This window comes from Haemaphysalis longicornis, unplaced genomic scaffold (genome assembly GCF_048455015.1).
Source record: "Haemaphysalis longicornis isolate Haplotype H1 unplaced genomic scaffold, Haemaphysalis longicornis Haplotype H1 scaffold_1, whole genome shotgun sequence".
Taxonomy (NCBI): domain Eukaryota; kingdom Metazoa; phylum Arthropoda; class Arachnida; order Ixodida; family Ixodidae; genus Haemaphysalis; species Haemaphysalis longicornis.
Window position 1 is genome coordinate 263,054,616 of NW_027526203.1, and position 144,179 is coordinate 263,198,794.

At 48.1% G+C, this 144,179-nt stretch overlaps 1 protein-coding gene across 1 annotated transcript; it reads left to right on the forward strand.

The window, feature by feature from the left end:
* Positions 1-7,812: 7,812 nt before the first annotated feature.
* Drgx (Dorsal root ganglia homeobox) lies at positions 7,813-95,525 on the forward strand. Its single transcript, XM_077698738.1, has 8 exons — positions 7,813-8,327; positions 55,496-55,597; positions 75,488-75,579; positions 76,241-76,342; positions 82,750-82,958; positions 86,054-86,533; positions 90,365-90,591; positions 94,155-95,525. Exons 2-8 carry the CDS (start codon positions 55,513-55,515, stop codon positions 94,577-94,579), a joined length of 1,620 nt encoding a protein of 539 aa, XP_077554864.1. The 5' UTR covers positions 7,813-8,327; positions 55,496-55,512; the 3' UTR covers positions 94,580-95,525.
* Positions 95,526-144,179: the final 48,654 nt, after the last annotated feature.

The following is a 144,179-nucleotide window of genomic DNA, read 5'->3' on the forward strand; positions in this document are numbered from 1 at the left end:
CCACGTCAAGATAGACAAAAAAAATGGCTCACACCTTCCATCTAGAACACAGCCTGTGAATACAGTTCCACAAGTTATCCCTTGTCGATACGAATGTCTAACCTTCCAAGAGAACTAAAAAAAAACAAGCACTGACAAAAAAAAACACGAGCCACATAGCTAAATCTCTTTTTCGAATGCCTTCACGGCTCGACTGCGAGCTCCTCGTTTTATCGAATGCAAATTGAGCGCTGCACTACACGCCTCTCGTTAGCGGTTATATTCATACTTACAGGCTGCCCTTCGACCCCCCAAGCCACGTGTTTCGCGCAGGCCCCCACCACGATCTCCGCACGCTTCCTGCTGCGTCGACACAAAGGTTGATCTAATGTATTCCAGCCATCATTTTTTCCCCATCGATGCGGAATAAGGATGCAATCATCTGTGCTACGGTGGCCGTAGGGGTGAACGGAGAGACGGGAAACGCTGGCCCGGGGGGGGGGGGGGGGGGGGGGGGGGGGGGGGAGGGGGGGGGGCTGGAGCGAGCCAAATGATGCGGGATGCTCCAACACGCTCGGACGCCTCGAGTGAACTCGGGTGTGCGTCCGTATGATCGCGAGTAGATCCACTCTCGCCTCGTTAAAAGCTCAACATGGGGTGCGCACGTGACCGCGTGCCTGCTTGCCTATGCTGCGGCCACCTGATGTGTCCGTGTTCACGCATAAGTCGCTGCGTGAAACCGGGTGGAACATGGATATTTTTTTTTCGCAGGATCGGGAATTGGCTCCACCACCGTTGTTTGTGCCTTTGGAGAAGCGCGGAGTGCTCCCGACAACCACGTTTATTGTGTGAATTTACCAGCCTATTACTATACATAAGAAGTATATTCTGGCGAAGGTGGTTAGTAAGGAGACATACAGTAAGAAGGTAGAAAAAGGAATGCTCTCTTAAATTGAAAACCAAATGTTGCTGGTGAGCGTCTTCAAGTTTTCAAGATCTTACCCTATCAGTACATGCCGAATGTTCAGTATATCACCTTGCTGATGTTGTCGTTGGTATTAAGAAGCAAACAGACATCATTCCACTTTCCCCAGAAGGAAAAAAAAACGCGATACACTATAGCCACCATGGAAATATCGGCACTTAGTGTTAGTGTGGCCTTCAAAATCAAAAAAAAAAAAAAAAAACGCGGAAGGAGAATTGCCCACACCCCAGTCCACGCCGTGAATGGCTACCAAGGTATAAATACATAATAATATAACTACAAACGAACAAACGAAAGGCTTTTCAGATTCCGATAGTCGGGCTTAACGCGCCGACGCAACGCAGGCGATGAGGCGCGCCGTAGTGAAGGGCTCCGGAATAATTTTGACCACCTGGGGATCTTTAACGTGCGCCGAAATCTCGTACACACGGGCGTTTTCGCTTGTCGCCTCCATCAGAAAAGAGGGGCCCCGCGGCAGGGAATCAACCCGCGACCTCGTGCTTCGCAGCGAAACGCCTTATCCACTGGGCCACCGCGGCGGGTGGCTTTTCAAAGCTATGATGACACAGTCATGGTGACTATGTTATCCCGCGTAGGGATTTTTTGTTTCAGGAAAGTAGACTCGCAACAGGGCCCTCGTGGTGATTTTCGGTAGGGTTAGAGTAACGGCGCCTCACTGAAGCACTGCGTCTGGCTAAGCTGTCCAAATATGCCGCTAAACATGCTCCTCTTTTTTCGTCGCGTTGCTGCGGGGTCGGAGACATAGACATCTACTTCAGGACACGCCAGACGGGCGAATGCACGTGCCGACGTCGCACCTAACTACCTTATTAGTTACGAACGTGAATTCGAACGTTCCGTTTCAGCACCTTCGGCTGAGATCGATTGATTGATTTGATTGATTGTGGGGTTTAACGCGCCGACGCAACGCAGGCGATGAGGCGCGCCGTAGTGGAGGGCTCCGGATTAATTTTGACCACCTGGGGATCTTTATCGTGCGCCGAAATCTCGTACACACGGGCGTTTTTGCTTTTCGCCTCCATCAGAAAAGCGGCCGCCGCGGCCGGGAACCTTCGGCTGAGATCGGGACGTAAGCTAGCATTATTAAATCATCCACCGAGCACGGAAATCAATAAACGCCGATTTTGTGGAGCGTAAGCAGTACCAGGAACCTACTGATTTCAGTTGCGGTATTGACATTTTAGGTCATATAAATGGTTTACAACAAACACATTGCAAAAACAGGACAATAATAGACAACCTAGTTGCGTTACTAGGGAAGAAGTTTTCGTGCGGTCTGGTTTAACTCTGTCGCTTTACCTGGGGTAGGATAAAGACGCACAAACGTAGGTGTGTCTAACTTCCTTTCTTGAACTGTCTGTGTAATTCCCCTGGAAAAGCGAAGACTCCTAGCGTAAGTCAGCTTGCATCGTTTTGTCTTTTAGGTAAAAAAGTTCTATCAATCTGCATAAAAATTGGGCAAATTAGGTGAGCACGGAATTTTATGGTTTTGACGTACCTACTGTACCGGTGAACGCTCGTAACGAGAAATACGAGAAAAATAGAGCAATGTCTCTGTTAGGGAAGCATAGATTGCAATACCACAAGTGGCAGGGTAAAAAACGCAGGATCCTTTACCACTCATGATTAATATTTATTGGCCTGCAAGGAAGTCTCGGTGCACAAATGAATTTCCACAACATTCTCGGGCAAAATGGGACGTTCTGGGAACACAAATCTCACCTCGGAATGAATACTAGGAAGCACTAACTGTGTCAGACAAGAAATAACGAAAGACCTTAGATTTTTTCTTTTTTTTTTTTAACAAAGCACATGCATACTTGACAAACAGCCTGAATGGGTGCGCGTGCGCTCCTTTTCTTGGAGTGTAGCATGCCATCAACTCTGTACTATCACGTCACCGAAAACGAGCATTGGGACGGCAGCCCACACGCAACATCGCCACAGCGTCGCACCATGGTAATACGTATCACAAGGTAATGACGTTTTTGCGGACTAAATGTGCATACAGTCAGCACCATCCGCTCCTTGAGCGCTCTCCTTCGATAGGGTTTGGGCACGCAAGCGCCGGAGGTATACAAGCCTGCCGTTTATGCGAGCGTAATGCACTCAAAGCAGTTCCGTCACGCAGCGACAAAGGCCGCCGGAAGCACACCGCTCGTTTCCTGTTCCTATCAAACGACTCTCGCTTTCAGCCCCGGAAAACGCTGCAGTGCCCGGAGATCGGGAGTTCGGAGTTCGGCTCGGGGAGTTCGTGCGGACAGCCAGTGTTTGCCCTACGTCACGAGCACCCGGTGACGATCAACCGTGAGCTAATTGCTGGATTTCCCTTCCGGCGCGCGTAGCGTCCAAGAGCAACGCTTGCGGACAAACGCCGCTAATCGACCGCACCTCGTGAGAAGGAAGCTGCTCGGAAGAATTACGGTAAGCACGGTACGACGCATTCACCTCAAAGTGCCGTTAAAACCCGTTTGAGAACTATGATCGCTAGTATTTAAACAAGGGGCGCCGGGAAGTTGTACGCCGGACTCCAAACATTGTCTCCCATGCGGAAGTACAGAGGCCCTGAACGGAAATCTTCCGTCTACTACGTTCATAAATCCTTTTTTCGCCCCACCAAAGGCAGCTCTCCCTTAAGGCAGCCCTCGTTGCATCCTTATGCCAGCCTTAAGAGCTCCGAAAAGAACGTTTGAAATTTGATTTGATTGATTGTAGGGTTTAACGCGCCGACGCAACGCAGGCGATGAGGCGCACCGTAGTGGAGGGCTCCGGATTAATTTTGACCACCTGGGGATCTTTATCGTGCGCCGAAATCTCGCACACACGGGCGTTTTTGCTTTTCGCCTCCATCAGAAAAGCGGCCGCCGCGGAACGCTTGAAATTTACTTTGTCCTTAGAAACGGCGCTGTCTGCCTGCAACACAGAAATCACAGATAAGGATGTTTGTCTGGGGTGTGCGGTGAATGACAAGGAATAGCATAAGGCAATTACACCTCTCTCCTTTCACCCCCCTCACTGCGATCTCCGGTAACTATGACCCATTCAGTTGGCGATCCAGCAAGCGGTTGAAGGAAGAGGGGAGGAGGTCATGTGGGGGGAGGACATCGTATCGGCCTCATTTCGGAAGAGGACGGTCGAATGATTTCTGCTCTTACGACGGCACCTACTGTGTTGTGTCGAAATACTGTACCAGCATAACGTCACCAACAAGCTGTTGATAGGTTACCTTTTCGTGCCGACCGCCGAATCTCCAGGCTTGTTTGCATCTTTCTTGCGGGCCGGATTTGCAAGAAAATTTTATTAGCGTTGCCTAAGGGTTGGCAACGTCCCTCAGCGCATCTGACGTTTTTTTTTTTTTTCTTATACAAACTCCTCCGTCTTCACACCATGACGTAAACCAAGGAACGATAGAATGATCTATAATAACGACGCTTCAAACAATAAGCTCAGTGGCCTCACTTCTAAAGCCAGCAGCGCAAAACAGTTGGATTTCTCAAGGCCAGCCGAGTGCCTTCTCGCCATGAAAAGCGCGGAAAGTCTGCCTGAGAAGTGCCGATTTGAAGTATTCTCTCAGTAATCACAAAGCGTAGTAATTCGATTCTTAGCATATACAGGACCAACTCTCAAAACTGCGCTGATATGAACACCCGGTGTAGATTCAGTTGCATGCTATGCGGACAGCTATGCGGGAAGTAACGTTACCGAGAAAGTAAGTAGTGGCCGTCATAACAGTGGACGTATTTAGGCCGTTTTGCCAGTGAAAGAAGTTATACCGCAGAGTGTGGTATTGTCGTCGAACGGTGGTGTCGTAAGACAGCACCGTTGAAAGACTCTAATCTCAAAGAAATTTTAAGCATTTTCTTGCTGGGTGCGTTGGTTATGGTCTAAAAACAGAATAACGCAAACAAAACGTACACAATGAAGCGAATACAAACGGGTGAAATCGATCTAAAAGTTTATCCTAAATATTTTACGTCGTACAGTAATACCAGGCATTGAAGGACTCTGGTAATACTTAAAATCAAACAAACACGCCCATTCTTTTTTACAGCTGCATTTTTGTACTGTGTAATGTCATAAGTACGAGATAATGTTGTGTGCATTTATCGCCTTTTATCGTTTTTTTATTGCCCTTTAGTATCCTGAGTTTTCAAAACTAGAACAATTTGCTTTGCACACTCGGCTCTGGATAAGTTTAGGCTGCGTGTGTTCAAGCGGTTTTCTTCTGAGTAGTATACCGCCTATCTTGGCTTCATCATATCTGAAATATTCCTATGTGCAACAACAAGATACCTTTTTTGTGCATTTTCTTCTTTCTCTCTGTACTGACATCTATCGTGTTATTTGTTGCTCCATTTTTTTGTTATTCGAAATTTGATGTTTTAATAATTCTGTCGCCACACTTACCCTTTGTAACCCCCCCGTACTCGATGCTCTGCAATGGGGCCTGTAACGTATTTTTAGTAAATAAATAAATAAATAAATCTAGACATGCGATGTGCACGGGTAAAATCCGGACGCGTGTGATGCTGTGTCAGAGCTCATGTTTTATTTAGGTATAACTATAAGTTGCAAAAAAAGTGAATAGACCAACACGTAATTAACACCCATCCGCCCGCCCCTTTCTTATGTATATTTTACTCGGGATTATAGCAACGTTTTTACAACTAAACTTTCTTCGCTTGCTATGGCACTACTCTGTCTAACTTGATTTTTTTTTGTTCATTTGATACAAATCAGCAGCAAGAAGCGAGGATTGGACGGTGAAAAAACGAACTTGTTCCCTTTCTCAGTTTTTTTTTTTTTTGCATACAAATACGTCGGAAATTATTATTTGGAACTAAACTTCAGCAGATGTAATGTCCGTGCTGCATAAATTTTGGCGGTTTTTAATACTCCCGGTCGAACCTTTTTCCTCGGCTGGACCACCAACCGGCAAAGCACCGGCAACTGTGACCAGCATTTCTCGCTTCACGCTCCTGCACGAAATCTTTTGGAGGGCCAAAATCAAAAGTAGCACGCATTACAGGACACACCAAGCGTCATCTTTATACCACACGGCTGGTGGCAATGACTGTTCTCCATCGCGGGCGTTATTACAGAGGTCGCGGTGTATGAAATCACGTTCCGTGCGTGGAAGAATACACCGTTCTCCGGCAACCCGTTGGGTGCGGCACCTCTTCAGTCGCTCTAAGTGCACTGGCCTCGCACAGTTCGTTATCGCGATTGGTCCCAATTGGCCGCCCTTGGCGCCAACCTTCGCGCGCGCACAGGCCGAACACCATCCTCTCCCCTTGCCCCGCGTTCTCTTTTTGACCCTCGGAAGCCCCGAGGCGCTCCGCAATTAATTATTTGCAGTCCGAAGCAAGCGAATTAACGAGATATCGCCGCCGGCGATTCTGATCCGGAAAGGATGCGCCGTGCGCCGCCAAACCAACGCCACTGCTGCTCCCGCGGAGCGCGCGTGACGTTGGCGTGCTCCGGAAGCCGAAAGGCGAGGGAAGGCAGTCGGCGGCATAATAAGGCGCCGGCGACCCGATAATAAGGGAACAGCGCGCTCGCTGTCTCCTCGCGGCGCCGTGCATGCTGCGAGCCGTCCAAACCCGGCCGCGTCTGTCTGTCCACCTCTGGCTCGCTCAATATCTCTTTCCTCCGACCTTTCATTTTGTCTACCAGCCGTTTTAGCTGCCGCAGAAGCTTGTTAGTCGGCTCGAGCGGGCGATCGTATGTCTGCCGCACCCTTGCTCGCTGTTCCAGTCAGAAAACGTATCTCCTTCTTGCTCTGTTTGGATCCACTCCTACCTATTCCTGTATTTTTTTTTGCTATCTTTCCCTCGTCTAAGTACAGTCTTGGGTTGCCTTCTCAAAACCAATGCCTAAAATTATTCGCGATTTTTTTTTTGTAATTATTTCCGTTGAAGGACCGAGCAATACTTCACAAGACAATTAGCCTAGGTGAGAACTTCTAAGGTTTACCGTTAGCCGCATGTTCAGCTGTGGCAAGCTTTTCCTGTTTATACTGGAGACTAGACCCCCGTTGAAACTCCGAGAACGCAACTTGGTGATGCACAGATAACAACGGCTACAAGCATTGCTCGAAACCAGGCAAAGTTATGCAGAGAAATAAAAAATAACGAATATTCATGTGAGCAACATTACAGCTCAAGAAAATTCACCTCATTCTGCGTGGGAGATGCACCCTGTTTCTTTTTTTTTTTTTTTTTTTCGCAAGCCCTGATACGAAGTGCGGCGGCAGGAAAACGCTCGTCGTTGTTTCTTCAGCGAACGCGCGCGGGTCTGCGCCGACTGCGATGGGCCTGCGGCTGCCGCTGCCAACCGTGGCTCGCTGACACGCCTCTCAGCGGTCTCCGATCGATGCGGGGAAGCAACGCCCTCCGGGGCCAAGAATCCACCAATCGGCCGTTCGCAAGAGCGGCAGAGGAGAGGCGGAAGTGACGTCACCCACTTCCCGTTCTTACTCCTGGCACCTTCCTTCATCCTCATCGCGTTCGGTTATCACGCTCTTCCCGAGCAAACGGGTGGCAGCGCCGAACGAAGAGGATGGAGAGGATGCGGGGTGAAGCTGAGGGCGCGCAGGGAAGAGCGGGATCAGAAATCTGGAATCTTAAGTGGCGCGCCGCTGCGAACTGGCGGTGAGGGAGGGAGCCGCCGGCATATGGGCGCACATGAGTGACGACCAGCGAGGGAAGTCCGGGAGCAGAAGGGAGGACCGCCCGGGGGAAGAGGAGAGGAGGGTGCCGTTTTTAGGAAAAGGAGCGCCGGCGGCCAGCAATGGAAGCGACGGGCAGTCGGCCCCACGCGTTCATTCTGGCCGCGCGGCGGCAATGGACGCTGCCGTTTCTTCGGACACCTGCCGTGCTGCGGACTCGAGTTTGACAACAGCGCAAGTCTTCTTCTTAGGAGCACCTCCGATCGAAAGAGGGAGCAGCGCGTAAACTCCACCTCACTCACCTAGAAAGTCGCACGCGTGTGTGTTTAGCGTACAAGCGTGTTTCGGCGAGAACGTCACTAGTATTAACGCGGTGTTGTAAATCCGCGTGCTGAAGCGGCGTCTCTACGAAGAAGTGGTTGGGGTTGCCCGCCAGGCGATGTCACCTTTCTGAGCCTCTGCCCGAGGCGTCCGCATTTGCCGGCTGCTCTCCCAAAGACTTCCCTGACCTTCCACTCCTGCAAGTTTCGGTTGCGCCGCTGTCAACGTACTGTCTCGTGACTCCACGTCCCCCAGCCTCCTGCGAGACGGTCGCCCGCCACGGTGGTCACCCTTACTACAAGCGAACGAGCTTTGACAAGCTCGGAGCGTTCACACCTTTCCCGAAGATTGGTAAGTTTCGTTCCGCCGTTCTCCTCAATTTATTTCCCTGCAGTTGACGTCTGTTTCGCGACATTGGGGTGTTCACTAAACTAAAAAAAGTAGCTTAGTGGACACCTCGGTGAGACAGGCTGACACAGGATTTCAGACTAACATGACCACATCACATCGTAGTGTAACGACATAGTAACATGAAAACAGAAGCCCTTTTGGAATTTCTTTTTCACTAAGCAGTGGTTTGGAAACACCAAAACCTGCACGGTTACATTTGCGCACAGCGTGGAGTTTATTTGGGCTAATCATAAGTCTTCGGGTTTGAAAATTACGGATTCGAAATTATACGAACTTCTGCCTCACGCAATTTTTGCAGGGCAAAGCAGTTAAAGCCAGTCGTACCGCTAGAAGGTAAGCCTCCCAAGGTGCAATTACTGTTAACTTCACTTAAGATTGATCAAAGGTTCTGAGCATAGTTGAAGATCTTACGGCTTACGCTTGAATCGTTCGCTGCAGCAAGTATAAGCATGGCCCCAGCAATGTACGATGAAAATCGGAAGGAAACAAAACCTAACAGGGGGTTAACGTTTGTGCCCAAATGGCGTTCAAACCTGACGATAATGTAAACACAAAGCCGTTATAAGATGTCATGAGCGTAAACTTTCTGTCATAAGGCGTCGTTTAGCCGAATAAAAAATACGGGAAATCAAGCCGATCATAAATACCGATGATAAGTCAGCATTAAGCTGTTTTTTTCTACAAGAGAGTTACATTGCTATGCGCTGGCCTGTGGGGCAACTCTTTTTATCGTGACAACGTGGCCGTATTGGGAACAAGAGTTTTGGCTGGTGTACTGACGGTTCATGTCGGTCACCAGCTCAAGTCCCATTCCCCTTTCGTTACACGTCACGTGGCATTCCCTCGTACGCAATCTGCGCGTATGTGGTGGAGTTACTCAAACGGTGCTGCAAAATGTACAACAGCCAAATTCTTCGATCTTACTTACGCACAGTAATCTAAAAAAATTAGCTGCTTAATACAAACTTGTAGGTTATGCTCAATGTCCCATCGGTTGCATTATATTCACAGATCTGTAACTGAAACGCCGCCTTCATTCAACAACATTCCATCCTCTGGGAGATACAGAGTGGGGAATTTCTCTGCAGAAACATTCTCTGAAAGAGTCATTAATACTGAAAAATAAAGGATCAAGGTGTTGACATGGTCATAATTAGAGCTAACAAGAAACGCAGGTGGCCTTGGGGATGTATTAAAAGTTTTAGACTAATTTGGACGAACGGCCGGCTGTGAATCCTACTGGGCATTTTGTTATGGCGCGGCGTAACGCTCAAGACGAACGAGAGTTCTAGACTATGCTATCATTATTATCAGCGAATACCTGCAGGACGCGGGCTTTACCCGCGTATTGAGTAGTGTCATAGGTGTACACCTTAAGAGAAAGTATTCCAAGACAAGAACTGAAACGATGTAATGCTATTTAAGAATACAGAATAAACTGATAAATAAACTGAAAATAAACTGATGTCAGATTTGCTCATAGTGCAAGAAGATGCGGAAACCTTTTTTTACTCAGGGGTCATCACTCAGCTCTTGGCAATGCAGCTTGAAGGAACCGCAGAGGCAGTTTTCGAAACTTATTTGGGCATTTGCGAAACCATCCGCCCGCAAGGTTTGTTTTTAGTGAAATGTATAATGTATTTCCCGAAAAATTTATAGCCACGCACAGGGGGCCCAGTACGATTGCTTCCTAGCAATCCTAGCGACCAGGGAGATGGTTGCGCTGCAGTTGAAGATCCAGTAAAGTGAGCTAGATGAGAATTTGAGAAGTCCTGGGGGAGGGGGGGGGGGGGGGCGTAGCTTAACTAATGTAGTTTCACGCGCGATTCTGTGCAGACATCTTGCAACGTCAGTTCGTTAAAGAAACCCTGCGACACTTCTTTCAACTTTTTTTTGTAAACTTTTGTAGAATATAGTCAACCAACACATCCGGTACCTAGATTAGGGGGTCGCGAAGTACCTCGGCTAAAAATTACCTCTCTAGGCCCATCAGATAAACTTGCTCAAAAGATTTTTCTCTCTTTCCCCGGTCTTGGCGTTTTTCCACCGCTGGAATGAAGTCATTACAGCGGTGTAGCGGCTCTTGACAGGCTTTCCTTCAAGTGCAGAAATGAACGCATTCGATGGCCACTTTAAAAAGAAAGCCACATAAGCTAAGCAGAAACGGAAGGCGGACCTGATGCGCCGAGCAAATCGCGCAGTGCCGCTCTGTGCTGCCGATAACTGGAGCTTCCGCAGTGCTTCAAGACGCGCAGGAAAGAGCGAGAGCGTTTATCGGAAGTGTTGCAGAGCCCCTTTAAATCGGGGTGTAGGCGGGTTCATAGCACGTGGGCACGTCGAGCAACTTGACCCTCACGGCCGTTACCGACGATGCCAGAGGGACTTGGGAGTCGCTGAAACACAACATTGTGGCTACGTATGCCCACCTGGTTGTAATGGTCTGTGATTTCCACAGTGAGCTGTTTATAAGTGTCTCGGCATAGGCGTACTGAAGGCACTGTAGAGAAGACTTCGGATCTCAAAAGACGGTCCATTTGCGATGCAAGTCTCTGTTTATGTAGTGCAGCAGCGCGTCCCGAAAGGTGGCAAGCTCCCTAGCAGTCAATGTAAGGATGTTTGATATTCGGAACTGATTAGTGGTTGTACCAGCTGGCATGATCACAGCACCTACCCAACTAGAGAACATGTTGGTGTATACATGCAACCAGTCACAGTAAGGCTCTTGAAGTAAGAATAAATTGAACTGCTCAAGAGCTGGTGACAATAAGTAAGATTTATCCTGAATACCCGGAACGGTAAGGGACACAAACTTCCGGACTCAGCAGGCACGAAGCCGTAGATGGTGGAAAGCATCAAGCATGACGGAAGGCATTCACTACTGGCAGCAAACACCTTTAAAAGATGCACGTGGCCTCTCCTCGGGCAGGTGCGCAAGATGATTGGAAAGTAGCCGAGTACGAAGCCTAATGTCGGTCGGTCTCAAGGTGTTGACAGTCACGTGAGCTCAAATGGGATTGTCTCCAGTTCAAGCAAAGGTGGAAGAAGTCGAAGCACACAGCGGTTATCCAAAATAATTCGAAAAGTCTCATCCTGGGTCGATTAAATAAAGCGCCGATTTGTCTCCCGGAAATTAGCAGAGAGGCCAAAAATAGTGCACGGTACAAATTGAGCGTGAAATATACAGATTTCTCCCATATTTTTTCTGCTAGAAACCATAAATGATGTACACTGGCAGGGAGCTTTTTCTTCGGGAGGGAAACACGTTGGGCAGGATAGTTCACAGTCGATGACTACACTGAAGAAGTGGTGCCTTCTCATGTAGGAAATTAATTGACCAAGCCAGGTACCCGAATATTTCCGCAAAATATTCAAACAAATGAAGCGGCTGGCCCAGACGTCCGTGTCATGCGGTATTTTTCTGTAAATTAGTTTACACAAGGCGGTGTTTAGTAGTAGGCCCGAAGAAAGAAACGCTACGTTGCAGAAAGTGCGTTGATCACGTTGCACACCACTTCGAGCATGCGAACTTACTGCGCTTCCCTTGGCCATACAGTTGAGCAATCGAGTTCACTACTGCTATATTTCACTGTTACATGTTCCCTTCGGACCCACCACGGTGGCTCAGTGGCTAAGGCGTTGCGCTGCTGAGCACGAGGTCGCGGGTTCGATTCCCTGCCGCGGCGGCCGCTTTTCTGATGGAGGCGAAAAGCAAAAACGCCCGTGTGTACGAGATTTCGGCGCACGATAAAGATCCCCAGGTGGTCAAAATTAATCCGGAGCCCTCCACTACGGCGCGCCTCATCGCCTGCGTTGCGTCGGCGCGTTAAACCCCACAATCAATCCAGAACCGTCGACTATCTTGTAAGCACAAAAAGGGGCAAGCAGGAGGCTCTTATCAGTGGTGTAAAAGTGGTGCAGCAATACAAAAAAGAAAACACCGGAATTTAGAAATGCGAATTCAGAGTATTTCATCAGACGTGTTATCATATCCATTAATAGTTGTGACTGCCGAGAGGTTTCGTGGAAAGAAAACTAGCTCTGGTGTCCCTCAGAGGTTAACTATATAGAAAGACACATGCAACCTGTCGGAACTTAGCATCTTCTTCTAATATAATGATCACGACTGGAACGAAAATTGTACAGCGCGTCATAAAAGGAAATGGTGCCTTAAAGTACCAGTGCCAGATAAACATTGAATTGTTTTGGTTGTAGATGTGTATATGCAAAGATGACTCCCCCCACAGAAAGAGTGCTTATGCCCCATATCACAATTATTATTGGGTAGTTCTACAAATATGTTTCTTCCTTTTGCTAACTATGCACAATTGTTTTTTGTGGCCCAGCCGTGGGGAACGGTGAAAAAATATAAGTGTATTCACAAACCTAATATAGAGCCTGTTGATCTATAGGCTAAAAGCATAGAATCTGGCCGTCAGAGGGCGGGTGTTTTTAGTACAGTAATTAGTGTACTCTATGGGTGGATATGGCGTAATTGTAGAGCGTTCCATATCTAAATGGCTGAGCAATAAAAAACAGTTGTGCATAATTAACAGAAAGAAGAAATACGTTTGTAGAAACTACCGAGTGGTATTTGTGATACAGTCATCTTTGCACATGCACGTCTATGTATCTTATCCTTGAAGGCCTTAGGCCCTTAGGTTTTGGACCTTTTAATAAATGAAGGACGTTTTAGTACCGCCGTCAGCAAGTGGGCAGCCTTCGCAACGAGGCAAGTTGTGACCCTAAGGTAAAGTGTAACCGTAGGCACCAGGAGCGTCGCCTCGCTTTACAAATGACAATACCCAAGATTTACGATCCCGTGCCGCCCGGACTATATCGGGCGGCCTAAGTTTCCTTTAACCGTGCTCGGTCCAGGTATGAGATAACCGTCGGCGTTGTTGCGCGCTGGCAGCAATGCCGGTATCGCCGTAACACTCCAACGAACACGGGCGCTGGAGCTGACGTTCTCATACTTGACTCCCGAAGGTCGGAGCACGACACTGCACCATGTTCGTCCGCACTATTCCCTGCAATTAGCTGCTCTTCATTTAACTGTATAGTGATACCAGACATTCCTCATCTCGTGTGGTCGTGTCCTGGGCTCAGTCAGCTGCGCCCCCGGCATTGCCTGTCATGTATTCATTCCTACCTGGAATTGATTGGACCAAATTGTCGACATGAAGCGACTTTGAACTCGCTGTGGGCTTTCCTGTCACAGGCTCGAATGCGTAAGCATCGTTAATTTATTTACTCCTTACACCAATGTGGCCATGTTCCATCCTACAAATACCATTCATTTGATGAATTCCGAATACGTATTAACGGCAGTGGGCTGTAATAGCAAGACCAGGTACTACTTCCTTTAACCCGAAGGCTTATGAAGGTTCTCTGCATAGAAACAAAAGCGAATAGGATTGCTTCGCTTTCAATAGAGAAAACTATGACCGCCCGTCTTCTGCCGCGAACCTTCACCGCCCTGCATGGTGTGTTATCTACTTGTAACGAAGCGCTTGTGCCACGCAGTGAAAGCGTAGACCAGGCACGTCAAACTGCACGTCTGATTGATCGGCTGCCTTCCTTATGTATAAGGTGCGGGCAGCTATAAAAAAAGTAAAAAGGGGACAATGGTGATAATCACGATAACCCGCCATGTACAAAAGAGAAAATCAGGAAGAGACAGGCCGTAGTGTTATCCCTGCCCAATGCTACGAGGCATAAGAAGCAGAATTCACAATAAAAATTATGGAGGCTTCACGCGCCGAAACTACACATGGGCTATGAGGCGCACCGTAGTGGAGGGCTGAGGATTAACTCGGAGCACCTGGGGACCTTTAACCTGTGACGAAATCTCGACACACGGGCGTTTTTGTTTTTAGCCTCCATCAGAAATTTGTCTTTAGCCCCACGGCTGCGATGGAACCCACGTCCTTGGGCTGAGCGGCGCAACGCCTTAGCCAAAGACATGTGGGAGAAGAACTGGAAGAAAATTGGCGGGTACATATCGCACAAAAACGCAAACATACTTGGGCGAAAGGAAGGAGCGACACACACCGTTTGTGTGTCGTTCCTTTCTTTCGTCCGGCGTGTCTTTGCGCTGTTGTACGATATGAACTTACACCAACTCGTCCAATTCTCTACTTTTACTTTTGGCGGGCACCACCCACGCGTGGCAATCGACGATAATAGAAGCATTACACTGGTGCTTCTGCACTAAAATCATCACTTGCATGCTTTTACAGGGGACGTATACTCCCTCGTCGTCGAAAACATCGCGCGGAAGAGTCGTAACCGTGTGGTCCCCTTCGGCCATTACGTTTACAATCGTGGTTTTCACAGCGAAGACGCTCCTCCTGGGCATAACACTGTTTAGAGGGCACCACTTCCAAACGCAGGGAATGCCATAGACGCATAACTGGCTCTTCCCCGCCACCAGTCACTTTCTGGCCTCGCGGACTCGATTCGTGGACGCCAGTTATATGGGATGTAACTGCCCCCGCAGCAGCAGCAGCACCAGCAGCAGGAGCACCCCGAAAAACCAGGAGAGGGGCCAAATAAAGCTCCTTTAATACACAGCCCCATCGGGCAGTTATATGGAAGGTATTGGCTCGATAGAATTTCAGTTTGGTAGCAAGATGATAAATTGCCATAAATACAAATACACCAAACATAAATAAGGAGGCCACAATGAAGAATCGCACAAGTCCTGGATAAACAGGCAATTATGAAGCAACACAAAATAGAAAAGTAGGTTGCGTTGATGAGCAAGCTACAAGTTATAGCTTCTACATCAATATTCTATGTTCATGATGTCCCTTGGGTGCGCAGGACTAAAAACAGTTGACGGGATGTTTTTTTTTTTTTTCACTTCGTACGAGATAAATACGCCCTTCAGAATGTTTTTGCATACGGTGTAACTTGTGTTCTAACAGCGTATACATGAAACCAACGCGCGTGGCGGCTGATATTGATATCCACCAGTGCATGCAAACTTTTTGATGGCTATTTTACACGTAAGCTGTTAGTTTCTCGTTGGTCTAAAAATTTCGTGTCGTGAACAAAAAACCCAGGCAGGATCCAGCAGTTCTTGCAAAGACGCCGAGAGCATCCGCCAGGCTAGGCGCAACTCAGCATTTGCCGTAAGAGAATCCCAGCGCAATCTTTCTTTGCAATCAGGCATAGAGCCTAGAGTTCAGTACTCGTTAAAAAAAAACCCAAAACAAGCATCGAAACCGCACCATAGATGATAAGGGGCCTGTGAACAATGTGATCCCCCTACGTGTTCCTGGTAAAGACTAGGTTTACAGCTGCTCGCGAAAAGGGGAGTTGACGCCATCCCAGGGCGAGCGCATGCGTCAGGCTTTGCCGCTAGAGAGGCCGAGCGCAAGTGACAAGCCCGCTGAGACGACGAAGATCATTTCATACCCTCCAGCGTCAGCATGTGTAGCGGTTTACAAAAGCTTCGCTGGACAACCACTTTCGCAGGGCGGAATGGCTGCCATTTTTTTCTAATTTCTTTTTTTTTTTTCATTCACGATCGCGTGCCTGCATAACCGCCTGCTCTTGGGCGGAACGAATTACCCATGGCCTAGCCATAGACCTGAAACGGGAATTCAGGTCATCATTATCATTACCAGAGCTCCTTGAAGTTGGTTTTGCTGTATGGCGTTTAGCATGCACACATATCAGGTTCAGGTGAGTCATTTTAAGTTTCACTTGAAAATGTTTCCTCTGGCCACACCCGCACCACTACGCGATCTCCGCGGTGAAGTTTTCTGGGTGCCCCAAAAGGACGAGCTTAACCGTGGTTACTAGTCCACAAACAAAGCCCTATATGAAAAGAGTGCTTTGAATGAATTGTGCATTTTGTAGTTTACTTCTGCCCACTTTAAATGCAGGCGCTGACGAATAACACTTATCGTTCGCTTCTGTAAAGGGTACTTTGTGTTTACCACGAAAGCGTTAGGTGCAGCCAACCTCCTGACTAACGAGAGCAAGAGTTTTTATTTATTTATTTATTTATTTATTTATTTATTTATTTATTTATTTATTTATTTATTTATTTATTTAAAGATAGTTTAGGCCAGTATTTTGGCCCTGGCAGGAAGGGCAACATAGCATACAGACAATATAATGAAGATTAGTAACAACAATCAAGACGACACAAAGACCATAGCAACGTTCAACCATCAAAATTTACAATGTGGGACTCAAGCTCTTTCATAAAATCAGCGGATTCAAAAACCTCTCGTGGCAAAGAATTCTATTCGACACTGTTCAGGGGGAAAATGTGTACTTGTGTGCGTCAGTTCTGGCGAAAATTAGCGGTAAAGAATATTCATGGTTATGTCTAGTTGTCCGTGAAGTTAAAGGTTTCATGCAATTAAGAAGTATTAATTTAGTTTTCCCTGCAAGACAGTTGGGAAGAAACCCAAGACGGCTAATTTTCCGGCGAGCCTCGAGAGTCGGTACTTTGTACTTCTGAATCAATAAGGATGGAGAATCATGCCTTCTATATCTATAGTGTTCGGGTTTGGGGATTGCTCAGTAGGCATAACGGAAGACGCTGCCATGGTTAAATCACAGTGCATCGCCTTACCATCTGGTCAGCCCTTCGTTACTCCTGAGCTGCCACCACTGCGCCTTACGCACTCACCACATGTCTGCAACGTGAGGGAAGCGGCACAATCCGTCGCGTGAGTACAAATTCGCTGTTTTTACAGCGGTCGCTACTAAATACATCGTTTAAGACAATGTGCAACTCTATTGAACTAAGTCGCGGCCGACGCCAATCTCGCCACGTGTCTGTGACGTCACTATAGGACCTACTTCACAGATTGACGACAGAGAAATGCGGTGGCTCTGGAATCAGTAGCGACTGCAAGTAAAAAAGAAACAGCTGGAAGACTAAACTACAAGGGCCATAACCAATAAAAACATGTGAAAAAACAAAGTTTAAAAATCAACGCAAAGAAAATGGCGTGCTGGTTGCGATAGCAGACTACCGCTTCAACTTGGGCGCCTCCTCAACTGTAGACATTCCAGAGGCGATCCCCTCCATTAGCCCGGTTTGTTTAGGGAAAAAAAAAACATGAATTCGGTGCAAAGAGATATTTTACATCTCAATGTGAAGAGAGGCGGTGGCGCCGGGCTTCGTGGCAGTTGCTGTCGAAGTAGCGGCAGCAGGAAAACTGCAAGCATACCTGCGACGCCGTCGGTAGTAACTGCTGTCGAAATATCAGCGTGTGAAAGACCGTATTTGCCCGCCAGAACGCCTGTAGCCTTGCATGGGCTGCCAGCCCCGTCACACCCTTTCGTCCAAACTGTTTACTAACAGAGTAGATTTGTGCCATCGCTCGTCACGAAGGTATTAAGATTTGCCTCTGGACGGGTGATTTTCTATGGCCTCCAAAGTGACAATCGGGCACATGTGACACAGTGCGAGCAGAATCCCGCGATGGCGCCAGCAGCTTTCGAAACTACTTGGTGAACGTTAATGCGAGCAAATAGAATGCAAATAAATTTCATTTTCTACAAGCCTGTCCATTTTTCTCAAATTCTGTCTGGGTAAATAAATCATGCATTATGCGATGCTGACGACTGCTTTACCTGACTTGCAAATCAACAGCAGCAGGTATGCCCCTCTTGAGAAGCTAAAAATTGTGCATAATTTGTTATATGGTAATATAATCCTCGCGGTAAATGTTCGCAGAAGAAAAAAAATCATTCCTCAATTCACACAAAAAGAACTGATACCATTTATTCCAAGCAAAACCATTAAGTAAACAAGCGATAAAGCCTTCCCCAGTACGATGCTTTTGTGTTTGAAAGAAGTGTGGAGGTAGATCAGATATGTTTTTTTCTGCTTGTTTTATTCAGCTCCCGCTTCCAATTGTCTCTGTAATGCAGTATCTGGAGAAAGAAAATGGTTGAGACAGATATAAATAAACCTTTGTTTTTAATACTACTAGGGGATTTTGATTCAAACGGTTAATCCGAATGACACTAGCAGCTTTTTGCTTGCCTAGTGAATTGCTCCTTAAATGGGAGTCGACTTTTAAATGGGTCCTTTGCCGAAGTAAATTTTATTAAAATCAAAAATAATGAATAACTTTTATTTTTCTGTATACATTTGCGTGTTGTACAAGCACAGGGATGGAAAACGAATACCAAAGACGACCGCCAGATGGTGATGAGACCCGCAGCGACGGCTGTTCTCGCAATGCTATCTGATTACGATGGGGGTCGATATTGTGCACATGGTACATGTAGAGCATACAAGCGAAGAGCAAAAAAGTGGGCCCATGCTCTCAGTACAGATGGTTACCCAGCGAAGCTTTAACGTGCGGCCGGTGTTAAGACGTGTTGCTCCCTATGGTTACCCGCCGCAGTGGCTCAGAGGCTAAGACGTTATGCTGCTGAGCACAAGGACGCAGGTTCACCGCCCGGCCGCGGCAGCCGCTTTTCTGGTTAAGACGAAAAGCGAAGATGTTCGAGATTTCGGCGCACGTTAAAGATAACCAGGTGGTAGAAATTAATCCGGAGCCCTCCACTACGGCGCGCCGCATCGCTTGAGTAGCCTCGGCGAGTTAAACCCCATAATCAATCAATGCTCCTTAGGGCTCACTCAGGTATTTTTCATTATGCGTAGCGTGTTCGTGGTACTTTCTTTCATTGCCGCTCCTGCTCGCGACGTCGCTGATGGTAAGCTGCCAGTTCCTACGAAGCACTTATGTCGTGTGGCTTACCCATTTAGAAGTAACGTGCGAAATGGGTAATATGTTAGGACTACGGAATAATTGTTTATCCCGGGAACGATTTCTCGAGTGCGGGAGTGAGTGAATGGCAGGCTGGTTCGACCCGACCGGACGCAGGAACCTGTGGTGCTACAGATTCATCGTTAGTACCACGCGTGTTTTGCACCGTCGCGAGGCGCTCGACGAGAAAAGAGATCCACGTGCTTGCAGAAGACGCATGCGGGACCCGATTATTCAAAGCTGAGGTACGACTCAGCGTGCAGAAGCCTGAGGGTCGCCAGGAGCGGCGAATCCGCGCGTAACGTTACACGGAGCCCAAACTGCAGCTCAAGCAATCGGACAGCCTGCGGGGCTCTCCGAGTGAGCATCATCCCAAAAGGAACGCGTTAAAGGACTACGCAGGAACGTAATCCAAACGCGGTCCCAGCTGGAGAAGCTGGCGAACAGCCAACTAATTGGGCTTGTGGTTCAGCGCTTGTACTTAAGGAACGTTGCGGGTGCGTGAGGATGTTGAATCTCCCATCGGGTATGCGCCAATCACTTCCATCATCACCGTGTAGATGCCCACGCAATTAAAGCTTTCGCCCCCATTTTGGTCAGCCATGACCCCGGTCTGTCTTGCGTCGTTCTCCTGCGACGCATTTCGCACACGTTTCACACGTTTGGTTGGCCCAATCCAGGACTGGGAAGTGGCGGCAACAATGAAGGAATATGTTAAAATTATCCGCCTGCTAGTAAGTGTGGGTGACGTCGCTTAGCCGATTAACGTCGTTCAAAACCCCCCACGGGTTGAAGAGAGTGGCGCCAAGGACACCTAATTAATGCGCGCCCCCGGCCAAAGAACTCTGCTCCCTCGTCGAGGGGCAAGCGCCTTACCCAGGTTGAAGCCTCTCGGTCGACGCTCCACGGACGGGCCACAAACTGGCCCGCGGGCGAGAAGGGCTTTAGTCCGGGTGGGCGCAGACTCCTGCCACCAAACGGACGGTTCCGCGGCGTGCGGCCACGCCGCCGGGTTGTCATCTGAGAGCGCAGCACATTTTCGCGCGGTAATATGTCGCGAAACGAGTTCTTCCGTTTCATTGAACGGCGTGAGCCGTAAGGCTCCCGTTCCGCCAGCTACGCTATCAGAATTTGGTTTGGCTTAACAACAATATAATTTTGCAGACGAATGTCAAGGATTTTGAGGATGCGTAGTTTTTTAAGAAGAAAAACAAATTTTAGGCTTGAAGTTCCGCGATACTGAAAATTCATAGCCGTAAAACCGGCCACACGGCTAATTCAATATTCATCCGCTTTAAGCGAATTAAAAAACAACAAATAAAGAAAACGTAATATTAAAGTGTTTAATGCTTTTTTTCCCCTCCTGACAGGGGGGAAGAAAAGTGGAAAACAAACAAACTGTGCAAGAAAATGGGTAGGAGCTAGAAACGTGCACTAACCGAAAAAAAAAAAAAGAAGAGAAACAGTAAAAGAGAGGTGCGAGGACCCGTGGCGAGTAGATCACAAATAAATTATTCTGACAGTGACGTCAATAAAGTTGCAGCGCTGAGCCATTCGTGCCGCACGCCACCAACCCCGTCTCAGCTCAGCAGCCCCGGGCGCGGACTGCCAGAAGGCGTCTGGAGCGCGCGTAGGTTCCTGCAATGCTCGCGTCCGCTCCCCGAACGGGACACAACACCTTTCATCTGATTATGACAGCAAATGATGATTTGAGAAGGGCTGTAGGGCAAACGAAAGGTGGATAGGGTTGAAGATGAGGAGGAAAGAGAAAGATTAAGGATGCAATTGGCTGAACCGGTACACGAACAGAAATCAAAGAGAAGAACTATCATCTAAACCGAATTGAGTGCCAATTATTCAATGAAAGAAAGTTGAGATAGCAGGGACGCATAAGACGGAACAAATTAATAAACGCGAAGAATTTCTAAGGGTTCTTCAGCCGGTTTCTTCTTCGTTGGGCTATGTAGCCTGTATCACCGTTTCAGTTCGGGATGCGAGCTCGAACCGAAATAAAGTGCAACGAGACCGTGGTTCCCTGGAAGGATATTGCTCGGATACCGGCACTGGGGATGTCCATGGCTGCGATTGTACAAGATATGAGCCCAGCGTCGCCACCCGAACTTGTACCGAGACTGGTGCGTCCGGTGCAAGCTCTTTTCTTGTTCTTTCTGCTCGGATTATCAGCCCTAAATGTATGAAAGGCGCGGTATTCTTGCACATAGTTCGGATGACTACCTTGTACTTGTGCACGCGTCCTCTGTGGTGGTTCGAAGAAAGCAAAACAATCAAGGCCTTATCAAGTGCAGTTGCAGGGATTGAACGCAAGACTTACGTGGTGCGAAATATGCGCTAAGGACTCTGGAAAAACGCAATGTAATTTAACGCTTTGCTAACAGACATTTTTTGTGAAGCTACCTAAACCTGTCCATACAAGGTTTGAATACAGCTGCAAGGTATTCCAAGAAAAAGGCTGAACGTTAGCGCCAGAAAAAAAAAACGCATTTTTGCCGCAGAATAATATCTAGTAACATTGACCAAAATGCGAGCGAATGGTGAAGATTGGACTGAAGAAAGTCCCTCAATCTTTTTATTCGTATAATCTATTTTCTTTATTTCCGTCTCTTTTCCCCACAGAATTCAGCTCCCTATTTCAATGCTAGCGTGCAAAGTGTATTGGCGTTATCCCTTTCACGGCCATCTTAGTCGCCCCGCTGTCGCCTGCTGGTATGGACTTTCTCCGAACATGCCATGGCTGCCGATTTTGGGAGGTGGTAGTGACGGCCAAGCGCTTCGCCCGATAATAGAAAAAAAAACATCATGGGGCCACTGCTCGACTCATTCCTCAAGCTTGAACTCCAACCACATGATATTTGATAAAAACGTATGCAGCATGTCTAGAGTGCCGTCCTGGGAACTATAAGTATTTCACAAAAGGGCCATGCAGCTGGGTTTTAAGGCGAAAGCTTTTCATGCCCCATGCTGCGAAAAAAGCGCCGTTGTTGTTGTCCGGTAAAAAAAAAAATGGCCGCGGCTGTAAAAATTAAATAAATATTTTGATTACTTTCTACGCTACAAAAACAAAAAAAAAAAAACACATGGGTGGTGCGATTGGATTTGAACCCAGGTCTGCGCAGTAACAGCCCAGTGCTCTATCAACTGTACTATTGCTTACTTTTTTTTCATTATTGCATGGAAAACTAGCCCAAATAGCTTAAAGTCCCTACCTAACTACAACAACGGTACATCCACTAACACATTTTAAAAGTCAGGCAGGCACACACACGCCTCAAGAAGATGCAACCAGTCCGGAGGCAGCGATTGCGCCGCATAGACACTGTACACAAGCGCACATTGTTCGCGAAAAATTGACTTAGTTGCACGAGGTTCCTCGGCATGGCGGTCAATCATGCGACATTTCCATAGGCTAAACAATCCTACCAGCACAAAAAGGTCATATGGCACGGAACAGTTCTTCATCACTGGCAGGAATCGTATACTGTAGGGGGTGATGTCTCTGTCCTTTTTAAAAGTCCGCTGCAGCACATCCCAAAAAAACACAGCATCCCGATATAAAACAAAGCAGTGATCAGTTGTCTCCGGCTGGTTACACAAACGACAGTTAACAGACCAAGGCACATATACACCTTTACTATTGAGCCATGTTTTAACAGGCAACGTTGATGTGCGCAACTTTTGCAGCCGCTTGGATGTACATTTTCTTGACGCGCTTCAACACACTGTCATCTAAAATCATCAGATATGGTTGACGGTAAATGGCCACTGGAAATAAACTTTCAATTAAAATGCCCGTAAATTCTTTCCTGGAGAGACCGTACAAATACTCGAGAGAAAAACGCACAATAAAAAAACTTGAAAGTGTCAGCAGCCTCTTTCAGAAAGCCCCAAAGCGGCTTAGGATTCGCGGGGTGGGTTGGAGCAAATAAAAAGGGCAAATGAGCACTCAATTTATGCTGAATAAAAACCTTTAAAAACGGATGACCAGCCTTTTTGAAAAAGAAGAACCGCGAAACGAGCTGGTGTACAAACAAATGGACCAATCCAACACCACCTGACCTTAACGGGAGGAAGAGGTTATCGCGACGCATGGGTTCCCACTTGGACCGCCATACGAAGGTAGCTCTATAAAATGCTTGAACCTTATTTCGTGCACAACTAAGGACCTGCAGAACATAAATAAAAGTTTGGAAACAAGAAACACATTACACAGTTCTGCACGCGCAAATATAGACGGTTCCCGCCCCATCCATGCCTGCGTTTTACGCATCACTACAGTAAGCGCAGAAGACCAATGAGGTCCACTGTTCCGAATCTGATGTAGAGTAACCCCGAGGTACTGTATTGTTTCAGAGTCCCATGTTATGCCTCCATATTGACGCGGCTGCGTACCCCACCAGCCCTTCCAAAAACCTCTTGATTTTTCAAGGTGCACCTTAGCACCACTCACATCGCAAAACCTTTGCGTCAGCATCATTGCCACCAAAACACTTTTCTTGTCCGTACAAAAAAACGCAAGGTCATCTGCATAGGCTAAAACTTTGACTTCATAGTTTTCCAGTGAGAAACCATGAAGGACACTGCTTTGAAGAATACTAATGCACAGGGGCTCAAGGTACAAACCGAATAAAAGGGTGACAACGGGCAACCTTGCCGTACGGAAGATCTAATGGGAATAGGTCTAGAGAGTTCGCGATTTATAATCAACCTGATCGTATAGCTTTTGTAACAGAGAGATATGCCTTTATACAAGGCTTCCCCAAGCCCAGCTGACTCCAGAACAGCAAAAAGGAAAGGATGGCTAACCCTGTCAAATGCTTTAGCAAGATCAATTCGAAGGAGCGCAACCTGCACAGCACCATCATTTACGCACTCCAGTACTGAACGAGCATAATGGATGTTGGTCTGAATGCTCCGCCCCTGAATACCGCAAGTCTGGTTCGAACCTATCAGACTTGTGATTACAATCTGTAACCTGCGTGCCAGCACCTTCGCGAATATCTTGTAATCCACGTTACACAGAGATATCGGCCTGTAGCCATCCACGCTTTTCAACTTTTCTGGGTTGTCTCTTTTCGGGATTAGTACAGTATAACCTTGGTAAAATGTAGGAGGCAGAACATCAAGTTCATAAGCCTTTGTAAATACCTCATGTAAGGCAGGTGCCAGAACACTCGAGAATTTTTGGCCACCTACTGCGTCCCCACGTTGCCAACGACTAACAAAAGTTATTGCCATTGTTGTTCTTTTGTTAGTGACACATATTGAGGCCAGAAATCGCGAGCATTGCGGGGCAATGTGCATGCCGGCTTCACAAAATTTCCAAAACTATAAATTTCAAACATAAAAATTGTAGAATAGTGAGCGCCACGAGACACCTAAACGTGGTGGGACGTGAGTTGCACAGGCCCACACAAGCCGCGCAGAATCCTGATTCTGGGGAGGTTGTGGTCTGCGCCAGTCTGTTTGATGACGCAATTCAATTCGCGCAGTAAGACGAAGAAATGATAGCGAAAAAACAAAAAAGGACGCATACCGGGTGTAGCAGTGAAGAAGTCGGATTAAGTGATTCGCGCCTAAAGGCGAAGACACGAAAGCGAAGAAAATGATGAAAGTGCGATGTTGCAGCAAAAACATGCCAATAAGTATCGCCAGTCTTTCGCTTTCAAAGCACGTAAGCAGACTTGATTGCCGCGAGGAATTTTCTTCCGTAACGTCACGTCTGGCCCTACTTCGCTGTCCCTAACCTGCCCTAACCTAGCATAAGGAAACCTAACATAACACAACATAATATAACCTAACCTAACATAACATAACCTAACATAACATAACATAACATAACATAACATAACATAACCTAACATAGCATAACATAACCTAACATAACCTAACATAACATAATATAACATAGCATAACATTACATAAGTGACAAATCTGTATTTTTGTGGTAATGCAGGGCGTTACACGGTTCGCCATTTTCGCTATTTTTATTCGTATCTTGAGTGTTTTCTGCGGACGTTTTTTTTTTTTTTTCGTTGAATCGTCGTTTTGGAGGGAGATGTATAAGATGCATATTTGAGATTTTGACAGATCATTTTTGTGAAAATATTTTTTTCTATTTTTCTTATTTTTTGGTTTTACAAAATTCTGTCCGACCAATTATCTCTATTTACGCTATTATAGCGATTAAGGTGTCACTTCCTCCAAACCTGCATTATTCTGGAAATGCGCAGCGTTACACGGTCCTGGCTGTGGGTTACTTGGCAAAGAATGCCACGCCTCAAAATTAAGCACACAAGACACTTCCCAGACATCTTCGCTTGCTTCAGATGCTTTTTCTTGCGGCCTCTTCGATTGCCTTATGCCCCGCCGCCCAACTCTCCGACAAAATGAGATTCCCGCTAGGGAGCAGTAGAGTGAAAGCGCTCTTCACACCAACTCTGTACTTTCGCTTCAATTTCTGCGAAATGTGCCCGTGGACTGACAAAGTTTTGTTCTCCAGAGGTCGTTAACATCCATTGGGTCACCGTGTATGCTTCATGCGCGAAGAACATCGCAAATCTTCGCCTCACGAGCTCTGTAAGTCTCGTACCTGTAGCTCGCTGCCTACTTGGGGCCAAGCTCGACCTGAGAGCCCGCCGATCACCGCTACCACGCCGACGTGCAGGTAAGCCTACCAACAAGATAACGCCCGCCGCCCACAATCTCCCGAAGCTTTGAGCGACAGAAAGCACGGTGGAAGGCTATGATATCGACCCGGCGGAATTGGAACAGCCAGGTTGGCTCACCACCCGGCGCAAAATGCAAAATAAAGCGTCCAGAGTTCTCGTCGCAGTTCGCGACCAAGGCTCACCCGCAATGACAGCCGGGTACCACAGGCAAGTCGGAACGAAGGCGCCGCCAGCAGAAAACAAGTAATCCTCCCATTATTCCGCTGCCAGAGACGGATATTAAGATACCTTTCAGGCATAGAGGTGGACTGGCTCTGATATCGGTACCCGTTGCCACGTTGGCAGACCTCATAATGAAGGTTACCTGCTTAACGCCCAACACACAGACCAATCAGGATACAACCGAAAACGAACTTCATCATCGTCAGTACTAACGATGAAGAACGGGCCACGAGACACACCAGGGCCACTACCCTCGAACTCAACGGGTAGCAGTATCCGGTCGCAGCGCACGTTTCAGCCCCAGAGAACACTGCGCTCGGGGTTATATTCAAGATCCCCAGCACAGACTAGGCTGAGAAAATTTTTCATAGCCTAATGCACTACAACACCGACATGGGGATTCTGGAGGCAAGAAGGCTCAATACCTCGAACATTGTCCACATCCTCTTCGAACGCACGAAGGTGCCGTTCTGGGTTCGGTACCATGCAGCTACGTACCGATGTAAGCCATTCAAACGAAAGACGGTAGCCTGTACAACATGCTGGCGTACTTGCCACCGCCAAGACGTCTGCCCTGAAAGCCAACCACAGCCACGCTGCTCACTGTGTGGACTGACCAATCCTATGGACAACCACCCGTGCGTTCCGAAGTGTATATTGTGTGAAGGAGCCCATCACACGGGCTCCGCGGACTGCCCCCGCCATTTCCAACCACGAAGGCAATCACCCACGTACGCACAAGTGGCCGCCAGCACTCTGCCGTCCACAGTGGACCCCAACAGAGACCACAACAGGTCCCAAAGATCCCTTCCGCAGGACGTTCCACCAAACAAGCCAAGAAGAGCAAGCCCGCCCAGGCATCTCGCTCCCCCAATTGATCAGCAAAGGTGAGCGCCCAACGAGTCCTTCTTGCTGGCTCGCTGCAATCTCCCCTCTCTCCCCCGCCAATTTCAGGAACGGTCCTAAACTAGCTGAGAACAATTCGCAGAGAATTGACTCAGCTCCTCGTGGAGAACGAAAAGCTCGGGGAAGAAAACTAGGCTCTTAAGCGTGCTGCAAAATTGCCAGCCGAGCTGGTCAATTACTGCCCCCCCCCCTCTTCCACTTATCTCTTTCCCGCAATAATCCTCACGTTGCATGTCTCTTAAGGGACGGAGGTGCCCCTTAAGAGACGTGCAACTCAGGCGTCAGAGCCGTCTGGCGAGAGTGTCCCATTCTCTGAAGACAGCCTAGTAACTGACGAGCGAACTTTCCAGCGCGCCGTCGAGGAGCAAAAGGCTGAATATACCCATTTCCATCAAACACTCTTGAATAACAAAGCAGCTATGCAAGCAATGCCTTGAAAGCAGAGATCGTTAAGCTAACGGTTACCTTGGGTGCAATAATGGCCCCTCAGGCAATCTCGTAAACTCTCCCGTACCTCTCTGATGACGCTGAACAAGATCTCTAGCACTCTACAAGTTTGGCAGTAGAATTGCGGGGGGTACAGAAAGAAAAGGGATGCCATTCTGCTTCATGTACAATGCCAATCTAAAATTCCAGGTATCATAGCCATCCAAGAGGCAGGCGCAAAAATCAAATTGCCCGGTTACAAAAGCTTCCAAAGCTCCGATTCAGACCTAACTGCTGTCTTGGTCCAACGTAATCTCAATGCGGATCTTGTGTAGCTAGCGGAAACCGAAATTCCGCACAATTTTATAGAAGTCATGCGCCGCAGCAAAGCGGACTGCAGTATTTTTATCCTGAATGTATATAGCAACCCTCGATCTCAGCATCACAGGTTCGGCTCCCTGCTCTAGGCGACTAAACAGAAAGCACCACGCAATCCTCTCTTAATAGTTGTGGACTTCAACGATCCCCACACATCTTGGGGCTACTCATATACGACCAGAAAGGGAAGGATACTACGGGAGTGCATTCAGAAGTGTCACAATACATGGCAAGAACTTATCGAAGCCCACAAAGCCACGCAACTACGTCGGCTCACCCTCACACCCACTGGCCGGAACCTATTCATCATACTCGGCTACTCTGCTAAAGCATGCCATGATCAAAAAGGAACAAACCCCCCTCCAAATCCGCCAGAATTGGGCATCGCCCCCATACCACGCAATACGCATCCAGAGTACCACACCACCCGCCAACAAGCCAGAGCTCACCATCATTCGACTGCATATGCCCAACAAAACACCCTTCGATACGTGGACGCCACGCCATACAACAACCCCTAAGCTTTTGTTTCCAGCGTCATCAACCACCAGGAACAAGAAATCCGTTACGATTCGCACCACACAACCCACCCCAGCGGGAGAAGTTGCCATCCCCCTCGCTTTAGAAACCACAGACGAGTACATCACGATCCTAACAGATTCACAATCAGCCTGCCGCAAATACCTCACGAGCCGTATCTCTCATCAAGCCCTACAAATTTTACGCCGGAATCCCCATCTGCCCTTTGCACACATCGTATGGACTCCAGGCCACACGGGATGAGAAGGCAACGAAGCGGCTCATGCCGCGGTCCATGAACATGTACTCCGGGCCGTTGCCGACTGCCCTAGTGGCCCCCTACCCTTCGCCCCGCCCCCAACCCCGTCGACTCTTCTCCTCGCATACGCCGATATCCTCACACACTATAAGTTACGACGACGGAAATATCCACCTCCTCACCACACTCTCTCTACGACCGACGCAGTTACAATACGCAAGCTACAGACAAACACCTTTCCCTGCAATACACTCTACCACGCCATGTTCCCTACCCTAAAACCAGCCACATGTAAGTTTTGCCCTAACATGGGAACTCTTTACCACATTACCGTAGAATACTCCAACACCCCTACCCACCACTACTCCCCAACATTATCACACAGGAATGGGTGGAGTGGCGGGCCAGCTCCGACCCCTCTACCCAGCGCATTTTGGTAGAGACTGACTGAGGACGCCTCTCACCGAGCGGGCGCCCTACCATCGTGCTTGCTGTCTAGAATAAAGTTTATCCAATCAATGAACCTCCCTCCTGAATCTGACCCGTAGACGGCCACCGGAATCGGCTCTAGCGTGCAAAGAGACACCCCCTTCCTTCCTCCTCCCCCCCCCACCCCCGACCTCACGCTATCTGCCGGAATCTCACAACTGCAGTGGACATGCACGGGGCATACGCTGGGTAGTGACCACTACATTATCCAGTCTGATATCCTTCCCGTGAAACAATACACGGCTCCGATCAGACACACCCACATCACGAACTGGGACAAATTTCGTAAAATCAGAGATCAGCAAACATCCTAAGACCTCTCGGAGCAGGCGGATTTAGAGAGCTGGACGCAAGAGTTAACTAAGGATGCTAAAGCAGCCAGTAGCAAAATAGATCCCGAAGTATCTTCAGAAAGAGTGGACTCTCGCCTCCAGCATCTATGAATGGCCTACCGAAGCATGCAAAATAGGTGGCGGTGCAACAAACGCAACAGAGTCATCCGCCGAAAGATCACTGAACTGTAAATTACAATACAAAATTACACCAAACAACTGGCCAGAGAGCAATGGCCCCACATCTATGACCAGCTCAAGGGCGCGCTAAGTATGAGAAAAATCTGGACTTTTCTGCGACACCTCTTGAACCCCCAAAATAATAAAACTGATGAGATCAATAGCATCCAAAAACTCGCCCATCAAACCCCTGGCACAACCTACAAACTCATGGATCGCCTTAGCTCAATCTACATCCCAGATGGTGCGCGAGTGGTTCTCCCGGACTACAAGGGAGATGAAAACGAAGCCCTAGATGCGGACATAGAAGCAGAAAGCGATCACCGGTCAAAAAAGCACTGCTCCACTCAGCACCCTCACAGCCATAACCACCTCCCCCTACTGTGGCGGAAGAGGCACCAGTTGCCGTAGCCCTCACACATATGCCACATCCCGCAGTTATGATCACAGATTTGAAAACAGCCGTTCAAAATTTTGCACGGGGACATATCTCACCGACGGCGCTCAAAATTCTCAAGCAAAATCCACAAGAGGGCTTAGTGGAGCTCACATGGACCCCAGTCCACACTGGCATGGACGGGAATGAAACCGCACACGCTATGGCTCGCGAACTCACACACCGAGCAGGCGTGAGTATCGTTCCTCACCACTGGGCGCGCTCTTCCAGAGGCCGACTAATCACATTTAATGACATAACGGAGCACTACCAGCTCTCACGTCGACAATCCCCCCCCCCCCCCCCCCCGTCATCCATCCCTTATGATAAGCCAGGCTCGTATTTGGCGGATCTTGCAAACGGACGCCTTCCCAAGCAGAGCTCGCCTCCATCATATCTATCCAACAGAATTCCCTTCGTCAGCATGACCCCTCTGTGGGGAGCATGCCTCACTAAGTCATTCCATATGGGAGTGCCCCCAAGCCCTCTTCCCTCTACACCAGCAGCAAACAGAGGAGGGAGGAGTTGGGTAGCTCTGACCGGACTACACAAGAAGCCCTGGTTCAAAGAGCCACCGAAGTTGCCACCAGCCATAGGCCGGTGACCACCGCGTTTCTCTGACCACTTGCTGGAACCAAGGTTTCTTTTCTTTCTCTCTCTTTCTCTTATCCGGCAAGAGAACGGACGCCGGCCAGGCTACTTGCCTCACCCGGATAGTTTTGCCCACAGTGCGCTTCTGTCCAAAGGCGTACGCGCCGGCTTGCCGGAGCTGACGTCGCGCTCACAGACATGGCTGAGGAGGCTTCGCCAGTTGTCTGAACCACTAGAAACAGGTGCTTCCGGTTTGAGCCTGCTATGGTTATGGATAATAGCCTAGTCGAATACAGCACCTTGGCTTAGTCGTGACGGAAAAACATGCCCTGCCGCCTAGTTGTGCTGTACCAGCAACGACAACTAACTTGCGGAGATAGCGCAGTGGTTCTAGCATTGGGCAGAATTGTGAAGACCCGTGTTTAGGAACGATGCTGCTATTATTTTGGTACTGCAGCGAACAAAATACAGAAACGCTATTTCTAAACTTCGTTTTTACTTAAAGCGGCGAAAATGTAATTATATTTTCTACTTAAAGACGTTAATGCCCGCTTGTGTAAAATAGAGCTTTCGGAAAATTCCCGCTGAAACGGGGGCGCTGAAAGGTCGAAAAATTTTACGTTACGTTTTCGGGCAATAGCTCGCAAAGATATCTTCCCTCGGAGTGAAATCACGTTACGTGGAGCGTTGCGATTGCACATACTCCCTATTGTCAGCTAGAAGCTAGTTGCCCCGCGCAAAGGCGAGCAGTTAAGAAAAGGCTTCCTGGGTAGACTGCAAATTCCCGAAAAAAAAATCCCGGGCCATCCGCACTAACGTGAAACATGAGGAGTAGCGAAGCATGCAGTGTATAAGTGTATTCAAAGAGTGTAAGTCTCTCTCTTTCCACACGGCGCGCGCTGATTGGGCGCCGGAGAAGCGCCAGTGGGAGGAGCAACCGCGAGCTTGCTTAGGTGGTGGCGACTTCTCTTGCGTTGAACTGAATTCAAGAAATAAATGAGAAATAGACTGGCGCATGCGCAAGCAGCGCGCTCTCCCCCCCGTACGGAGACCGCGATGAAGCGAACGGGCTCACTACGACGCATGCGCGCGCCAGCTGCTGTTGAGAGAGAGGAGGGAAGGAGAGGCGCACCTGCTGCGGACGCGGAACTGTTGACTCCGTCCGACGCAGGAACAGGCGAGGCTAAGAAATGCTCTGCATTTAAAATTTACATAGTGCGTTGTCGGCTTGTCCACGTATCATGGATGCTGCCGTGCGCGTATAAATGATTCTCATTTCGACCAAAATGAACAAAATTATTTCGACCCACGTTTACTTTTTCGTTGTTGTTTTTTTTTTTGTTTTTTTTATGGGGATCAGTATTGCTTTCCCTTCGAGGAACCATTGTGCGCTTACAGCCAGTACAGTGTGCGAATTTGGGAGCTACGGAGTTGTACCAGAAGAAATTATGCGAAAAGGTTCCCAACTTTATGTTTCCATCCTTCCTCAGGCTGCTCAGTTGCCAGTCTGCCTTTTGTGCCGTATTTATTTTTATTCAGCTCTCATCGAACAGTTTCATCACTTTTGTCGCCATAGAGCAAATATTTCCTCGGCAATCCTGTCTCTTGAAGACCCAAGTGACAGGGGTGCAATGCGGAAAGCCTGTCACGAAAAAGAATTACCCTCATATAACTTGGTAACGTTACTCGCGTTGTTGTCGATGCTTCCGATTTCCGTGGTGGAGGGGAGAAAAATGCAGCTCTTGATCAATCAATACCATTGGCACTGGCCTAATAATAAAGTACAATTTGTCGTGAAAATGCAGTCGTGTGGTGCGAAAGCCGCGTGCCTTTGGAGAAAACCCGCCCACGGGCTACACGGCATCACTGCCAACATCTCAGCTCGAAGCCGAATCGTATACAGGCTTCGCAAATATTTGTTTATTCCTGCCTCCCACCCAACCCCTTTCACCAGGTAAGAACATTGCTACGCTTGCATAACAGGTTTCGGCTGTATCAGCCGATACACATTTCTTCGCTAGAACTTAAAAAGGCCAGTCAAAAATAAAGAAACTCGCTCTGTCGGACATTTACAATACCAGATTGCGCGGACCTGCAATAACCCGTTTCACGTAAGAGACTCATGTACAGGCACATGCTCCCGCGTGCACATACACACGGAGCACGGATGCTTTCGCAGCGGGTTCGAGCAAGGGGCTTTGGCCGGGAGAAGAGCGCTTGCGTAACAAGCGCGCACAGCCGAGCCCGCCGGAGAAGCCTCGGCGGCTGTAGGCGCACAGACGCACGCCGAGGCGCATACAACATAATGGGCATAAGCGCGCTACACGGCTAATCTCGTTTGGCAAATTTGCCGCGTCGTTGTCGCGCTGGAGGTCTCCGTGCTGGCGGTGGTTCGGGCGGCTCGGAAGGCGGCCGCCTAACCCAATTACGCCGCTAGAGTCGAGTAATGATCGGCCCGTCGTTTAAAGTTGTTCATTATGCACGTCCCCGGTGGTTTCCTTGGGCGAATATGCCCGCTCGGCTACGCGCTCCCGCCCATGTGACGCGCTGCGGCGGAGGGGGCTCCACTTTGCCGTACGTTGCCTCCCCCCCCCCCTTCCCCCCCCCTCCCCCCCCCCCCTCTTCCAGCGCTTACATTTTGAATCGTCTTTTGCATTTCTTGCCGGCCTCTTCTGCTTCCGGAGCGGCTGCGTCGGGAAGACGCCGCCGAAAAAATTTATCCTCCAAGCTGCTACTCGACGGGAAAATTGAACAAGAATGAAGACCACGCCACCCGGAGGGATGTGTGGTGGCGCCTAAGAGAGTTATTACGAATTCAATGAATCAGCCGTCAGTTAGCGCGGCCGGGAGACATTGTTCGTCTCGCCCTTCCTCGCGATATCTCCCTTGACTGCTGTCTCTTTTAAGACTCATAATGTTCTCACAAGAGGGAATACGAAGGACAGATTGTGTTACTATACACGTATTTCCGGCTAGTCTGCGCGGAATGTTTCTGAAGAGACTTTAGGCGGCCAACACAAATGCTGCTATTGCAGGGGTGCTGCGATCAAGCGACATTTATATGCACGCATATACGCGCGAAAGTAATTCAGCAAAATATACTAGCTAAGCTTTGTGTTATTCCTTCAAGCGGCGAGCTGATAACACGTAATAAAGTTGGGATGATGCTTCATAAAAATCTCAAATCCGTCTTGTGGCTTGATATGCATGACCCACCAAAAGTTTTCCTTTTAACCCAGGGATGCGTCAGCGGCTGGCTTCCACATGGAACGCTAATGCATTTCAGGGCGTTTCCGCGGCTTATACTGGTGCCAGTATATTTGCTGTGTTGCTTTATTGCACCAGCCTGGATTAAAAATTGAGAAAAAGAAACATTAAGAAAGGCTTACGTACACACCTTTTTCTAGAAAGTACACAGCGTTGTTTGGAATTACTAAGGAGTAACAATCCGTGCAACAATATATTGACGTAGCTGGCATGCCTGCCAGCCGATACACTCTATGCCGTTCAGGGGGAACGTATTTTGGCATATTTGAAAGACAAGGCGCATTTTATTTTCTCTAGGTCTATGGCAGCGAGATTGTGTGGGGGCTTCTTGCTTCTATAGTGGTCGCTTGGGCCTCTTGCGGCTCTCGATAATTCGCGTAAGCTGTTATATCGACATTTCGCTGTGTACATTCACATATAAATAACTAGTATTTCCTGATTTTCCCTGGAATCGTTAGGAGGGAAAATGGTTTTGTGGGTGTACGAGAATGAAGACTCTCCGCAAGTTCGCATATTACAATCTCATTAATACCAGTGTTTCATCTAAGCGCCGTGAACAAACCAAGTTGTTTCACGTGGTTCTTATATTTTGTTCAGGCGTACATAGCATAGGCCGATTTGTTTGGCAGCCTATTAAAGTTATAACCAAAATCAATTCTTTCGAGTAGCCCGCATTAAGTGAGAAACAATTGATTGATTGATTGATTGATTGATTGATTGATTGATTGATTGATTGATTGATTGATTGATTGATTGATTGATTGATTGATTGATTGATTGATTGATTGATTGATTGATTGATTGATTGATTGATTGATTGATTGATTGATTGTAGAGTTTAACGCACCGACGCAACGCAGGCGATGAGGCGCGCCGTAGTGGAGGGCTCCGGATTAATTTTGACCACCTGAGGATCTTTAACGTCCGCCGAAATCTCGTACACACGGGCGTTTTTGCTTTTCGCCTCCATCAGAAAAGCGATCGCCGCGGCCGGGAATCGAACCCGCGACCTCGTGCTCAGCAGCGCAACGCCTTAGCCACTAAGCCACCGCGGCGGGTAAGTGAGAAACAAAGCAAATGGAATTCCGTGATTGCTAACTTTGAAAAAAATAACATAAACAGGCGCAGCATAAACAATTGTAAAGTGCGACGAAAAAACAAAATAAATGCGTTAAAGCGAAACTAAAAGAAAAGAAAATTAGCGAACCGAAAATCGTGAAAAGTAGCTGGTGCTGGAGGAGTGCGCGAAATATCTGCGCCGCGGTGTGAGCCTAATGACGGGTAAACTCGTTAAGGAAGCCCACGCCGATACCTGGCGAGAGAGGCGACGCTGGCCGCTCCAGGACGCGGTGCTCTCTGCCTGGCTGGCTCGAGGTTCCGCTGTACGCCCTGAACGCCGCACACGCGGCGGAGCTTTCTCTTGGGACACAGTTTCACGCACTCTTTTCTTCCTTCTCCCGCCGTCACTGTTTCTTTGAAAAGTGAGAGGGTGAGATGAAGGGAGGAAGTACGAGAGGCGGGAGAGAGAGAGAGAGAGAGAGAAAGAAAGCGCGCGCGAGAGCGAAAGAGCAGTATGAGGCGTTCTTGGTCCGTCGTTTCTCGTAATAGAATTAGCGCGCGCCCATGGCACACGGGCTCTGGCCGCTGCTTAAAACGCGACGAAATGATCAGCACCGCACGCTTGATGCCAAAGTGCGAGGCATATTTTCCCTGCAGATAGATGTCTTGGACGCCCGCCTCGTTAAAGTCTCCACGCGCCTAATCTCGCAGCTCTTGCGCGACCTGGGCGCGCACTTTGTGCATAATACGGAAACATGGTGCACGCGCGCACGCTCTGCCAAGTCTGCTCACGGTTTATCGTTCTCGAGTCTCAATTAGACGCACTCCTCTTCCCCGTTCTTGCGGCTCGTTTCTCTACTCTTTTTTTTTACAACGTAGTTGATTTTCTAGATGAAGAGCATTCTGACTTGACAGCTGCGCGGGAGTCGCTTAACCTAATTTTGAACCCTGAAAAAAATTGGGGGTTTTACCCGCCGCAGCTGCACCCGGGCCATGAGGCGCGCCGTAGTTGAGGGCTACTGTTTAATTTCGACGACCTGGGTATCTTTACCGTGCGCCAAAATGTCGACACAGGGGCGTTCTCGTTATCCGCCTGCATGAGGAAAACGGCCGCTGCGGTCGCGCCCGACCAGACCCGCGCCCTTGGGCCCAGCGAAACACCTTAGAAGCTGAGACAACGAAGCTAGTAGTGGTACCCAGCAAAAAGTGTAACTATGCGCGGGAGGGATTTTTGTTTTTTGTGACTGCCACACATGTCTCACCTATGACATGTTTCGCGATTGGTGCACTGTACAATAAAAGGAACGCGGAACTGAAATGATCTGTTTGTCCAACGTGCTTAGAAGCACGTGCGATAGTATGCCTAAGTGTGGTAACTTACTAGCTAGCGTATCAGTGGCGGCGGTTGTTGATGACGACAGTGATAACTCCGTGCGTCAAGACCCAGTTTTAGGCTACTGCTAGAAATCCTGTTTGGGTTGCTGGTGAGTGCATCAAACGAAATCTATTCTCAATACCCCAACTGAAGTCTTGAGAATTGTCTTTTATTTGTCAATGAAGTTCAACAGTTGCACGTCATGCGATGATAACAATAAATAACCAGATTAGTCCTCCTTACAGTGTTCATGTCTGCTGGCTTGCTGCTGGATACTTATTTTACGTATTTCGTCTATTCGCTTCTATATTCTCCGAAGAAAATTCATATCCGCTTGGTATTTGTCCTGAATGCGATATCACATTTCTCACACAGCAAGTGATTATAGTTTTGGGCCACTGTGGCATGGTTATGTTAGATTTTTAAGGCCTTCAAGAGTTGCAAATGCGCGTAACGAAGAACAAGACTATTTTCCGATGCTGTTTAAAAGTTTGGTTCTCTATTTGAAATGAGTCTCCGTGATAGCGCCAGCACCACCAACTTTGTTCTGCCATAAGGCTGGCAAAGAAATATACAGTTCATTTCCCGAAATCATAATAACAGGGCAGAGGAGTGGGTCAGGGCATCGGGTCGCGCCTGACACGGTAAGAGATTGCGATAATTACAATATGGAGGAAGGAAGAAGAGAGGATGAGCACGTGCCGCGTTACCCAATTGGAGGGCACTAAGCGCTCCCTCACCCCCAATAGCCTCGTTCCGCTGTCAACGTAGCGTGCAACAGAACTCGAGTCTTCGTTTAGGCAAGCCTGCGGAGGGGGTGGAATTTGACAGCCTTAAAGACACGGTGACTCGCAACCTTTGTCCGGGAATTTCTCCCACCCTTTTCTTCGTGTTACATGGTGACAATCGGATGTCCCAGACCGGGCAAATGTGTGCGTCTACTTTAATTCTTCCGTGCCTCTGCTCGTCACTCCGCCGCTGCAGGAAGGTTCGTGAGGGTCGGGGAGGCCGAGATTAAAAGTAGGTGAAGGAAAATAAAGTGCAAAAGAACGATCAACACGACTCCCCGACCCTACTAATCCGCCGTATGGCTTTAATCATGTTTACGCGTGCGCGTGGCTGGCTGGCGTGAAGGATTGGGGAGTCCCTTCTCTAATCCGCACGAGACCCGATGTGTCTCCGGTTTCTTGTTCCCTTTCCTTTCTGAAGCAGTCGAATTAGGACTCCTTTCCCCTCCAGCTATCCCTGCATATTGGTGGTGTGAACTTGCATTCGTCTGTAGTCTACCTCATCCATTCACTGGGTTATTTTCCCTTTAGTGAGCACGTATTCGGGCTGTCTTAAAGGCGCTGAAACCTGTATGGGGGCTTCAAAGTACGAAGTTTTCACCACAAAGGAATAACTGAAATAGGACACCAGGTGGCATATTTGGAGCTTAAACGGGCTAAAGCATGTACGCATGACAAACAAAACGCAGAAATAGAAACTCCGGTTTAGTGGGACGGGTTATGGAGGATTTGTGGACTTGATTAAACAACGCTGCCCGAAGGAAAACATAAGGGAAAAGGACGGTGTCAAGAGTCATCAAAACAATCTCTACAAACACAAAGAGGCAAATTACAAGGCAGAATATAAATATACCATGAAGGCAGAGTGGCCTAAACGGGACATAACTTGATCCCCGTGGCGCACCCCGCCAAGTGATGCGCCAAGAGAGCAAATCTGACAAATAAAAAGGAATTATATCTATTTTTATTCCAACTATGGCCATCTCTGTTACATAACGAAATTCAGAACGTCATTGGCTCTGATTGCTAAGATACGTAATTCAAGTTTGTTTGGGTGAAGCAAATATGCGAGGGCTTTAAAGACTGAAAGAATAATTTCAAATTTTTGCAATTCAAATCTCCTCCTTAAATGCAATCTTAACTAGCTGATAAATGTGACGATCTGAGCGGCCTTTTTTTTAAGCGAGTGAAATCACTGCAAGCTGATTTTTTTTTTAATATATGCGCACCGCAATCGAAGAATCTCGCGGACTCGTTTTAACTTCGAATAAACAGTTACCGGGTGAATTCTCCTCCGCTGATGGTCATCAAATGCTAGGCGTATTCGTTATTGCCGCACAGGCATCCACAGATAAGGATGTAAGGATCATCGGACCCTTGCGGGAAATAAATCCTGACAGTGCGAGCGTGCTGCGCATTAACACTAACGTTCGCTTCCCCACAGTAACACCCCTTATGCGGTGGTGCATCCTCTACAGGGAGAACGGGGATGGTTCGGCGCAGGCGGCTGGATAGTCATAGCCAGGCCATAGCCAGGCCAGGCCAGCCATAGCCAGGCAGATACATCGGGTAAAGTTGTCTAAGAACGCTTCGCATTAAAAAGTAACTACTGAAGGGGTCTGTACTACCATATGCCGGCACAGTTGAAGTGGCTACAACGACGTACACAGTGGACCCCGCACGTTGGAGACTGATGATGTGCGTAATCGAATCTCGAGAGCAAAGTAACATCCCGGCCTCGTGCCTTTTCCCCGAAAGCGACACGTGGCTTGGTACGTAACTGTTGCAGGGCGTAAACGCTCAACGGTTTAGTAGCGCACGTGTCGGGGTTAGCCCTTGGGAGGGTTGGAGGGGTGCATGAGTGGGTGCGCCCCTCTTTTCCCCCGCTCAGCGTAGAACGAAACAACACTTATCTCGGGGGAAATGAGACGCGCCCCGAAACACTGGGAATCCGTTGCTTGGTGCTGTCCGTGCTGTGCTTCTGCCTTCCAAACGTCGCGAGCTTGTTTTTACTTCGCTTGTTTGCGCACGCTCCTGCGAGTGACGATGCCTGTCCGTGTACAAGCTGGTGCGCGTATGATTGTGTGCACACGTTTGCTCGACGGGGCTCTGTACATACCAGTTCTGTGCACGTTTATATTTATTTTGTTAAATGCGGTCTGGGCACCATGGAAGAAAATGTTTGATGCGGCTTGCCAGGATGATACGTGCTCGATGTTTTGTTTTGGCACGTGTAAAGATTTAGTCCTTCCTGTAGGATGTGCCGGCGCTTTCTCCCTTTTGAAGTTGACTTGGCTCATTTGTGAACTCCCTCTGCTGAGTAAAAATTGAATAATAGCCTGACAGTATGCCTATACAAGCCAGCCAAATCGCTATGCTACGGCTCACCATGGGTGTAATCGGGTTCCAGTGGTGTGCTTAGTTGTATTTCTTTGCAATTTGTTTCGCATGATACACAGGAAGACAGTATCTAGCAACAGCTAGCATTTGTAACAAAAGCATTCAATTCGTAACAAAGGTAATTGATCATTCATTCTAATTATAGCAAGAATATCCCGAGTGTACACGAGAGTTAAGCTTCTGCTTTGAATTATTTTTGGCGTGGCCTGGGGACTTTTGACTAAGACTGCATACATACCCATCGACATCCTTTGATGCTATATTGGATGGTCTGGGCTCGCCAATATAACAATAAAAGTAAATAAATAAATAAATAAATAAATAAATAAATAAATAAATAAATAAATAAATAAATAAATAAATAAATAAATAAATAAATAAATAAATAAATAAATAAATAAATAAATAAATAAATAAATAAATAAATAAATAAATAAATAAATAAATAAATAAATAAATAAATAAATAAATAAATAAATAAATAAATAAATAAATAAATAAATAAATAAAAATTTAATTCAAATTATTAATTAATGAAGCTGTGAGGGCACCGAAAGATGTTGCAATGGCTTTAAAAATATTTGCTCATAAAATGGTTTGGTCACGAACCATGGCAATTAGCAAAAAAATAAGTGCGGAAACTCACCATGTGAAGTGATTAAACAGCGTTACCAGTCGATCAAGCCACGCTTCTAGCTTTAGGTTTAGACCGCTGGGCATCTACGCGGTGCACCTACGCGGCTTTACTGCGCGCCTCCAAGGCGGTTACAGGGACTAAGTAACATGCACAGAAGTACAAAGCTGAACAAAACGGGCAGTAGAATCCCCATATTTTTAGGTGTACAAAAATATTCACAAAATTTCACACACGCAGCGCCGAAGACGGGATAACACAGAGCAAACAAAAAGAGGCGCCAACTTCAGGTATGAATTTTTAAGCATGTCGATAACTATAGCATTGGGCGAACATGGTCCTGGACGACTAGTATTATTTTCGGTCGCGTTTTTAAATCAAAAAATAAAAACACATGACCAAATGCCACGTATCTATTCCTTACCGCTCCAGTCAGGCCCTCGTAGCAGTTGCTGCGTGGGGTCACGGTGGTCTCACGTACGACGCATGCGCATTGTTTTCTTTGACAGGCGGTCATCTCGGCGTTGCCTACGGCCAAGCAATCCATCACTCGGGGCATCAATCAACAAGTGCGCGCCTCTGACGTCCCCACCGGACGCCGGGCATTCTTAACAAGGCGTCTGTCGAGTGTGGTTCTTCGTGACACGAGGAGCGCTGCCGAAGACTGCGCCCTCCTGCGCAGAATAGAAGGCCGCCCTTATCATCCTGCTATCACAAAGCGATACGAGATAATGCAACGCGAGGAGGCACGAACCTCTGTAGGTTGCGTGTCACTTAACAAGCATCGTGATGGCGTCTGCTAACAGAGTGAGCAGGATGGGCCTAAGTGATACGCGCGCGGGTATAGGCTGCGAAGGCGTGGGCCATCGGTCACAATGTCACAATGGCAGCTGTCAAAGAGCGGCGACCACTCAGCTCTCCGGTGGCGACTGCGCGGACTTCCCTGGCTAAACACTATAGGCTCATTTCCGGCCGTGGCGTGCGGGCGTTAGGGGGGCAGGCGCCGCAGACTGCGGGAATAGTGCGGGCGTTTCCGTTTTTGTTCTGATGTTTGCCTTCTTTTTAACCACCACGTTTGTTTCTACCGCACTTTTCAGCAGCACTTTTACCGGTAGTAAAAGGACCCCGGTTATTTGTTACCTTGACACAGTATGGTTGCTGGTGGTACGGGAAGAGTCTCTATTGTATAAGCCTATTTAATGAGGTCTTGGCACGCAAAACACCTTTGATGGACTGTTTGACTGATCCAAGTGTGAGAACAACCTGCTCTGAAATAACGCGCAGCTCTCTACGAACCGTGCGCCTCATAGCCCGTATGCAACTTCGACTCGTCAGGCTCAAATTCAAAAGAAAAAAAAACACTCTGTAGGTAGTTTTCTGAGAAAAAAAAAAGCGCGAAAGAATTACAATCCAAGTCTTCCAGCAGCAAGGTATATGCTTCGGTAGTGTCCTTGTGCTTCATGAAGAGATAAAGACGAAGTCGAGTAAGAGTTTTACGTTTAGGCGACGTACGTTTTAGGCTGCCTCATTACCCTCTCAGCAAACTTTACTGCGGCTGATTTGGGTGAAGAAAAGGTGAATTTTTCCCGTTTTGGTATGAAGTTCTCACGGACCTCGTTTCTTTCCCCTGAATTTGGGTGGCCATAATTTATCATTGCTCATACTCAGAAAACTCACTTCTTGCATTTAAAATAAATATAAAGATATAGAAAGCAATGTTAAATAGACATGCAAAAAGTGCACCAGCCTAATGGCAATGAAACACTAGAAGATGTGGACCAATGCCACCATCCCGGAGAAGTTGTAAGTGCTAATAGTAACCACGAGGGGAAAAAAAAAGATCCAGCGTAGAACTAATATAAGCTGGAGTGGTCCGCTCCCAAACCCTGGACAAATGACAATGCTTTACTGCGCTACGTACACAAAGTTCTGTCCTTGAGACCGCAGTTTGAGCACCATATATTTTCCCATGTTTAAGTCTCCTGTTATTTTGAAGCGCTTCTAAACCTTGGCATAAAAGTTTAGCCCTGATTTCGCGTAACACCCGGACGCAGGCCAACGAAGAGCACAGCATCTTCCCCACGGTGGACCGGCATTGGCGTAGTCGGCGGCAAAAAACTTCGGGCCACAGTGCGCAACCTCGAAGCCGGGACCCTCGCGTAGTCTCCAGGGATTGTCATGCACCGACTCAAAAATCACAACTATAGAAGGATATCCCCCATGGAACCCTCGAAAGCAACGACCCAATGTTGTAATAGTATAGACAACAGGCCATGTTTTCCGCAGTGGTGTGCGGACGCCCAAGGTGCCGCAGGAAGAGGACTCGAGACAATCTTTCGAGCACCTTCAATACAACGACATCCTCCAACACCACCGACTCAATCGTTCGACATGCCCACCGCCTAGCTGGACTCTCACGCGCGGAAGAAAACTACGGTCACACGCGTACCACCACATCGCATACTGAACTCCATACACGTCATACCCCACACTATGCCTCAAGAAATGCTCTCTAGGCTACCAGTGCTCCTCCATGTATCAAATCGCACCGACTTCAATCAACGTACAATAGGCCCCTAACATCCACAACCCTACACATGAGCAATGGGAGGCCGTGCTGACCAGCTGGTATACGAAGGGCCAACGATAACTGGTATAAAGGGCCCGAAGCATAACAAAGGATTGCTAGACTTGGCGCAACTATCCGAGCAAGCAGAATACATTCGCTAAATTTTAAACTTCATTTCTCTTCCTCCAACCAGATTTGCTAAAACTACTCCCCATGGTATCGCTCTCTCTTCCTTACGATCTCCAGAAAACTCGTTACGAAGTTGTTTACGAAGTTGCTGATACATTTTTTGTTGCGCGCAAATTCATACGATCGGTTCTTTTTTTTTTAAACGAAAATCTTTACAATTAAAGGGCGCGCTCTGTTAAAAGAACTGTTATGGGTTCCTGACCGTCGTCTGAAGAGACGAGGACACTGCCATTCCTAAGCAGTGACTCCGTCTGACCACAGACTACAGCAAAGTTGCGTGTTCACGTTATTCAACGCAGAGAAAACCTCAGGCATGTTTCAGGCAAAACGTAACTGCATAACCGAGTGCACCAGCGTTGTGTTAATTAAGAATACACGTTTTATTGATTTATACAATAACAGATGAGAAACCTACACGCTTTATTTGTTTTCTATCGTATAAACCAATACTTCGCGTATTCTTTATTGAAATAACGCTGGTGTCGAAGAGGGGTGCTATAAAAGCCAGAGCCAAAGATGAACACTTTGGCTCCTGCTGTTCCGAGCAGAACAAAAACAAGACACAAGGAAAAAAGAAACGTGCACTGTCACACACAAACGGCGAGTGAACAGGGATAACAGGGGAAAGTTGAATTGAGTTCAACAGACGTCCATTGCATTCTTCGTGGTAGGGGCCCAGGTGAACAGGGCGTTAGGGTGGGCGGGGAGAGAAAGGAAAGTAGTGACGTGGTAGGGAGAGGGGGTGAGGCGACGATCGTCTTTCGAAGACATTTGCAGCATAAGAAGAACATAAGCGACGGATTTTTTAGTCGCTCATCTCCCATTTCGAAGCCTCTTTTTTTTTTTTTCCGTGCGTACAAGTCGTCGTGCTATGGGCATGGAACGCACACGTGGTGCTTCTGGAGTTCTCATATGTCTTACAGTGCACATAATTAGTAGTACCTCACACAGCACTTTAGCTGTCCGCAGCAAGCGTTCTTTTCTAGTATGCTCTGTTTCAAAGTAAACCCCTCAATGAGTTGCCCCTTACTGCCCTAAGACGTACATCATTATTTTTCAGCCTATATGCAAAATTGTTGCTTTTCATTTATTTATTCATTTATTTTCATCCATTATAGCTGCACTTATTCACAATACATTTTGAAGGAAAGATAGAGGGACTACAAAGGAGGGAAAAATTCTCTACACGTTTTCCATCGCAAGCCGCGGAAGGTTTTTTTCAAATCAAATCAAATCTAATCTAATTAAATCTTTATTTGGACATAATTACATATACCCACGAAGCAAGGCAAAATGAGACCGAGACGTCTCCTGACGGGGCCAATGCCTCGCGTTAACACATACCACAACAGTGTACAGAAATATTGTCAGTCAACACGATACGTTCAACTTTAACAACAGTGGTAAGGGCTACACAGACATATACACAGTGCATGTCTTGATACATGAACGATTTTGGGAATTTGGGCAATAGACAGTCAAAATAAATCCCACCATCCGTAGTAACACTAGCACTTCAGTACGTTGAGTCAACGGTGTTCGGAGTATTATAAATGAATAGTGAAATAATGCACCATTTTGCTTAAGTGGGCTTGTTCGATCACACAGGGATATGTACCAGTAAAGAATATTGTTAGATTTTCTACTGTCTGAATGCCATAGTTTGTTCGGTGTCTCAGTCCCAATTAGGTAATATCCCGCAAATTGTAGGTCGCTTCTCGCCTCAAATATGTTTGAGTAAACAGGGTAAAGTCAGATTTAATTTACGATACATCAAGATTGCCAACGAAAAATTGTAAAGTTACCGAAAAGGTTATACTACATCAAGACATTCGAACATAGAGGCTTTTGTATTGTGTTTGGGGTACAGTACAGTTCTTAAGGCTTTTTTTCTGAAGTGCAAACAGCCGGTCAGCATCCATTTTGTTGCACAAGCCCCAGAAGAAGTGACAATATAGAAGGTGGGAATGCAACAAGTATAATTGTTTCTTTAGATGTGCTGGCAGAAGATGCCTAAGACGATATATGAGGCCTACAAATCGGGACATTTTCATGCGTACAGCATGAATGTGTTGGACTCTGCTTAAATCTGGCCTGAAATGGACACCTAAGAATTTACAAGAGCTTATGGAACTCAGTTCGGTGTCTCTAATATGTAGTGTTACATCAGAGTTTAAAGGCCTTTTTTAGGACGGAATATTATATATTTTGCTTTGCATACATTGAAGGATATCTGGTTAATATGGAGCCAGGTCTGCAACTGATTGATTGATTGTAGGGTTTAACGCGCCGACGCAACGCAGGAAGAGGAGGAGGAAGTGGCAGTTGGGGGTGGTGGAAGGGGAGATAGAGGCCGCTAACTGTATGGCGTTTCGCCGACACCTCAACCGGCCGGCAACGCAGGCGATGAGGCACGCCGTAGTGGAGGGCTCCGGATTAATTTAAACCACCTGGGGATCTTTAACGTGCGCCGAAATCTCGTACAAACGGGCGTTTTTGCTTTTAGCCTCCATCAGAAAAGCGACCACCGCAGCCGGGAATCGAACCCGCGACCTCGTGCTCAGCAGCGCAACGCCTTAGCCACTGAGCCACCGCGGCGGGTAGGTCTGCAACTCACTCAGCCAGGCATTGGCTACTCGCTGAGACCAGAGAAAATACGTTAGCATCGCCTGCGTATAGGACTATGTTCGGAGTTAATGGAGTGTTTACAATGTCGTTTATATACAAAATAAAAAGTGGCGGTCCGAGAAGTGAGCCTTGTGGGACACTTTACCTGACGTTACTTATCTCGAATTGGTTTACATTAAGGTGTGTATACAGTTTTCTTTTTGTCAGATAACATTTCGTAAGTTTATTGGCTATTCCGTTAATTCCATAAGTTTCTAATTTATAAATCAAAATATCGTGCTTTAATTGAATCAAACGCTTTATGAAGGTCCAGAAAATTGCCGACAGTGCAAAATCTTTGCTCTAAGTTAGTTAGTATACTTCCTTAATACTGAGGAGTGCCGTCTCAGTTGACCTGCCGGGCTGGAATCCGTATTATTGCTTACAAATTATTTCTCTTGTTTGTAGAAAGCTACTTATTCTTACGTAGATTACGCGTTCCGCAAGTTTTTAGAATAACGCTAACAGAGAGGTTATGCGTTTCTCAATTGGTAATTTCTAGACAATTAAAGCACCTTTCGCCTCCGAATAAACGCTGAGAGGGCTACGGGGCAGTTGAACTTTCGTTTAAGCCCAACTTGCTATAGTTGCTTTTAGTGTCCCCTTAAATTCATTTGCAAGCTGCACACCAGAGAAAGCTATACCATTAATATTAATTTCGGGGGGCAAGGATGCCTTTCGTTTACCGAGAGCATTGTTAAGCGTTTGCCAAAGCCACTATGGATTATCGATTCGCGAAGAAAATTTGTTTTGATAATGTAACGATTTTGCTATTTTCAGGCCTGCGCTGAGCCTATACTTCGGAATTTTTAAACTTCTACTATATAATGCTGATCTCTCGTCTGCGAGAAACGAGCGAACAACCGACTTTTCTTATTGATGCGCCTTAGCAGCGCAAGTGTAATCCATTCTTTCTTAACTTTACTGTGTCTTGTAACTTGAATACGCGGAAATGCTTTCGCATAGCTGAGAAGTATTTTTTTCTAGAAATACATCGTACGCTGTGGACGGGTCTGACTCAGCATGTAGCTCATACCAGTTTGTTACTTCTACGAGAGAGCGAAACTGAGTAATGCTTTCGGAACTTATAACTCGCCACGTGTAACTTGTGATTTCTGGTTTTTTCTTTAATAAAATAAAAGTAATTAAAAGGTAAGTGATCGCTTACGCTGGACAAAAAGACTCCTGACGAGATTGTATTCTTGGTAAGGCTTGTAAAACATACGTCAATTAACGTAGTCTACTCGCGTAGGGCTGTTTATGACGTTGTCACAACTATATTAGAACAGAACTTTTTTCTAACGCTGTTTTTTTTCTAACGCGTGTTTTACTTGGCAGATGTAATATCTGCGAAAGTGCACCGTGGGCGGAAATTAATACATGCAATACCTTGCGTGCATGAGAGCGTGCGTCTGGGCCGTCCTTGCGTGTGTTGTTGCGGCACAGCGCTTGGCCGTACGCTCCGCTGTCCCTAGCGAGCACCCAATCATTTCTTCCCTTCCCTCCCCCCTCGTCCCCCTCGCTCTCTCTCATCGCTCTCCGAAGCCCTCGTGGTGCGCCGGCCACCGCGTAAACTCATTAGCGCCTTCATTAAGGGCGGTTGCCGGAGTTTTATAATTAGCTTTACCCGTGGCTCCCTAGCCGGCCCGAAGCGACGCGCTTTGCGAACTGCACGCTGGGCACCCAGAGTGGGCGCTTGAGCGTGCGCCTCCTTCACCCCCTCCTCCCCGCGACGTAGCCACAAGGCCAAACTGGCGCAGTACGCGCGCGTACCGTGTTTGCCCAGGTATAAGCTACTCGCTACACTCAAGGCCCTACTGAAATTATACCTTCGGTTACGTAAGGCATAGCTGCGTGTGGCTCTGTTTCCTTCAATGTTCAAGAATACTGACATCCCTCCACTCACTTCCTTTTTTCTCCCCCCCCCCCCCCATGCGCAGCATATTTGGGGGTTGGTACAGGACTTGTTCGGCTGTGATAGTGTCTTTGTAAGGGCCAAATACATACTTTAACGGAACTAATTGATATGAAAATCTTGTAAACCAGTGGTATGGGTGGACGGAAGTCAAAAGATACGCTTCGATTTCAGCAAGTTAGGATAGAACTCTCGCGCTATTTTGTCATTGGGGCTGGTGCGGAGCATTGCTTACACTGGGGCACAATGAGGCCGACTTTGGGAGAATATTACGTACATGATTAGGCGGGTATTGATCTCTGTCATGTTTTTTTCTCGTTTCCTTTTTTAAAGGGACCCTGCCACACTTTTTTCAACATTTTCTGAAATCCTAAATGCTGCTTCCAGAACGTAGTCACCCAAAGCCCCCAGTACTTAGATTAAGGGGTCCCAAAGTACCTCAGCCAAAAATTACTGCTCTATGCCCATTAGATAACTTGTAAACTTGGTCAAAAGATTTTTCCCGCTTTCCCGGTCTTGACGTTCTTCGACGGCTCGAATTACGTCACTAAGGCCATGTAGCGGCTGTTGGTCAGTTTTCCTTGAGTTGCATAAATGGACGCTTTTTGATAGCAGCTTAAAAAAGCCACAAAAACAAATCAGAAATGGAATACGTATCTGGTGCGACGAGAAAATCACGCAGTGCCGCTCCGTGCCGGCGATAACTAAAACTACAGCAGTGGTTCCAGACGCGAAGGAAAGAGTGATAGCGCCTATCGAAAGTGTTGCAGGGTCCCTTTAAGAGCGAAGCTCTTTAGCAAACCATAATTTTTCGTGTCCGCAGTTAAAAATGCCAAGAAATTGCCGAGCGCGTGCACGTGAGGGCGGGCCTCGCGGTGACCGTCCAGCAGTTAAAACCCCGGCGCATGTTTGTCTCGCCAAAACTTACCCACTTAGAGTGATTGGCCACGATTGGTCGAAAAAAAAAAAAACTCCGGCGTAATCGTGGGAACACTTTCGCTATCGCAATCACACTGCTCACGTCACTCGCTAGTTATGGCTCCGCCCATGATATAGGGCTGTGTGTTCGTCAATCGCATGCGCTAGGAGTTAGTAGGATAGTCGGTCTTAGATGTGCGCCGGCTCAGTCCCAGGAATGGGTCTCCCACGGGTCGTCTGCACGTCCGGGCCAAGGTTCGTGAGCGGTTCCGGCAACGTCGAGCCGATACCGCTCGTCGGCAGCGGTAACGTCCGTTGGTAACGGGATCCGATGTTTGGTTAAACAGTGAGTTTCTCTCAGGTGAATTTGGACAATCGTGTCGAGTGTGCGATAGGTTTGGGATTGACTCTAAGGCAACGGTGATCAAATCCATTCGCAACCATCACAAACACACGGTGGGTCTTCGAGTGCTGCGCGAGATCTTACCGGACGCACCGGGGTACCACGAGGAGGAGACACGAGTGTGTCGGACATGACACGATTCGCTAGTTCGAGAAAAGGGCCTCCATTCAGCGTGACCAGCTGGGACGAGTACCCGCCCAAACCCGTTTCGTGGCCGCGGTTAAACGAGGTGGGAGAGCGGACGGTCTCACCTCGAATCCTGTTCATGAGTATTCGTCGTCTGACCAGAGGCTTTACGCCGTCAGTACGAAATATGCGGCCAGATCGTGAAGGTGCCTATCTACGTTCAGGAATCGGGGCAGCTACTTCCACGTGCATTGTCTGAACACATGACGGAGGGCGTTCACCTCAAGCGTTGTCTGCTCTTAAAGACGGTATACGAGTCGGGTCTGGTGACCAAGCGGGACATGTACTTGTTGGAGTACCTGGCGGAAACTCCCCTGTACAAGTTCAACAACGTCACGATAGACTGGGCCAAGTTCAATCGGGTCCCCGAAATTCCGCCCCCGCCAGATGCCATCGAGGGAGAGGCAGACGGGCGAGAAGAAGAAGACGAGGATGACATCTAACGTGCAGTGCCGCTAGAAGACATAAACGATCCACTGCAAGTGGACTGCGCCATGAACGCCTCGAGCAAGACAATGGTCTCCTACGACGCAGCGCTCGTAGTCCGGCAGTTGCTCGACGGTCGGCATTACCACGACATTCCACCCAGTGAGAACAAGGTTTCGATCTCTCTGCTACGAGACGGCCATTCGGAGGAGTTGTCGTTTCTTTATACCAACAAAGATGAAACAAAGGTTGTTGCAGCAACGAACACGGAAATCAGCTGCAATCGTGGACTTAAACCATCGTGATGGTAATGAAGGTTGCGTAAAGCTTCGTTGCCTTCAAGTCTTGCGCGATAGTATGAGCGTCCTTCATTTTTTTCACGCCGTAAAAGCCCACGCCCCGAATCCTAATTCAGTCGTAGTGACGTGGTAGGTAGGGGAAGTGAAGTGGCTATCCTAGCTGCTGCGCCACCTATCAGATAACGTCGGAACTAGGGCGTTACAGGACAGCAAGCAGTACACCGGCTGCAGGCAAAGACAGGTGCTAAGGAGAGTTTTTTGCGTGTCAACTTCATGGACTATTTCCAAAATCGATATTCTCTCTCAGAAGGCTGTATTAGAGTTGATAACTCCTAATATGCTACCGCAAGCGATACACCCTAGCGCGCATTCTCACTCGCGAATCGCACGCGTCGCTCGACGTTTACGACGTCGCAAAGCGACGAGCCGGCTGTCGCTTTTCGTTTACTTCGCGGCCGCACAACCGATCGCTCTCAGACCGAATTTCCTCGGTACGCGACGGCATCGCAAAACCGGATAGCCAATCATGGCCGCAGAATCCGGGACATGGCCGGGAACCAAACGTTTGTTTACTTCCGGCATTGCAAATGTCTATGAGCCGCCGCCGGCAAGCGACTTGCCATGCACTTCGGGCAGCGCATTCAGCGTACGCATGTAGGAATCAACAAGCAGCGTGGGACTAATGAGTGCACAGGAACGTGTTTGAATAGTAAAAGCAAGTAATCTTCGTAGATAACTAGACGGATAGCAGGATGGTAGGATGATATGCAGCCTTTTTCGTACCTTTATCGGCGCGTAGTGAGCATCGTGGAGTTCAAAGGCGCCAAAACTTTTGTGTATGAAAAGAAGCAACTTTTGCGGCCCGCAACGCGAGTGTTGTGGCGTGAAAGTTGATTGATTGTAGGGTTTAACGCGCCGACGCAACTCAGGCGATGAGGCTCGCCGTAGTGGAGGGCTCCGGATTAATTTTGATCACCTGGGGATCCTTAACGAAATCTCGTGTACACGGGCGTTTTTGCTTTTCACCTCCATCAGAAAAGCGGCCGCCACGGCCAGGAATCGAACTCGCGTCCTCGTGCACAGCAGCGTGGCGTGAAAGTAAACTTGAATATTTCACCTGCGAAAATATTTCGCACAGAGTACGCTTTATGTCATTATCTTCGGCCCCTCCCGCAATCCGCAATGCTTGCGGGGCTGTTTCAGGTTATTAGTACGCTTTTTAGAGTGATCTCTGCCTGCTTAAGTCGCGCTAGTGTAACATTGAATTAATCGTCAATCGTTGAGTGCAAATGTTGGAAGCCCGAATGAAGTCGTACAGGACGGGAAACAACTCCGCTAAAGGCATGCCTTTAGCGCAGTGAACACCGCCTCATTACCGCGTCGCTGACCGTCGCGCGACGTGCCCGAGTCGAAAGTGTGAATGGGCCTTAATGCTCACGCATCTGGTGGTGGCGTGTACGGTGGCCACCTGGACCACCTCAAGGCGCTCGCGAGCGAAGCACCCACCAAAGAACAGCGCCATCTTCTCCATCACTGCTCCTGATTCGAGAACACGGGATGGTAGTAAATTCTGCGGTGACCGATGCGCGTCCCCCAACCGCAAAATTCTGATAAAACGGTGGCTGAGATAAAGCAGACTACGATACCGCATTCACTTATTGATCTAACCTGTGGAGTGGTTTTTCTGTGATGTTGGCAGCGTGCCGCCTACTTACCTGCCTTAATCGTATTGCGCTTCTCTGCTGGTGAACGTCGTAAATATTGCTAGCAGTTCGAAGCCACGGAAGCTAGCACACTGACCTTGATAAATATTTCACCGCACTTACCCGACGGCAAATCTCACGACCGAAATTCGTACTGAAACCATCGTGAGAGCTTAATTAGTGGTGCAGACTGCTTTGTAATGCTTACAAGCTGCCGTTCGAGTTTCTTTTTTTTTGTTAAAGATCGTACCCCCCCCCCCCCCCCCCCGCGGACGTTCTCTTTTGAAATTTTACCATGGATATATATCATCTAACATTTAAAGAAAAACTTTAAAGAAATTACCATAAACCCCGCTTCAGCGTTCCCTATTTGTCACGTGACGAGAAGAAAATTGTACTGTGCCATTCTCTGTGTTATTAAACAACTGCTACGTCCGAGAAGGAAGTGGTTGTCTTTTCGGCGAGATAAAATGCGGACACGGACAAAGTTGCGTTCGCACTTTAGGGAGACTCATCGCCAGCCAGCCACCTCCGCCACCACCCCTGCGCGCAGCATCTGCGTGAACGCGGTGTTCTCTGATGGCCGCGGCTAGTTTGGTCCCTACGGTGGCCCTTGAGCGTTGGCGCCGCCGAGTAATTCTAATTAGTTACGATGTAGGCGGCGGCACAGTGCCCAGCGCGTCGTTAATCAAACTAACCGGAGCTGCCGCCAATCGGCCAGTGGCGGCGGCGCGCACGGTGAGTCGGTTACTGGCTCGCTCAGACAGCCTTGCGAGGTCGGGAAGTCAAGAAACGCGTCCCTCGCCGCCATGTTTCCTCTTTTTATGCCTTTTTTTTTTAATCAATGCGTATAAGATGATATGTTGTTTATCCCAGCCCGTCGTTTATTGTGATTCGCTTGTGTGAAACGCTGTCCTTTCATTGCTCTTGAAGCTGTCATTTTCTACTAGATTTTGTCGTCATTATAAGGATTGCAAAACCGTTGGGTGACCTATAACGGTGACGTTGGGCGGCTGAATTCGAGGTCGTGAGTTGGATTCGCGGGCGCGGAGGCTGCCTTCCGAATGAAGAGAAAACGATGGAATTGCCTTGTCTATGGTATTTCGGGGCACGTTAAATATCCACATGGGGGGCTAAGTTAGACTAGCCCTCGACTACAGCCTGCCTCGTAGATAGGTGAATATTGGTCGTGTAAGGCAGTAATTTGAATTTGAAGGATCACAAAGCAATATTCCCACTTGATCCGGGTGTAATACGTGGCTGGCTAGTTCATGACTAATGCTGAGCTCACTGGGCCAAGAACTAGACATCACAAATAAAAAGTTCTAAGCTTCTATACACCCGTTGAACTGTGCGCCACAACACCGTCAAGTACCCAATCACGTCAACTGACAGATAAAATAAGGTGAACATGGAATCATATTTGGAGATTTCAGTAAAAATAACTGCACCTATATGGGAGGCAGGAGGGCGGGGGGAGGGGGAGGGGGCATCATCAGGCAAGGCTCCTCGCAGAGCCTGTCCCATTTCTTAGCCAAATCTTTAATTCTAACCTGAACAATTGATCATTTCGGCGTGCTTTGGGGAAGCAGATTTCTTGTATGTTTTACGAGCATGCGCAAATCGAGGTTTGTTATGCGATGCCATATTAGACCTACCGTATCCACATAAATTGTCGTGTCTTGCGATAGTGGGGAGCAAACAGCGTAACCAGGTGAAAATGAGGCAGTCAGGCGTTGGAAGACGACCAACAACCAAATGAATGAACGAATCAGTAACATTCCCTAGTTATGGGGAATGAACAAATAAGTAACAATCTTCATTACGGGAAGATTGTTTGTATTTCGAAAGGTAGCTGCACCGGGCGAGTGCTCCGCCATCAGCACTAAGGCTCATCAATACATGCTTATTCTCTCTCTCTCTCTCTCTCTCTCTCTCTCTCTCTCTCTCTCTCTCTCTCTCTCTCTCTCTCTCTGCTGCCTCTCTGCTGCATCCGCACTCAGCCAATCCCAACAGCAGCAAGAAACAACACTTAATCCCCAATTTCCCTTGTATGTCTCCGTAGTTGAAACAAAAAGGTGGAACCAGTGTCGTAGATCGGTTCAAAAAGAGTTAAATGTGAATGCCTCTTTGTTTCGCGTCGCTATGGGTCCTCCGTAGAGTCGCCATGTGTAGATTTCAACAATTAACGGGGCTGCGACAGAGACAAGCTTACAGACGGTTGACTGTAAGGACACACAAGAGGCCGGGCTGGCTGTGCTTCTGCACCGCTGCTCTTCTGCCGCGGCATGAAAAGACGCGTTTTGCTACCTCTTTTGTCAGAACAGTAAATAATTCGAGAAATTTACACTTCCCGCGGGCGGACTAGTTTAGCGCCTCGGAATCGCAATAGATCGCAGAAAGACCGGAATGAAGGGGTTAGCGCGAGCTCGTGGCCTCACAAAAAGAGCGGCAGCAGTCTTGGGAGGCCAGAATCTATAGAGTGAATAGTTCCACGTTAAAGACAGAGGCGCGTTTTAGCCGCGCCCTCGCCTCCCAATTCAACTCATCAGCGCACGTCGTCAGCTCTTGAGCCAGCAGGCAGCCACGGGTCTGCATCAGCTCCGGGTCAGTTGGGGCCTCCGCGCTAACTCCTTTATCGCGTACGCATCCCCCGCTAGTTTTTCTAACTCGTTCCGCGCTCCCCAATAGCATGGCTACACTCGAGGCCGGCGGCTGTGTGAGCGTGGGGGCGCACTAGGTGAGAGGCTCCTGAATGGAGAGCTCGGCCACGAAGGGCGCTGGACGACACTGGGGCTGAACGCGGAACCTCGAGCCAAATAATTGGGCAGACGAGAGAACTTAGTGGGGAGGAAGTGGAGGGGGCGCTGTTCACACAGGAATTGAGAGGAGCTAGTCCGCGGGCTCCACTGTGTGTGCGCGCATGCGCTAGCACGCTGGACAGGCAGGCGGGCTCAGGGCGTAATTAATCAATTAGCAGTCGTTAACGATCTCAGCGACCGCGGACGGTCAGCACGTGGCGTCCGGGTACGGTGGGAGGACTCCTGGGAGGGAGGGGCGCTCTCCACCGATGCTCGCCCCGGCGAGGACCGGGGCTCTTGAGAGGCTCGCCAGTTAGTGGACGCCATTGCTTTCTCTCTTTTTTTTTTCTCCTTCATTTCGACCTCTCTGGTCGCCTCGCCTCTGCGGTTAAACCTATCACGAAGTGCGTCTGACCTTTCTCCCGGGCTCAACGAGCAAAGTGATCAGCAAGATTGTCGGTGGCCCTCGAGCGGTATTTCGCTCGAGTGGCTGCTCGTAGGTGACCGACGCGGTGATTGAATTTGCAGGACCGTGATATGCCCTTAGTGCCGGGAGAAACGGCTGAATTCGCGAATTACGTGGTTGAAAGGGAAATCACTAAAGAACAGAAAGCGCAAAGAGAGCCAAATAAATTCGTTAGCGAACTTTTCCGACCTCGCGGAACAAGTAGAGCGAAAACACAAAAGCCTAAAGATTTGGCAGGAAAGCGAGTAAGCTTCTGTTTGCTTCTGGCTGTTACAGGCTCGTACAGAGACTTCGCAACCACTCCTGCGAGTTTAAGGTCACACTGACCATTAAAACAATCTTTCAGCGGTCACAACTGTGTGAAAAATCAGCTACGAGAAGTAACTCGCACTCGCGAGTCTTTACAATAGTACACTGGAGCTGACGTTCGGCTCGAAATGCGTTAACGAAAGACCGCACAGTATACTTGCGTTCTCACCGCCTTTTTGTTAAAAAGGCGTAACGACAAATTGAGTTACTTTTAGCCTCTAATGCTCCCGAACGGCACAAAACAAAGAACAAAGGAAAATTAAAGGAAACATGCTGTATGGCACCATGCAACTTTGCATTCATTTGAAATACGCATCGCTTGTTAATCCCAATCGTAGAATGGTAGTAGCCTGGTAGGGGTTGGCACTAGCAGGTATACTTCCTGCTCGAGTACCTTATTGGGTGGTCGTCGCATGCCATCGCCGCTGTTGTAGACAAAACATCCTCTCGTCTTGCTCGTTGCACGGTTTATGCTTCTACAAGTCATTTCTTTCCCTCTAAATCTGAATCTAGTCTAATTCTTTCCTTCCTGCCCTCCCCCTCTCTTTCTCGCAGTGCCCTCGGTGGCGGACATGTTTTGTTACCACTGTCCAATCAGCAGCCTCGGTCCAAGACCTCCTCCCCTGCCTTTCTCTGTTTACTCTCCGGGCTCTCCATGTGAGTAAACAGCCAGCCCATACTCCAAGTGGGTTCAGCGCCTTCAAGCGCGTATACCTTACGGCACACTTCGGCGGTGTTTTTGATTAAATATATTGTATCACTTGGACATTATTTGAATGTTTCATAACTTACTGGTGAAAAGTGTACACATGTAAAGTCCTCAAACATACAAAAAATCAGTGGCCGTGGTGAACGGACGCATGGCGATACGCTCAGAACATTTTAATTCTCCAAAATCTAAGTATTTATCTCGGTAGCCTTTTTTTAATTTATTGGAATCACTGGGCAGCATAGGTTGTACCTACATAATGATTGTGGGGAGCTGGTATTCGCACACGTGATACTCCAAACGTGTCGTGAACGGGAAACAACAACAGTGCGCGAACCCAGGAACAACGCTTCAGCACGTGTGGTTCGGTTGTGATGCTGCCACTGCACTGTGTTTTCGCCGCGTTGTTCTCGACACATATATGAGAACATAAGCTCACCTCACTCAGTTTGTGCTCAGTTCAGGTTGTGTGGAGAGTTTCTTTAAAGCAACCGTCAGATGCTTTTGGTGATGCACAAGAAAGGAAGGCGACTGAAAGTGGCGATATGGCTTATGTGACGTCACATATGCACAAAAACATTGCCTAGTTATGAAAAACGCCTAGAAAGAAAGGAAAATCTGATTGATTGATTGATTGATTGTAGGGTTTTAACGCGCCGACGCAACGCAGGCGATGAGGCGCGCCGTAGTGGAGGGCTCCGGATTAATTTTGACCACCTGGGGATCTTTAACGTGCGCCGGAATTTCGTACACACGGGCGTTTTTGCTTTTCGCCTCCATCAGAAAAGCGGCCGCCGCGGCCGGGAATCGAACCCGCGACCTCGTGCTCAGCAGCACAACGCCTTAGCCACTGAGCCACCGCGGCGGGTGAAAGGAAAATCTCCTGATCGATTTTGTAAGTTTGCAGAGGCAAGTGGTGCAGTACTATTTCACGCGGAAGGACTAAATGGGCTTATTGGCCATGTTTTAAATGGTTTTTTTTTTTTTTTTTCAGATCTCGAAAAGGTATAAAATTGTTTCAGGTGCCTCTTAAACAGCCTTCCGTTGAAGTTCCCCCATGCTCACTGTGCTGGCGTTTTGTGTACTGGCTTTAGTAAAATTAGTGGGCCGTGCTCCTCGGTATTTCGCCGAACTAAACCAACGTTGACGTCACCGGGCTCCCGCCATACCATGCACCACTTGGCGGTTAAATAAGCCATCGCACGGATAACCTTGCAAAGGCACTACAACTGTACAAAACATACCTAGCGGGTACTCCTATTTCCGCCATTTTATATCAAACACAATTTAACGGGACTATAAAAGAAGGAAAAAACATTTGATCGCACATTTAGTCGCTCAATGTGCGCTCAAATGTTCAAGTTCGTTCAAAAACGTTCGAATGCGCTCAAAAGCTAATCAAAGGTCTTTTTCCTAGCTTTCTAAAAGCAACAGCAGTGAAGCATAATTATTTTTAACTCAGATTCGTTCGTAATTAAATTTGTGTTTTTCTTTGGAGATCTGGGCCCAGAATTCTGAGCAGAAACACACACACACACACACTACAAAGGAAGAAACGTACGCTTCTTCTTCTGTTGTGCGTCTGTCTGCGCAGTTTTTTTTTTTAATGAACCAGTACCAACTCGCTCAGTTCGTCGTTCTTCCAAGCAGTATTCTGTTACTAATTCAATAAATTCGAAGTAATTTGATCACCTATGCTACCCAGTAAAAACTGTGGATGTGCTCAGATAAAAAGTTGGCAATCGGGAAACAAATTATGTGGAGAGGGAGGGGAGGTGGGGGGCGCTCTAATGAAAAAGTACATTGGAGCCGAGAAAAAAAATAAAACAAACTAAAAGTGAGTGCCACATTCTCCTTCTAGAAGGCTGCGGGCTAGCTCCGCTGATCGAGCTTGGTTGACCGCGTACTTCTAGTTTTCAAGCCGCGAGCTCGTCAGTCCACTCTCCCACTGATTTGGGGAAGAGGAAGGTAGGGGGTGCGGGTAGGGGAAAGGGGGATTGCTGCACGAAATGATAAGTATGAATACAATATGCGTCCGCTGTTTATTTGAAATAACTAGCCATTGATAATTTGCTCAACTCCATATAAGTTGCGGATGACGTTGTCCTTTCACCCCTCCCCCCTCCCTCCCCCCCCACACACACAAGTATGGAACAACTTTCAAATTTACCGCTTCCCAACGTCAGCAGTGACGTGACAGACGAGGTAGCAAAAACAGAGCATGTACAGGGTGTTTCAGGCAAGACTTTAAGTAATTTGAAAAATGGGCTTTGGGAGGTAAAATTGTTTTTGTTGCGCAAAGTGGCCAGGGGCCGTGGCGGGCGCAATAAAACGAGTTCTAATCGCTATTTACGGTGACAGTTAACTATTCCTTGTTAATTCACATATTAGTTATTGCAGTTAGGCGTGCAATTGGGATGTGGAAATGGAAGATGATCGTCAGTCAACCCGATATCCAGCGTTGGATTTGCGAAAATGTAATTTCCGGCAGACCTATGGGCTGAGTGCTTGAGCCCTCCAGACGCGCGCATCTGAAGCCTGGCGTCTGCAAAGCGCGGCAAAGCCATGCCTTTTTGTTGACGTCACTCAGAGTTGTTTGTACGCGTCACACGTACACCGCGAGCGCGCCTCCGCTCTGGCCCGGCCGCGATAAAGCGCGGTGTACGTGTGACGTGTGCAGCTCTGAGTGACGTAAACTCAAGGACATGGCTTTGCCGCGCTTTGCAGATGCCCGGCTCCAGATACGCGCGGCCGGAGGACTCGAGTACTGAGCCCATAGGTCTGCCGGAAATTACATTTTCGCAATTCTAACGCTGGATATCGGGTTGACTGACGATCCTCTTTAATTTCCACATCGCAATTACACGCCTAACTGCAATAACTAAAATGTTAATGAACAAGTACTAGTTAACTGTCACCGTAAATAGCGATTGGAACTCGTTTTATTGCGCTTGCCACGGCCCCTGATCACATCGCGCAAAAAAAAAAAAAACAATTTTGCCTCCGAAAGCCTATTTTTAGTCTTCCCTGAAACACCCTGAAACACCACCTATGTTTGATTTTTAGCCACCAGGGCTGTATTTGAAAAATGTGAAAACACGGAAAATCGAAGACTATTAACCGGAGATTATCCTTCAGCAAAAATACAGCCCCGGTAACAAAGAATCGAGCCGGTGACCTCTTGTTTAGCGCCACAACACTTCAGTGGCAGCGGATTAATTTCGGTTCTCATAAATCCTTCGATTACAGGAACATGCGTTCAGTGCAAGTTGCTTTTGTTTGTTTTAGACGAAACTATATACTTTGTTAACGCGGGACAATTCGATGGGCCATGCCTACAGTTCCGAATTCGTAATCCGAGATATTGCTGCGAAGCACTCGTCTCTTTTTGTCGTTATGCTAGGCCCAGCAATCTTAGGGAAAGGGTTATGTAACCCGTTCGGTACACACCTAGGCTGTTCTAGGGTGATCGGATATGTTCTCGATGCAATTAGATATTTCTGGAAAGGTAGGCGGCCGGCGAGATAAATGCATGCAGAGCAAACGTCGCGCATTCGATTCAGTGACGCTGGACTTGCACGTCCCTTCGTTTCACTGCTGATTTGATTGTAGTTTAACGCGCCGACGCAACGCAGGCGATGAGGCGCGCCGTAGTGGAGGGCTCCGGATTAATTTTGACCACCTGGAGATATTTAACGTGCGCCGAAATCTTGAACCCACGGGCGTTTTTGCTTTTCGCCTCCATCAGAAAAGCGGCCGCCGCGGCCGGGAATCGAACCCGCGACCTCGTGCTCAGCAGCACAACGCCTTAGCCACTGAGCAACGCCGCCTGTATAACATTGCCTAACGCGTGAGCGAAAAATGGCCAAACAGCCACTCTCCTGTTGCTCTCTCCTATCCTTCCCCGCTCCTTAGCCTTCCAGCGTGCTTTCGTGTCTGCCAGCCAGCGCCGCTTCTCGGAAACTATGCAAAATAGTGGAAAGTTTGTTTAGCGTTCCCGAGGCGGCGCTCCTACGCCTTCTTGTTTTTCACCATGCCTGTCTGTCTTGGTCTGTCACTGATAAAACTTGATTGATTGATTGATTGTAGGGTTTAACGCGCCGACGCAACGCAGGCGATGAGGCGCGCCGTAGTGGAGGGCTCCGGATTAATTTAGACCACCTGGGGATCTTTAACGTGCGCCGAAATCTCGTACACACGGGCGTTTTTGCTTTTCGCCTCCACCAGAAAAGCGGCCACCGCGGCCGGGAATCGAACCCGCGACCTCGTGCTCAGCAGCACAACGCCTTAGCCACTGAGCCACCGCGGCGGGTACTGATAAAACTTCATTTGTCAGGAAGCAAAATCCCTTGCGCTGCCGCAGGCTGATGCCGGCCTTGCGCGCTTATCTACTCGGATCACAGGCCCTGAAATTTTCTGAGTGGGGCATCCCACCTCTATCCACTCCGCATTTAGGTATTGTTTTGACCCCGCTGTTCGCACTCCGCATCGGTACGCACTTCTAAAATTGAGGACTGTACTGTAGAAGCGCCCGGACAGCGTGGCGGGATCCCAGCTGCTTATCCTTTTGTTTCCTATAATTTTCTGAAGTTTACAAGCACGTGATATTATTGGAAAGTAATCGTAGAAGTGAGCGCCTGAACAAAAAACGTGCACGCAATTTTTTCTTCTCTAAATACTCCAGAAAGAAAAATATCAGTAAAATAATGGCTGCCCCATCCGAAAATATCGTTTTTCTGTTAGCTGTATGTCTACCCGACAATCAGTACGTTCTTACACTATTTCAGTCCGCCTCCGTCTTTATCTTTGGAAAAATGCAGCAAGTATGAAGCGAACGACACGTTGAATGAGATCCCCAGTGCGCCACAGAACTAACGCCCCATCGCGGCTAAGATGTAAGCGAAACGGCCCTTGAAGCCCAACATCCAAGCTGACAGACACACGTCGTAGAAGAGGCTGCAGCGTTCGCGACTCGCGAGCAGTGACGTAAGGCGAGATGTCCGCCGGCACGCGCCACATAGCGGACCAGTGCCTGAACTAAGCGTCCCTACCCTTCCCAGTGAAAAGCGCGCGACGCGTCAGGCAATGTTAATACAGGCGGCGTTGCAGTGAGCCACCGCGGCGGGTCGTTTCACTGCTCCTTCTACGTTTATGGTGTTCTTGTAGGTTACTGGGAAGCACAACTTCGCTTCAATAACGTTTACACATCACAGGAACCTTGCCTTGTCCATGCCTATATGTATACGCACGTGACAATACAACGGAGATGGTGCAGGGACACATCCACCCATAATGCGTGCTACTTCTCTCGTGCTGCAAAAAAGAAAAGGAAGAAGAAGAGGGACAAATTCACGCACGCGTGAGACAGCGTGAAGTTAGAACTTTTCCCTGCGTTCGTAGGCACTTACTCGAAGAAAATCCTAGCGTTAGGCTTGGAGGTGCATGTTGGTGAAAAGCTTAGCGGGCAGCAGTGACTATGTTATGTTTCAGATTTTCCTGCTATACTTCGTAATAATGAGGAAAACGTGCGTTTCGGCCTCTTCTCGAGTCCAAACCATACGTAGCTTATACAAAACGAGTCGTGTCGAATGATTCGTCCCTCTCGGAGGGGACGTATGCAACACCACGCATGCGTATGTGTGCAGTATATATATATATATATATATATATATATATATATATATATATATATATATATATATATATATATATATATATATATATATATATATATATATATATATATATATATATATATATATATATATATATATATATATATATATATATATATATATATATATATATATATATATATATATATATATATATATATATATATACATATATACATATATATATCTATATATATATATATATATAAAAAACGGCAGTTTTTTTCTCGACTTGTATTTTCGCTAAATTATTAATGTATCAAAATTAAACATGACTAACACACGTCATTCGGCCCTATTGAATATTTCGGCTTACCGAGTACCTCGTCCCGTATCTTTCTGTTCTGCTATATATATATATATATATATATATATATATATATATATATATATATATATATATATATATATATATATATATATATATATATATATATATATATATATATATACATATATACATATATATATCTATATATATATATATATATAAAAAACGGCAGTTTTTTTCTCGACTTGTATTTTCGCTAAATTATTAATGTATCAAAATTAAACATGACTAACACACGTCATTCGGCCCTATTGAATATTTCGGCTTACCGAGTACCTCGTCCCGTATCTTTCTGTTCTGCTATATATATATATATATATATATATATATATATATATATATATATATATATATATATATATATATATATATATATATATATATATATATATATATATATATATATATATATATATATATACATATGTATGTATATATCTGAGAATGGTCTAGATTCCCGCGTTCAAATAATTTCACCCGATTGAAAAGGAACATTGTTCTGCGCCTCAAAAAAACCCCGAGTTGGGCGAAACGTTGGGTCGCCAAAATCACGGGACTTCAGTTAGTGTATTTGCCCATATCTTCATCAATGCGCTGCCCGTCGATCCTCTTCAAACTTGGGCGTGAAATTGAGTGCGGACAAAGGCGGAAAATGCGCCTTTGTTCTCTTATAAGAATCTATTGTGGGGAACAAAAAGACGAAATTCTTACTCGCCCATCTCTTTTATTTCCTGCTCTTCTTTTTTGGAAAAAATAGGGGAGAAGATAAGCCAGCTGATTCCCGGCTCACAATTGCAGCCAACCTCAGTATATCACTTTGGCTGCAGTCAAATACGCGTTGATGACTCAGACGACAAAGCAACAATGTCTGTCTCGTCAATCCTCTGCACTAAATCAGAGCCTACCACAGCGCGAAGAAATGAGATACGTGTTGGCGTAGAAAATTGTGTATCCCTTAGTTTTTCCTAAGAATGGCGTCAGTATCGCAAGCAATCTCACCACTCTTGTCGTGTGTCATCGAAAGAACCTACACCTGTATTCATACCTGCTATGTACACACTGTAAATCTCAAGCTTGCTACAGCCTACCGCATAGCCTTCTGCGATTAAAAAAATCTCTCCACTTGATTGCTAAAAAGAAGTGGTTGAGCCAATCTCTTTGTAAAAAAAGAGAGTGCATAGGGCACACAAGATATATTCGCGGTGAAAGCTCTAGTTTTTCAGCAATGTTTCTTTCAGGCACAAAAAAGTACGCTGATAGAAATCCAAATTACGGCACTGGTGCTACACTCGCCTCCGTTTAGTGGTATCACCGGAGTCTTGCCTGAGTGGCCGCTTTGGCCTCCCCATGAACAGCAGTACTGGGGGCTGAATCAAATAAGACTAGCCGATTAATTAAGGCACCACTCAGGGTGAAGCAACCCCATAACATAGTTGCAGGACAGCATTTATTAAGCAAAATGGTTTCATCGATGCTTCCACGGAAACGTTCACTTGCATTATAAGAGAAGTCACTCGTGAGCTGGGAGTCTAGCTAGCCGAAACACTATTATAATTACAATGCTAATTACTTTTCATTCACTTTCCTAAACGGGTTTCTTTTCTAAGTTACTGAAGTTTAAGCCAGTAAAAGAGCGAGCAACAGAGCAATCAAGCATACTTTACAGATATAAATTATTCTAATAATTGACACGATATATGCTATACTTCTTGCTTTGACCAGTAATTATCGGAGAACACTCAGTTTCAAGCACACGCTACCGTTTAGCGAAAATTGTAAAAAGAGTTGGCCTGTCCTATTGAATCGATATGGTTTCCTAACCAATTTCCGTGCTGCACATTATTTAATTATAAGCTCTGTTTTTTTTTTTTTTTTGTCCCTTTATGAGGAAGCTACATTTCTTACTCTACCCTAGACAATTTCTAAAATATCGCCTGATTTTCCGCATTAAACGACAATAAAAAAGTGCTCTTCCCTTCACACGAATCCGTGTATACCTGGCTGTTGGGAGGCCGCAAATTAGGGGAGGGATGCCTTTAGGAGTAACGCCCCGTACACCACATAACTACCGCCTCTACTGCGACTAGACTACTGCTAAAAACTTGGGGGCTGCACCGGATGTGTGTGACTCTCATGTAAAGAGTGCAGCCTAGCAGAGATTCGCATAGTGCGGTAAAGCTAACTTCTAACGGCGATAGTCTTTCTTGGGCTATATAAACGCGAAACTTCTGGTCTGTCTGTTTGTCTGTCTTCCCGCCCCTCGATTCAGCCGCCCGGCCAAAAGTTAAAAGAATTTCTGAACGAGACGTTTGTATAGGCAAAACATCTCCAAACTACTAAATGTGGTGGTGATGTTCATACTTGTCGATATTATTCAGAAAAAAGAAAACATTAGGCCTATTTGAGGCAAAACATCAATAACCAAGTAATATTTGCAGCGGTATTCTAATTAAAGATATATAGGTCTATTTTTTTGCGATAATGAATAAAAAAATACCCATTGAAAAAATATTTTGAACCCCAAATGCAAGAAGCGCTCGCGGCGCCACCTCGGTTCGTCATTCCAAGAAGTCCAACACAAACAAAAGGTTCCAGTAGATGGCGCGGGAGCGGTGAGACGCGGCAAAACTGAATTGACTTGAGCAAACGTCCACTGTCTATCCCGGAGAAGCAAGACGGAAGGGGAAGAGTGTTAGACGTGGGCGGGAAAGAGAGGGGCGGGAGAATACTTTCGACGACATTGGCAGCGAAGTGAGCAGATGCCCGGTCATTTCTTTCTGGTTACCGTTTCCTCTCGTAGCACCTTTACATTCACCCGTGGTTGTCCTTCGTCGCGACGCACCTGAATCACGAATAATTGCGCTCGAACGGGCAGAGTACGACAACGACGCGACTACCAAAGCAGGAGCTGCGCTACGGCGTTAAGCACTGCACACTTGACGGTTTGTACTGCGTGATGTCACAGTAGCGATGATGTCTTTGAGTGAAATCATGCGTCGAGTATCCTTACTCGTCGCATTTTCACCTTTGGACGCAGCGAGTGGTTATTTAAATGTATGGTATGTGGCCAACTGAACCACAGTATTTTGTTTTTACCAACGAGAGCCGGAGTCTCTCTCGAGAAGAAGCCCGTCACCGACTCTGTCGCTGGCGACTGCTTCGATGGCTCATCGAATGTGGGCTTTTACTGGGCACGCTTAAAAGCGCTGGTATATTTAATTGTAGCTAATGAACAATAACTAGTGCTTATTATCTGAATATTTTTTTCAGTGCAATTTCAGCGCATTGTGTCCTTTTAAACTCGAGCGTTTCCCAAGACTAGCAAAATGCATCAGCCGCGTGCCCACTTGAAAAAATTCAGCATGAGAGTGGCCATTTTTTTCTCGCTGGCAAGAGAGATCGGCTAACAGGCTCATGTTACGCCGGAACGCACGCCGGGGAGAAATGACTTTCTTGTCCAACTGTTTTTCGGGTGAGGGAGGAGAGAAACGCAACGTCGCGTCACCCCTTCATCCACTTTAACCCCTTGCCCGATGTATGCGCCGAGGACGAGAACTACGCAAGAAAGACCAGGCGAGAGGGAGCGGGAGCGGTGAGGAGTAGCCAATATCCCTCCACGTTCCAGCCTTGGCTGCGTGAGCTCGGCAGTGCGCTGGCGCATCTACGGGGGCAAGGAGGAACGGGAAAGGGGGAGCGCCCTTGCGTGGTTCAAACACGGAGGGGCAAAGTGGCTTCTCCCAACAGCATATGCTCTACAGGCTCACGAGAAGCGCATTAGGCCGTCTTATAAGCAAAAGGAAATGCGTTTATGGCGCCGGTTAAGCCGATGCGCAGCTATGCCATTCCGTTCGCTCTGCGAGCGCTTGCATGCTCCAACGAAGGACAGAAGAGACGCAGAGAGGAGAGGAAGAGGTGTTCTTCGCCTCCATACGTTGTTCCGACGCAATATGCACGTAAATCTAGTTTTCCCCTTTGCGAAGGAGCGCCGGCGTGCTTTTTGCTACACAACAAATCCGCAGTTTAGAAGGAGAAGACAGCATTGCGACGGGCCCTTGCGCATATATGCGCGCAAATTATACAATGACTTGATTGTCTTATCATTTCTTTCCTTAGGCTTTATGTCCTACAAGGGATTGAGTATGCAACATCTCGAACGCTCTATTATTGTTTTATAGCGGTTTCGTCTCCCTGCTTCATCGCAATTACAGCTGTCATTTAACGCCCCGCCGGGCTTTCAACTTTGCGCAACTCGACGGGTACGAATATCGACTATAAAGCCAGCTAGGAAGCCGTTAGATATGATGGTATGGGAAGGGGGCGGGGGGCTTTTGTTTCACAGAGCTCTTGCGGTTGCAACACTGCTGCCGTCTAAAAACCTTTGATGGATCTGCTTCACCGCATTTGACTTACTGACATATAGTTGCATTGAACACATTTGAGGAATATAACGCGGCCCGGTTTCAACAGGCAGCGCTGTCAGATTCCTTTTAGTCATGCTTGCAATGCGTCGTGCTTTCAATGTTTAGTGTCACAGCGCAGACACTATTTGCCACGTCGGGGATATGCCGAGCTTGTCATTGCCCTACTTTGCCGGTTTGATCGCAACGGTCAGCCATACAAGGGCGCGGTCGAGAAGCAAGCCCAGCGGTTTTTTTTTTTTTTTAAAGGTGCACCTCCCTCACTCACTCCCTTCCGCAGTTGCGAAGTAATGTCTGGTATGCGGATTCTAGACGGTGGCGCGCGAGCTGCGTAGAGCGGCGAACGAAGGAATGAAGTGGCTAGCTGGGAAAGTTGGCAAGGGACTCTGCAACACTTTCAATAAGCGCTTTCGCACTTTCCTTCGCGTCTGGAAGCCCTGTGAAAGCTATAGTTATCGCCAGCACGAAGCGCCGCTGCGTGATTTAGTCGCCGCATCATATCCGCCTTCCGTTTGTGCTTTGCTTTTGTGGGTTTATTTTAAAGCAAAGCATTTTACCTATACCCCCAAGGGTTCTTTCGCGATCGTTGATGTCAACAGAAAACTCCCGCGAACAAATAAAAGAATTAACTTGTACTAACAGGAATCGAACCTGGAACTAACAGAGTAACAAAGTGAGAGCCCGTTGCCTAGCCGATTTAGCTACGAGCCCACGCGAAGAGGGAGAAGAGGGGTGGTGCACTCACCGAGCACATCTACGGGTTTACCCCCTGCATTCTCGTTGAATGCCACGTGATACCGTCACGCGACCTCTCGCGCTGCTGTACGCTCCGCCCACGGCACGTCTAGCGGCCCTGTGCGCATGTTGCGCGTGTGTTAGGAGTTACAAAAATTGAAGGAAGCTCACACCAATGCGTGACATCTCAATTCTAGTACACCAATGTGCTAAAGCCTGTGGCCTCCAGTGTTCACGTAAAACATGACAGCTCCTTGTCGTCCGCCCTCACGCCAAACGACACATCAAGGAACACATTCAAATAGTCCTTGATGGCCAGGCAATAACTCCAAGGCCCAGCATCAAGATCTTGGGCCTGCATCTCAAGGCCAACACCTAGAGTGACGTATCCTTGCAGCGCCTCAAACACAGCATCAATAGAATCATACGCATGATCAGGCGAGTTGCCACCAAGAAGCGAGGCCTCAAGGAATCCGATACCTTTCGATTAATTCAAGCTTTTGTCCTCTCGAGAATCACTTACGTCAACCCCTGTCTCCTCCTAGGAAAGGAGGACATAACGATGATTTATATAATGATTAGAAAGGTGGTTGAGCAGGCCGTTAGGCTTCCCATGAGTGCGTCCACAGAGAGGCTGCTTAGCACGGGGCTCCACAACATGGTGGAAGAGCTGATAGAGCGCCATCTTTCTAACCAGAAGCTCCGAATGATCAGAACTGCGGCGGGTCGCCGCATAGATTGGCTGGGCAGCACAGAATGTCACTCCGCCTGATGTACATCAGGCGCAGTGACATACCGGACTCTGGGCGACGAGAACTAAAGATGGTCCCTTTCCTTAGAAATATGAACCCCTCACGCGACGAGAGTCGCCGACAAGCACGGACTCAAGCATCACCCTTGGTGGGGATCATGCAGCTATCTACACAGACGCCTCCCAACATCGAGGGCAGCAGTACGCCATCATCGTGGCTACCTCCAGAACCAACCTCCTTGTGTGTGCCTCACCCAGAGGCAAAAGAGGCATCCATCGCATTTGCTCTCACTCAATTAGGGACTCGGAAAGTAGCCACCGATTCCCAACAAGCTTACCAGAATTACCATTTCGGTTGGGTGTCCCGACCTGCATTGCGTGGGCTAAAAATCCACTCCCCAAACGGTTCTATTCAGCTCATATGGACACCCGCTCACACTTCCATGGAGGGCCACGAATACGCCCACCAACAAGCCTGCGCTTTTACTCCCCGTGCTACGGAGCTGCACGAGGACAGTCACCCGCTTGTCTCGTTCAGGGACATAACTCAGCATTATCACCTTCAGAGACAGACCCTACCTTCGCTTATTAACCCGGACGTTTCGAGAGAACAACAAACTACCCTACGGCTAATTCAAACCGGCTCCTTCCCACAGCCGACGCGTCTACACTTAATCCACCCAAATCGCTATGACGCTGAATGTAAATTTTGCTCAGAGGTTGGGACACTACGCCACATAATCGGTGTGTGGGACTTTAGTCCTGAGCACCCTCCTCACCTTCCGTCAACTACCCAACACGAGCAATGGGAGATGCTGCTCTCCAGCCCCTCTCTTTCTGCCCAGTTTAAGTTGGCGGACAGAGAACAGGCGGCGCGAACTACATATGGGTTCCCGTGAAGAAGTAACCACTCCCCTGGGCCGCACTCTGGGCCGTTCAGAAATCTGAATAGAAGTATTTTCTCCTCCTCCTCCTCCTCCGTCTTCGTCTCCGCCGCCGATCTCGTCGCCTCCGTCCGCGGCGGCAGAGACGGAGAAGTGAGATCGTCTAACACCGGGTTTGAGCTTCCTTTAATTTTATAAAAAAGAGTTTCCACTGATGTGCTACACCAATACAACTCAACCAACCACCGTTCATGCATCTTGCATTGATTTAACCTTACCACGAATATCTCTTTGAAGTAACAAAGGGTGTGGTTAAGTGCATTTCACTTCTCTCTGGTTTCACTATTTGTAGAGCGACGTGAGTGAATTTAAGTGACTTCGCATGGGTAATCGTTGTGAGTGCCGTTTACAGCTTTGCTTTCCAACCACATTCACAGGGTGGATTGGCGCGATTTTTTTTTAAAAGTAACTATCGAACTATTTTAAAGTAAAGTGAAATTTTAAAGTAACTATCGAATAGCCATTGCTGCACCTGAAGGAAAGCCGGCCAGTAGCCGCTACACTGCTGTAATGACGTATCTCAAGTGATCGAAAAACGCCACGACCGGGAAAGAGAGAAAAATAATTTGAGCAAGTTTGTAAGTTCTCTAATGGGCATAGACCAGTAAGTTTTGGCTGAGGTACCTTGCGACCCCCTAATCTAAGTACTGGATGTGTTGGTTGAATATACGTTCTTCCTTTAAGACTTCGAAAAAGTGTATAAAAGTGTTTCAGGGTCCCTTCCTCAGCGCACGAAGTATAATTGCGCGTGAGTGACACGAAGGGCGACAGAAGTGTAATAAAGGAGAAGTTTCTCGCACTTGATTTCACCCCAACTATCCTTTGCGCATGCTCCGCGCATCCGGCAAGACAGCAGTGTGCCTTGATTTTACCCAACATGCTAAACTGCGACTTCTCGCTGTCCAGCCAGAGTCGTTGTCAATTATTCCCACGTCTGGAGGAAACCTTAGTCAAAGCAAGGAATGCAGTGAATATTTACTCTTCCTTCAACTGGAGATTTATATGCATGCAGATGATACTGCCGCAGTTCCCCCTTGTGCAGTTTATAATGATAGAGCCCGTACCGTACAAAGAGATATTTTCAATAGGTTAGATTAGTTTCAGTATAGTAGTTCTTATATTACAGTATCAGACGAATCCAATTTGCATTCATGGTCTAGGAAATTGTAAATAAACTTTATCTTTACACCTCTGTGATAGTAAATGCATTAATTGCTCTTGTTCTGTTTAAACACTTCAAGATAACATGAAATATCTAGTACTGTATTACGGTGTTACGCCGAATTGAAGCCTTCATATTGAATATGTAGCTAAACGCCTTGTGCGCATCCCTGTGTACTCTGCTCTGTATTTGTGACATTTCACTTAAAATTGCTCCGCAATAGTCTAGGAGAGTCTCTTATAACACACAAAATTAAAACATGCGGTCATGCATTATCTTATATACAGAACATTTTGAACACTACCCTCCATGAAATTGCCCTCAACCTCGCTTATAGTACAAATCATTATGGTGAATAAATTGAGGATAATAAGAAACACTTTGACGCGTTCTTCACCTCTAAATACAATTTATATTTGATGCCCTGCGTAAAAACATACATCAAAGCCAATGAAAACTGTGAATGGTAAAATAGGCCGTTGAGAAATGTTGAAAAAACTGTCTTGTCACGTGTTTGCACTTCTTATGATAAAATAATCCGAGTCCTTCATGCCTCGCATTGCTCTAGACGAAGCAAAATAGCACCAATTGCCACAAATATGAAGCAGGTAAAATGCTCTTGTAATAACGATTGAACTTTGTTATGCGTCGAAAACGCCCATGTGTACGAGATTTCGGCGCACGTTAAAGATCCCCAGGTGGTCAAAATTAATCAGTAGCCCTCCACTACGGCGCGCCTCATCGCCTGCGTCGCGTCGGCGCCTTAAACCTTACAATCAATCAGTGTTATGCATCGAGCTGAAATGGTTATAAGAATTATTCGCTAACGTTGCAAATAGTTTATGTATATAGGAATCCGTTTTTGCGGGGTTCAGTATTTTCTTCCTTTTTCCTAAGCCCATAATTTACACAAGTATTATGTCTTGGAATGTCAGAATTCTATTTCTTCTCATGTCCTAAATCGCTTCTTCCGGAGACTGCCCAGTGTCGCACAAAGCTATGCGGCTTATGCGGACTGTAAAGTAACTGATATTTTGTAACACGAAATATATTATTATTTAATAGTCATGTATTGCCTACGATGCCAATCGGGCTTCAAGCACTTTTGGAGAAAGGCAAAGGATGGGTGGGATTTTTCGAGTGATTTTCGTTGTTGAAATTGACTTCAATTTTGTCACAAAATAGCGTGAGCACTGGCGGATGTTGGCATTTGGACGAGCACGAAAATCTGAGGGGAAGAATTGGCTACTATGGCCTTGTGTAGCTCTACTTCACAACATCATATCGCAGGGATCGGGCGGTAAAAGCGTCGTCAGCGACTTAGGAAAAAGTAAACAAAAATGAACAAAATAACAGCAAACCCCTACCTACCTCACAACGAGAACAAAATGCAATAACAAAAACGGTGCCGCTCGCATCACTATGAAGGATGACATTGAAAATTCTGGCGGTTGCCTAACCGCGAGTTTATAACCTAAGGAAATTTGTGAGAGTAACCAAGGCCGTAGCCAAGGGGGGAGTTCAACTCCCCACCCTTTCTACAAATCTTTTTTTAAGGCAGCAGCGCGTAACCCACTGCTAGTGTTTATTTGCGCAAAATGTCTCCCTTCCGACAACTCATTACCTGCCCCCGCACAAGCAAAAAATTTCTAGCTATGGACCCTGACGTAACCAACATCCCTTCCCCAGCATTCCCCTGGTTTTCTGTGCACATCACCACACTTGACAGCGTAAATCTCCTAATTCATTTTGAATTTTTATACCTCAAGTAAATTGCGCGCATTTTTTTCTGAGACCCGCAAAGCTAAACGAGGCCGCACAGTACAATGCTTATAACAGTAGAAAGTATGTCCACTCTATTCTGCAAGTCCGATTGCGGTCGGCCCAGCGCACGATAAATATTATTGTGCCTCATTGTTGGGATCGAGTATCCTTTTATGTTCATCTTCCCTATACAGGCCTTAGTCAATGAACCGGGTCGAAAAACCAGTTCGATAAAATGTTTATGTTGGGCATGTCGCAAGAGAAATGATTAATAGGGCGGAAAAATTTCGCAATTCACTAGTCTGACGAGCGCCAGACGGCACCCAAACGCTATGTCAACTTCCCAAACATAAAACAGCCGTAACAATTTGTGACTGTTGCCTACTATCAGCACCCACAGTCGCGGGAGCCTGCTACGCGCCGTGGGAATAATCGGGCCGCCACTAGAGAGAAGAGCTTTCGGCTGAGATAAGTGGGTGAGGGGCTCACATGAGCTCTCTCCGTGTGATAAGCTCTACGGGTGCACAGGAGCATTTCTAATCTGGGGAAAATGATAAAAAGCTCCACAGGACATCTACTCTTGTCGGCTCCAGATATATATACCGCCACGAAGCGCTTGTAGGCATAGGTTGACTAGCTTTCGAGCAATGTTCGGACAAGTGGTCGTGTGCCCTGCAGAGCGCCTTGGCTCGCCGATGAGTGCTGCGCCTCTGGGTGCGGCAGCACGGTAGGAGAAGGCGGCCGGCCACTCCCCACTGCGTGTCCACTTTTGCTTCTCCGCTGTCCCCTGTGTTTTGTTTCGCCTCTTGGCACCAACGCCGGGTTCGGCGCGGCGTCACCGTATACTGCAGCGACCCACGTTTACTTGTGTTCGATTCCCGGCCCTGCGAGGTAATGTTGGTGCCACCCTCAGTTTTGTTAGGAGCAGCGCTTTGGTGCCGAGCGCGCCGTAATCTCGGAATGCCAGCCTCGTAACGCTTTCGCGTTAGAAACTCTGCAAATACGCTTTCCTTTTCCGGCGCAATGTCATTACTCGGCCAGTGCAAAGCGGAATAGTTTAAAACAGAATTCCACATCACTGCGCAGGTTAAAGATCCCTAGGTGGTCGAAATTAATCCGGAGCTCTCCACTACGGTGCGCCTTATCGCCTGTGTAGCGTCGGCGCGTTAAAGCCTATAATCAATCAATTCCACATTGCGCGCACACACACACACACACAAAAACACAACCCAAGATTCTTGATCCTCGTCTCTGCGCATGCGTACACCAGGCCGCGAGGAATAAAGGTAACATGTTTCATAAGTCAAAGTGCATGTAATGCGAACACAGCTTGAAGCACTTATCTAACGTGGACTACGGAGAGTGCAGCATTGAAATTCACTGTGCGTGCTTGTCGAGGCGCATATATATATACCACCGGCGCCGCGTAGAACAGGTTATCGAATCAGAGTCGATTACATATCCTCTTCGCTGCCTATATACTCACCAGCACTCAAGTGCGCATCAATTCTCAATAGCCCGGCCTGTGCGCGCGCCCCGTACACAGCACGTACCGATGTACACGCGTTACTGCCTCGTGCACACTGCTACGGTCGCGGAGCTATATACGACACGGGGGAGGAAAAAAAAGAACACTTCATTGAGTTTTCAGCGCAAACCCACTCAAGTTGTTCTGCGCACCACACGCACAGCCACACCCGCACTCGCGCAAAGGCAAGTTTATTCGGCCGCGGACGACTTCAAAGTGCGCCGGGCCGTTAGACGCATTAGCCGAACTCGGTAGCGCACTCTCGCCCCCAGCGCTGCAGGCCGCGTTCTGCGCACATGTACATGTATATTGATGGGCACAGCGGGGCTGGCCTGCAATATGCATCATAATACGCATCTCTATCTCTGGTCGCCACCGCGGGGCTCTATCAATTTAAGGCAATCAAAAGGGGAACGCGCTCGGACGGCATTGGAGCCCCGGAAGAGGAGAGAAAAAAAAAGAGAACTACGCTGAACAGAAGGCGCGACGGCTGACTGAGGCGGCGGTGCGTCGCAGTTCTAACCAGCGCCCTCCGCGCGGAAGCGCAATATAATGCCACGCAGGGTCGGTGGGTGGAGGCTGAAAAAAAGAAGATAGAGAGCGAGAAAAACATAATGCGAAAAGAGACAGCGTGATATTTTATTGACAAGCTTCTGAGAGCGTCTTGTTTCGCACCCCTCTTCCCCTCACCCAATATTCCGTCCCCCCCTCTCCTCGTTCCGTCCCCACCCCTTTCCAACTTTGTTTCTTTTTTTTTCTCATTGGGTGCGTTCTAGGCTCTGGATTTTTACGCTTTCTTTCCCCCCTGTGCCGCCATCTCGCCTTTCTTTTCTCAAATTTGGCTCCGCGTTGAGGCCTCGGCGCAGAGAGCTCGAGCCGGGCGAAAATGCCGCGCCCTCCTCCGTATTCGGTTACTCTCGCTTTGCACTCAGCGGCGGAGCTCGCGAACAACATTATAACCGGTAAAGCCAATTTGTTCGACGCGACGCTTTAAAGACTTAAGTAACGTCATACCCTCGCCGTCACGTCTCTGCCGCCCCTGCCTCCTCCTCCCTTTTTTCCCCCTGTTTTTTTTGTTTTTTTTTTGTTTTTTGCTTGCCATAGCGGCACACTTGTCCGGCACTTGCTGATTTTTGTGTCGTTGTCGCTTCTACAGGGGCGCCATTCACAGTGTAACGCTCTTGAATCGATAGTTGAACTATTTTATAGATATAAAATTCTTTGGAAGCCGAGAGTTTCCCGCTGCCAATGCCGCGTTCGGGACCCTATTTAGCTATTTAAGATGCAGCTAGTGGCCAGATGTCTGCATAACCAAGCATCTACAGCGACACTCGAGCCGTGCTTCAAGCGGCGGCGGTTCGCTGGTTTGTTATTCTTCCCTCGCAGGAATCGGTGTGTTGCCTGATTTTCGAGAAATGTTTCGCCGCCATGCTCTGTCCTTGCTTTATACATTTCATCCGGCTTTCCCGCTCTCCTTTAGCTCCGCGCCTCTCTTTTTCCTTGGTATCACTTACGTTAAGAATGATGACTGCGTTACGTTTGATTAGCCGAAACGCGCGGCCGACTAATTTTTCACCAGTTGAGACCGCGAAACTCGAAAATCATTTCTGAGATAATTGACATTTAGGTTGACCTATAGTGGTAAGAACGTCAGTATGACACGTGAGGGGTGTAATAACGTGCACTACCGCACTACCCCCCCCCCCTTCCGACCCCCTCCCTCCGCAATTTAGCGACCATGTTTCTTTCTTTCTGTATTTTACTTTTTCTTTTTTGCGGTCTCACCGAAACCTAAGATGTTGTTTCGCAACTGTTTCAAAATTTATGTGCCCGCTTTCTCATGTATCATTTTGTAGCCGTGTTAGGTACAGCACGGTCTGAAAAATCGGTCGCCGGAGGCGTTATTGGCCTCGAGGGCCACCATTGGAGAGATATTCGCTGCGTTCTCTTTGACGTCCTAACGGGATGCTTGATCCAACTCTCCGTAGGGGTGGCATGTGGTCATTCCTCGCGTTTTGTCTGCGTATTCTCGCTGTGTGAAACATAACTCGACCACTTGGGGCCTTGCGACCGCAGGCGTGGAATGGTTAAGGGAGCAGCGTAGAAAAATACGGAGCACCCAGGCAGGCGAGACATATGTGCACTTTATTCTAGTTACACAATACAGAATGCCTGCACATTCAGATAGCAGCTTTCTTTCATAGATAATTGCCGAAGTTTTTCAGCAACCCTCGACCAGAGTAGCCTCATCATTATCCCGCGTGTGATCCTTGATTACGAAACTGTGAGACCTGTGTTCGAATCCCGGTAGTGAAGAACTTGTGAATTTTGTTTTATTTCCCGCCAGAGTTTACTGTGCGCCCGACTACGGCGTCCCATTCCGGGAACCTTCTCATCAAGCGCTCTCACTTGGAAACATTTGGCATGCTGTTACTCCTTAACGGACAAACTCTTCGCGTCACTGCACCGTTGATGCACTTCTGTTAACACTGGCTCATTCGTGGTTGTCTTTCTCTTCTTCCCATTGCAGATGGTAGCTATGGATACCAGTCGGAGCTTCACGAAGACGCCTTCGTGAGGAGAAAGCAGCGAAGGAACAGGACGACGTTCACCGTTCAACAGGTGCGCATGTGTGCGTCGTTATTCGTGCAGGGGACATTTGCAGGACTGAACGTGCACTCCGCCTGGCGCTTTCTTTCTTTCCAATGGGGTTCGTGCTTAGTGGCGCAGTTTTCGCTCTACACCCGGGTCTTTTATTTTTCTGTTCACAAACGAGGTCGGGAAGGCATAGGAAGGCGAAATAGGAAGGAAGCTGACCGGCACGTTGCAACGATCATTCTGGAAAAGGGGCTACGGGGAGTCACCCCCTCCGCCCTTTGTTTAACTGACATACTATATTTAACGGAATCTTTTTTTTTTTCTCTTTGCTCAACGAATGTTCTTTTTAACCTATATTACAAATGAGGTTCTACCTAGTACGACCTGTGCCCTTTGACCATTAACGCGTATGTAGACCAATGTTTTTGGACCCACCTGACTGGAGGGGGTCCACAGTACAGCTGCTGCGTAAACTGCTGTTGAGGTTTAGATGCAACGAGTCAGGCACTGAAGTTATATTCGGCGCTCTCTTTACGCTGGCTTCACAAGAGCTGAAAAAGGACGGAATAATTGTGTTGCTGCTTGCCCGTAGAAGAGGGCGTTGACTCCACAAAGCAGCCATTGGACGTGCAAGTGTTGCTTGATCATATGTGCTTAATTGCTTGCCGCTCACGGTGTCTTGCAGCTGGAGGAGCTGGAGAAGGCATTTGCACAGACACACTACCCGGACGTGTTCACGCGGGAAGACCTTGCCATGAAGATCAACCTCACCGAGGCCAGGGTTCAGGTACGCCAGAGCTTGAGTTAAACTCGCCATTGCCGCAATAAATAAATAAATAAATAAATAAATAAATAAATAAATAAATAAATAAATAAATAAATAAATAAATAAATAAATAAATAAATAAATAAATAAATAAATAAATAAATAAATAAATAAATAAATAAATAAATAAATAAATAAATAAATAAATAAATAAATAAATAAATAAATAAATTCTACCGGCAGTGTTCGTACAGTAGAGATTTGGGAGGCAAAAAAAAGGTCTAGCTAAGGGAAGACGTTGTAACGGAGAAGTACGAAAACAAAGAGCCAACAAATGAGACTGAAAAAAGTGAAAGAATAGAGATAACGACATAAAAATATTATACGGAGTAAACAATTATTATAAAGCACGAGTTTGACACTACACATTGCACGATAACGAGAAGAGAAATTAAAATGCTAAGTACTATGCCAAATGTTATATCGAGCCAAGAATAAATAGCATTCTGCAACAGAATTACATTCATTGAGCTATTTTGTTTTATGAAAAGCGAGATAAATCGTTCTGATTTGTTCAGAGTTAAATACGTGAGAAAATTTGCTATACTCCACCGTTCATGTGGCGTGGCGTTTTCAGCGTGAGCACCCTTAGAATTCGCTGGCTTCACCACAACGCTCTGGAAGAATGAAGCACAGTAAGCAACGGTGTCGCTCGGGCGTAGGACAAAGATCTGCGTGTCACTTAGCTCAAACAATATTGCAGCGCGGGGGCGTCACGGAATGTAGGCGTGACATTTGCATTCTCCCAGTGCAGATCCTATTTTAAAGACGATAGTCTTTATTGGGCTACTTAAACCCGAAACTTTTGGTCCATCCGTCCATCCGTCCGTCCGTCCGTCCGTCAGTCAGTCAGTCAGTCAGTCAGTCAGTCAGTCAGTCAGTCAGTCAGTCAGTCAGTCAGTCAGTCAGTCAGTGAGTCAGTCAGTCAGTCTGTCTGTCTGTCTGTCGATTCAGCCACCCGACCAAAGATTAGAAACACTTGAAAAGTACTTTATATAGGAAAAGCCTTTCTAGACTACTCAATCGGGTACCAGACTTCATACTCCTCAACGCTGTTGAAAAAAAAAGAAACCATTAGGCATATTTGAGGGACGACGTCAATGCATAAATGGTACTAGCAGTGTTTCTTTAAATAAATGTAGGTGCATGGTATATTTTTGCGATATCAAATTTTAAAAAATCGCGTTGCAAACAAATTTTTGACCTAAAATAAAAAAAAATGGCCGCGTATCTGCTCCTTTAGTTGCAAATGTCGACGAAAGACAATAGTCTTCATCAACATTTGCCAAGTAAATGCCTATTTCGCTTTCCCGCTCACCTCTCATGCTGTTCCACTCCCGTCGCGCTCCTCCCAAGGTAAACACGTTAGAGGTTTGCTCAAGTCAATTTAAATTTACTGCGTTCCACTGCTCCAGGCCGGGTGCCTCGATGCCAGCGCTACCGTACGGCGGAGACGCGCGTGAATCGAGGCGCCCTACTTCAACGTTTATAGAACCACGTTGCCCTACTCCAAGTGCGTTCCAAGCGGAACGTGAAACTTATTCAGTGGAACATTTCGTAACTGTCTTGTTTGATTTCTTAAAATTCCGCTAGAAGCTATAGTGGCGCGGGCGACAGCAGGCGACGGAGTTATTTTTTTTATGCAGTGGAAGCAGTATTTCATTTGCAAAATGAAGCATCCATGAATTTGTTCTAAATGAACACTGCCAATAACACTTATGTATTGATTTTCTGCCTCCTATTTGCGTAATGTTTTGTTTTTGTTCAACAATGTTGGCAAGTAGGAACATTTCCACCGGACCTAGACGTTTAGATTTGACTATGCATCGATTGTGCAGCTACTGTTTCACTTTGGCCGGGCGGTTAAATCGAGTTACAGACAGACAAGGAGGAATAAAGCTCGCGCCTGAGCCTAGACCCCGATGCGGCGTTCCAAGTCGAGCAGTTACAAAAGGTGCGTGCAAAAGGTTACAAGAGGTTACGATGACGTGCAAGCAGTGCGAGTGCAGGAAAATTGAGTTAACTTGAGCGAACCTGCACCGTCTTTATCAAGGACGGGGCGAGACGGGAGGAGAAGAGCGTGAGTGGTGGGTGGGCGAGGGCAGAGAGGGGCATTAGCGTGTCAGGGGCGGAGCAAGACTATAGTGTTGCGACGACATTTGCAGCTAAGTGAGCGGATACGCGTTCATTTAAAAAAAAAATTATTGCGCAGTGGTCCTCGTTATTCGCTGAAGTGCCACACTACCTGATGCTAAATCGTCATCCTGCAGCGTCAAAGTGAAGCCGACCTGCCGGGATTTCTGAGAGTGATGGCGTCTCTAAAACACGGCCAAAGAACGCCGCACGCACAGTGGCCAGATTTCACGTATCCCTTTGGTCTTTGTCCGTGGCAGCTGTAGTTATTGAAGCGATGACCGATGGAAGCACGAAATTTGGCCACTCGGGTGACGTCCCCACCCTGGACAGCGACCCTGTTATCGAGACGTGGTTGAAGGACGACAGGAAGGTTTCTGCATTGTGCTGGTGTGTTAGGTGTTTCCCAAACGGAAGGGCACTCATAGATATTATCTAATAAAAATAGAGCTTATAACTGTGTACCGGATCGCCTATAACGGAGAGCTTATAACGGTGTACCGGTACATGAGAGGTAAATAACTCTCAAATCGAATGTATTTTCTTTTTCTTGAATGCGCTCCTGTGTTGCGCTTCTTTTTATTCATTGGCTCAAAGATTTCGCGCTTACTGTCGATGACTCCTTAACTTTTCTTGCGGGACGTTGCGTGATTTCGCGTCGCGTTTAAGTTGAATGCAGCTGTAATATGTTGGAAAATCAGATGCGCCACCGTTTTCACCGGTGCAGCTAATACATTTCTCGCGATTCCTCCGGCAGGTAGAGAACAAACAATGAAATAGAAAATGGGGACAACAAGGAGAAGGGAGACGCAGATAGACACGAACGGTACTAAACAAAGCCAGCCTTTCACAGATCCTGCTTCCGAGACACAAAGAAAGGCAAACGGTAGGAAGGACGGAGGAGGGCTGTTGTGCCCTTTATTATAGAGCTCGGAGGCAGCCATTCGACGGCGGGGCGGTCATAGCCTTGCGTGGTCGGGCTGGGGTTCTCGGTCGGCCGACGCGGGGCTAATTGAGTCGGCCGTCCAATGGAGGGAAAGCCGCCTCGGCGGGCCACCGTGGCTTCGGCTCGGGCCCTGCAAGAGAAGCCGCGCGCTCGAGAAAATCCGCCTCATTTGTCTCACTTAGCCCGCGCGACCGACGCGGGCGTAAATCACACGCCTCCGCCGCCGCAGCCACCGCGAATCGGCCGCCGAGCCGAGCCGAGCCGAGCCGTGCGCGAGCCCGGTGGGTGCACCCGCGGCCGACGTCGCCGCCTGTGGAGCGGACACTGCGACGCTGTATAGCCCCTCCGCGCTACGCGCAATCAGAAATGAACAGGTTGGTTGGAAAGCCGACACGGACTGCCCGAGACGAGGCTGGGAGCTTGAAAGGGGCCGGCCATGAAGGTCCATGATGCAATACCATATTCCGGCGTTGGCACTTTGTTACAGTTTACAGGATTCGAAGAGGACGCTCTGCCGCCTGCACTCTTAAAAAACGCCGCGGGTGGGCTTCACCACAACACTACAGAACGACCAATCATGGTGACCAAATGTGCAAATTTGGCGAATGACGAGGCCCTACATGCGATTAGAGCAAAATATAGTATCTGTTCTGTGACGGCAGCGTAGATGCACGCCTTACGCTGTGGTTATAGCGCAGGTACTATATTTTTCTCTAATCACATGCCGAGCCACGTGTTTCGCCAAATTTGCACATTTGAACACGATGATTGATCGTTCTGGAGGGCTATGGTGAAGCCCACCTGCTGCGATTTTTAAGAGGTTTTAGGGGCGAGGCCCCATAAGGCTCGGGCTGTCGGCGTCTCCTGTCGTCGTCGTCGTGTCTCGTCTCATGTAGTCATGGTACTAAAACACCGGGTCACTCGTTTTCCAACGCCTCGCGCTAGAAAGTAACGCGTACTAAAAGAACGCACTGGGGCACTCACTTTCCAGAACGCTTCGTGTTTCAAAGACACAAGACTTTTACAGAAAATACGTATACCTCTACCCCCCAATGGTTTCATCTCCGCAGGCAAAAACGCCAAGGCGCCAAGAATACACTTATGCACTGCATGCTTCGCCCCTCCCCAGGTTTCACGTTAGGGGAGGTGGCCCGGGATTTTTTGGCTACTGCACTGTGTAAGCACTGGGTCGCATAGATATACAGGTTGCTCAACCTTTTGTCGAGGCTCGAGAGAGCGATAAGAAATTCCGCCTCCGTCGAGTGTTTTCTAAACCACCATGGTGGACGCTGATACAATTCCACACGTTGGTTTAACTGAAGCGAAACCAAGATATTATAGCGCGCAAACAACGTTTATTTCAACAAATAAAGGATATTTCTGTCGAAACAAGTCTCCTAGTAAAAATCAGCGTCTTTTTTCAGTACACAAAAATAAAATGGGTGACGTAGCTCTATAGGTAAAGACGTCGGCTACTAGTGTTATGGATGAAAATACCCACAAAAATTACAGGTCATAAAAGAAAAGACTCTGACTGGTTCGCATTAACATTTCTACCTTCATCACAGCGAGAAGTTCCCCGAATCAAGGGTGCACGAACGGAACGACCAAATAATATACGAAAAAATTGGCCGCGTATCTGCTTCTTTCGTTGCAAATGTCGCCATAAGACGATAGTCTTTATTGACTTTTGCAAGTAAATGCCTCCCTTCGCTTTCCCGCTCACCTCTCATGTTGTTCCTCTTGCGTCGCGCTAGTCCCAAGGTAGAGACGCCAAAGGTTTGCTTAAAAAAAAAGATATTTAGATAATTCACTGAATTTTCTCACGCAGAATGCGCAGTCGGCGGCCGGATCTAAGTCATATTTGCGGAGGAGAAAGAAATGCTTGTGGGCGCTTGTCTTGTGTGCTTCTTGAATCCCGCTCTCTCGTGTGCTAAGGAATTATATCTCGCTATAGTAACTACCAACTAGAGAACATTGAAGCTCTCACAAGAAATGACTGCCCTCCGTAGCGTTATACCAAAAACCAAATAAATTGGGGATACTAAACTGAGGCAACTTTCGAGGTGGGAATCGGTGCTTTTTGAAATTTCTGTTCGAGCGTACGGGGCGTTACCAAGCGCTCTCATCCGCCGGAGGACTATGACACGCCCTGCAAGATTTCCACTGGCGTTTTGCTCTTCCTGTCGCACAATCAGCGTAACTAGGTGTAGGTAGCACCTTAAAATGCACGAGGCTAATGATACGCCGCACACACTGGCCATCGCATTTTATTCCTCTTCCATGCTGCTTTTCCATGCAGTCGGCGCCATTGCTGGCCTTCGCCCCATCTTTGTATGGGCATGGAAACAATTCAAGGAAGCCCGCGATGATAGCGGTGATTTGCGAATGGTGAAGAGTCAATGGGTGCCGCCGACACCTGTATGTTTTTATTTGCCGAGCGACCAATCTAAGTAGAGCGCAACTAACGTCTTCATTTTAACAGCGTATACATATAGTGTTCCTTTCCCAGACCTGGCTGTAAAATGAGTCCGACAGGAAAAAGCACATGGACGGGACCATGACCTCCAATGTCAATCAACGTGTCCTTGAGCGTAAGCCGCTGAATATAAGGCAGCATAACATCAATTGACCAGTTTATTTAATCGGTGAAAAGAACAGAAACCCGCTTGAACGAACGCAGGACGAAAAAAACAATTAATCTAGGATAGATCAGTGGATCTTTGACAATACCGCTCCATCGCGAACGCCTGGCTCGGCCGGCCTTCAACACAGCGTTTCTCACGCGCCCCTCGTACACCATGACCAACCATGCTTTACGTTCTAACCGTCTCAATAGACACGAGCGCTCGCTTCATCAACCGAATTTGCTGCTCTTCGCTTCTTTTGTTGATTGCCAGTATCGACACATCGTCGCCATCATTTCCGTTCCAATCTGTTTTGCCGCCTACTCGGCCCTGCCCTCGCGGCACACTCCATTTTACAACGCGGACAAGTGGTGACGAGACACGCACAGAAGCCGGACGACAGGCGTGCAGAGTTGAGGGAGTGGGGTAGCTGCCACCAATACTATTTGACGTCTTCCTAGCAACTAGGTCAGACACAGTGTGAACGCAGGGTCACCGCACCCAATTCCGCCGCCGGCTCGGGGCTCGGCTGAACGTCACCGCACTCCACGCGTTCTCTCTCTCGTTCTCTGTCCATCTGCCGCTCTCTTTCCGCGGATCGACGGCGCATATTTTTGCTGGCTACCAGCGTATACTAATATGCCCATCTTGCGCTCATGCAGGTCTGGTTTCAGAACAGGCGCGCGAAGTGGCGCAAGGCCGAGCGGCTGCGTAAGGAGCGTGAGGAGAAAGACCGCTCGGCGGCCGGACCAGAAGGCACGGGTGCTGCGGCTGACGGCGGCGGAGGGGGCGACCTCGCGGCCGGCGACAACGGCTCCCCGAGCCCGCTGTCCTCCAGCGAACGGACCGACAAACAGGGCGTGCACAGCAGGTGAGCTCCCGTTGCTTGCATGGCACCCTGACGGCCGGCATCTGCTACTGTGGAGACTGCGAGATGCGTCGAGGTGGCTTGCGCCCTGCCATTGTTGGCGCCTTTAGGAACCTTGGACATTCACAACTGTTCAAGAGCACGAGATCATTTTTTTTTTCAAAGCAAGTAAACGTATGCGATATGAGTGGGGTGTACTCGCGTGTAGATGAGGCGGCACACACCACCGCTCGAAAAGCAGTACACCGGGCCATTGCGGGCAGCCACAACCCTATGTACACCAACCCCACCCACTAAGCGCCCCAACCCCTACTACTAACCTACAACCACATGCTGTTCTACTATCGACTAGCCCGCCAACAGCTTCCTCCCCCACGTAAGCAACTCGCCATAGAGGAAGAAGTCCTACTTCGTTAGCTCCAAACTAACACCTTCCTCCACAACACTCTCTAATTCCCCACCCAATACTAACCTTAGTGCATTTTCTGCCCCACATCAGGAACACTATATACCACATAGTGTGTACATGCCCGAACACCCCAGATCTCCCTCCCAATCCCAACCCTACCCCTTCACAGTGGGCGGCGACGCTGACCAGCTCCGACCCCTGCTCCCAGCTTCGGCTGGTGAACAGGGCGCGGAAGGCCGGATACAGCCAGGGAGTTTTAAAGACGATAGTCTTTCTTGGGCTACATAAACCCAGAAATTTTGGTCTGTCTGTATGCATGTCTGTCTGTCTGTCTGTCTGTAACTCGATTCAGTCACCCGGCCAAAGTAAAATGCTTACTTCGCAATAGTCTTATATACTCACTGCCAAATGTAAACGTCTAAGCCCGGTTTGTATGTTCATACTTGTCAACTTTGTTGAACAAGAACATGACATTACGCAAATATAACACAGAAAATTAGTACACAAGGGATATTTGCAGTGTTTCTTTATTAAAAAATTCCTGGATGCTTGGTTTTTCGATAGCAAATGATATTCTACATCTACTGCAGAAAACCACCGCCTGCTGTTATATATGTTGCCTGCACCACCTCCTGGCGGCATATGAGAAATACCGCGGCAACAGCAAAGAAAGGTTCCACTAGCTAGGTTTCACGTTCTGCTTGGAACGCACGTGGAGCACGGCAACGCGGTTCTATAAACCTTGAAGTCGGCCGCCTCGATTCACGCGCGTCTCCGCCCTACTGCAGCGCTGGCATCGAGGAACCCCGCCTGTAGCAGTGGAACGCGGTAAATTCAAATCGCCTTGAGAAAACCTTTAGTGTGTTTACCTTGAGATGAGCGAGACGGAACAGAAACCGCATGACAGGTGAGCGGGAAAGCAAAGTGGGGCATTTCCTTGTCAAATGTAGCAGATACGCGGCCAATTTTTTTCCTCCTCCTTCTCCTCCTTGCACAATACTTACTACAGTCATGAATCCCAAGCAGGAACGGCAATGGTACACTTTGTTATTAGAAATACATCCAGTTTTCACATGTCGCTGAAAAGACTGGATGTCACCACTTTAGCTGCTGCCATCCCATCTGTGATGATGTCACAACTGTGTGGACGGAAGCTCATTATTCCTAGCACTTCATTAAGCTCCCACTACATGAGGCGATGTACTTCCCACCACACATGGAATATATAACAACAACAAAAAAAACGCTGTCAATTTTTTTCTCCGTGGTTTCGTACTTCCGCGAGTGTTGTTTTAAAATGGAACCGCTGGACCCAGACACGCGCCTGACGGCGTGCACCAATATAGTGCGAAGCATAATTTTTAAACACCACATACACTAATTTCCTGCCCTCAAAAGTCTGCCCTTTTAAGGAGCATTGTTGAGGTAACAAATCATGATTATATATAAGCACTCACTTTTCAATGTAACACCTCGAGCAAATTTGAGGCAAAGCACGAGTGCATAACAGCTGATAAGACTTTACTTCTATGAAAAATACACGCCGGATTGGTTTTTTTTATAGAAATGGAAACCACCGCATTTCGGTTAAAAAATGTATCGAAAAGAGGCCACATAACTGCGCAAACCAAGATGAGGGATGGGATCATGCGCTGTATTGCCAATAGCGGTGCTACTGCATGCTGAAGCAACCCCTGCGAACCATAAAAAAAGGAAGCTCCCTTGCACCGCTGAGCAGCCGCCCGTCCCGGTGAAGTGGCCTATGGAACTACCGCGACTAACTACGCCAGACAACCTAGCACGACCCGACCTGGTTAACATTTATCAACACATGCTGTGCGGCTGTGCCTCCCGGTCTCACGCTGGCTTCATTTTGACTACTAATGCACGTTAAAATGTCTGCTTATCTGGCTTTCCCGCCTTGATATCACTCAAATACGCCATAACCACTGCGGTTAACGTAAGACGGTCACCACCCCTCACACACACACATGCGGTCGCGTATGCACACACGCACCGCAGACGCCTGCCCCCGTAGACACGCACCGCAGACGCCTGACATTGCGCCGTATGTCGCAAAAGAAAGGTAATCACGAGCATGGTAAGCACAGTAAACCCGCAGAAGCACAACGTCGCATTTCATGGAGAGGCGAACGCGTCCACAACAGACACACTGCTTCGGTCGCCGGCCTGCTTGGCTGCAAAGCTTCGTTCGGGCAGTCGGCGATGTCACAGCGATACAGCGCTGCGCGAGGGTGACGTGCAAACCACGCGACGTATTTCAAAAAAGTACAGGAGTAAAGAACTTGGTCCATCAAAGGCAAATTACTGTCCACAGAAGAGCGGAACTGTACAGGGTCATCTCGCTACTTGCCGCCATGTTGGAAACAATGAGATACCGCAAGCCGCCTAACAATGAGATACCGCAATCCGCCTCGCGTACGCACGCTATTTCGCTGAAACAGCGTCCGCTCGTCTCCCGTCCGCTAAACGCAAAACCGGCTTAGGGTACGTCGCACGCGCAGTGCGAACGACGCAAAGAAATCGCGTTCGCTAACTGTTTGCGTACGGCAGCGCACGCTATTCTAAAACTCTAGAAAGACCAGCTTAGCACCCGATGTCCGATGAACCCGACATTTGCTTCTCCGAAAGTGCACCCAACAGTGTTCGCACCCCTTGCTCCGTACAGCGGCTCCCAGGGCGTACACGACGAGGACGACGACGAGTCCCAGGGGTCGGCCCAGTCGGACTCGGCCAGCAGCGCAGTGGCTGCTTCCGCCAGCGGCGGGGGAGGAAGCGGCGGCGGCGGCGGCGGCATGGCCGGCGCCTCGGCGCTGCTCGACCCTTCTCGGCTCGGGGACCAGTCGCGGCTCGAGGCCCTGGCCAAGGCCCACGAGGCCATGGGCTCGTCGCCGCTGATGGCCGCCGCCGCCGCCGCTGCCGGCCGGGCTCCGCTGTCGCTGCTGCCGCCGCCGCTGTCGCTGAGCGCGGCCTCGAGGGCGGCCGCGCTGGGCGTGGTGCCCTCGTCGGCCTCGTCCATCATGGAGCAGCAGCACCACCAGCACCCCTTCTTCAAGGACGCCCTCTCCTCGTTCGCGGCGGCCGCCGCCTCGCTGCCGCTGCGGGGCATGCATCAGCACCCACTCTTCTCGGCCTTCGCCTCCGACTCGTGAGTTATACAATCGCTCGGGATGTTCTACCTAACCTGGACCAAGATTTAAAAAATAAACACACAAACGGCTCTAGCGAATTTGTACCAACCGCATACTATCGGTAATAGTGTATGGTTAGAAGCAGTAATTAATAGTGCGTCGTTTTTTGTTGGCAAACTATTTAACGTTTGGTTTCAGCCCACGCGGTGGCTGAGTGGCTTAGGATTTGTGTTGCGTTTACCTCGAAGAGACGGGTTCCGTCCCGGTCCAGGCGAGCGTCAAAACAGCAGAGCTGTTTATACTTGAGCTTGGTCCGTTGGCGTTCGCAAAAAAAAAAAAAAAAAAAAAGGTACCTAGAAAAAAAAAATTCTTCGGCGCGAGGCTCCCGCACGACCTTCGCCCAGCCGCGCAGGCGAAGCCAACCTTCGCCTAGCTATGACGTCATCGCGCACGCCAGCGCCGCTCGACTTTCGAGAACGCTCTTCCCTGCGTTCGTGGCGGGATCTCTGGCGTACTCTCCTCCTCGCCAGTTCACGTGCGTTTGCGCCTGACGTGGGGAGCACAAAACCATCTCGCGCTACAGACGCCGAGTTCGCGAAGCCCGTTGCCGCGGGTTCTAGCACGTGCTAACGCGGTCCACTTTGGCAGAAATGTGAAAGCCTGCGGACAAAATAACCCGGGTCTGCCAGTCCAGGAGAACTTTCAGCGGCAAGTTCGGAGATCCATGTGAGGTTCAACAGCGGGGTTTCCGACGAAGGGAAAGGGGAGGCCATCTCTGCTGTTTCTCCAGCCTTGCACCAGTAGTGCAAGCTGCGCCAATTTTTTTCTGATGGAGGTCAAAAACAAAAACAAAAAATGCTAGGCTCTGAAGGTTTTGGTGCGCGTTAGACAACCCCAAGTGATCAAACTTAATCCAGAGCAATCACTATACGGCACGCCTCATAACCCAGGTTTAGCTTCGGCGCGAAACGCACGAGAAAACTTTTATTTTAAGTTTTGGCGTTATTGATAATGGGTTCAACAATTGTAGCGCCTCCAAAAACACTCTGATCTTGTCTATTTTTTGGGATAGAATTTGTGTGGGTTTTTTTTTTTTTTCCTCTGGGAGGGGGAGAACAACAAGGGACCGTGATATGCGGGAAACACGAAGCAACTACCAAACGACTACGGGTACGGGCTGCTGACAAACCGCCCACCCTCGGGCTTTATCGGATACACATCAAGATTCGTTAATCAGGCATCGGACAGGACTACGCTATATAGAATTGGTCGATCGACTAATTTATACACCGACCACACCTATCTGTCGGATACCCATCTGTTTTTTGTGGCAGCTTACACATTTAGCAGTGACTGTTATACACCGAGCACACCTATCTGTCGGATACCCATCTGTTTTTTGTGGCAGCTTACACATTTAGCAATGGCTGTGAGTGGGCATCCCAACAAGATCAGATAAGATAAAACTTTATTTTTGACAAGCGGGGGGGGGGGGGGGGGCTCAGAGAAAAAGTGAAATTAATTCACTTCACTTGACAAAGTCCGAGCCCAGGTTACAGACAGCAATGGGCATCACAAAGAACATCTTTTAAGAGAAAATCGTTTTTGTGGCATCATTATACACAGTTTTCCCACAGTTTCCCAGTTTTCCAATGCACCAGCGTGAACAATCATTGCGATAAAAGGGGCAGAACAGGCCAACGAAAAGGCCCAGCACCTGATCAGACCAGGGCATTTCGGTCGCCGTTGTGGCGTTACGCAATAAGGTCATGACGTTTCCCATTGCGTGACGTCACATTAATGATCATAGTTTTGAATTGAGTCGTACGTCGGCCCTTCTTATCCCTCAGAGTTTCTCCCTAAGGCACAGCGGTAATTAATTAGGTTCATTGTGATGAAACCGACCTGCCCGCACTTTTTAAAAAGAGTGCAGTGGCTCCTACGAAGACCACTGAGTGTAGTGCCTTGTGGTTGTTTGCGCACCATTTAGAACTTAAGATTTCTTACCCTTTGTTGACTTATTGTTGCACAAAAAGAGAGAGCGAAAATACATTCAGAACACGGCCTTTAAGCTGGTAACAGGGGAAAAACACATCTGGGTGGGGCGGGTGCCTGAAAATCACAACCAATTGCGCAAAAAAATCGAAGTCGGCTCATACTGCGCAATATAGAACAGCGCTAAACGGGAAATAACACCACAGGCCGGCTACAAGTGGCCCGGATGCTTACGTCGATCAATGTAATTCTCCTGATTTGTTCACTGAAAAAAAAATCGCAAGGTATTTATTGCCATTTCCCTGCACTAAAAGGCAAGACTTGACGACAGTCGATCTTCTTGGCACCAACGGCCACGCTCGCCTCGAGATGACGCTCGGCTGTTCGGCGAAGTTGGCGTGCAGTTTTCCCCCGGTTTTCGAAAAGGCAAATCAACAGAACCAGCGGTACCGAATTGTGCCCATTTGCAGCATGAATACAGTTATCCGATCGGCATGTGGGTGCACAGTTTTCACAGGTGAGCGGCAGTTCGAATGCTGCGTCCAGTACAAAGCCAACATTAACATCTACCACCGGCGTACGCAAATGGGAGGAAACGCCACTAACCCTGCCTATCATCAAATATTGACTACCGGTAATTATTTTTATGTCTTAAGCTACGCCCGAGCCGCATGTGCTGCGATGTATGCTCTCACCGTAACCATGAGCCATTTTGCCATTTCACTGCGGAAAAAAATGAACTATACAACTGCAAATTTACGTAGATTACGGCATCATCCCGAGATTTTTATTTTCAATTTGAATAAATTCCGTGCTCTGCCTTCTATTCTTTCTTGTTTATTGCTTATTTTACTATTTATTTTTTCATGATCTCTCCTTCCCTTTTTAAAACCCGCCACCTCCATCCACTCTGGAAATGAAACTTTGCGAATGTCACTGCCATCAATAGTTCGTTTCGGAGAATAACGAGTCTGCTCCTTCACCCGTCTCCACCAGTCTAAACTATTTAAAAGAGGACAAGTCAGTTTAAAAAGAGCACCGAGAAAACAACGAGCATAGTGTGAACGCCTGTCGCCGCTTTATATAAATGTGACCTGATTGCTTCGAATTAGTGTTGCAAAATTATGGAGCGATTGCGCTGCGGTAATTTGTTACAAGGGGCGGCCCAGTTGGGTAACAAGAAAAAAAAAAGCATTCCAAGTTGAGTTTTAGGCTATAGGTTAGGTATATTATACACCTTTCAGCGGCGATTAATAACGCTTAAGTTGGCTACAGGCAGCAATGCATTATAGGACAGCGTCCACCTCGAATGACTACTGAGGAAATGCCGAGTGGGGGGCTCCTCCCGAATCTGGGTTAGAAGGGGGTTGACGAGTTTCGTGCAGACGCCCGAGAACACCCGGTACATGATTAGAATGGAGTAACCATATGCGAGGATTGTTTGCTATAAGAGTGATAAAAAAAATACATGTTAAACGCCTTTTTTTATGCCATTCCTTTTAAATCTCCCCTCGGTCTCTGTTGCGGGCTACACACTGGGTTCACAGAACTTCTACCGAGCTTCTTGGACACACGAAAGCGGCTATGTGTTCCGGATTTCGGCGCACGTTAAACACTCTCAGGTGGTCTAAATTAACCCATCTCAATCCGCTACGGCGCACTTGCCTCATATCCCATGTGCAGCTTCACTGCGTTAAACAACCCGAAATTTGAATGTTTGGTTTCGTAACCTCGCCACAACAGTAGAGATTGTCAGGTGCAACGATGCGCTCATTGACGTCGGTGATGGACCCTGGCGGCGTTTCCTTGTTCGAAAAGTGCTTAAGCAGTAATGGGGTCTTGATTTTTCGCAGGGGCCTCGGAGGACCAGGCGGCGGGCATCCGGGCGTCGGTGTCAGTGCGGCCGGCGGCGGAGGCGCGGGATCCAACAGCGCGTGCGGTGGCCCCGACTCCCTGCTCGGGCCGCACCCGCGCTTCCCTCTGCCGCCCATGTACTTCCCGCCGCACCTGTCCGCCCAGTTCGCTGCAGGACACGCCGCAGCTGCCGCGGCCGCTGCCGCCGCCTCGTTCCCCTTCAAGGGTTGGTGGCGATGAAATCATACGCTGTATGTCAAGGGACACGGCTGGCCGCCATGTTGGTCAGTGGGCGCGTATAGAGAACTGTAGATTATTAAAGATCCTTGCAAAAATCACCATGCGTGGAAAATACAGTCTACATCTTCTCCTCCCCGTTCCCGTCTAGTGGCTAGTGGGCTAGAATAGATTTTGCTAGTGTAATGGACACGGTTGCCTTAGCCTCAGTCCCCCGCTCGCTAATCGCAGCCCGGGCTGATGTGTGGACATTCCCCAGTCCCTCACTTGATTTAAATAACACACGACGCAAAACATATTCTGGCTATGGCAGTGTAGCGTATGCATGCCTACAAACGATGATCGTAACGACGGTCGCTCAGTCTTCGGGGTGCTGTGATACCGGTTCAAGGTCAAGTGCTGAATGTGCGTTACCACAGCTTCCTAGTTGCATAGGGAAGCGATATGTGAAAAGGCTTTGCGCACGTTAGGCAATCTCAGCCAGCCTATGTTAATCCAGAGTTCAGCAGTACGCGTTCCTTATAAGTGCAGCGTTGCTTCGTCATTTCAACATTGGAAACTTGGAAAGAAAGGCGGTAAGCGCTTCTTAATGCCAAGAGTTCCTGTGTGCCATTATATAAAAAAAAAGATAACGACACAAGGTTAAATGCTTCAACGAACTGGTTGGCGGCTGCGTGATCTACACCATTTCCCCTATCCTGTACTGTGTTCACACGGGTGTAGCCCGAAAGAACCCATTTCCGTTTGGCCCCTTCCCGTTTGAACCCATTCCCGAAACGCCCTTCCCGCTTGACCCGTCCCGTGTGTGCCCGTTCCCGAAACGACCTTCCCGTTTGGGCGCTTCCTGTTTCAGCCCGTTCCCAAAACGTCCTTCTCATTTGAACCCGCATCGTTGCAACCCATTTGAATTTCTGAAAATATGCGTTACCGTCTTCGAAACTGTTCCCCAAAATGTGCTTACAAGAAACGGGTCATGCACTAACATCTTGTATGCACCAAATTTTCCGGAATCGACCGATATTTACGGCCGATAAAAGTTTCCGAATGCCTTAGGCCGATACTGCCCTCTTGACACAAAATTTGTAGCGGCGAAAGTGTACTATACAGATACCCAATATCTTGAGGAATGCACGCATTGGATTTTTCTGCAGTTGGTGTTGGTACGTGTGGCTGAAATTTATTTATCAGCCGCTCTTATGCACATTGTTTGGAGCGGAGCTTTGTCTTCTGGTTAGAGAGATCTATAGATCAAAGATTTCCGTAGGAGAGACTTTAAAAAAGGCAAACACGTGCAGAAATCTTAGAATTGGCTACAAATGCGTTTTCGTGCGTGAGTAATGGGCAGATATTTTTTTATTTACTGATTCTTTACGGCCTGGTCGGGCTCATGCAGGAGGGAACATAAAAACACCTCAGTATTGGTTGGCGTAGTTTAAAAACGCCCTACACAAATAAGTAAAAAACATAAATATGTAATAGACGCAAAGGGTTCCGAACAAGGATATGCATTCGTAATGTATTCCAATTTTAAAATACGACGATTCAACCAGAACACATATTTACAATACGTGGGGAAAATTCTTCTAACGATACCGAGTTAACTTAACTGTTCGTTCAGTTAACTTATTCCAGTAAGAAATTGCACGAGGAAACAAAGATAACTTTCGAATACTAATTCAGCTGATTGGCTGCCTAGCAGTCTTACTATGATGTCTTCTCGCTGAACGTCTGAAAGGCCCTTGGAGGTAGTATTCCCGCGACAATTTTGTTTCTCTAGTAAAGAAAATTTAGGCTAGAGACGACCCTGCGCTGCTTAAGTTTTTGAAGGTTTGCCCTACTATGCAAATTGAGTACGCCAGAGTGACGGGAATAAACAGAATCAACAAAACGCAAAGCTAAGTTTATATTTTTCGCCGCTTCTCATGACTGCGATTTTTTATAGCCAGATGTGGCATATGTATCCAGATACATAGGGTAACTTTATTTTTATACATCTTTTTATCTTTTATATTTTTCATCTGTTTCTTTTCGACATTGATGTACACTTGCGCTATTATAACGATTAAATGTGTTAGTCCGCCAAATACGATTTTTTTCAAAGTGAGGGTGTTTTTGCGATTTTTTATTTGTGCTTCCGCGGCGCTTTTCTGGGCTTTCTATTTTATCATTTTTTGGTTTGTTAGTTGAAAAGACTTGTTTGTTAATTTAAAAGATATGTTTATTAATTTGTTAAGTGTTACTTTGTTTGTTAGGCTTTGTTAATTTAAAAGATTGGTTAATTGGTATGACGAATTGTAACCAAATGTCGTCGTCTCTAGATTCAAAAAGTGAAGCCCAGGTATGAAAAGCAGTCAAGGACTCTGGATGTACTGAGCATGCTATCGCAGCGGCTGTGAACAAACGGAAATAAATGAAAAACAATATGAAAATGTTTTTTATAACGTTTCATAAACTGGGTACGTTATTCCGGGAAGGGGCTAAACGGGAAAATGTGAAACGGGAAGGTTCTTTCGCCCCGGGTTGAAATGGGAACGGGTTCAAACGGGAACGGGCCAAGTGGGAATTGGCGCCGCGGCGTCCTGGAAGCAGACGACGCGCCTCCGTTGCTATAGCGACGGGGCGCATGCGCAGAGAGCAGTGGAAGTGCGATCAAGTGCGAAACATCCCCCTCGCGAGGGGCACGATCAAATGCAGAGCATTTCCGGGGACGCACGACGTTAAGTAGTTTGCGTTACGTTAATGTTGTTACACTTGTGGCAACTGCTGACGAGAGAGCGCTCGTCAGCAGTAATTTGAATGAGTCAACGATATAAGGCGCATTAGTAGCGTCCCATTCTGTGTCGGCTTTGTGGCACAGTGGGTGGCGCACCATGTACATTGCGTTCCGGCCGCAGGGTCGAGGGATCGAAACCTGGCGCCGGATAGTATTTTTTTTTATATAGTTGGGACAACGACGGTGCGGACTACGGACGTCAACGCGGGTGACATCGTGAGTTACTGAAATGCTCTGCATTTAAAAGGCGAAACGGGAAGGTCGTTTTGCGCCGGGTTGAAACGGGACGGAACAAACGGGAAGGGCGAAATGGTAATGGGTTCAAACGGGAACCTCCCGTTCACACTGGGCTCGTATGGAGTTAGGAATAGGATTTAGGGACAGAGCAACAGTATAGTCAGAGTGATGAAGGACATCAATTCTGTAAGTGAGAGTCCATTCGCTTATTATGGCGTACCCAAGCGCATGCAGAGGGCGCAGCACGAGTAGGTTTGTTTCCTTAGTTACAAGCACAGTTTACCATAGTTGCGAGCTACCGGATGCACGTTGCATTCGCCCGTCCCAACAGCGTCATGCACTTTTCACGTAAAACCTTGTAAGTCCGCAAGTTGCTGCGGGGGGGGGGGGGGGGGGGGTTTTGAATGTAAATCGCTTCCCAGCGGGGACACAGAGAAATAAGGGGGGGGGGGCGGGCAAGGTAGGATGATTTTATAAGCAGTCGCGCGATATTTTCGACGACACTTCAGCCAACTAAAGCCGCCGGCTCCACGACTGCGCAGGAATGCACCCGCTGTGCGCCTGCTGCGTGACGAAGTCCCACGGGACGCCGCACCAGGCAGCGGCTCAAGCCGCGGCTCCGCCCCACCACACGGCTGCGGCCGATGGACACCACGCTGCGGCGGCGCTCAGCCAATTGGGGGCCGCTGTCAGCGCAGCCTCCGCCAGCGGCGGCGGAGGCAGCGGCAGCGGCGCCACGAACAGCGCCATCATCTCCTCTGGTGCGCCGGCGCTTCCAGGCGGCTCAGGCCGGAACACCAGCGGAGCGGGTGCCGGTGGAAACGTCGCTTCGGACGAAGTCACCACGACCAGCAGCGTGTCCGAGCTCCGGCGCAAGGCTCGCGAGCACTCGCAAGCGGTCATGTTGCAATCGGCGGCCATGTTGAAGGCCCCGCCACCAGCAGCCGCGGTCTCGGAGACCGCCTAGTCATCGTCGACACGACGCAATGTTCGAGTGGCCACTCGTCGGCGAGTGCGCGACCCGCACACGCCGGAGTAGGATGCCGCACTTATTGCTTCATTTGTACCCGCGTGACGAGAAAGTGAGGATGAAAGTACCACGGGCGGGGGATTCGATGCGAAAATAGTTGATGATCCCGAACAAGGCGTTATTGATTGAATGGCAGTTCACTCCCGCAATGAGAATTTGTTTTGCTATAACCAGCTACAAGAAAAGAAACAGGAAAATGCGCCTCCAAAATTGGTCCTAGTTGAAAAGTAGTGTTATAAATAGAGCACGATCTTGCTAAGAAATTAAATTGGATGGTACCGCTGTATCAGCGGTTGAATGGCGCATACCTTGTCTTCCTAATACCAATTAAAGCTAATGATAAGGGGTTCAAAACCCCCCCATAGCGGGTCTTGTAAAAAAACAAGCCGGACCTGTCTCTCGCTTTCACGTTTCCATTCACAAAAGAAGAAAGAAAAATAAACTTGCTAAAGGAAAGGAAAAAAAAAAATCTCAATGTGGGACGGTTCTACAGGCAGCTATAAGACCTTTTTTTTTTTTTTTTTTCGTAGCGCTTGCATTGATGCACGGTCGTCGCCCTTGCGATGTGAATCCATGCTGGCCTAAAAATTAGGAGGAGGCCATTGCCATGCTTCTGGCATTCCTGGTGGTGGTATCTGTCACGGAGGATGAGGGAAAAAAAAAGCATGTGGGGAATGAAACTTAATCTGCGTCTCTAAAAGAAAGAAATTCGCCGAGGACGGTAGGCTCATATCCTCGTTTTACGCCCATATCGACTGAGTTTAGTGTTACGGACTCTGGTCAAAGAGTGCGCCTGTTTTGTTCGCACTGTACAAAAATCACGAATGTAAAGCAACGGAGTGTGCTTTCTGAGTTCATTAGATACAGCTGCCAATGACGCCAAAGCACTGCAGTGGCGTATGCAGGATATCTATCGTTTCAGGGGGGGTAAGGGGGGGGGGGGGAGTCTTATCCAAAGAAAAGAAAGGCGGCGAAGAACATAATTAGAAGAAAGATAAAGCAAAGAAAGAACACAAAGGCTAATTCAGAGTTGATCTTCGGGACGCAGAGGGCGTACTACGTGACCTTCCCACTGTTATCTTCATTTTATGTTTTTCTTCGGCCGCATCCTTCCCCCCGATCGCTTACTCACTCGGGGCCCACAAAATTTTATCCTACTACTTTGGGAACGCTGCAAAATGGCTGACTTGTCGTAATGAGAGCAGACGTTGAAGTCGCTTCAGCTTGCTACATCGCTTGCGACAGAAACGTAATTATCGCCAGTGATGAAACAGAGTCGGTGCCCTCTTAATGTCCTCCTTACCTACTAACTAAACTTTTAGTAGGTGGAGCGGCCAACTCGCCCCCCTTTTGCTTATGCCAGTGGCTACAATGGTTAGGCACGTGGAGGTTAGCGGTAGAAACTTGGAGCGAAGTGTTTTACGTGAATACATCGCAAATGAATTGCATGAAAAATGCGGTATAATCAGCCTGACGTTAAATGTTCTGGGCGTTTAGTCTAGCATTTATAAATAGCAACGAGATGGCTATTGTTGCTATTTTGTTCGACGTTCTCGAACTTAATAAAATTTTTATCTTGACTAAGCTACACGCGTGGTTATCACTTCAGAAATTATTCCACATTTTCGAGTAAAAACTGTAATTACTTGCTAGGGTCGTGGCTACCTGAACGATGACTCGGGTGGAGGGGAGGGGGACGGTGGGCTGCGTACGTTAATCCTCCGGCATTGAAACAAAACCAGGCCTAAGGTGCTTTGTAATGCTAATAATTGGAGCAATATTTGAGGCCTAAGATAGCAGTTATGGATCCAGTGAGGCGTGAATGAAAGCAGCGAATATCAGCGTTAAACTGCCTCTTAGTACGGTACCGTCCCTCGACTTGGTTTCGGCTATGGCAAACCACGGCGATCGAACATTGACAAGTCATAGTTCAGCAGCAGCTTCACGTAGGCACAATGGGTCATTTGAATAGCCGCTCAACGCTGAAACATGCACTTTGGCGATTACAAAAGGCTCTTGGAGGCTGGAAAAAATTATGCGCCTCGTCTAGTTTGTAGTGTGGTGATAAATAATTAAACTTGCGGACGGGTGGCACATATTTTTGCTTGTATGGAGCAGTTCGCACACGCAGCTTGTATGGAGCAGTTCTTGCTTTACTCGTTGTTCTGGAGTTTGACTTGGCTGCTGCTTGCAAGCTTGTGACTGTGAAATGCATGTTTTGTACACGACTGAATATGCACTTCGCTCTAACAGAGCGCAAGCATCCCTAAAATGTCACCTTAAACGCAATGAAAGCCTTATAGGTGTTAGGAAAGAAAATTCTGCTTTGTGTCATACTGTACCAGTGCTCTGTTCCCTTGTATTGCCAAGGATGGCCCCGTACATGTCCAGCAGTGTAGATGCACGATGAATTCTTTCAGCAGCCTGTATCGTGCTCTCAGTGGCGACTAGCCTAACGTTGGTCTGCGCTTTTTTTGTGTGCCACCTTTTGGGGTTGTACCCCGTGAGGAAGAGCAGATCTTCCACCGGTAACTTCTGACCAGAAAGTGTTGCCATCAATGCTCAACTTTCGGGGGTAGCTGCAGCGTGAACAGTTAGACGGAGTCTCGAATCGATAACGGAGCTAGATAAGCAAAAATAAAAGCATATTGCCGAATTACAATGGAGACTCGTCACAAATTATAACCTGCTGCCTAGTTACGCGAAAGAAAATATGTACAATAAAAAAGAGAAACATACAAATATTTCCACTACGTACACTCACAGGAATGATACGCAGAATATAACCGTACACTGTGTACGAACTAACAGCACAAACGGAACAAAGAGTCTTCTTAACTAGCCCTTACACTTACGTTGCAAATAGCTTTGAAAGTTAACCTTTACGGGAGATGACGGCGCACTACGAAGGTTGGTGTGCCTTGCGATATGGAGGTCCAAAGACAGCGGCGTTGGCACGCGTCGGCGCGTTGATCCCAGTGACTCGCCGGGAATCACTGGGAACACTCTTGCGGGTTCGACTGACGGACTCTTTAGAAGTACGCGTTGGCGTTCAACCTCCTGCAAGAACGTTGACCAGGCTGCGATCCAGACTACTCAGCGGAGTTGCGCATCTCAATTTAATCCTCCGCCTCAGCTCGCTTCCTCTTTGGTCTACACGTCCGCCTGAGTGTCGCTGCCCCGCGGTGTTCATGTGATCGGTGCCTGGCTGTGCACGTGACCACCACGCTTGGTCTTGAATCTTTCGCCTCGCGAACTTAAAGAGTGCACTCCTCCCGGGGGAAGGAAGGGGGGGGGGGGAGTCGTTATTGCTTCGACCTTGAGTTGCATCTGTTCGTGGTTGGCACGTTCATTCTCTTAGTTTCTTTCTACAGCGAAGCTGTTAGCCTCTAGTTGGTCGGAAAATCTGTAGTACACAAGAAACCCAGGCAGGACCCAGCAATCTGGCCTAAAACCCCGAGCGCATGCGTCAGGCTAATCAGGCATACAGCATAGAGCTCAGTATTATTTAAAAAAACCCCACAAAACAAGCATCGAAACCGCATTATGGATGATAAGGCACCTGTGGACAATGGACCCCCCACCCCCAACATGTGTTCGTGGTAGAGATTATGTTTGCAGATTGTGTTTGAAGGCTAGGCAGGACTAGTGTCACTAAATAGAGCGGTTATTGCAGAAGACGCCAAGCGCATGCATCAGGCCAGGCAGGACCCATCATTTGCCATAAGCCGATCGCAAGCGACAAGCCCGCCGAGACGACGAGAAAGGCCAGGTTTTAGGCCAAACATTTCATACCATTCCCCTTGAGTATTTGTAGGGGTTTACAACAGCTCCGCTGGACATTCACTTTCGCAGGGCGGGATGGCGACCATTCTTTCATACTTTTCTTTTGCTTGCTCTCTCTCAGGATTTGGATTGCTCCCGTGTTCGCCTTACTTGATAATTCGCGCTGCCCGCGGCTTGCCAGAAGCTTCGGTCATGCATCGGACCCCGTGTCGCTGCGATGATAGCAGAAATGACGCAGTCTAGCGCGGTTGTGTGACAAGCTGCCACCGCCGTTTTAGTTTGAATTTGCTCTTGAAAGAAAAAACAAAGTTCGCTGTGGCAGTATCGTGCTATAGCAGGCCATACAAGCATGCATGTTGTTATGCAATTGCAATCCTTCACGTGCTTAGCCAGTTAGGCTCTCTTTTTCCCTACCTGAACACATTACAGAAGTCCAAGCCACTTGAAATGACAATTCCTAACTTTTAATTCAACCTGCTAGCAAGACTTAAAAACAATGTCTAGCGCGCTTTAGATAAGTAAATTGTTGCACGCTCCTGCGTTCTAAAATATTCCTGTGTACAGCGCTGCGGCGGGCACGTCGTTTGTATAAGGGGTTATTGATTCAGCGCGAAAATACAGCGCGACAAATTAACTGCCAGGTTACCACTTTCCCAAGACGTAGTTAAGTGCGTCAGTGCCAAAATCAATGGCTGCATAAACTGCGAGTGTATTGAACGCGGTGGTACGCGATTTTTCCCCATGTGCCCCAATGCAGGAAGCCAAGTTCCGGCTTCCGAGAAGAAAGCGATTGATATTAACCTGCCCTTTCATTCCCACCAACACACTCACCGGGCTGTGGTAGCGGTTTTGTTTTCACGTAGGCCACTCCATTACCATGCCCACCCCCACTCTGTAGTTCTACCCCACGACGACATGCTCCACCAGAACCATGTACATAGCGCACACCTGCGGATCGCGTGGGTTTGTGGCAGACTGTGAGAGTGTTTTTGTTCCTTCACATCGTTTCACGTTGTAACTATATAGAGCTGACAAAATAAATTACCTCAAAAACAATCAAACAAAAGCATCTCAGACTTGTTTTCTTTGGTATGTGTGGTGCGGGACGTCTAACAAACACGTTGCGGGACAGATGACCCTTCACCAGTGACTTCGGCATGTATTGCAGCGTACTTTGCCTCAGAACCTTCTGGCTTTGTCTTAGCACAGGATTACATTATTGTGCTGTTTTTTTTAACTCCAGACATGCGCGAAATGAAGCGTTCATTTCATTTCAATGAATAGGAAAGACGTTACATATAGGGGATTGATTGATTGATTGATTGATTGATTGATTGATTGATTGATTGATTGATTGATTGATTGATTGATTGATTGATTGGAGGTATTATACAAATATTCACTGATCTGAAACATAAACATTGCTTCAGAGCCCATGATTGCAGATGCAGTGAATATAAAAACTCGATATATTATAATATAGCGCGGTTTTCCATTGGGGCAAACTACGGTTTCAAGTTCTGTAAGGAAGCAGGCCTAAGGGCAGTGCTTTCTCCTTTAGACGCAAGCGAAGCATCGAATGATGGGCAACATTCGAAACAGCCGTAAAAGAGGGATAAGCTTTTCGAGTGAGTTTTCAGGTGAAATCCTCTAATGCGTCTATGCTTTCAATATTTGCCTCAAACGTGCCCGGCTACGAAAATTGCATTCTATTCAGGCCAGCGAGAAATTGCTTCACGCTTCACTTCTAAAACGAATGGCCGGAATGAAATGAAACGCTGCGAATGTACCTGCGTCCCGACCCACATCGAGGGTTTGGTAACTAAAGCACATGTGGCTGAGCTAGAGGTAGCAGGTTCGATTCCCGATAATTTGGTTTGATTTTAGGCTCATTATGGGGCACTCTCGCGTTTAATAACTAGGGATTCCAAATGCAGAGCGGCGGAAGTGGCTTTGCTTTTCTATATGTTCCTGTCCGACGATGAAGTGCATTTCTAAGGCGTAAACAAATTCTGCTACCAATGACAACGGTTTTTTTTCTTTCTGGGTGGCGTTGTTTGCAAGTGTCCTGTTTCACAAGTAGTTTCCTCATTTGCTTCCCAAATGGCCACTGTAATGTTTCTAGGTCTGCTCAACATTTCTGTTCTCCGAGCTCAGACCGAGCGCCTATTAGGGTCAAGTTACTGACCCACCTTTTAGTGCAAGGAGGCTGGGCAGTAAGAGTAGCCGCCCCTTCCCGATACCGGCGCAGCCTGCAAAAATAAGCATTCATTCTGGGCCATTTCAAAGTTACCATTGTGCCCCGAAAAGGCCTGCAACGACACGGTCGCAGAGACAGCACGGCTAACACAACGGGCGTACTCGTTGTCGAGGCAACAAGCATAACTCAATGGCTTCACAACCTCGGCCGATCATGCGGCGCTGGAGAAAGGAGCGGACGCGCTGACGCGCACGCACACGCGCCCGCAGAGTGCCCACACACGAACGCGCTCCGTTCAAGCGGGAGGATAGGCCCTGGGCGCCCTCCCCGTCGGCAGCGGGGATGCAGGGAGGCGTTAGACCGGAACAGGGAGAAGGGAACAAAACCACCCTCCCCGCCCGGTTGGTTTCAGTGTGCGCCCGTGGAAGTTGGAGCACGTATCGCCCCGTTTTGATTGCCGCCGGGAGACCGGTCTTTTGAGTACCTTTCGGTCCGGGGAACAAATTACGCGCGGTCAGAATTGGTACGTACGCGAGACGTCCGACAAAACTCAACAAATCTTGAAAAAAAAAAAAAAAAAAAGATAACGTTGTTACGTGCTAATCGATCCTATAGGTCGTTCTGCGTGGTGTTCTGACTTACTTGCAGTTATTATTTACCTCGCGTTTTTAGTGGGCCTCAGTTGGTATTAATCGGGCCTCAGTTGGTATTAATCGCGATTGTTTCCTATATTTGAAAGCGTCTTTTGTAAAGCATACGGGCGCAGGTAGTAAGTTGTCTCTTTATTAAAACAAAAGGCTATCTATCTTAAAGGGTTCCTCGAGTAGTTAGCGTGGCAACGGCCATGAAATCAGAAGAAATGTATACCACGCTGATGACTCACCGCGGTCGAATGTTAACGCCGCCACTTCTCCTTCGGCTCAGCCCGAAGCCCTTAGTATCCCGTGAAGGTAAGGTTTGCGAAAACTCCCCATTTTTCCGCTATAGCAGGAGGCCCGACGCTTAAAAAAAATGATTTAATAAACGAGCGTTAGCACACTGAGCGCAGGTGTGTGTGTTATATGAGGCTCGACATATTCTGTTTTTTTTTTAAGTCCCAACAAAATTAACCGGTGTTTCCGTAGAAGCAGCGGAACACCGACGACAACATTGAGAAAACAACCCTTATCTGTGTTCCGTTTCACTGTCTGCCACAAGGCACTCAATGAGCAACGAGGAGTAAAATCGATAACCGGCAGATGATATAGTAAGCATAGTATCATAAAACGCATATTTTTCTTGAATTTATACCGGGCTGGGTGTCAATATCTATAGTAAAGACATAACGATTTGAATCGATTATTGTCCTCCAAATTTTTCCCAGGAGAATTGGGATTGTTTTCTTTTGCAACTTTTTAGGGCCTAATTTTTCTATCACAAAATGAGCCATCAGCAACACAGATGGTAACCCAACTACAGTCGTTAAAAACCAACCATGCCGTCAATCAATTACTGAGCCTTCAATGAACCAAGCAGAGCTTACATAACCTAGTATGCGACACTGGTCTCCTGCAACTAGGAAATATTACAATGTTCAACCCAACCACGAACTCGTGAACTCAAAACAAGGAAGCAAATTCAACCGCAGTAAGGAAGGAAGCGTCAAAGCTACACGCACAAAACACTCGGGGTCTCGGGGGTCCCATTACAACCGACGCATGATTCTGGAACAATGTGCTATGAACGAACGACCCACTCCAGTTTTCGGGTTTCGCGTTTTTCAATTCCCCGGGTCTGGGGGAGAACCCTCGACAGCCACTCGAGCGTTAACGAGCCCCAGACGGGCCGCGGCGCACTGCGACATGACCCAGAGGGGGAGAGGGGCAAACGGCGGAGGAGGAGGGGAAGAGGACAGCGGCGCCCGTTCGCGTGGACGACCCTCTGTGCCGCTGCGGTGGCAGCGACCGCATTTGCTACCCCAACTTTGTCGTCCGATTTTGCCACCCTGTTTGAGTAAGCCCCCTCCCTCCCTCCGAATGGGGTTGCCAATGGGGTGTTAAGTTTACCAAGGCTGCGTATACGTCGCCGGGCCCTTATTTATTGCCGTTCCTCTCCACCCTGTTTGCCTGGTTTGAAGCGCTCGCCAATCAGTACCTGGATTATTGCTTTTGAATTTACAGCCCTCTTTCATGTATATGGTTGTATTCCTCCCCTGGGAGCTGAGGCTGCAATTGTTGACAGATATTGGTGTCCGCTCGAGTAATTGGATAGCGAAGCTGTTAAAATACCAGTGAAAATGGCATTGCCAAATGAATGATAAAATCTCGTTAAATTTCAAGTTGACTTACTTTATTTGTAAGCGTATTGACTGGGGCGCAGTTCAAATGAGGGAATAAAGAAAGCACGATTTTTTCTATGTTTCGGGCTTCGCATTCTTCTGAATTAGGTAGTTTGACTTGGAAGGGCGACAGTTTTATCCTGGTAGCCATACATGAGGCTGCGTGTTTCACTGTGGTTTTGTGGCGCTGCTGGAATGGCTTACGAGAGGCGGCTTCATGTCACTTGTGCTAAAAAATGCGATTAGTAACTATCCGCGATACAGGCTGAGATAAAACGCCCCACGGTATGCACTCGTCTAATGAGTCGAACCTCGTATGTATTCTGTAACTCTAGCTCTGATGAAACAAGAGCTACAGCCAATTCCCGCAACCGTACTCCACCCGATGAAGCATATACGCAGGAGACGGGAATTCCGAGACGTTTGAACTCCACTTGGAACTAATGACAAGTAAACGACGCTGGGCGCTATGATAAAGTCGTCGTGGCGGTCAAAGGCCCTATGATTTTTACAATACATCTACAATAGATTGAGAGCTACACTAATTTCGCAAGAAAGTTTGATTTGCCGCAACGCATATCCCGTTAAAGGAGCCATGAAGAGAAAACACAAGTTTGGTTCATTCAAAAGATTGCCTCGTTCGAACTGTGCTGACACCACTTTGAATGTAAACTTCGCTCAAATAAGCTACATAATTAGGAAAAAAGGGAATTCCCATGCGACGCACTAGCTCATTTCCCGCAACAGAACACATGATGTCATACCAGACAGCTCTGCGATTGGCGGAGGGCGGCAAAAGCAGACGCAAATTAGGCATAGCTTATAAGCTTGCCGAACGAGCTATTTGCGCTTAAATATGGGCAAATTTTTTTTTAAAGCCGTAAGAATGGTGCAGGACAAACAGTGGAAGTTACGAAAGCACATGTAAACACAGAAGTACTGATGCGTACTGCTGTTGGTACTGCGCGCACTATGCTTGGTTTAGCTGCACAGCACTGCGGGGCTTTGGGGTTGACTCAGACGACACTGGCCGATTGACGCAAGCAACGGTGTCTTACGTGATCGTATTTGTCGAGCGAGGACTGTGTTTCACGAAACGATTATTTTCTCCCAGAACAAAAACAAGCCACGTTTACATACGGTCAAAAACAAACGGCTTGCAATAGTATTGCTGCGCCATCTAGGTTCAGTAACGTAAACAAACGCGTGAGTGCCTCGATGCCAGCACCACCGTACAGGGTGGAGACACCCTTTGAACGGTCCCGTGCCGCTGCAATTGGGTCAACGTGCTCAACGCGTTGTTCTTTTCGTTTCCCATAAGACCCAGCAACGCGAAACAGATAAGATAATTCAAACTTCGCCAGTAAACCGCTTTGCGGCGATAATTTTAGCGTGGTTTTGATACAATGACTTGTTCCGGCGGCGAGCGAGTGACCCAAAATGGCGGCGCCAGCGTATACGTGTCTCCACCCTGTGCGGCGGACGCGTGATCAAGGGACCCTAGGCTGCAGAGCGGTCGGTTCCTGTGATGTCATTGCAGTCCACGAAAACACACGATTTAGCGCTAAAATCAAAATTTTAACTTAAATTTATCAATTCCCCAGTGATTAAAGCATTTGGAAAAGGGCTGGGGGCACTATAAAACACGAATTCTTTCGAATAAAACAAACTTGTATTTTGTCTTCATGGCTCCTTTAAGATCGACGAAAACACTGACAACTGCTACTACAACGCTGAAAATTCCGACCAACAAACCACCAAGAGCTCCGCTGCAAAAAAAAATAATAATAATAAAATAAAAAGGTTTTCTAGTAGCCAAGCGCTATCTACTGGAATATTTTAGCGTCAGATTTTAGTTGTACAGTTCTGGCAATAGCGTGGGGCGTCACAATTGATACCTTTTATTTCCCCTTTGCCCATCCCACACTGCCAAGAAAACGTAGGGAGTTGGCCAAGAATAAAAAGCAGCTGCACGTTAAAAATAGGAATACCGGCTTGCTTTCCAACATCAATCGGACGTTGCGTGAAATTCATGGTACTAAATTTCACGGCACCCCTAGTGGTAGTCCCCCAGTTTTACAGCGAAGCTGTTAGTGTTGCCTCACCCGGAATCTTTGTCGTCCTCGCCCGTCAACAAACTAGGTTTTGCGGCTAAGCCAACTTAACGAAGAAAGCTCCGTAACTCCCATTCTAACACGGATATCTCAGAAAACAATTCACGATGGTACCCCTGGAACAACTAACTCAGTAGCTGGGCTGAGCTTCATGTACCACCCGTCGCCAGTACATGAGCGTCTACGAAGGAGTATTGTTCGAGAAAAACGGCTTTAACTCGTGTTTATAAGAGACATTTCAAAAGGGGATATGCGACATTTCCCTGCTAAGACGAATCTATAACTGTGGAGAGTTTTATTGTAGCGGTACCGTACATAATTAACAGCGGTAGTCTTAACACGAATAGCATCACCTAGCACACTAGAATTCAACACGATAAATATTGACCCCCCAACTTCGCCGTTCATCCATGTCTTCATAACAAAGAGAATGTTCCCAAACATTTTAGTGTGCAAGCACTAAGTAAGCTCATTGCAGAAGGCGTTTGCGCATTCTCTGGATCTTGTGTACCTACTCGGAAGCCAAGCACAGTGCTACATAGCGATAGAGCAGCACACACCCGCCAAAGGGTTTTGCGCAACGTTTTGTGAGGGGAAGTTTATACTGAGTCCGATACCCATACCCCTAACAGAACAAGCACAATTCCTTTGGGCGCGCTTATAGCGACGTAAATGAACCAAAATGAGGCGTGCCATGGTGTGCCTAGAAGAAAATTGCGTCAGATCGTCCCATAATTTTTAAAGTGAAGGTCTCTTGCGCTAGGTTCTGGCTAATATTCGGTGCGCGTAGCGAGTGGTGTCGAAAAAAAAAATGGCACGCGCTCGCCCCAGGAGAGATGGAGAGGTGTTAAGTGGTAACGGTGACAGAAGAATGTCTTTTGACGACATTTGCAAGTAAGTGAGAAGATACGCGGCCATTTTTTTTAAGCGAAGCTTGGATTGGCTGAATTGCGCCATCGGTGGTGGCACGTACCAAAATGCCTTGCGGCAAAGCCAACTCTATCCACGGGCTCTAATGACGACTACGACGATGGTGCCCTCAGTGTTTAACACGTACCCACTCGAGGGGATTGGCCAGGGGTAAAGGGTTGACTGTGCCCCTGTTATCTCTTATAGATTTAATTATAGCTTCAAACCTTCCTGGGGATTCCGCTTGACGGGCGCAGCCCTCGCTCGCCATTCGCAGCTGGCGCGGGAGCGCACGCACAGTGTCGCGTGATATCACGCCACAATTGGATCCAATTGGAGCCAATTGGCATTGTCACTCGCATCACGCCACATTGCACAGGCTGTCGCATGCTTTCGTCGGGTAGTGCGCCTGCCAGGGCGGCATGGCTAGGCTTCGCTTTGTTTGCTCTGCAGAAGAGCCGGCAGCCATTGAAGAACGTAAACGCTAATTTCCAATAATCGCAGGAGGACCTACAATAAATTATACCAAACATTTGCGTTCGGGTAAAGCTCACTGAAATTAAACGGTTTCGTTTTGGTCGATCTATGGTTTCGTGTTCTCATTTCGGCCATTGCCTTTTTACCCGCCGTGGTGGCTCAGTTGCTAAGGCGTTGTGCTGCTGAGCTCGAGGACGCGAGTTCGATTCCCGGCCGCGGCGGCCGCTTTTCTGATGTTGGCGAAAAGCGAAAACGGCCGTGTGTACGAGATTTCGGCTCAAGTAAAAGATCCACAGGTGGTAAAAATTAATCCGGAGCCCTCCACTACGGCGCGCCTCATCGCGCGCGTTGCGTCGGCGCGTTAAACCTAACAAATAAAAAAATAATAATAATTGCCTTTTAATTTTGGCAGAAGTGCTTTTCTTCTGATTTCGTGGTAATTGCGTTTCGATTTTGGTCGTTTCCGTTTCCCCCGAGGTCAAAGTTCGCCTGCACTCCTGCATCCGGAAGGATAACTTTTTCTCATGGGGCGTCTCTACATAAAAGAAACCGTGCATGATGTATTCACAAAAAATCAAGTGTACATCGCATGCCAGGCTATATCATTTGTCAACGTGTCCGTGAATATGTCTTATGAAAGTGATAGGTTGTTAGTGAGGTGCGTTACTGAATGACATACCCGAAAATTCCGCCTTCATTATTTTTAATTGCGTTAGAGAAGGCTCAATTGAGGGCTCGTAAAACTTGCCCGAGGTGTAGCCCTGCAGGTGCTTGTGCGGCGCGTCGCGGCACTTGCATGCTTTCCCGCACGACTGAGAGTGGTAGGTGCTTTCTGGTGCCTGCATCCGCATGTGCTGCTCCCGCAGGTTCTTCTAAGCGAGCACGATCAGGCACTCTGGTCAGGTGCACGGCGTCACGTGCCATTGCGGCGAGTTGGTCCCCGCGAGCGAATACCTTGCCGCAGACGGTGCACTTGTCGGTTTTCCAGGGCGACACTGCCGACGCGGCCCCCTGGGAGGAGTCGTCCTGTTCGTCAGAAGCGCGTTGGGCACCACCGGAAGTGGTGGCGGAGTCATCTTGCGCTTGACCGGCCCGCGGCGTGTCGACGTACGCTGACATCTCCTGGTTTTCCTCTTCCGCAAAGATGGCTGAGCAACTCGGTCCGTTGGGAATTCCGCACTCGTTCGGCTCCGACGTCCTCCAAGGGGCACGTATCACAGCTCCTGCAATAGCAAAAATACCTTCCAGAAAAACGCCTACGGGGTACTGGGGGTCGGTAATCTGTGGCAGAAGGCCACATACCTGAGATGCGTGGAGTAAAGCCGGTCCAACAAGGCCTGGGGGGTCGCGCAGTGCCGTGGTACGACCCAAGACGACAAGCCTAAAATGAATGCAGCTACGACACGCTTTCTTCTTCCACCTCCTCGCCTTCTTCTTCTTCCTCTCCTACAGGCAAAATCACCTGTAGCTCTCGATCTAATGTCAGTATCTGGGAAAAAAATATGCTGAAATTGGCCGCTCAGACGACTCCATAATTACGCGGACTTTCATTTTGTCATGACTAGTTAGTTCACAGTGAAGTCGTAAAGGTTACAAAATTCCCGTCTGCTGTCAACAGACGACAGTCTACGGAGAGAGCATGGTCGCAGAAAACGACTGCAGCTTTTGTTTGATCGAAAATATATCCAGAAACAAATTGCATGATAATAATTTTGAAGTAATGGAATAATTGTGGGGAAGTAGTTTTATGTCTTTGCTTTATTCGATCAATGTAGTAAGTAACCATGCATAACTCAATACAGTTATCCACCATGAAAGCTTCGCTGGTCTTCTCTCTTCACAGTAGTGGAAGGGCTGGCTCTCTTTTTTATTTGTTTTTTCGCACTAATGTGTCTAGTTTTATTCGGTGGACGCAATATATACTGGGCTTCTTGGATTACGCCCGAAGGAATAAGTTTGTGCAAAAGACGAGGACGAAGATAGGAGAATACGAGCGCTTATACATTCTCGATTGTATTCTCGATGGGGCACAAATTATTCTCGCACTGGTAAATACTTAACACGGTGAAATGTTACGAGAAGTCTAGATTAGCGTGTTGCCTTTCCGGAAACAACTACGCGGTAACATGAAAAGAAAGTAAAATGAAAATAAAAAAAGATATACAACGAATGGGAAGCGGACGTTTAAAAAATACCGGGCCATCTCCATTATTGTGAAACTTGGGGAGGGGCGAAGCATGTAGTGTATAAGCGTATTCTTGGCGCCTTGGCGTTTTTTCCAACGGAGATGAAACCGTTGGGGGGTAGAGGTATATTTGCTGCACAAGTCTCGTGTCTTAAAGCACGAAGCGTTCTAGCGCGAGGCGTAAACGAGTTACGCGGTGTTTTCTTAGTATGCCTAACGAAGCGTTTTAGCGCGAGGCTTAAACGAGTGCCCCTGTGTTTTTTAGTACGCGTTACGTTCTAGCGTGAGGCGTAAACGAGTGTCCCGGGGATTTAGTACCGATATGAGACGACGGTGACGACGACGACATGAGACGCCAACAGCCGGAGCCCATAAGGGGTTTTGCCCATAAAAAACTTTCAGTGGGTAACACAATAGGATACTATCGAAGTTACCACCCTAATAAGCAGAATGCTCCGTCGCTCGTAAGGACTTCAGGCTGTTTTGTAGTAAGCAGGATAAGAATATTCCTCGTCTAATTTCGAATGGAAGTGTGTAATATCAATTCAAAGCAGTCTTCAGCTTATGACTAATTTCCCCCGCGCTCATCTTTACTCGCAGGGTAGTTTTATCTTTGAGTGTGGCAACGTTTACTTTCATAGCAAAGCGCTCGGAGCGGGGAAGCATTAGTTTAAGGCAAGGGAATGAGAGGTGGTAGGACAGGAGCCCGTCGCGGAGTATAGGGGTGGACTGGGTGTTCGGTTACGGACGGACGGACATAGAACCTCGCAGACAGGCCAGGACTGCGGAAATTAGTTCTGTAGCGACCACCACGTCTATAATGTGGGTCATACGTTCTCGAATATTAAAGCTTGCGGGGGTTCGACATGCTGCCGGGGATATACGATGCTCGGGTGATGATGTCGTCTAAAGGCAGGCTTCTACTGACGCCAACATGATGTGACCATGTGGGCAGAGCAGCCTTAGTAAAATCAAGAGCGACACAGAAGAGGAAACCAGCAACATAGCTACCTAATAAGTCCTGGGGGAAAGCCATCCCTCAGGAACGGTCCTCAATTTCAGCCACATTGCCATCGCGGCTTACTTAGCAACGCCCGTTTTTTTTTTAAGTCAAAGACAGTGCGTGAACATTAGACCTCCAGTGGAAACCGTTTACTGGTCGCCCGTCTTATTGGGATGATATGTGGTACAGCGAAAATGTACGCCCCTCTGCTTTTTATTTGTATTTTTGATGAAGTCGTCTAACAGCGCAGCCCATAGCTTAGTACGTTGCTCCGGAAACTCAAAATAGCTAATGGAAGCTTTCATGTATGCGTTTCGCTTTCTGGTCGCTTAGTGATAGGTAATCATCATTGTTTGTGCCGAGAACGCCAGCTGAGAGAGAGAGAGAGAGAGAGAGAGAGAGAGAGAGAGAGAGAGAGAGAGAGAGAGAGAGAGAGAGAGAGAGAGAGAGAGAGAGAGAGAGAGAGAGAGAGAGAGAGAGATCTTTAATGCAACTGGCGATGTCTGGCTTGCTACGCCAAATGAATGCGGTGACGATGATGATTATGGTGATGAAAAGGAACAGGCATGCTTTTAATTAATTACAAGATCTGATCAAGATTTACGCCTTTTAGGCACTCCAATAAAGCTGTTGTAGCGCGAGAGGCACGTTTGGAGCAACTCCACGGTCCTGATACGTCCCTCAGTTCTACTCCTACGAAGAGCGGCTGGCCCAGAGGCTCTGCGAGAGACCCTCTTTGTGCATAAATCTCGTACAATCCCAGATGACGTGCACAAGTCTTCGCGCCCGTCGCACTGTGGGCTCAGTGCGGCGTACGCGAAGTAAGTAAGTTTGAAGCAGAAGTATTGCGTGTAGGCGACAGCCAGCCGCGTGTGGTGGAGTGCTGCTTTGTCGTGCCTGTATAGCCCAGGTGGCACCTTGAAACTGCAATGTTGGTCGACAGAATACAGGGGCGCGTAATAGTGGGATGCGTCTGCCCTGGTCGATCGCTGCATGCTCCATGCCGAACATGATGCAATACGCGCTGAATCGGTTTTCCTAGAAAACGGTATCGCTACCTCGCTTCCACGTTGGTCATGCGCGATGGATGCTGCAATGTCCGCCCAAGTTATTCCGAACTGGCAGGGTTATGTGCAGGGCAGTGCTATATGATGGTGCGCCTGTCTGAACGTTTGATCTATGCGCAGTTGCCTTACAGGGACCCTGCAACACTTTGTTCAACTTTTTTTGAAATCTTAAATGCTTGCAGAATGTAGCCGCCCAACACAACCAGTGCGTAGATTAGGGGGTCACAAAGTACCTCAGCCAAAAATTACTGCTTTATGCCCATCAGATAACTTGGAAACTCGCTCAAAAGACTTTCCCGGTATTGACGTTCTTCGACTGCTCGAATTACGTCATTGAGGCCATGTAGCGGCTGTTGGCCTGTTTTCCTTCAATTGCAGCAATGAACGCTATTCGATAGCATCTTTAAAAATAAAGCCACAAAAACAAAGCAGGAACGGAAAGCGTATCTGCTGCGACGAGCAAGGGTGCTATTCCAGAAGGCCCGAGTGTGAGGGAAACTCGGCCAAGGCGGAGCTGTGGTGGTAATAATAAGCTCATGATAATATTTCGGGGCAGGGTTACAACGCTGTAAAAATGCGATTCATGCTATTTGCGAATTATTGAGGTGACGTAATCGGTCCAGGGTAGCGCGCTCCAAGGATGGCGGGGCGAATCTTTCAGTGCGTTCTGTCGTTCTACTGCTGCACTGGCGGCTACTGTGGGCAAGCACATCCAACTACTTTATTTTATTGTACTTTACTTTATTAATCTGTATTTCACTACACAATTCATTTTATTTTTTATTCCAGGCGTTCATATGAGCTTTTTGTTTGAAATTTTTCTTTCTAAGAAGTAGTTTCTGCCGTCGGTGGCAGACAGTGCAATCACGTGAATATGGCCGACTGGCAAAAAAAGAAAGCGAGTGATGGAAGCGCGCCACATTCAAAACAGTTGCTGCTCGTATTACGTTATCGAAAACCTCCGCTTTTCGACATAAAATTTTCTTGGCGTGTTCCAGTCTGCCTACATGCTTTTAAGGCGAATGTCTGACGATAGTATTAGCAACTTCTTTTCTAATACATTGTAATTGCGTCTTTTTTTCCGCCTTCGTTTCGTTGTCTTTTGGCACGGATTACTTTAAACGGCTTCTTACCCGCCGCGGTGGCTCAGTGGCTAAGGCGTGGTCGCGAGGTCGCTTCCCGGGGTCGAGGTCGCGGGTTCGATTCCCGGCCGCGGCGGCCGCTTTTCTGATGGAGGCGAGAAGCAAAAACGTCCGTGTGTACAAGATTCCAGCGCACGTTAAAGATCCCCAGGTGGTCAAAATTAATCCGGAGCCCTCCACTACGGCGCGCCTCATCACCTGCGCTGCGTCGGCGCGTTAAAGCCTACAATTAATCAATTAAACGGCTTCTTTTCTGCTATTACGTGTTTGCGTCAGTTTCATCTCTTTCATTTGTTGGTTAGTGTGCAAGCAGACTGGAACACGCCACAGCCTCCCTAGAATCGGGGTTCTGCGAGGGTGGTGCGCACCTGTCCTACTCCCGTGACATCACGTTCAGGCTTCACGCTGCACGCACTATTCTACAACTGTTATTTTTCAAATTCACAAGGTTGTATATTTTGCGAACCGGGTACGTTAGTTCCTCAAAGCTCCCAATCGCGGGCCAATCCCCCAAGTGGCCATGTGTTACGAAGGAAGGAATAGCAACAAGGACAACAACTTTTCACATTTGTTTGCTTTATTTTATTTTGCTCTTCACCGCTTTTTTTCGAAGAAGCTCTCCACAGTCGTTTTTTTTTATATACTTCATACCCTCACAGCCCTCTCTACCTTCGCGCCCTTCCCACTCCCGTTTACCCTGCCTCTGGCGCCACGCGGATTACTTTAATTCTTAGCTCTCCCCTTTACTGTCATTCCATGCTCTGCTTCCTGCCATACGACGGCGACGCTGAAAAAAACCCGCTGAAATGTGTAAAGATCGCCTCTGACGATAGGCACGCGCCATTGATTGTATTGTAGCGAGGATAATGAAGAGATGCAACAGGCCACCAAGCTATCGTGGTATGCGCCGTACCAGCATCAACCATGCGGAAGAGGAAGGTAGGATTATGCTTAATCCAGACGTGGGCATATGCGCCAAAGACGTGTCAGGGAAAGCAGATGAACCCTATAAGGGGCATGCGCGAGAAACGAGCTGGGATATCTTAACGCTCGGGCCTGCGTTCCTATCGGCTTCCCTCCTGCGAATAAACCACCTCAACCGACTATCGGTGCGTCGACTGTAGTAGTAGTAGTAGTAAGTATTGTTGAATAAGGCGGACTTAGCCTTGCATAGCGGCCGGCAATTGCTCCGCCTCATCGTCTCCAATACCATATCAAAACTCTCAAAGTCATCACACCTCACTTAGTCCTAAAATAACAGACACACAATGTCACCACACCTCACTTAGTCCTGTGGACTGCAAGAATCCGAGTAGGAGCTGAGACACCTCTCTTCGCACAATCCAGTGGTCCCTAGGAAAAATAATGTCCTCCGATGTAGCATGGGGCACTCCTAACTTCTGGAGATCACGACTGTCTCTTTGACAGTATATGCAATATGTATAAGCTGTTCTGCCAGTAACGTTTTCGCAAGAAATGCGCCACGCAACTCCTCGAGGGACTCTGTCTGTACCTCTGATGATAAACAAAACGCATGGTCATGCAACGCCTCGTTCGAAACTGTTTTGCCAGCAGGCGATAACTGAAGCGCACGCTCCGGCTGCAGACGGATAGACGTGCGGTAGAAACCTGCGGAAGCCATGTCCGCCAAACCACCTAAAAGGTAGGCGTGGTCTGGTTAACACGTCTCCACTGATCATACTGCGTACACACCGGCGGACGGTCGACTGGTGGCGGTCGTTGCTGCGATCGCCACCAACCATTCCGTAGAAGATGCCCGTCGCGTAAAACCGCAGCGCACACTACACTTGTTCCTCGACGGTCATGGAGCTAAAGCCGTTTCAAAGTCGTCGCAAACGGGGGTCTGTCGCCAGACGACTGCACAACCAATGCACAGCACTTTTAGAGATAAAAATGAGCTCGAAATTGCTCCTTCGTTTAAAAGACTTGTCGAGGTAGAAATATGCCTGCTACGGCGACCACAAAAATAAACCACGCCGCAGCAGCGGCCACCGCGGACGTCCCGAGTACAACTCGGCCATGCAAAACCATGCTCGAGTTTCCTCCGAGTTCTAGTGTTAGTAAAACACCCCCAGCCCATTCGTGGGCGCGGCGTAACAACCGAGGCCTCACCCAACCATGGCGTCCACTTTGTGTGGGGCAGCGTCGTAGCCACGAAGTCGCCATTCGATGCCCGCTAGAAGTGACAGGAACTTAGCACAAAACAAAAATGAAGTTCCCAGGCCACCGTCAGCCAATGGTGCCACAGTCACGGGGGTGTTCGGTCCAAACAAGAGTTCACTATTGCTCTGTGGCTAAGGCGTTATGCTGCTGAGTACGAAGACGCGGGTTCGACTCCCGGCCGCTGCGGCCGCTTTTCTGATGGAGGCGAAAAGCCAAAACGCCCGTGTATTCGAGATTTCGGCGCACGTTAAAGATCCCCAGGTGGTCAAAATTAATCCGGAGCCCTTCACTACGGCGCACCTCATCGCCTGTGTTGTGTCGGCGCGTTAAAACCTGCAATCAATCAATCAGTTCACTATTGTACGAGCCGATATGAAAGGCCAAGACGACACGATTTTCCCACGGGAGCCTTTTTCATACACCGTGAAAACACAGTCGATGACAAATGACACAACTTCAAAGTCTAAAACGCACTCGCCAATGCTCAAACACGCTCTTGACACGGGACGATTTCTGATAAGTGCCTGCCGTGCACACTCAAGCAAGCCGTAAACAAAAGCCATATTTGATGGTCGGGAGCAGGGCGCATTCATTTTGCTACATTTGACCCCTTTGATTACTTGGTTTGTGCTTGCGCAGAGCTGCACTGGGACTACCCTCAAGCCACGTGGCAAGCATAATTGAGTGGAAGAACAGAACACCGAGAAAAACGGACCGCCCTGCTCCGGGCGTGGCCAACAGCCAGGCTGGGGATTTCAAAGTAGCAGTGGTGTTATCTGATTTATGCTAGGGAATGAGTATTGCAGATCGATTTCAGATGGTGCTGCATGCGGAAGATAGCACATGCCGTAATTTGTCAACGTAAGGACTAAGCGGCTCTAATACAGCGTTGTGATTATGCCAGGCGTGCTGCGGGTGATTCCGGCGGTTTCGCTCGACGTGTATCGAATGCCCCACAATCACTATTTTCATAACCCAAGCAGCTGTAAACTCGGGAGCAGGCGGAACTCGGGCCTTCTGGAATAGTGCCCCAAATCACGCAGTGCCATTCCGTGCTGGCAATAACTATAGCTTTCGCAGTGGTTCCAGACGCGAAGGAAAGAGTGAAAGAGTTTATCGAAAGTGTTGCAGGGTCCCGTTAAAGGGACCCTGCAACACTCTTTGTGCAGTGCAAGTAAACCTGCGCGACGTTTAGATTAGACTTCCAGGAACACCCGAGCCAAATATTACACGTGCGCGTGAAGCGGTAAGCACGCAAATCGTCGTGAAAGACGCGGAAAAACCAACCGCTCTCTCTTCAACTCTCCTCATTATGCACCCCTGGCATGGCCTCTGCGACGTCAATCGGGCCATGGCTGTCCTGGCTGTCCTATTGGCTGTCGCTGGTCAACTTCGCGGTTAAATTCTGGCATTTCCTGTGACGATCAGCCGTCGTCGGCGCTGTGTATGAACCTCTTCTATGTCTGAACCGGTCCGCATGCTTTTGGTGTTTCTTTTGTTTTGAGTGCGCGCGGAGTTTGAGTGACAAACTAAATATTCCACTTTCAACGAGCCCACTCGACAACAAACGTTTATTGCTCCAAAAACGCCCTACCAGCCTGAGCGCTTGCTTGCGAGCAGGCCACCATGCCTGCTTTTTTGTGGCACCAGACCGGAAATAGACCCGTCCACGTTGCGGAGAAAAGGACGAAACTCCCCGGCCTGTGACATATCGAAGGCCGCCGAACAGAACGCCGCGCGCCGCCCCCCTCTCCGGGAGAGAGCGCGCAGCTTTCGTCGCGTTGTCCGCGGTTGAGTTGAGAGGGAACATTTATGTTTATGGGCGATTTTTCATCGCGCGTAGTTTCGGTGATAGTGAACGGATTTTCATAATTCTTACGGGAGGAGATTGCTGGGACAATAGACTTTACCCCAAAATACATTCCGAGTAGTCGATGGTAAGTGTTGCAGGGTCCCTTTAATTGCGCTATCCATGCTAGCAACAGTTAAGTGGCGTGAGAAAAAAATGCGCGGAAACAACATATTCTGGATGCCTTCTAGCGAATGATGTGTTTTAAATTCTTTTGGAGTTTGTTCGGAGCACGGACAGAGTTTTGTGATTAAAAATTTTGGCCGCATCAAATGACATATTTTCGTTTTCACATTTCTTTTTTTTTTCCCCTTTTTGTTTTTCTTCTCTCATCTAGCCTAGCAAGCCAGCCCGACGGCTCGGCTAACATCAATGGTCTTCATTAAAGTTATTCTCTCTCTCGTGTTTTAAATGCAACAACCGTGTGAGCCTTTCTTCAGAATTGGCTGGTGTGCGCGCTGACTCACGTAAGGACTCACGTAGGTGTTTCACCTGACATTATACTGAGCCCGAGCCAACCCGTCTCCTACAGCCCATGTTCGACCACCCCCAGGACGTTTTCTCTTTAGAGCTACACTTTGGGACCTCCAGGCAGTGCTGCCAGTTTTTACCCTCGAGTCAAAACAGTTTTCTTGCGGCAAGGTGGGGTCTGGTGTGCAATGTTAGTGTACCGTCGAGTCGTGAAATGCTGAGGGATGACGAGTAACTTCCCTCCGCTGTCCCCGGTCTTGGCACTGCTTCGAAAAATGTTTTAGATACACCCGGTCTAAAAAGATCGCCGCAGCGGAGGGATACGGAATAATTTCGGCCACCTCAGCCATGAGCACGCAAGGTATGCTAGCCAGCGCGAACTCCGGGGGTCAGTTTCAGCTTGTCAAAAGGGCCCGCCAGGCAGTGACCACCCAGGGCCTTCTGGACTAAAAGGACCGCCCATTGCCATGGTTTCAAAAATTGTTGGTCCAAACAAGGTTAATTCTTCCTCCACGTCCGCACAAAATATCGTTCCCAAGGGCGTTTTCGGATTTAGCCCCAGTGAAAATGCAGTCTCTGCGACCTGTAGCCGATACCTTCCTTCGTGAGTATCAACACGACGCCATAGCCGTAGTGCCAACGTGCGAGCTGTGACAGAAGATATATAGGCCGCATATTTTGCCTGACACCAGTTTCAAAGAAAGAGTAATATGTTATCGTTACTTCTTGCAGAACTTCAAGAGGGAAAATACCAATTATTAATCTGTAATCTTTTTGTAATGTGCGTGTGGTTCTAATCTGACTCGTCTCTTGTTTTAAAGAGGATTGTTCGCCATCTCCATGATGTACTTTTTGAAGATCGGAACAGGAAAGGCGAAACGCGGTTTTTGACCCGTCTGACGGTGGCTAAGCTCTATGTGATAGCTTAGGATGTAAAGTACATTTGGATGCCCAGCGCTGCCGCCAGGGAGGCGGTGTTTACCGAGCCCGCTGAGCCGGCGACACAGATGGCGAACGTTGGGGCCCGCACGCCGGCGCTTCCACGGACACCGCCGCAGTGTTACAAGATCCGCGGGCCGCCGCCGGCGCCACAGCGCTTCGGGCCGGCCGCGCCACTTTGGAGCGCGTAATCATATAGCATTAATTATGGACGAAGGAGGCCCCGGGATCGCTGCGGCAACGGCGCGAACCACCACGCGTCGCAGATGCGGGTAACTCGGTTGCGGCCGCATGCAGCGCTAACTCGATTGGCCGCGCGCGCGCTTGCCTCGAGCTGCAGGTGTGTGAGGGAAGAGGCAGCAGGCGCCGCCTGGCCGTCAATCCATTTACATTAGCCCCCGACGCAACCGGCGGGCTCTGCGCCTCCTCCGCGGCACGCTTATTACGCCCGTCGTCTGCCGGGCGCCGCTCGCCGTCTTGCAAGGAAGGAGGCGAACGCCACCCGCGCCTCACTGCTCGTCCTTCCATCCTGCTGTCTTTCGCGCTCCCGTTACGCCTTGCTTTGTCTGGCGTGCTAGATGCTACGTTTAGCCGCACTCTGCTGTTTCAGGAACTTCACATTCGTTACTGACGGGAAGACGACTAGCCAGCTTAAGTCGACTAATCAGACAACCGTTCTCCGCCAGAACAGTGCTGTGACAGGGTAAGGCGGGACGGAGACGCTCCGACATTAGTGCTCCCGCAAACGTGGTGCGGGGTCGCGACTGCCTAAACACCGTTATTTCATTTGGACTGCTTGGTAGTGGCGTAAAATAATAACTGAATGAATGCACTTTATTGCGAAAATGAGGCCAAGGAGCCTTGTCTGGGAAAAAAACTGGAAGGTGGTTGGGAAAGGGAGGCATTACAATTAAAGTTTGAGTGGTCACTCCGGGTTGGGTATGTTCGTAGTGCACGTGGAGGCTACAAGACATTCTTGGCCCCCTGAGGGCTGGGAAGGAGTTCAATTCAAAAACACATTATGGAGCAAGGGAGAGTCACTTGGCATGCCATGCATTAGGTGAGCCTTGCACTCCGGGTCCACTGAAGATCAGAGTGGGCGTTGGGAAACCGTTACATAAGTGTATAGTGACGAAACGTAGAAATAATGAGTTACGGTGATTTTATGCTAGGACAGTGGCACAGAGTCATTTAGGTCAATCTAATTACCGTATCGATTTTCTTGGAGGCTGTTCAAAAGCCTCTAAAAAGAAACTGGAAGCCGTTTGAAAGTTTAGGCAAAATCGACGTATTTTAGAGAGCAGTTTGGCTGGGCTGGGGCTGGGGTAATCGAGGTTCTTTTCGTCCTGTTGAGATACCTTCGTTTGCTTCCTATGCCTGTGCGGATTATGCACGAACACGAGGATTAACGGTCGTCACCCACACGCGCCAGGTAGCGTCATACTTTAGCACGCGGTGCGCTTTCACTTTGAGGTCCATGCGCCGACCAAATAAAACAAACAAACAAACAAACAAACAGACAAACAAACAAACAAACAAACAAACAAACAAAGAAACAAACAAAGAAACAAACAAACAAACAAACAAACAAACAAACAAACAAACAAACAAACAAACGAGCAAACAAACAAACAAACAAACAAACAAACACCTAGCGCATCAGAAACACGTGAGGCTTAGGGAGCTTTTACACACAAAAATACATGAAACCCCAGCCCTAAACAGCTTCGCTGTAAAAAGAACCTTAAAACATTAGCTGACGATTACGATACTCCGTAATGTTAAAGTTTAGCTCAGCGCGCATAGCTGCTGCTTCGGCGGCGCGCACCTCTGAATTCTGGCGCCGGCGGCGCTCAGCTTCTGCTCAGGCAGCACTTTCGTCGTCTCGAACGCACGATGGTGGACTCTACTCTGACGTAATCTCGTAGCACATCTCCGCCGCGGTGCAAGTCCCACGCGGCCTCGGCATACCGACCTTCCCATTTCACTTTTGCCATATTCTCGTCTGTTTTCCTGGTCGCTCTATCTTCGTTGTGATTTTCGTTCTCTCGGTTACGAGGTTGACGGCGACGGACGACCTGAAACCACAGGAGCGGGCGCTTAAGAAGTTAACTATAAAATAGAAAACGAGCACGTGCCCCACGTGAATCCACGAGCCGGCGCGACTGGTAGCTAGCCAGGCGAAGCACGCAGTTTGCCTGCTGCTCGTCAGACGTGCCGGAGTGACTCACGCCGTGTCTCGGGGTGGCAAACACTTCGATGTCGGATATATCGCCAGTTAGTGCGTCGGCTCAGAGCCGTCGATCACGCAAGTACGCTGATGTGTAAGAGGCGTGCAATGCTAGCAAGTCATAATTCTGTCGCATTCAAGCCACGTAAGCGTACATAAGTGCCCGAGAAATTTGCTTGTGACTGCATTGTGCGAGTTAACCATTTTAATACACTGTTTGGCTGTTCATCGGAAGTCTAGAGCATACTCAATGACAGAAAAGAAGACACCATGCGCCATGGGTGTCTACCTACTTCAAGCCCCTGGAAGTTTTACTGTACAAATGTGCACGGACTCAACGGCGCCCATGCGGGATTTGCGCCGTGTAGCCTCCAACTCGTCCGTTTCAAGAGAGATTCATAAACTGCTGGATACGTACCCCTGCCCTCTTCGACTGTCGTGGATCCGGCGTAATACTATCACCGCGCATATTGCGGCGGATAGTTCCTGACACCTCTCCTCGGTTCCACGACCGCTTCCCTTGCTGACAACGGACCCACATGAACAATTTGTCCAACTAAAGGAAGATCTGCGTCGCGCCACACGCGCTCTCATCCCACCGTGTGGAACGGACCTTCACAGTGGGCTCGCTCGCTGGGAGGAGGTCCTGCTGCGTAGACTTCGAGTTGGGATGGCCCTCTCTCCTGCGGTAACCCGGGCGTGGCCACCACGATACCATGCACCGTTTACCAACACGTTCCCCTCCTGCACAGTTCCTGCCGAAGACGCCGACACCAACCACCTGCTATGGACGTGCCCTTCCCTGAGTGCAGCGAGATCCAGACACCTTCGGGGCACAGGCCTGCTTCCAGGCCTGCTTCCTGCCTCAGAATGCCTTGTAAGGTAAATTGACAATATTTAGAGCTAACTTCAGGGCTCTTTTTTGGCGTGATCGATGAACTACTCGTTAATGAAGAGTTTGGTTTAAATATTCGTTTTCTTGCCACCGCACTCTTTTTCCCTACTCGTGGTGCTTTTGCAAGGGGATCTTCCTCCCTTGAGCATGAAAAGGCTTGTCCATGATTGAACGCGCTGACCTGAACAAAACCGTAACTGCTCTAATAAACCATAGGTGAATTTTCCCCAAATTTAAGAACCGCTATAGCAACGAAAAGTTTTTTAATTCACTCAAATATTTTTATGACGTTTTTTACAGCGGGGAATTACCGGAAGCTGCATGTGGTAGTTCTCCCGAGTATATTAAGTCACCAATCAGAAGCATGCGCACAAAAACTTTCAGGCTTCAAAAAAAAAAAACCCATCAGCAATCATACATTGTTTCTCTTCTCGCAAACTCCCCAACGCATAAAGCTTCGTCATAGATGGCGGAAAATTTTGACATTAGGTCACAGCTACGGCGGTTGCGCAATGTTCTTCTATGCAGCTTATGCGTAGAGAACTTGTTTATTGAGGCTTGAAGGAAAAGTAGGCAGTTCCGTAGTTTCTAAGCAGAAAAATCAAATGGTACATACTCTCGCAGGTGATTGGCCAAGAAACCGTGGGTCGCTCCTTAAATCATGTGACTGCTCACTCCTCAAATCGGTAGCAGATGTATTGCTAAACTAAGTGATGGCTCCATTTTCGGCGCGGCTCACTTGCTGATAAGCAGTGGTTATCTTAGTATCGTAAGACAGCCCGCTACTGTTGTAAAAAGATCCAAGACGACATACTACGCCACGTTATCTATACAAAAGCCGTTGTCGGAGCAGTGCTTGGTATAAAATGTTCGTGAGGTACGTTAATATTCGGAACTGCAAGCATCTTCGCGAATAACTGCAGTGTCACACGACCATATATTCGCGAATAACTGCAGTGTCACACAACCATATATTTTCGCCACCTTTAAAAAAAAAAAAAAAGATCGCTCCCGAAGTCGATTCCTCAATCATCTTGCTTTGCAGCGGACTCTGTCTATCGTGTTACACGGAGGGCATGTCTCAAATCATTTATGGCAGCTAGGTGTTTGAGGTGTTTACGGTGGCTGAGGCTGAGGTGTTTATATATCGATAAGATTTAATACAAACTATGTAATGTGCCAAATACTTACGAAGTTCACCCAAAAATACCTGTAATAAGTCTGTTACACTGGCACAAGGTTCTGCTTGTTGACCATGGGCGCCGAGCGTATCACGGTCAGATCGTTTTATATCAAACATCAGTTTTTGCAGTAAAGCTATCAAAATACCCGCTAAACGTGATCCCGGACACACACACGCAAAAAAAAAAAAATTGTGACGAAGTATTGCAGACATATATTCGACACGGTATCGTTTACCCACCGAGGACCACGCTACCTCGAGGCGAATTTCAGCTCCCCCGCGGCCCAAAAAGCCGCCAATTTAAGCCAGATTGTTTAAACTGGTCCTATGCAACAACTTTCCCATTTAAACTATATTACGGAAATGAACGCACAACGCGCTACAACGAAAAATTCACCGAGCTCCCGCAGGCGCCCATGCGTCGCGGAGCAAACGCCCAAGCCAGCGAATCGGCCAGCTACGAGAGGGCGCTGCGCACGCAAGATGGCGGCGCCCTCGTTGGAATGGTCTATCGCCGCCATCTTGCGTGCGCAGCGCCCTCTCGTAGGTGGCCGATTCGCTGGCTTGGGCGACCCGTGGCTAAGGTGGCTGCCGGCGCGATTTGCTGGCGATTTGCTGCCGGCGCGCCGCCGGCAGCAAATCGCGGAGGCCACGGGCGACCATTCCAACGAGGGCGCCGCCATCTTGCGGGCGCAGCGCCCTCTCGTAGCTGGCCGATTCGCTGGCTTGGGAGTTTGCTCCGCAGCGCATGGGTGCCAACGACGGCTCGGTGAATTTTTCGTTGTAGCGCGTTGTGCGTTCTTTTTCGTAATATACTTTAAATTGGAAAGTTGTTGCATAGGACCCGGTTAAGTGATCTGGCTTAAATTGGCGGCTTTCCGGGCCGCGGTGGAGCTGAAATTCGCATCGAGGTAGCGTTGTCCGCGGTGGGTAAACGATGCCGTGTCGAACATATGTTTGCAATACTTCGTCGCAATTTTTTGTTTGCGTGTCTGTGTCCGGGATCGCGTAAAGCGGGTATTTTTATCAGTTTACTGCAAAAACTGATGTTTATCAAAACGATCTAACCGTGATACGCCCGGCTCCCATGGGCAACAAGCAGAAGCGCGAGTCGGCGTAAGTGTAACATACTTCTGGCGTCATATCCCTGCAGGGTTTAATACAGGTTGTTTTGGGTGGACTTAGTAAGTATTTGGCTTATTACATAGTTTGTATTAAAAAGGCCCATCTCCTCGCGAGGGGGACTCGAGTAAATGCGTCGCATAGGGGGTGGGTGTATTGCGTTAACGTTTAGTGTTTGGGGAGTTGGTGGTAGTGAATGCGTTGTATCAGCAGCTTCTTGACGTAGTTTGAATGAGTCAAGGATATAAGGCGCGATCGTAGCCCTTCATTCTGTGTCGGTTTTGTGGCGCAGTGGGAAGAGCACCATGTACCTCGCGTTCCGCCCACAGGTAGTGAATGCGTTGTATCAGCAGCTTCTTGACGTAGTTTGAATGAGTCAAGGATATAAGGCGCGTTCGTAGCCTTCCATTCTGTGTCGGCTTTGTGGCGCAGTGGGTAGAGCACCATGTACCTTGCGTTCCGCCCGCAGGGTCGTGGGATCGAAACCAGGCACCGGTAAGTATTATTTTTTTATGTAGTGTAGGGGGAGGGGTGCGGACCTGTTGTTAAGAGCGAGGAGGGTAGCGTGATGCGGGAGAGGAGGAATGGGGGAGAGGGCGCACCTGGAACGGATGTTGCGGACGCCGAGGCACGCCAACGCCGGGTGACATCGTGAGTTAAAGAAATGCTCTGCAATTACCTCACCCTCAGCCACCACTGTCGCCAACTATAAACAAATCTTCCGCTCTCTAGAATTTCAAGCTGCTCTGCAGTACTAAAGTACAACATAAATAAAGTGAACAACACAGCTCCTGGAGAGAGTCCGCCGTTGGGAAACTTATTATTAAGCATCTTATTAAGCGTCCGCTGTTGGGCAACCAGACAAGATTTCGCTTTTGCGTTGCTTTTATCTAGGTTTGATGTTGCCGACAAAGAGACATCAAATTTGGGTAATAACCCGCCGCGGTGGCTCAGTGGCTAAGGCGTTGTGCTGCTGAGCACGAGGTCGCGGGTTCGATTCCCGGCCGCGGCGGCCGCTTTTCTGATGGAGGCGAAAAGCAAAAACGCCCGTGTGTGCGAGATTTTGGCGCATGTTAAAGATCCCCAGGTGGTCAAAATTAATCCGGAGCCCTCCACTACGGCGCGCCTCATCGCCTGCGTTGCGTCGGCACGTTAAACCCTACAATCAACCAATCAAATTTGGGTAATAGACTGAACTGTTGGCTGAAGTGAGCGAGTGAACAACTTTATTTTGTCCGAGTCGGGGATGGGGGAAGAATGGAGGTGGAATCCCCTTCAGTAGTCCCCTCCTCTTTTCGCTCAGATTGGCTGGGGAAAAGGACAACCTAGGCAGGTGTCACTGTGAAAATCGCCAACGCCAGCCTTCGTAATACTTGGAGCCGGGTATGCCTCAATGTGACCGCAGCAGCAGTGGAGATGGAACTAATGCCATCTGCGGCACAGGAATTTCAGTTACCCATTTTAATTTGGAAAGAATGTAGAAGAATTTTCTGCCACTACTCCAAGGTAGGAGTGTACATACAGAGCTCAGGAGAACAAAATTGCCAAAATCTTGAGTGCTTTTAAGTGCGCAACTCACAAGCTGCTAGTCTGGCTCATTTATTATTAACATTTCATTAATATAATGCGTAAATTAGTGGTAAACCCGCACGTGCGATGTCTACAAAGCGTAGTCAAGGCAAAGGAGCAGCCGCGCCAGGCCCGCCGTGATCGGCGCGCACACTCCAGAGAGGAGCAAAGGCGGTCCGCGCGCCGTGGCCGCTGAGTCCGAGAGCAGGTGGAACGGTCTATAGGCCGTTCATGCTCCGTTATAACGGGCGACGAACGCATGCCAAGCTACCGCGATTGAAGCAGGGAGAATAACACACGCTCGCCGCCCCCTTTGCTAGACAGATTACCCCTTATACTGTACTGTCGATAGCAGTTTCTGTAAAAAAGAATAGCTGGGTGCACAGATGTTTCGTGTAAAGGAGCGAGTAGCATTCACAAGACCAAGAATGAATGAATGAATGGAACCCTTTCCGAACGCTTCAGTTGGCTGGCAACGGAGGTGCTGTTGCTGGGCCGTAGAATGGGGAAGTTAGAAATAACAGATATATTGTTTTTTTTTTTAATTGTCCGTGGCTTGAAGGTATCCCAGTGGTTTTCAACGATGGGTGTGCTGGGGACCCCTTTCAGGCTTGCAAAAGTGATGGGGGACCCCACGATGGACTATGTTGATCCGTGTGATAATGAAAACAATGCGACTTGCAGCTGAAGTCGCCGACATACTACTTGTGTCTGACGTTTATGCTGGTGCGTGTCATATTGTCACACAATTAGCTATTGCAGTATAGACACCCTAAACACCTATACGCTGCCTTTTGTGTGTCTGGCTTTTTTGCATGCCTGGAGGGTTGTGCAAAAAGCCAACATTAAAACATCTGCTACGGGAAGAAATATTTAGGTGAAGGTCAAGCAGTAAAACCGCCTTTTTTAATTGCCAGCAACGCCTGACAAAACAAAGGAGAAAAAGTGTCTGTGTATACGGGGGGGATTTTGAGGGGAGGGCTTCGTGGATCGCTGAAGTGCTTTCTCAGACAAACTGGGGTCCGCGGACTCTCATCTGAGAACCATTGAGGTAGCCCATTACTCAGTGTAGCCTTGCAAGAATACGTTTGCTTCAGGACTGCACGGTTTCGTTAATTGGTGTGTTCTGGCGTCTTCTCTATCATTTTCCGTCATTTTTTAGATCAGCGCGAACAAGCAACTGATTCAGGGTGACACTGGGGCTGTGTCCCGACATGAGAGCAGCTCCATTTGTATCAAAATTGTGTCGTCGGGGCAGTTCTGTGTCGCGAGGTCTCAGCATAGCTTGTTACTTTCATTAAAATCGCCTTCTTTGCCAGTTATTGTAGCTGGCTAGAGGCCATGGAATAATTTCAACAGGAAAGACTTGTTCAGGTAAAAAAAGGGCTGAAAAAGTAAACCTGAAATTATAAAATATGTCGCCTCAGGGCCCATTCCGAAGAGTGCGTTGAGCTATTTTAGCCTCGTGCCACTGCGCGGTGTCGTCCCCGACTCATCCATCAACTGCGGTCGCGCACCACACGTGCGATCACCTGTGCCGCAAAGCCGCAATGTTGAACGAGCGTCCCACCATCCGCGGCCTGTTTACCGCGTCATAGCCGCATGTGTGCACGTATATAGATGCACGCCGGTAGCTGAAATTACTCACGACAGACACCACAGGCCCGAGACCGTCAATGATACAAAATGACTGCGCGAGTTAAGCTCAGACGCGAGAAAACAATAGCGCCTACGGTGAGCGCGAAGTCTGCGCGCGAGAGAGTAGCGTGTGACTCCCCTTCGCTCTAAAAAGCACTCTGCTAACAAAATTGAAGCGCACAAGGAGCCGATTTTGAGAGATGTGGGCGGAAAATTCGGTCAGAAAGCTTCGCTGTGGAGTAATGTATTCTTTCTACTTTTCCCGGCTCTATACATCGTACGCACGCGAAAGTGCTGCCGCCTCCTGCGTGTCGCTACATTATTTAAATTCGCGCGTTTCGCGCAGAGCAATAACTTCTACTCCACGGTCGCGAACGCGAGATCCAATTCCATCACGGTTACTTTTATGCTTGTGTTTGTCGCCTCTTGTGTTTCTTGTTTGCTCTAGATATTCGGGAGTTGCTTGTGTTGCTTCTACATCCTCGTAGTAGAGACACAACTCGGAGGAAGCCGGCGCGTCTTTAAGTTATTTACTTCTTTCTTTTGCTTTCTTCAGCCACAAGGCGGCGTGAACTTTGTTTTGCGCGGAAGGTATAAATACATGTCACTCTGATGCTGATATAACGTGGATCTGAACGCGACACTTCCAGAACCCCATGCATCTTGTTCAAGAGTTGCGGGAAGGAGACGTGTAAAGAACGACTGGCCCTGAACGCGCGCAGCGTGATAATAAAGGCAAGAAAATATATGAAGGTCTAACGCTTGGTACAAGATATATTCCTTGCATGCGTGACACTTTCTCGCGAACATTCTTGCGAAATGCCTCAGGCGCACAAGACTCAATATACTATCGGTTTTCATTGTGCTACATCTATTTATTTACACGTTTTCATGAAATACACTTTTATGTTTCACTAAGAGACATGCGTGAATAAGAGGGGAACTAATTGGGTGCTATGGGGAGGAAGTAATTTGCAAAACAGAAAAACTTTTTTAAAAACAATGCTGGATACAGGTTCGTCATAAGTGCTCCGAGGGGCATCCATAATCAGCTTTCTGCTTTCAGTTGCTGCTATGGGCTTGACTCTGTGGTCAAGTGATTTGAGTCTGAGCAACGGGTTAAATTCGCGATGTAGATGGTTGCCGAATGTCAGTGTTGGCTTGACAGCCTGATATGAGGTGGAAAGTGGCAGCTCATGATCACGTATGGAACGGTTTGCATTCGTCCAGTTGGAATACCCTTTTGTTTGTTTGAGTCCACGGCACTTCTCCTCTTTGCAAGATTGAACCGGCTCTGATGCCGTGGTGTGATGTCCGCGCTTGTGAAATCCTTCAGACGATAATGCTTTCCCTGTAACTCGCAGGAATGCGAGTGTTTTGTTCTTGCGGGCGAAGGGCTTCGAATGGGTCCTGTAGACTTTTCTTAGGAAGGGATTGATACATACGAATTGAAGGCAAGAGACGTAATTCTGCATTCTCAATGCTGCTCCTGTGAATACGGAGCTGGGTTTCTTGGTGGCGCTCGTAGAGCAGCTGCTTCGCGAACCGCTTTGCTGCCTGCATGATCCACGTGTCCAGTTATCCAGCTGGCCGGGATACAGCAGTAACATTTGTGCTGTTCACTGGCTGGGTCTGAATTTGTTGAACTGCGTGGTTTTGTCACAGTTTGGAACGCATCCAGAAGAGAGCTGATCTCCGCCAATAACGTGTGGCGAACTGTCACCTGTCGCAGCGAAGAGTCCCGATAGGGCAACAAAACCATTGTTATAACACGATAAGGCGAAATACAAGCTGGGTGGAAATCATCATCACCAGCCTATCTACGCCCACTGCAGGGAAAAGGCCTCTCCCATTAATCTCCAATTACCCCGGTCCTGTGCTAACTGCGAACAATTTATCCCCGTAAACTTCTTGATCTCATCTGCCCATCTAACTTTCTGCCGCCCCCTGCAACGCTTGCCTTCTCTAGGTATCCACTCTGTTACCCTCAATGACCAACGGTTATCTTGCCTTCGCATTACATGCCCTGCCCACGTCCATTTCTTCTTCTTAATTTCTACTAATATGTCCTTAACACGCGTTTGTTCCCTGACCCACTCCGCTCTCTTCTTGTCCCTTAATGTTACACCTATCATCTTCCGCTCCATTGCCCGCTGAGTCGTTCTCAATTTAATTTGAACCCTCTTAGTGAACCTCCAAGTTTCTGCCCCGTAGCCGGTAAGATGCAGCTGTCATACACTTTCTTCTACAGGGACAATGGTAGGCTGCCATTCATTATCTTAGAATGTCTGCCGTATGCACTCCACCCCATTCTCATCGTTCTAATTATCTCTGCCTCATGGTTGGGATCCGGGGTCAAAACTTGGCCTAATTATATTCGCTTGCCACTTCCACTTCCTCGCCACCTATCTCAAACCGCTGTGCTGTCCCGAGGTTATTGATCATTACTTTGGTTTACTGCATATTAATTTTTAAGTCCACGGTTCTACTCTGTTTGCCGAGTTCGGAAAGCATGCTTTGCAATTCGTCCCCCGAGTTACCTAGCAAGGCAATGTCATCAGCAAATCTGAGGTTACTGAGGTATTCTCCATTAACCCTTACTCCCACCTGTTCCCAATCCAACGTTCTGAATACTTCTTGTAAACATGCTGTGGATAACATTGGAGAGATTAAGTCTCCTTGTCTGACGCCCTTCCTTATAGGTATTTTACTGCTCTCCTTATGGAGGATGATGGTAGCTGTAGAGCCATTGTAGATATCTTCTAGTATTCTTACATAACGCTCATCTACACCCTGGTTCCGTAATGCCTGAATGACTGCTGAGGTTTCCACCGCGTCAAATGCTTTCTCTTAATCTATGAAGGCTATACAGGGTGATCAAAGTTAAGTCGACAGGTTTTTTGAAAATACACGCTTATATTTACGCGAAGACCACCTCTATAGTGAGGTTATGCGCCCATGGGGACACATAATTAGGAGGTAAATATTGATGTAGGTGGATTAATTAAATAAAATTGATTAATTAACTTTTTAGTGGCTGCAGTAACCAGGCATGTTTGTATTGGAAAGTTAGACGCAATCGTGTTTCTACGCAGTTTCAATTGGCAGACTTCTTCTAGCGCATCCGTAGTCCGAGATATCAAACGGCGAAGTTTAATTGCCGTTTGCGTGATTATGCATGCTGGAAGTCAAGACCGGCGCATCGCTCCTCCCTTTTGTTCTGTGTTTCGATAACGGTTCCGAGTTCTGCAGATTGCGATAACGCCAGCCGAGAATGAATGGGTGCCAGTTCACGGCCGGACTGGAGCAGCGGCGAGCGCGCACTTTCATACGGCCTGCGCACCCAAGAAGGAACCAATACAGCAGATTCTTTACAGTGGGGGCGCTTCGAACCAACCCTCTGCCCTTCCAACCCGCCTTTCTGTTAGTCGACGCATCGCCTCTGGCCGAGCAGCTGTGTGTTTTTGACAGTGCGCTTCGCTGCCGGCGGGCCGCTCAGCCCGACCGGAGCGTGAATAGCAGAATCACGTTTAGCTAAGCGATAACCCTATCTCCCTCGACGGGAAATCATTCGCGACACTGGTCGTGCCCTGTGCGTGTGCAAACCAATACATCATCCGAAAGGAAAAATAAAAAATAAGAAATGATATTTCAGTCACGGAAAGTGCCGTGTTTATTTGCCTGTCTCACCATTTTCATATAATACAGTCGCTGATAAGATATGAAGGCCTCGCATATTTTTCTTCATGTGCCCCGAGTTAAAATGTTTCTTTCAATTTTTTGATTAGGCGCTTCCGAGTGATAATGTTAGGCTGTTTGACCCTATTAGACCGAAAATTCAGAAGGGGGGAGGAGTCGCCTATTTTAATGACGCACATGTAAATTTACACGGACAGGTATCGCGTGTAGCCACGGCAGGGCTAGAGCAGTAGCAAGTGCGCGCGCGCCGCCGCTCTACCTACCCCGCGCGTGCTGTAGGTCAACCGGCGAGGGTTGGTCCGCAGCGACACGAACTAGCGGCGGTCAAAGGTGGGAACTATACCCGAAGCGCAGGCCGTATGAAAGTGCGCGCCCGCCGCTCCTCCAGCCCGGCCGTGGCCAGTTATCCCTTTTTCCTGTGCCTCCACCCCTTTGTCGAACTAAACACCGTAAACAGCAGGCACGTCACAGAAGGGAGGAGCTGCTTTGCACCGGTGCAGACTGTCTTGCATGCGTCATCACGCGAACGGCAATTAAACTTCGCCGTTTGATATCTCGGACTACGGATGTGTTAGAAGAATTCTGCCAATTGAAACTTCGTAGAAACATGATTGCGTCTAACTTTCCAACACAAACATGCCTGGTTACTGTAACCACTAAAAAATTAATTAATCAATCTTAGTTAATTAAGCCTCCGAAATCAATAATTACCTCCTATTGTTGTGTCCCCCTAGGCGCATAACCTCACTGTAGAGGTCGTCTTCGCGTAAATCTAAGCGCCTATTTTTAAAAAAACCTGTCGACTTAACTTTGATCACCCTGTATATAGGGGTTCAGTATACTCAGCGCACTTCTCTATCACCTGATTGATCGTGTGAATATGGTCCATTGTTGAATACCCATTACGGAACCCTGCTTGTTATTTAAGTTGAGAGAATTTAAGGTTTAAGGTTGCAGAAATCTAAGGTTGGAAATAATTGGAGCAAAAAAATAATTTCAGTATGCTCGTCGCACACAGACATACAAACGAACAAAAGAGATAAATAAGTCCCAACAACATTTACGCAACAATGAATATCAAAAAAGGAAGTAAACACTACGCTATGTACAACTAATCAAACACAGGGGTAGTTTCAACTAGCCCCTGGTTGATTAGTTTCAGCAGGGTAGTTTCAACTAGCCCCTGTATTTTATTAGTTATAGTTTACTCTCTCTCTCTCTCTCTCTCTCTCTCTCTCTCTCTCTCTCTCTCTCTCTCTCTCTCTCTCTCTCTCAGATCGCCCCTAGATGATGATTACAGAAGTCCTTGATAGCAACCCTGTCAGTGCCGAAGGTGGACGGCTGTCGCGAAGCTTATCTGATATAAGGGATCAAAAGAAAGGAGCGCTCGCCGATTAAATTTATCATTATTTCACTGCCAAGCACTGGTTCCATGCTTCCATCATTGCTAGGCGTGTTGCCTCCGGCGGAAGGGTCCTAACGGCCTACCAACCATTCTGAATTATAGATGGGGTGAAGGTTGCTGAAGGAGTCCGGTTTGTATTGAAGGGAAACGCAAAACGCTGCGAGCTGCCGTGAATCTTCTTCTCTGCTCTTTGGGGACTGATTGATACACACGAACTAAATGTGATTTCAAGGTGCAAAATAACAACAATAATAAAATTCCCTAGCTTTCTTTGAAATCTGAAAGAGCCAATTTGTTGTTGTCCATAACTTGCAAACGCCAGAGAGGGAAAGGTTGAGTCTTCGTTGGTATATATACTCGCACCGTGAGCATTCCAAAACCAAGCGGTAGTTTTAGCGCGCGCCGTGCCATTTGATTCTATTAGGATCCTGTGCGGCGAGAGAGAACAAATGAAACGTCACGTTCTGGCGCACACGACGGCTGAAGTGGCTCGTCCTCGGCGAATTATCTTCTCCTCCTCCCGGTTTTTCCATTGTCACACCTCGGCGCAAACATACAGAGCCGCTGCGCTATACCCCGTCGCTAGCCAAACATTCAGTGGGAGAGGGCCGCCAAATCACGCAGCGCTCGCACCCAGCGCCAGTGCAGTTCAAACAAGCCGATCCCTCCCTTCTCGGTGAATGCTCGCGGTCTCGGATCGTTAAGCTGAGCACACATTTCGAGGGCCGCTCCCGCGCTTCCAACCGCGAGGACAACTGAATCAGGCCGCAAATAAGCCCGCTCGCCATAAGCGCTGTCTCCACCTATGTACGCACAGAATACGCATCCGCGACCTCCGACTCCCATCTCTCTTCTTATGCACCCCCCACCCCCCCTCCTCGTTCCCCACCCGCCAGTTTTGTCCGTGCTGCTCGCAATTTGAACACCGAACATACCCTCGCCGCCATTCCCCCCTTTCCGTACAACAACCTTTCATTCGCCCCCAAACGCGAACGCGATAAGCAAAGACCAGACCAGCAGTCCCCGTTGGAATTGAGTCCGCACAGAAAAAAAAGATATGCAGCGCACATGCAGAGGACAAAGACAAAATAGCGGCGTCACCATCACCAGGGTTGTTCCCCACCTTCTGCGTGGCGGAAGCTCGACTAGTTCCATCTCCACTCCCTAGGCGTCCCTTTGCGGCCCAGCTTTTCCGTATCGCGAGGTGACAAAACCAATTGTTGAAAAATGCCCTTCGAGCTAGATTCGCTGGGATGCGGCAGCGAGTAACGCATTTCGGATTTCCCCCACTAGCTCCCCTCGCACCCTCCTCAATTACCATTTCCGTCCCTGGAGGTATACGGTTCGGAGGAGGCTGGTACGACGCCCAGTGTCGCTGTTTCCGTTTGAGCCCGTATTTCTTTCGTGGCTCTTCTCGTCCATTCAAGCGGTGAACTTGGAGCCGAGAGCAGTCTCAGGCGCCGCCCTTCCTTTGCATGGGCTGAAAATACTCGCTACGTGCAACCCCCTCGTGATTCGGCGATTCATCTCAATTGATGAGAGCCTGGCGGGAAGGAAGGAGGATTGAATTCCTCCGCCTCGTTTTGCGACACTAATTATTGCGCATTCAGAAAGAAGACCTTTACTAATTCCAAGAGAACGCCAGAAGTTGCGTTGAAGAACGATTACGTCAGCTTCGGTAAAAGGAAAACTTGCATCAACATTCACTTTCTTTCAAACCCACATATGTATGTATGTATGTATGTATGTATGTATGTATGTATGTATGTATGTATGTATGTATGTATGTATGTATGTATGTATGTATGTATGTATGTATGTATGTATGTATGTATGTATGTATGTATGTATGTATGTATGTATGTATGTATGTACCATAATAGGGTTTGGAAATGAGGGGCTCGTTAGGAAATACAGAAAGAAATGCCGGCAGTCTACAACGCCAAAGAAGGCATAGGGGAATGGTTAGACTATTTTTTACCGTTAGTGACGCTACATTATTTTTTTTATTAATTACATGAGAAAGAAAGAAAGAAAAACACGCGCCCAGAGTGGGGACCGAACCCACGCCTTTCGATTAGATCTCGAATGCCTTACCAATTCGACTATCTGGGCGACTGTGTCCTCCTTCACTTTCTGGGGTATTTATATTTACTACAACTGTATCTGACGCTTGAGGGTGGTAGCCAGCGCCACTCAGACTACACGGGGAGAAGGGGACCTTCTTTTCAACCCCCGGGGCGTGACGCGAACGTCTACAGCCTTTCATAAGCGGGTAACTGGCGGGAAACCCTCTTATGCTACCTTGGCATCAAGGCTGCCAGAACCGAGGCCCTCGCTAAGCTTTGGCACCATAATAGGGTTTGGAAATGAGGGGCTCGTTAGGAAATACAGAAAGAAATGCCGGCAGTCTACAACGCCAAAGAAAGCATAGGGGAATGGTTAGACTATTTTTTACCGTTAGTAACGCTACATTATTTTTTTTATTAATTACATGAGAAAGAAAGGAAGAAAAACACGCGCCCAGAGTGGGGACCGAACCCACGCCTTTCGATTAGATCTCGAATGCCTTACCAATTCGGAATGTAGAAAGAAAGAATGTATGTATGTATGTATGTATGTATGTATGTATGTATGTATGTATGTATGTATGTATGTATGTATGTATGTATGTATGTATGTATGTATGTATGTATGTATGTATGTATGTATGTACGACTTACGACGCAATCAAAAGCTAGCACAATAAACTGGACTGCAGAAATTCGGGTATTTGCTTCATTCATATAAAACAATGTTGCCTTCCTTGTGCATTGATGAATTGAGGACCAAATTCAAATTTTCGAGTATTACGTGCCCAAGCCGCACCTAAGCTATGAGGCGTGCCGTTGTGGAGGGCTACGGTTTTATTTACGCCCTTTGAGCATCAAGCTTAACGTGCGCCGATCACTCGACCCACGGGCGTTTTTCTTTTTCGCATGCATCAGTAAAATGGCCGCCGCGGCAGGGATCAAATCCGCATCCTTCGGTTCAGGAGCAGAGCGCCTTACCCACTGAGCCACCGCGGCGGGTACGATGTAAAATGGCTGTATTTCACTATTACAATTAACTAGTGCCAATCCTTTACCTTTGTGCAACATTCAAATGCATAAAAATTTTACACTCCGCTTCGGTTCAGCGCTTATGCGTGTAAAGTCCCTCGGAAATCATCACCTCTTTTTAGGCAACGAATTACCCTTGCGCTGCAGTCTCAAGTAAACACCTGCTAATAGGACACGGCGGGAATCTTGGAGCTCTGGCTGCTCTGGTTGATCTTCCTCCTTTCGTCCAGTTGCTTTATTTATTTCGAAAATCTTGATTGCTGAAGCAAGCTTGAGCGGAACGCTTTCAATCTAATCGCCCCGTCTTTTCCCCCTGCACATGTACAACTAATGTCCTGTTTTTCTTTGTACAGTGTTTCACGGTCGCTGCACAGTGCATTGCGTATGCCAGCAGTAAACATACCTGGGTTGAATTTAGAGTCAATATAAGCCGCTGCTTTAATAACTGTCGAGTCACACCTATTGGAAAAAAAGACCGAAAAAAGCGCGGATTGTGGCGAAGGGGGTGACAGGTCGCATGAGAGAAGCCGTAGTAAAAGAATGCGAAAGGGCCCCGTGAATGTAACGCTTTTACGAGGCTTGAGATTCGAAACAGCTGTGGGGATCGCACTTGTCACCACATTAACCGGGGACATGATTCCCACTCTACCCCTTCCTGGCATCATGTTTACCCTTTCTGCGCTTCTCTCATGACTGTATCGTTGTTTTTTTGTTTTTTTTTTTGGACCGGTGCAAAGAAAGGAAGTGAAGACGATATCTGGCGAAGTGTGAACATGTGGTGGGGGGAGGGCCAATGCCAACTGTAAGCCATCTTGCTTTGTTCCTGCCTAACCCCGTTTGAGGTTAAAATCACCATGTCAGCCTTCAGCTAGATAGGAAGTGGCAGGGGGAGAGGCGTTCTGACGTCGTACCGGGGGCCGCATAGTTCTTCCCCTCGGGCGGCAGGTTTCCAGCCCCTAATATACATGGTTGGTTGCCGTGTACGAAGAAATAGAAATAAAGAATGCCACTAAACAGCCATGAAAGACGTGAATAGGAGCTTAATGTCGCCAGTTAGGACAGCGCTTTAAGAAGCTTTCTGGGCCATTTTTTGGACTAAGTAGTCTCTGAAGGTTGGCACACAATATCTAGCCATCTGATAAGTGCGCATGCACAGCGACACTTGAAAATAATTGCACAATGCGCCCATAAAGCCGTTCCGGCGCTTGCCAATGCCGCCGACCCAATGGAAGGCCGCGGCGAGAAACGCGCTCTTGAAGGCCAGCAATGGCGAGTGACGTCACACCATCCAACATGGCTGCGACCAGGACATCGCTCTCTGTAAACGGGGTATAGGGACCGGGCGGCCGTTGTGTGGCACCACCGTCACTTCAGCGAACAGCGCCGCCCGTGGCGAACCGCTCGTCAGTGGAATGCCGGTGGCGGTCAACGCAGCGTAGTCGTGCATGACTTTCTGTCGTTCTGCTGCGGTGCGGCTTCCAAAGCGTACATAACCAGGAGTTTTTTCAGATCAGTAAATCTTGAGCGTGGAGGCGAACTTTACGAGGTATGCCATGTGTGTTATTTGCGCCCATACTCAGTAATTAGAAATAGCGGACGACACTCAATGCGCCAAGCTGGAAGTCAAGCTGGAACTGAAAGTCCGTTCCTTTGCGCAATTTTTTCATGCTTGCATGCAGTTTGGCGTATCGAGGAGTATATTGCAGCTAAATGCTCCCACAAAGCCGGTGTGTACAACCGATCCAGGAATGCTGCGGCGCTGGTCTTTGGCAGTTGATGACGAAACGGCGTCGTGCACAAGCGAAAGACGAAGTTGGGGGTGCCTTCAAAGATTTACATCAAAACAGAAATTGTGATAAACGACGCTTCCGTAACTTCATTAACTACTGCAGAAACGTGTTTAATTTCACAGAAATGCTCTTACTACAGCCATCGGGAATCGTTTACAGAATAAATAACGGGCTATTGCTTGTCGTAGAAAAGCATTGCCTTTTAAGAATGGCAATGGTTGCTGGCTAGCTGGTTAGTGGTTTTTCAAAGACAAATTCCTGCGTGGCTGAAGAACGCGAGACAGGAGGGTGCTGAAAACCTGTACTCAGTTTCACAACTGAATGCTGCGGGCAGTTCACAAGCTGCCACCTGCGCCTGGAAAAGCATGCACTCCTCTGTCTAACGACGATGATGTTTTATAGCAAAGATTTCTCGTGTGGGTTTCCTTGATTAACTTCTGGATTTAAACTTTGACTAGTTGAGCTTTGAATTTGACCAGCACGCAGTTTGGTCTTTTGATCACAGCGTCTTTGACTGTGGTCATTACCCATTCGATTTCGCACGAAGAAAGCTTCGCGTTCAACCATCGTAATCGTTAGACGGAGGGCTGGATGATTTTGCTGTTTGACTTTGAACTTCCATGCACCAATCTCCAAATCCTAACTGCTTCCAGCGTTTTAGAAATGTGTCTGTGCTGGAGGACTCAGGCTGATGCACCATTATTTGAGGCAACTAATCGCGCGTTTTTCGTGTCTTCTCAAGGCATTACACAATTTTTTCAGGTACTCTATAAAAAATACTTAAGCATTTAAAAAGACAGGCTGACGTTAACACTGCCACATTTTTTAACAGTGCCGCATTTTTAACCCGTTTTACCACACAGGTGGTGAAACGAGAAGGGGAGGAGGGATGGTTTGTAGCTTGGGCTGTTGGGCGGTGGAATAACTTTGGCTCTTGATAAAATGACCACTACAACCGTGGCAGTTCCACTTCGGCTCTCAGGCTCCCATGCTGTAACTGTGTCGCTCACCAAAAGCGAAGGCACAAAGCTCACGGTTGCAGAAAGGAAGTGTAAACTGCCACTACGTTTCCACGGCCACACGGCAATAGATCTCGCAATAGATCTCTAGATCTTTCTCTTCAAAGCAGACGTATCGAGGTATCTCAGCGTTAAAGCTGGCGTGGAAACCGCAGTCATTGAAACCAAAGAAGAAATGAATACTAATATTAACAGTTTCATTCCTACTCAGATCGCGCGGAGCCATGCGCAGAGCGCTGCAAAAAGCGCTCATGTCAATGTAGCCCATTCCCAAACTTATAAGCGTCAAATACATTTACGTTGCCACTAGTGCATTTAAGAAGAAATTAATGCTGATAATATTAGTTTCATTCGTACTCAGAACGGGTGGAGCGAAGCGTAGATGGCTGCAAAAAGCATCATGTCATTTTAGCCGATACCCAACTTTAGAAGCGCCCGACAGGTTACTGCATCTAAGAACCCAACACTATGTCTAGACTTCGTTTCATCGCACATATCCGCTCACAACGCCACCAAAACATTCAAAGCACCGACGCAAACACAACAAAAACACCGGGAGGCTGTGTAGTCCAATGAACCGGCTCATTCCACTAACGAGGCGAGCGCCGAGTGGTGGCGCCACCCGTCCAGCTGCCCGGTCCCTATAGGGATCGCATATACGCTAGTGTGGAGTTATTTTGACTCGATGGAATTTACTACGCTTAATGCACTCTACAAACTAACAAAACGGGCCACATTGTTCAAGGCGCAAAACTTGCCGGGGCTCAGTTGTCACTTCGCTATCGACCTCTGAAAACCCTTCGACGGTTTAGTGAGCCGCTGAATCGGATCAGTCAAGCCAATCCGGAAATGTGCGCGTCATAGGAAACTTCATACAAAATGGGAAAGGAGAAGGCGGGAAGGGAAACAGAACTTTCAGATTCATTTTCCAGTAAATAAATTCGCGTAAACACACACAGTGGTTGCGACATGGCGTATGGGCTCCAGACTTTATTCTGCACAATAATCTCACAATGTTTACTTACCACATCAGCGTCTCTTCAAGTAAACTGCCATGAGGAATGTTCCGATAGTGCGCAAGCATTCTGGCCACATTCGTCGCACTGGCGCATATTCCTCATTCATTCATTTTCGTAAAACTTGATTTATCTTTCGTTGTTGTTCCACTTTCATTTCACGTCTCTACAACAAAACCGCGTCTCTAATTTAACGTGTTTGTACTGCAATACACGAAAGCAATGTGGCAAAGCCAGTTTTGCGAGGGTGGTCATGGAATTGTCGGTTTTACTGCTATATACCTCAAACTTTTTTTTAAAAGACTGCTTCATCACTGTACACAAAAGCATTGCTGATAAGGCATTTTTAAAGGATAAAGTAAGCAGTCTGATTTTAAAATAAGAAGGCCCTAGGGACATTTATTGGTGTAAGCGCCACGCGTTACGTAAAGGACTGGCGCAGGAATTACAGAGCGAATTCTTACGCAATGCCTATAATGCTTACGCAATAAAAGCTTAAAATTTCTTACTGCCGCTTAATGATATAGTGCCCACCTTGGTTACAACAAAAATTCTTGGAAACAACAAAAAAATAAACTCTTAATTGTGCTTAGCGACTTACACATGATAATGTACCTTGCAAAAACACACACTGAAACTTCGTATATTTTGAAGCATTGTTAATGCATGAATGCAGATACTCTTGGTGCAGTGTGCAGCCCTTGTTTTTCGCTCTGCGGCGTCGAATTCGTCTCTGCTGCACGCATACTGCTCCCCCGCCCGTCGCGCCCCTAGTCTCGTTTTATGCCATAATCGCTATAACCTCGTGGTCGTCATAAGGCGCAAGAACTGACAGTTATGAGTGGGGATGGGGCTCTTATGAGGGCACGCGGGTGTCCGGAAAGTAGGAACCCACCCCGCTCGTCCAGACCGTACGAGGGGGGAGAGGCGAGCGGCCGGCAAGGCCCAACAAAGCGGGGTGCGCGGGAGACTCGCAAACGAAGGATGTGTTGGCGGTAGGGAGTGGAGGGGGGGAGCTCAGGCCGAGTTATAGCAGGTCAGTAAGTGGGTTTTTGATCGAGCAAAGGGGAAATGGAGGTGAAGAGGAGTTTATCGAGACAGGCCGCACTGCCTAACTCTCTCGCCCACTTGCCCCCGTTGTGAGGCGCCTAGAACTGCGGGGGAAACAGGCATGCCGAGCGCGAGGAGGAAGAAAGCAAACACAGTTACGCGGGGAGAGCAGGAGGCATGCCGAAAATAATTCGTGCTTGTTAACACATCATCAGGCCTGCGGGGCGGCGTTCCCGTTCCCGTGGCGACTGGGGATGGAGTGGAAGGGGAGCTGCGCACGGGCGGCCGGGGCTGCAATGGGGAGAGATCTGTTATTGCAGCAATAGCCGGGGCCTGGCAGGGGTGATGCTCGTGGCTAAAAAGGGAAGCGAGAGGCGGGCACGCGACCGTGATCGTGCGTGCGCTGAGTGTTTTGGGCAATGCGAAGCGTCGTTTGCCCATGCGCCCTTTGTATTCAAAGGCCGCCCCTGCCCAACTGTACGTGTTCGCGGCGTGGCATTTGGCCCCTGGGCTTGACTCTCGCACGCGATTAGGAACGTACGACGTGAAGTCATGCAGGATTGTACCGGATTTCGAAAAGGGGGAAAAAACGTTTTTTTTTTTAAATTGACTGCACGCCTTCCGCGATTCAGTTACATCTAGGAATTTACTTCGAGGTGCTGGCGACAGCATAATGACGCAGTCGTACATCACTTGTACGTTCCTGCGCACTGTTAAAGGGACCCCGCAACACTACTCAAAACTTATTCCAACCACTGGAATGCTCTTTGAACGTAGTCAACATGCGCTGCCAGTTGTTAGATTAAATGGTGAGGAACTACTACACTTTTAAGAAAAAAAGCTCTGGTAGTTTCTCTCTTAAGGGTGAAACTGGAATGCATCATATATTGCTCCCTAAGAGGTAGAAAGATTCTCCCTTAAAGAGGAAGGAGCGCGTTTCTTCCCCTGGAAGGGGAGGAAGATTCCTCCGTATCGTGAGCTGATGGGGAAATGGAGGCTTGTTATGCGAGAAAGGCTTAGCGTGCTGATCGGTCTGAGGTTCGGGGAAGTACAAATGGGTAGGTTCCTCTGGTTGCGCGCGCTTAATCTGCGCTAAAATAACCTCGATATTATCTACCGAGCACGAGAACTGCGGTTATCGAGACTTGATGCCATCCGTATGCGCGACTTCTTCCATTCGCCCCGGAAGCGCTCCTCCGCCTTCGCTTTCAGCGCGAACGCGCCGCCGTTCACTGAGCAGAAGTCCCAACGATAGAAAGCCGCCTTTATTTACCACAGGCTTGTAACCCCGCCGTTCCCCGACACACGATATCACAAACATACAATGCGGCCGTTTGAGAACAAGTATAGTTCTTGTTGGTCCCCTCACCTTGATACGACCGATGCATCGACCCGCAGATCATCTGCAGTCGTGCAGCTCAGCGCAAAGGCGGCGCAGGCGGTGCGAAAAACGGATCCGTCGCATCCGTCAGAGCGAGGACGCCACTACACGAAAGAATGCACAGATGCGCAGACCCGACAGAATGCACAGATGCACAGAATGCACAGACCCGCCGCGGTGCCTCAGTGGCTAAGGCGTTGTGCTGGTGAGCACGAGGACGCGAGTTCGATTCCTGTCCGTGGCGGCCGCTTTTCTGATAGAGGCGAAAAGCAAAAACTCCCGTGTGTACGAGATTTACGCGCACATTAAAGATACCCTGATTGCCAAAATTAATCCGAAACCCTCCCCGACGGCGTTCCTCATCGCCTGCGTTGCGTCAGTGCGTTAAACCTGCAATCAATCAAATCAGTCAACCTGTTTAACGATATTAACGAAATTAGCGCTCCGAAAAACAATGCGCGCAGTTTTTTTCTTTTGGAATCTACGGTCTGGCAGTAAGGTCACCTTTCACATTTCCTCGCCGGTGTATTGTATGTAATTAAGCTCGAATAAAGTCGTGTTAAAGTCGTAGAAAAGACGCCCACACGCAAGGGAAAAGCATCGTTCATGGCGCACCCCCAAGGACTCCGCTGCATGCGTTCTGCATATCTAGGTGGCGTATCGGCGTATCCCTACCCGTGTCTATTCTTTTTTACAGCGCAGTTGCTTTGAGGGGCGGTTCAGGTAGTCAGTCCGCAGAGTTTGCACAGCGTACCAGTAGCGGAGGACAATTTGCATTATCCTCAAGTGCTGTATTCACCCTTTAGGACAGCCTGCGCACTATTTGGCTATGGAACTGTAGTCACCATTCCATTTCACGTAACATGCCGTATCCCGCATGAGGTCAGAAAAATTGCCGCCACTGGAGGTATGACTCACGTCTGCGGGAGTCCCAAAATCAGACGACCGCATCCCTTAAAGGTGGAAACGTATTTATGTAATAAGTAGACGACTTTTCTTGGTATTTATGGAACAGAAGTTTACAAAATATCGATCAACAAACTCATAGGAAAAATCCATGGAGCGAGAAAAACATGCTGGTTAGAACTACGCTCATAGCATTTGCAAGTGTTGTTCCGTGGAGAGAAAAATAAATGTAAACAAATCTGGTTCTTGCGTTTGCGTGTGTTTCATGAGTGACTGAAACTGTTGTTGGGAGGCTTTCAATTGGGATTATAATTGGAGAGTTGTGCCTTAGAAAATGAATGATTAAAACAGCTTTGAATTTGAAAAGAAATATCAACCCCCAAAGACGTGCTGCAAATTTATTAGAGAAAAATCCGCCCGGAAGCGTGGTTTCTATACTACCCAAAGTTTAGAATTTCTGAAATTTTAGAAATTTTAATTACTTGCCAAGAAAGCTCCTTAATAGACCGCTCACCACAGCGCGAGTGTCACACGCAAGTACAGCGCCCTTCCTCACATGTTTCACATGCTTAGCCTCTAAACACCTCAGAGTTGGTGCCCAGCAGATATGATATTATTTGTCGCAAGGCTAACCTCACAACGCGCGTTTCAAGGCCTGCGATGTGAAGCGACCTGCTCCCGAGCGCTGAGCGCACAGGTCATTAGCGAGACGGCGGCGATTGTTTGGTCTGGACAGCGATGATCTGCCCTTCGCGGACGAGAAGGGGGTGGCGTATCCTGCGGTGGCTGCGAGGGTTGGCTGAGAGAGGATGCGCATCGGAGAGGCGAGAAGAAATCAAAGGCGGGCTGAGGAAGGAGCCAGACGGAAGGGAACTCATCACTACCAGAAAAAGCGATGGGGCAGGGAGGGAGAGCGAGACTTGGCCCTAGGCGGTGCTCCAGGCGAAGAAGCGGTAATTGCATGCAAGGAGGGGCGATGAGGGAAGGGAGCGGCAGTGGTGTGAAGCGGGAGAGCCTTTATGCCCATCGCCCAGGGAAGCCAGCCAGCTAGACATCAGAAAAGCAAGCACGCGGCCGGAGACAAACCGAAAGGAAGAGCAGAGAGCAGAGAGGAAGGGTTCAGAGAGGCACGTGGAGAAAAGAGAGACAGCAAAAGGAAATCGAGTTTACCGCGGCGAGAGAAGAGAGACCGAGAGGAGAGCGGGCGTGGGCGAAACCTCGGGCGACGTGCCATTCGGCGACGCCGCCCGTGCACGCACCGCCGCGTTGGAAGTGGCCGGGACGGAAAATTCAGTTTAAGTCGAGCTAATGCGGCTATGTTTGATTCGGAAGCGCCGTATCGCCGCACGCTGGAGACGGCAAGAAAAATTGGGATGAGGGAACGCCGCTGCAGGGCGAGGATGTGCGGCTGAAAGCTGGGGACGATGGAAATCGTGTAAAATCGAGGGAGAAAGGGTGGAGTTCGAGGGAAAGGAGAAAAGAGGGGGGGAACGATGAAACTGGGAAAAAAATGAAGAGAAGGGCGAAAGGGGGGGGGGGGGGGGGGGGGACAAGGGTAAAGCGGGAAACTAGCGCTTGCGAGCGAATGGGAATTGATTTGCGAGACAATTAGAACAGCGGGGGCTGCCAGCGGGCTTGGCTGCAGGTCCAATTTAAATTCGCTCTAATTATCGCCCTCAAGCTATGACGCCGAATCAATGGGCCAGAAAGGCCGGCTGAATGGGAGCGAAGGCACGCAGGAAGGCCTGAATGCGTTAGCACAAAATAGACAGAGAGAGAAATTGCGGAGAGAAAGAGAGAGCTCAGGGAGCTGGAAGACAACTGCACAGGGTTAAAATCAATTTTCAGCCTGCCTGTGTTCTCCCGACACGTTTCTTTTCGGGACTTCATTATGCCTTAGTGATTTTGACTACGCGAAGAATGTACCTGACACATACATTCTTGAAATATTATTTAGTATGACTTATGTAGCCGTCGGGCGTGCTCTGGGCGGGCCATTTATGATCGCGAATGCTTCTTTATACGTGACCGGAGGAACATTTCTGTGAGCATATCATCCAGATTTGAAAAGTCTAGCTTCGAAGACGAAGCTGTTTAGACACGCATCGTTTGCATACTCGATCTCTGTGATAATTTATGGGGAATTTTTACCAAGAGCGACGAGTTGCAAATTATTGCCTCTTCCTGGTATGACTCCTGGTTTCTGCGTGGACCAAAGAAAAGGCAAACATTAAAGAGACGGATTTTTTTTTCTGTTTGGGGGGGGGGGGGGGGGGGTGAAATTTTCAAGGAACTTTTTAGAACAAGCGCAAGTGTGCGTCCAGTGCTTCTAAACAAGGCTTGGTTGTTTTTCAGGGTGCGTTCACCTGTTGCTTTTGCATGTTTTATTTGTAAGATAAAATAGATGAACAATAATGCAACCTTTTTTATAAACCTTTACACAAAGAAAGTTTTCTCCGCCGCCTGTCCTGCCCCCCTTACCTCTTAAAAACAGGAAAGAGAGAGAGAGAGAGAGAGAGAGAGAGAGAGAGAGAGAGAGAGAGAGAGAGAGAGAGAGAGAGAGAGATTCAGAAAACGAGTGGGTTTTCTGTCTGGCTTGGAAAAATTTCTACTGCAGTCAGCGCCTGGTGGTGACCGCATTACCAATAAAATGCTCCGTAATTTAGACGATCCTTCAGTAGAATATCTTACCGATCTATTTAACGCTTACTGGGAAGCAGGCACCTCCGCCCCCCCCCCCCCCCTAATTTACTCACGCCGAGGTCACTGCCTATATCGCTAACTTCCTGCTTAGGGAAACTGATGCAGCGAATAGTACTTGCCGCCTGGCTCAATAACTGTATTAAGGGCAAACAATTGCTTTCCCCACACATGTACGGATTCCGCACAG

Coding starts and splice junctions, on each gene's coding strand:
- Drgx (XM_077698738.1), top strand. CDS start 55,513: ATGTTTTGTTACCACTGTCCAATCAGCAGCCTCGGTCCAAGACCTCCT. Junction 76,343..82,749: donor TCACCGAGGCCAGGGTTCAG/GTACGCCAGAGC, acceptor GCGCTCATGCAG/GTCTGGTTTCAGAACAGGCG. Junction 86,534..90,364: donor TCGGCCTTCGCCTCCGACTC/GTGAGTTATACA, acceptor GATTTTTCGCAG/GGGCCTCGGAGGACCAGGCG.